Below are 144,179 nucleotides of genomic sequence, written 5' to 3'. Positions count from 1 at the left end.
ATATATATATATATATATATATATATATATATATATATATATATAATGTGTTGTAACTTGTGTATATTTATTATCTCAAGGTTAGATACTTCAAAATACTATGCAATTTTGAATATGAGCTCTCTCATGTTTCAAATGTTTATTATGAATGCATGCATGTGTAGAGGTGTCACTTGTGATATTGTAGTGACATAGTATCGTACAATGTTAAGCGTCATTTGAATTGCACAACTCAAAAATCGATTGACGCCCAACTTTTATAGGCTGAGTGTAATTTGAAGCTCAATAAATGTAGACTAGGAGTCGTATATATTTAACCAAAATCTATGGGAGGGAGTCAACTTTAAGGCCTGCCTGAGGACCACGATACATGCTATGCTCTTTATTTTAACTATATTATCATAAAACAAAAAGTTAGAGCTCGGGTACAACCATTGCCCTAAGGAGTCAGGACCACAATACATGTTATGCTCTTGATTTTAACTGTTGGTACGCCTAGTTCTTGGTAGCCTAGAGCTCTTGAAAGCAAGAGATACTTGGACGATCTCCACATTATGGTGACCAAGCTTAGGGGGGCTCCGCTACCCATTAAGCCATTTAAAAACAATCATCATGCTTGTAAAAGGAATGGGTTTGCTACCCATGAATTTACAGAAGAAAATCATGTTTGGAAGTTAAATGGCAAATGAGGTGTCAACTATTCTTAGCATCAATGGTTTTTCCTAAGGAAAAACATGTTGGCGAAGTGATTAGGCTTAAAATAGTTGACCAATCTAGTTGTTTACTTTGGCATATGCTTCTCTTATATGGAGATAGACCTATCGACGAAACCTAATGAGCTCTAAATCTGGCAGTCTCTAGTTGCATGGCTACGCATGCCCCCCTTTCGGGATTAGGTGATTACAACATAGATGGCTTTTTAAATAAACACATAAAAACCAATGCTTGCAACATATGGACCTTCAGAAAGTTTTATATTGATTGCATTCTCTAGGTTTTGTATGATTTTAAGGCTTTCTTTGATAGAGTGGAAACTATCGCACAACTATGGAATGCATGAAAATAAACAAATGCTGAAACTAGGCATAATGCGACATAACTCCATAATATGGTGGCATACAATACACTCACCTTTCAAGCACTTTCTATAGCTACCAAAAGAGCTTGCTTGTATCTTTAGTAAGGCTTGAGGTGCTCCTTCTTGGTAGAGGACCAATTCACAAGCCTCCATTCGAGAGAGATCAACGTAAATAATCATCGAACAATGTGGCACACTTCTTTATATGTATGTGCGAATTTGTGAGTAGAGCACAACATGTTGGCACACCTTCACCTTGTTACCACTCAGTACATACAAAAGAACATAAGGATGGGTTCATACTAGGCAGCGAAAGAGAAATGCAAAGGGCCGTCAATGCTCTATGGCAAAAATTGATTGGTTGGAGTTGAGGCTCTCTTCCGCCGGGCCCTCCATTTTTTTTCCGACCCCCCCCCCCCCCGAAAACAAGAAGAGTTGATGGCCTTTCTCAACCCCCTTCGCTTTTTCACTCTTCCTCCTCCACAGTGTTCAGACTAGGCAGCGGCAGGCTTGCGAAGGCTTGTTTCTTCCGCCAGTTCAATCTGAACCCAGCCTAAGTCTATGACTCTACATAGAACTTCACGTGGATCTTAAAGGAAAGTAGTTTACATTGAGTTAACAAGGACTTTAATCTATTATGGGACGATGAACATCTTGTTTGAGTGATTGGGCCATTGATCTTACCTGAAGGCTCATGACCAATACCTGAAGAATCCCATCTACAAATTTTGACATTTACGCCTTGATTTTAAATTGAACGTGACAAGATCTACAAAAATTTAATTTAAAAATCTTCAGTTACAATCAATTTTACCTCTGAATTGTAGATTTTCAAAGTTTTTGGAAAACAGTTTGTTTCGAGCACGGGCTCGTCACAATGTTGTTCTTGTACTTGAGCTTGTTGGAAACATCACGTGTGACATAGGCCCAACAAAAAGATTTTATAGAAGAGCTGTCATTGAGGCCCGCCAATAAAAAACATGTGATGTTTGAAAAAAATAAAAACTTTTTGATGGGGCAAAAGCGTTTTTTTTGGCTTTTATTGAAAAAAAAAACATGTGATTTCTCTCTCTCCCCCCTACGACGTGAATACTCTTCTTCTTCTTCCTCTCTCTCTCTCTCTGGGGCCCACCCCGCCTCCATGGGATCATTATAAAGTACACCCTGCATCACTTACTGATGCTCTCCTTCCTCATACCCAGTATCCGATCTTTCCTACGCGATCGCGTCTCCGCAGCAGATATACCCACCTCTCTACCTTCATCGCCGATTCGCCATTCCGAATTTCTGCCTGAGTCGTAAGCGTTGCCATTTCCGTGTTCTTACATTCTTAGAGGCGACACAGGCGATAGCGCGCTTCAACACACACACACACACACACACACACACGTGTGCGCACATTCTCACAGACCAACGGAGACGCACGCTCCAAACACTAAGAGCCAGGAGAGGCTTCCTTCTTTCCACATACCGCCTGAATCGAAGCAGATCGAGCCTTTGTTCTTACGACCTTCAAGTACTCAGAGTCATTCCTGACGCATAGTTTCCTCTCAAGTGAGTCTTTCTTTTCTATTAGACTTTGTGCTTTTGTCTCTGTCCGGTTCATTGTTTCTGCCCACTAAATTGAGACCCTGGTATTGCTTGTTCAGTAAGGAAGCGTTGAATTAGCTTTGGATAGGGAGTAAATGTGCATCCCCCTTCCCACTTTTGAGTTGTCTCCTTGAACAAGAAACCTTGATGTACATTGTTAACGATTTTGCGTAGTTTTTAGTATGTACGAGAGATGTTTATGCAGGGGTTGCGCTTTCTTGTTAAGCTAGAAGCTTTCTTCTCTTTTTCTTTTTCTCATTTTCCCCTGGCTAATTGTGACTCATTGCTTGGTTTTTCAGGTGGTGAAATTAGACGCCAAAAGCTGACACATGGAAAACACAGCTTGCTTAGGCAGTTTACGAACCCATCGTGTGCATTCGACCAACAATACTGCTGTTTATTCCTTGCAAGATCAGAAGGCCAGAAGAATAGGTCTTGGCAGTGCTCCGGGTGGCTGGTCAGTGCATAAAAGACACATTTTTCCCAGTGAGCTTTCTGGTAGGTCGTTAAGGTCTGTGCTTTATCACGTCAATTTGTCTTCCAATTTACAAAGACACAAACTGAAAAGACGCGGTCAAAGAAGATCTGTTAAGGTCAGGTGTGAAGCAGATCAAGGTAGTGGCATATATTCGAATGCTGCCTTTCCTGATACAAGAAGGCATAATGATGTGGAGCAGATCAACCTCACAGTAGTGGGAGAGCCTCTGTCAGATAACTTTTATTTGTCCAGTGTGACGGTGAATCCATTGTGGATATCTGGTGAGCCAGCTACAATAGATTTGTCGTCTAGAACTCTTGAGAGGCCACACTCAGAAAATGGTCGTATTCAAGGAGATGCCATTCTTGAGAAAGCACATAAAGAGTTTAAATCTCCTCAGGAAGACAAGATTGAGGAGGAGGCATGGACATTATTGAGGCAGGCTGTAGTAAACTATTGTGGCGAGCCTGTCGGAACTGTTGCAGCCAATGATCCTGGTGACTCCAGTCCTTTGAACTATGATCAGGTTTTTGTCCGAGATTTTGTCCCATCTGCCCTAGCCTTCCTGCTAAAGGGAGAGTTTGATATTGTCAGGAACTTTCTGCTTCATACACTACAACTACAGGTTTGCACACTTTCTGATCACTTCAATATATAGACTTTGTTGTGGCGAAAGTGCTAGTGTGACCTTTTGGTTTGCTAACTCTTTTGATTTCCTAAGGTGTAGTTCGTGCTCATGACTCTGCTTTTGTTGCAGAGTTGGGAAAAAACTGTGGATTGCTATAGCCCAGGGCGGGGCTTGATGCCAGCAAGCTTCAAAGTAAAAACAGTTTGCATTGAAGGTAGCGACGAAGGTGCCACAGAGGAGGTGCTTGATCCAGATTTTGGTGAGGCTGCCATAGGTCGGGTAGCACCTGTTGATTCAGGTAGTAACAACAAGTTCAATGCGAAAGTTGTAACTTGTGTCAGAAATTGCATGCTCGAAAGGTGTTGCTATATGTTTTGTAACTTAATGTGGGCTGTTCTTGTTGATATTGTCGGCATTATGGTGGAGAGAGATGTTGTGACATCAAGCTCATTACTTGTTTATGGACTGGTTTCAGGGTTATGGTGGATTATTCTTTTGAGAGCTTATTCCAAGCACACAGGCGACTATGCTTTGCAAGAAAGAGTGGATGTTCAAACCGGAATAAAGTTAATACTGAAGCTATGCTTGACAGATGGATTTGACATGTTCCCCACCTTACTGGTCACGGATGGGTCATGCATGATAGATCGCCGCATGGGAATACATGGCCACCCACTTGAAATTCAGGTACTGAAAGAAATGGTTTCACTTAGGCTTCTTAAAAGATATCAAGAGTGCCAGTGATAGAACTAAATGCTTTGCTTGTTCACCCTGCAGTCACTATTCTATTCAGCTCTTCGCTGTGCCAGGGAAATGCTTCTTCCAGACGATGGTCCAACTGATCTTGCGAGGGCAGTGAACAGCAGACTGAGTGCCCTTTCCTACCATGTTCGGGAACATTACTGGGTAGACTTAAGGAAATTAAATGAGATCTACAGGTACAAGACTGAAGAGTACTCTCACGATGCTGTTAACAAGTTCAATATCTACCCAGAGCAGATTCCCCTGTGGTTGATTGATTGGATGCCCAGCCAAGGTGGTTATATGATTGGGAATTTGCAGCCAGCTCATATGGATTTCAGATTCTTCTCTCTTGGCAATCTCTGGGCAATTATAGGTTCTCTGGCTACAGAAGACCAATCAGAGGGTATTTTGAACTTTATTGAGGAGAAGTGGGACGATCTTATTGGTACAATGCCTTTGAAAATCGCTTTTCCAGCTTTGGAATATGATGAGTGGCGCATCATTACTGGAAGTGATCCAAAGAATACGTAAGAGTTTGTCACATGCCTTGCATTTCAGCCCCTTTTTTTCTGGTTTTGTTCCCCTTGACAATCTATGTGTGTTGTGCAGGCCCTGGTCATATCACAACGGTGGATCCTGGCCAACTCTACTGTGGCAGGTGAGTTCTGTTGATGTTGAAATTTTTGTTGTAGATTTCTCATTTGCAAGGGAAGGTCAGCACTTTTTGGGCGGTCTGCTTGAAGTATATTGCATATTGAAAGCCGTTTTCTGGATGTGCATAAGTAGCATTCCTTTCGTGGAGTATTTATTATGCACTGCCCAGTATTAACGTCGTTCTTTATATGCAGTTTACTGTCGCCTGCTTGAAAGTGGGAAGGTCGGATCTGGCCAGAAAGGCTTTGAAAGTAGCAGAAAAACGGCTTTCTAAGGATAAGTGGCCTGAATATTATGATACTCGTTCGGGAAGGTTTATAGGGAAACAGGCAAGGTTATATCAGACCTGGTCAATAGCAGGTTATTTGGTGGCTAAAATGCTACTAGAAAACCCTGATGCTGCGAAAATCTTAACCTTTGGAGAAGATTTGGCATTGCTGGAGGCTATGTCATGTCCACTTGATTCCAACCCACGCAAGAAAAGAAATCGCAAGGTCCAATCATCATGAATGCATCAAGTGATGGTCTTTGATTATTTTGTAAATAGGGTGCAGAGCTCAGCAGCTTCAAGATTATATCGACACAGAACTAACATCTGATCCCTTTGTTTTGTTCGTCTCAATTATTTAGAACCCAAAAAGGTGGTTCATCATTCTTTCGCCAACACAAAATGGTGTGTTGATCACGACCAAGTCCTAGCAGAAGAAGAGTGGGACTTCGTCGTGGGAGGGGGTTTTCCATATTTTTATAGTGAAAAGCTGCCTGTGTTATGAGGGGCTTTTGCATATTTTTCCAGTGAAAAGTTGCCTATGTTGTGAGGGGCTTTTCCATATTTTTCTAGTGAAAAGCTGCCTATGTTGCACATGGGATCCAGTGGAATGTGCTGTAAATCCTTACTCATCTATGACATCTATCATAAGTCACTGTTTTACTTTGATAAGCTCAACAATACGAGCCTTTTGCAAACTGTTATTTGTTTGGGATCAACACAATAAGATGCATATTATGTAGACTTGCAGCACATACTCTTTGTTTTCCCTGAGGCCTTTGGTTGTCTGTAGAGAATGGTGGGCTGAAATGCTGGACAGTGAAATCTCCTGAATAAGAAGTTTACTTTTTGTGAAGAAAATCAATTTGATAAGTCTATTAACTTTCCAAGTCTCTGATGTGGAAAAAGGATGAAAATAATTTCTCGCCAGCATCAGAATGGTGCATCCTTCTTCCCATTTTTGCCAAGAGAGAAATATCCGTGGGCATTTTTAATAGTACCAAAATAGGAAGTTTAAGGTTTTGAACAAAATGCCATGTCTATCTGAAAAGGAATCTCAAAATTCCTTTTGAGGGCTTTTTATGCAATACTCTTGAGTTTTTGAAGATTGGCTTGTTATTATCATTATCATGATACATAATGGAGCCCATAAAAGTGAGAAGTTTATATTCTTGATATATCGAGCATGACAATTTTGAAACACGACTTGATTCATGAGATTTATGTAAAGATTGGATGTGCTAAAAATACGCAAATTCTTGGTGTTAACCTATAGATTCACTTTGGATCATAGTTGTGCACGAAGATTTCACCAATAGCAAGTTATTTGTAGGCAAAAATGCTTGTGGGAAACCTTGATGCTGCAAAGATCTTCATCTTTGGAGAAGATCTTGCATAGGCCGTGTTCTACTCATCAAAGTTTATTTGTTTCTCAATGGCGATGATCGCCCCCTTGCTTTCTTGGATTATCTTTGCAAACTTAATTGTTTTCATGGTGTTCTCGAAGATCTAATAGTTTCTTCCTTCCAAACATGTTTGAAGTAGCAATATCTCAATATTTGTGTTGCAATGAGCAATGCTTGGCTCTTGAACACCTTCCCTCCCAAGAACTGATCATTCTTAAAGAATCATATTTTCCAGTTTTTTTGAATCCATTTCTAAATTTTCCTTGCTAGGCCACAAACCACCTGGCACTCCTTGAGCATGTGAAGGAGGTCTTCATTAGCCAATCTGCATTGTGGGCATCTATCTGGACCATTGCCCCTGGTGAAAACCTTCAACCCCCTGGGTATGGCTCTCTATAAAACCTTCTATATGAAGACCTTCATCCTATGCCTCCATCTTGACTCTAGTTAGTGCTTGCCCCACTAGTTGTTAAGGGGAGAGAACCAATCCTTCGAATACATAAGTGTACAATACACTTCCTTGGTTTGAGGTTTAAGGAAGTGTTCTTAGGCCACTGCCAACTTTTTTACTCGAACTTGGATTCACAGTCCGTTCCAGGGCTCTGCTATCACTAACCTTTCCGTTCCTTTCGGCTTACAAATGTTGTAATCCCAAAGTTGACGTAAACGTTAAAGACCATTGTTACTAATCTTTCTAGCAACCTCCCTCCAAAAAAGGGGTTAGAAGGATGCTTCCAGCCTTGGAGAGCCAAGGGGATCAATGAGTTATGGAATTGTGAAAATACCTAAATAGCTCTTCCCATTCCAAGGACTCTGTAGCCCTCCTGCATTTCCAAGTGAGCTCGCGTGTTGAACCCCCAACCCCCAAGTTTAAGGACGGTCCATGAGGGGCAAGCAGCTCGTCGTGCACTTCAAGCCCTTTCCCCACTGGTCACGTTTCAAGCATAATCTAGAGCTACCCATCATAGTTGTAACCATAATAGCCCAAGCCTAATCCTGTTTTGTGAGTGCAGCCATTAACTTGGTACATTGGGCCTCTGTTTGAATGTTAGGGTTAAGAATCTCGAGAGCGCCTTGCTCTACAGTTCTCGTAATTGTCTCCCATTTAGCCCATTGGCAGGGTGTCGAGTCTTTAGTGTTGTTCTTCCATAGGAATCTCTTCACTGATTTCAAGAACTTTTTCCAGTTGCAATTTGGCAAGCTTAAGCAACAAACCATTGAAGGCGATATAAGGGAGCATAAAGGAAGTGACAACCTAAATTTTGTTCGGAAAGGGGAGGAGCACATACTCCCACTTTCGCATCTTGTTCCTTATCCCCCCACCCTGGCCACCCCCGGCTATTTCCTATTCCCGTCGGGTGAGGGGACCTTCGCCTCACCACTGCTCCCCACCATCACTGCTTCTACCTATGAAGGCTTGTGTGCTTAATCCATGGACTCCGAAGTTGTGGCCGGTGTGACCCGGACTTAATGCTTAGCGCCACTCCACAAAAAAAATTATTTTTTATTTTTTGACCTTTGAAATAAACTGTCAAGTGATTTGTTCTGGACTTCCCTTCTAGTAGCACCTGTCGATGTACCCAGCGCGTGTGCTCACCACTCAAGGCTCACCCACGATCAACACACAGCTCCGCAGACCTTTAAAAGATGAAGCTGACAACCGATGGCAATGAGGGCTACCAATCAAAGCTGTTTGACCGAACGATCGTGATCCTTAATGGGATGGATCACGACCCAAACTCGATACTTATGAAGAACCTGCGCCAGCCTGCAGGTAGAGAAAGAGCGCAGCCTTGCAGGTAGAGAAAGAGCGACGTCGGGCACTTTCCTCAAGCCCCCACTCGCGCTCATCCCTACCCAATGACCAGCGCTTGCGGGCACATCCTCACAGAAGAGACAAAACCGGCTTTAGAAGACTCGTGCAAAACAAGACCATTGGGTTCCCGCTACGGCTTGCATTGGCACATTCAAACAAAAAGTTGAAAATATAATCTTGGGCCTTTGAATGAATGGACAATTCATTAACTAAAGAAATGCTCACATTAACGAAAAGGTGAAAAGACCTTTTAAGTGAATGGAATAACTTACTAAAGAGAGAAACAGCTTTTAAAACCAAAAAGTTGATAAGGAAGTCATAGCAAGGCCTTAGTAAGGGACCCATTTAGAATTCAAACAAAGGCAACAAAAATTTGTACTTTTTTCTCCTAGGCATGTTTTGATATGTCAGTAATGACGAACAAAAGGCAATTCCAATTTCCAACAAGGCTGATTTCTTTTTCAAAACTCACAAGATTATCTTAAATAATACCAAAAAAATTACAATATAAGCCCTGTTCACAATCCGAGCCAGAGCATCCGCATAACCATGATGAGACTTGATACAACAACAAGAGTACAACCAACAAGACCTTCAAGATAGCAACCTAGATCCACAAACATTGCAAGAAAACCACAGAACAATATAACTAACAAAAACCCCTCCAACGGTTGCCACGGACCCACTAGTTCTGCCACCCCCAATGGGAATCCCCCTCAAGCGAGCAGATTACATCAACTAGACAAACAAAATATCGAGAGCAAATCATGCCGAAAGTAGAAAACAGCAATGCCGCAATAGGGGGGAGGCATCAACCTCCATCACCTCGCAAAGGACTGACCGTGCCGAACGCCAACACCAGCCTAGGCTTTTGACGGAGAGCCAAGCATCGACGATGCCCCTTGGTGGACTAGCCTAAGATTTGGAGGAACATTGGGTGAGCTTGTAAAGAAGTACACTAGACCATTGGAGGTGTTGGATTGAAAAGAGTTGACTAGGTATTTTCAAACTTCCATAACTCATTGGTCCCCATGGCTTTGCAAAGCAAGAAGCATCCCTTTGAACCCATTTTGGAGAGAAATTGCCAAAAAGATCAATAACAAAGGGCTCATACAACTGGCCCATTTTTGGGATAAGAACATTAGGAGCTGGAAAGGAACTTACCAACTTCCTATTGGAAAGGAATAGACCAACTGGCTACCTAGTTCCATCTCAGTGGGACCAAAAGAATGCTAGTTATCAGAGCTGTTGAAGGGCTTGACAACTAATGTATGCCTATGTGCGAGTCCAAGTTCGAGTGGAAATCCTAGCGATGATCCAAAAGCAACCACTTCTTGAAATCGCAAAGCAAGGAGGCCTACTACACTATTGATCTTGACTGATTAGTTATTCCCCCTTAACAAACAATAGGGAAAGCAATAGCCGGAGGCAAGATCGGTGGCAGTAGCAAATAACATGTAGAACCCACAATGGACGATGGTGATGAAGACAATTTTGTAGAAGGTATTATGGGGGGCTCTGCCGACAAGACTATAGATTCAAGCCAGAGGTATTGGCTCTAAAAGATACTCGGGATGCAAAACGGCTAGTGAGGACCTCTTGTACTTGTTGAAAGAGTGTTTAGTAATAGGTGCCTTGGCAAGGAAGATCTGCAAATGGGGTTCAAAAGACTTGGAAAGTAGGGTTCTTCAAGAACGAACTGTTCTTAGGAGGGAGGGTGATGAAAAACCAACTTTTGCTTATCTACACACAAATTTTTAGATTTTGTTACTTTAAGCAAACCTGGAAGGCCGGGAACTACCGTGAGTTTGAGAATGCGCTCACAACTGCCAACTTAACTTCGCGGAGATCTTACAAGAAAGCAAGGAAATGATTGCTTCGACTGGTAAAAGGAAGGAATTAGATGAGTGGTATAGAGCCATCAACGCAATACTAACCTAACTAGAATATCCAGATCATAGGTAGCTTATCGAAGTATCATGAGATCCCTCAAGGCTTGACACGAGCTTGAGGTTGCTTTGTACATTTACTTTGAAGAATTCAATACATCCACTCCCTATTGTGAGTTTGGAAAATAAAAAGAAATTATAAGAAACTTTAGAGCGTGGTCCTTGTTCCTAGGCACAAATCACACTTTGAGCATCGCGTCTTCCTAGGGACAATAGGAAAATGAATTATATAGTACTTAAAAGAAGTTTTACTTCTCATTTAGTAAGAAATTTCCTCTTCCAACTCGAAGACCTTATTCCCGTGCATTGGCCTGCATATGAAGGGTGAAGGAAGATGCCCATTGAATCCGATCAACTTTGAATTGATACATAAAGCACCAAATACAATTCACTCCATCACTCTCAAGGGGAATTTATTACCATATCATGGTAATGATGTGTGTGAACATGTGTTGAGCATCGTGACACTTCTTTTACTTATTAACTCGCAGTGTTAGAAAAAAATTGCGGTCCAACCAGCTGAAATTGAAAAATCCCGATTAAATTTTGAGCTTGCCTCGAAAAATTTACACAAGTTCAAGTGTAATTATCGGCAAAAGCTTTAGATTTTTACCTAAAAATCAAGAGAATTTCAAGTTTGCCCTTATTTTCACCGGTTAGGGAAAATGTATTTTTCTAGCCCTGTTATTGAGGCTCTCTTTGTTGTGCATTGTGTATGTTCATTTTTGTTGCGATGTTGTCTTGTACCTCTCTATCCTTCATAAAACTGGCAAGGGCTAGATTAATGAGGGCAGTCTGAAGAAACAAGCAAGGTCTGTACTTTGGATTTTGCAATGTCCACCTCAACCTACAAAACAAAGACAATAAGAGCATAGTAAGTACCTGAGTTACCTGAGCACATGTACCAAACATAAAGTGCAGATATGAAAATTATGGACACTTATTAGATGATACCGCAAGTGTGAGGATGAGATGGCACTTCATGTTACTGGCCAATGGGAAGTGCCTTAATGGGCAGGAGAAACACTTCTGTGACTTCAAATAATGATAAGCAACTGGTTGAAAACTTGAAGTGCAGTGGGCAGCGATAAGGCGATGATGAGCCTCGAGGTAGAAGATTTTAATGCCTCAAGAATACACACTCTAAAGAATTAAAAACTTCTCCTTGAAAGTGATTCCATCATTATCAGCATGTCAAGCATGTCAGTAACATTTCAAGAAATATTAAAGAGCTATCTTGTCTTTTAGGCCACACACACATCCTCCCTTTTAAGGAAGTACTCACACACATACACTTAATCAAGACACTTAAGCAAGGAAATAAGAAAATATTGAAAGCATTATTAATCATGAAACATGAGTCAATCAACATTAAATTGTTTAGTGATTGAGCCAAAATAGGCCTAAAATTAGTGCAATCACAATGGTTATTAAAACGTCTATGCACCCACATGCATTGCAATGTCTAATTAATACTTTCATGCTAAGCAAGGCAGCTCGGAAAAGACAGGAAGAGCAAGCAACAAAGCAAAATAAATTAAAATCAAGCAAAAGCAATGAAGCTAAAATGCTAATGCACACTACCTTTTAGCTCTAATCGCTTGCTGAGGGAAGTGGCCATATAGACGTACCCAAATCAAGCGGGAAGAGATAATTAGCATTGAGCTTAATTATTCTACTCCTAAAAAATTATGAATCAATTTAGTGCTTAAAGAGAGAGCACTAAATCTAGCATAGGGATCTGAATCGATAAAATTAGGCAATTCTAATTGCGCTTAGCTGTGATACCACATGTAAAGCTATGGTGGATAGACTAATGAGACATTCATGATTAGAGAATGAGCTCAATACACAATATGGAATGAAAATAACTTGCTTGCTTGATTAGAATTGGAGAGAGAGATTACAAGCTTTGGGTATTGTCCATACATAGGCTCAATGTGGAGAAGTGAAATCAATGATTGAATGGATATGCACCACAAGTTGAAATGGCAAGGGTAGTGTGACCTACCACAAGTGGCATGTGACCATCATGTAACATGTGTTTTGGGGAATGAGTGGCATGTGTGAGGCTTTATAGGTTCCATAGGAATAATGTGATTATGCACTTAAATGGTGCATACTTGGCTTTTAGGGAGTGTTCTCACTGGGAGTGTAAGCTAAGGTTTACCCCAACAATAAAATAGGATAGGAAGTTTTAAGACCTTGGTGCATTAGTGAGTCCCCTAGGAATTCATAACATCAATGTGCTAAGTGCTCTCTTGGTTGTTTGAGCATGTGCTCTTTTACTAAAGATTTGCTTGTGTAGGGAGTTGTCTTGATTGTTTTGAAACATCTTTCTTACTTCCAACTGGACAAGGGATGTGCAAAAAATTTGTTTGTTGTTACAAGATAATACTCTTACCTCCAAGGAAGCTCTATCTAGAGTTAGGGAATATATTAGGAGTTGCGTAGGTTGTTTTTGACCCAACACTCTTACTTCTAAGTGCATAGAGGATATATTACTTTTGAATACATTAGCTGTGTTTGAGCCAATGTCTCTTACCCCTTAGGGAAGAGAAATTCATTCATGAATTTAAGCCGTTTGGTTGTGTCTGAGATTTGACTCTTAATGTTAATGTAGGATTGTGTCTTTAGGATCTCTTGGTATTTCCAAGAGACATAGATAGTAAATTATCAATTGGTGTTACTTGGATGTTTATGAGCAATCACTCTTTAGTTCCAAGTTCGCTATTAGGAGAAGGGTGAGTTTAGGAAATGAAAAGACCCATGAAGGTGGAAAACTAAAAGACTTTTTGTGTCTATATAAAGAGGTGGTCGACTTCATATTGGTACATTTGTGTTTTTCTTCTCCTCTATTTTTCCTTTAGTGTTTTCTTCTCTTTACTGTGTCCTTGCACTATGTAGGTAGTCAATATTTTTTGCTGAAGCCATTAGGAATACCTTATATTTTGTACCCTAGGATATCAATGTCCATTGGTGAAAGTTGTTTAGACTCTAAACTCTAATATTCTTAAATACATTTACTTGGTTACTTATAGTACTTTTATGGTAACCATACTATTCATAAACATTGTAGGAAGTAGAAGTAAACCATAGGATTGCATGGATACCATATGCAACCCATACACTAAAATTGATCTTGAAAGACGTTGGAAAAATGCAAAATATAAAGCAGGCCTTGATAGATGCCAACCATGTGTGTCTTTGCAATTGTGTCCTTTGTTTTGGATGGTCTCTTGGTCGTTAAAAGCAGCATTGATAGAGATAGTCACCGATCAAGGATGGGAGGATGGCTCTCAAAGTATCCAAGTTATCAAATAAGCCCATTTCCAAACGATGTGTATCTATTGTCCAATCATCTTTCTTTGGTGCAATATAGAGAAGGTTTGCGGTATTAGCAAGAAAATTTATAATTGGCAAAGTGTACTCATTGATGTCAGAATATGCTAAATAAAAAAAGGAATGTATCCAATTTATTGATAGATACAAAACCCAAGTAGTGGGGCTTGTAAAAAGATGGTGGGACCAAATGCTTGAAGACTTCAAAAAGGTATGTGAACAAATGCTCGCAGGTGATGAGGGTCAAGAGTCTTTCCACTAATGTGTTAATTACGCTAATAGAGAAGGTAGCTACAAATTTCCATGGTGCATTAAAGTAATCAAGAAGCACTATGCTATAGTGAATATGGGGCAGATAGAGAGGAACTCCACAATGTGGCAAGAATCTGTTAAATCTTGAGTGTGCCAAAGACTTCATGTATGTCTTTTGTAACATGCATACTCATCGGCTAGAAGCTCATCTTGCCCAAAAAAAAAAAACGTTCTCTATTGTAGCTATGGGGAATAGTGGCCCATACTTTGCCTCGTTTCTTACTATGGTGGTCACGAGCTCAGCTATCTATGCTTCACGCTCAGCTATCCATGTGTATTTCTTTGCAAGCCTCACCATAGAGATGTTGTGCTCTCTCCTTGGTTTGCCAATGTGGCCCCTTGTGTGGACATCTCCACAATCTAGTCGTGCTCCCATAATAAGAGCAAGATAGGCCTCTTTCTCTTTCTTTCTCTTTTTTTTTTTGTGTGTGTGGGGGGGGCGGGGGGGGGGGGGGGGGGGGGGGGGGGGGGGGTCTTGTCTTCATGCAATTTCCCTTTCCTTGACCCTTCCCAATCCAACACCTACATTGTATGGGTGGTCCCCTCCAATTCACACTTTGTCCGAAGATATCCTTTGCAAATGTTCGCTAAATGAAATATAATGTAATCTAGTTGTTGTTTGGCTCGGTGCGCTCTTTTTGGATAAAGCACAACAACAACCTTCCCAATCCCTTGCATTGGAGATCTAAAAGCTTCATTTGGCATTGACATCTTTGCATATCCAAACACCTTGAAGCGAGTAGATGTAATAAACCATGAGGGACAAAGTATTCTGGCCTCCTTTATGGTAGCATGCTCTCCCATGGATCCCTCTCGAGATCCACGTCTTGCCCAAAACAAGGCTACAAGGCCCTACTGTAGGGACTCCTCTTCTAGAATCATTGCAATTCTTTGTAATCAATCTCGGCCTCAACATCCAAAATCATGTTTGCTATAAGACCTAGGGTAACTGAACATGGGATCCTCCTCCCTACCGCCCCTTATATAGGCTAGCTCCTAGCACTTGCCCTAAGCGGATCCCCAGTCCGCACTGGTCCAGCCGGCCCTTGGCCTAGGTCCCTGACCCCCTAGGTTGGGCCTTGCCTCGTAGGACCCTTGTCTTGACATTACTCCCCCCTTAAGGAAGAGTTTTCGTCCTCGAAAACACAAGTAGTAATATCTTTTTAAGAATATTGATGTTCTCTTTATTGACGTCCCATAAGTGAGCCAGTTGTCTGTATGACCGATAATTAATGCAGTGAGGAGGGTCAATGAAACCAAAAGCAATATCTTGATTTTCAACATTGTTGTCCGTTTGCAACCACTTGGGTCTAAATGGTAACTCCATTTATAACTCTCTTGAGTGCTGTAAAGGAGTAACGACAACTAAGAGTCACTTGGGTCTAAATGGTAACTCCATTTATAACTCACTTGAGTACTGTAAAGGAGTAACCACAACTAAGAGTTGTCCAAAAGGCAGAACCAGTTTTCAGATCTTCTGAAGGTACTGGAATAATGCAAGGAAACCTTGGCGTAACTTTCCATGCCGTTGTGAGCCAGATTTCCTACTCGCCTGAGTATCTTGAAAAGTCCGTAGATAGGGAATGTCCTTGTGTTGCATTTCTGAATAGTTTGGAACACAAAGAACTACATGTTCATCCCTAATGAATGTTACTTGCCAACATACTTTGTCAGCACACCTGGTAAGTCCTTGACGTATGAAAGTATTGACACAATCTCCAACCCCACCACAAGAGGTGTTCAAAGTCGAAAATCGTACTTAAGCAAATTCTAGAATAGGGAGAAAATCATCTATTCAGAAATACGTTGTTCACAAGAGGTGTTCAAAGTCGAAAATCGTACTTAAGCAAATTCTAGAATAGGGAGAAAATCATCTATTCAGAAATACGTTGTGCTAACGTATGCTCTTAGCAGATCATTTAGCACAAGATTACTCTTTGTAATCTGCCTGTCCCCTTGGATAACTGACTGGTAAACGGGGAATCTCAGTAGTGTTTAACATTGGTGAGAAATCAACAATGTCCGAAACCACCATAGTGGTTAACTTGAAAAAAATCCACAAACGCCCAAACCGAGCCATGTCCTCTATTGGTGATTAGTAGACCCCAAAAGTAATCTCATAGAGAGTGCACATAGAGTGCAAAATGCTTTGTAAGCAACAACCTGAGGAATATGCATGCCGTTCCAAATCAGCCTTTGCTAAATACTAGGGCCCATAACACCTAGTGCGCATGCATTTAACAAAAACTAACCTGAACCTGTATATCCATAATGATGCTTGCCAATACTTATGGCAAATGTGATGTGCCTAGCATGCAATAAAAGGAATGTAAATAGTTCTGAAAAGAAACTAAATACTTTTAGTTGCAATCTTTTGCAAGCCTTGCTGAAACGTCTGAATCACAATAGAAGGTGAAATATTGATCACTTCTAGATACAGACAATGAAACTTTTTCATTAGCAACTTATAGCCTTGTTGTATGTATAAACAACCATCTGTAATGTTGTTTAGCAGTACTTGTACCTTAACAAGTCATTCTAAGTATCCGACAATTTCTGGCCACGAAATCGCTCCTGATACGTCGTGCTAAAAATGGTCTAGAAAACAGATGTGACCAGCAGCTAGGGACTTTGTCGTGACACATAATTGAAATAATGGCGCCGGTGTTAGTCCAGAGACTCATATTCTCCACATGTGGAATATGTCTCATGTAAGGATGTGTAAAAAAGAACATCCTTCAAGTACAAGATGTACTTGTGTGTGGAGGTAACTCTAAACACTCTGCGACAAGAGTGAGAGGGACCCTCATTCATTGCTCCACACTAGCTAAACCGAACTTCTGGAGTTCCTAGACCATGTTGTATCCCATGTGACAACATGTGCCAAATTGAACCCTACGAGTAGGTTCGTAATAGCATAAGACAGAAAGATAGATTGGACACTTGGCCCAAAATACTTTGTGCCGACATGCCCTTGGCATGGCTCTGTAACATTCAAGCGTACTTAGATGTCTTGAAAAACCAAGCAAAGCATACTAAAAATGGAATAACACCAAATCAATAGATGCGTACCTGGAGATTTGAACGTAATGTACACTTACCTGTATTCAAATGGAGAGGAGGACGTCCCCTACCTGAAACAACAAATAACATTGCACTGGGAACCGTGGGTGTTGTCTTTGCAATCCAAGCCCTTGAATTTAGAATCTACGTAGTCAATCCCCTTGATAAGACTCTTGTAGAAACTGCTCAAGTAGCAGATAACGATAACCAACATAGTTAACCGTGTACAGAATGATGGGAATCAACTTGAAAAGTGTGTTCGTCCACTACCGCATGTGGCAGATTGCGGAATTCTTTCCTTGAAAGTATAATTGGGAGAGATCATCTGTGATCCTCAATGCAGATCAACCTGTGATCCTTAATGCCTATGGGGTGATGTAACAATCACCCGCCGGATCTTACCCCAAAACAGTATATCCATAGACACGTCGTAATGCTATAGATAGAGCAGGAAATCCACACAAGTGAACTATCGAGCTCTTATGGACAGCCATGCTCTCGCAACTGATTGCTGCATCTATACTTTCTTGTAGAGATCAACAGCTGTGAGTATATCTTGAAAACAATCACCCAAAGAATGCCAGTAGTTGGGCCTTGCCCTTGGCTGACAACGGCTCTTAGCCTGTTTGGGTCATAGCTCTTATGAAAAATAGTGTTCAATCGACGAACCGACGAAGACTAATTTGAGTAGCATCTTAGCCACGTGCGATGTGAGTTAGAGCACCTTGGCTTAAGCTGTCTCACAAGCAGAATATGTATCAAAAGCTTATGCTGGGCTGATGAACTTTCCGTAAATTTCAAGTGTGTGTGTGCCCAGAATGCGTGCTCTTAGACATCTTATGCCTGACTGGCAGCTTATCCTATAAGTATGCAATAATCGGCCTGTATAATGCTCTCATCGAGAGAGGGGACAGAAAACACAAGCCACAGCTTGACCCTCTTACCATGTATGGGGTCGTGACTTTAGAAAAATGACTTAAAATGGCACTTTGCCTGTGAAATATGTCGTAGATGTAGGTTCCATTTAGTGGTAGTGTGCGTTGACAACAACCATAAATTTAAACTATCCAGAACTTAGTATGTTTGTGATAGAGTGCATGGTGTGATAGCGGAAGCATAATCTTTGAAGCGGTGGAATTTATGCCACCTAGTTAGCATGCCGTGCATACAGATTGTGAAGCCCTTGGAGAGAGTGATGGCCTCAAACGGGAGAGCCAAAACCATTAGTGCCTTGCACATTTTAAACTGGTAGGGATTTTGTGAGGTGTTATTCCCTATTTTGTGCCACTGCTCGTGATTCCGAGTCATTGGGCATTACCTTGGCACAAGGGAGAAGCCTTGCTTCATGAAAATTTTCAAAGAACTTTGCTTTGTACACAAGAATTAGTTTCCAATGTAAATGTATAAACATGGAAAAAATAAACAATACTGATCATGGTCTAACTTGGTCATCCTGCTGTAACCAGTTGTCTTGAGATGTGGGAGGAAAAAACTCGCTCAAATGTAGATCTTCATCTCCGTTGCGCGAGAGAAAGTTGGCCTGAAATATACTATAGGCATAGGGAGAACTTTCCCAAGGGCGTGTGCTCATAGCATACCCCAAACAAGAAACAACTTAATGTAAGAGTCGTAAATTGAAGCCTTGCTTCCTTCAAAAACAGGTGCAGTAAAAGGCCATGCATGTCTGTTTAAAGATTGCAATTTTGCCATGCGTCATTCCAATCTTTAAACAAATCCACGTTGTGGTACTTATAGTAATTCTCACAGGCCATGCTTGTGAGCCTGAAGTGTATTCATAGGATATGCACGTCTATTGCATATCGTAGCTATCAAACAGATGTTGCATAACCAAAAAAATCAATTGCGTACCTTATTGAGTACACCTGTCGACGAAGCTTACCGCCGGAAGAATCGAATTAGTTGTCAGCAAGAAGGAAATCGAGAAATGATTTGCCAGATACTGATGTTTGGTTCAATAGACATGGCCGACAATGGATTCAACTTCACCTTTTCGAGTTACCTGATGCTTAGAATTGAAAGAATGATCGGCCTTGCCAATCACTGATGCCTTATAAGGCACAGGCCATGCCTGAGGTGGGTGTATTACTAGACAATCGTGCCTCGTTAAAACTTGTGTAGAGGTTAGCTATATCGGAGCCATCACTACAAGAGGTTGTGTGCTCTTGTGACACTGTTAGCGACGGAAATACATTGGGTTTTTATAACCCCCGGCGTCGCTAAAACCGTCGCTACGAGCGTCGCTACGAGAGCGTCGCTATATGCGTCGCTATCCGCGTCGCTATATAGCGACGCATATAGCGACGCCTATAGCGACGCTCTCACAGAAGACTATAGCGACGCTCATAGCGACGCTACAGAGCCATAAATAGCGACGCTTATAGCGACGCCCGAGAGAATATTTTTTTGGTGGCAGGGCATTGAATGCCCTGCCACCCATCAACCATATTGTACTTGATTCACTTTTTAAAAAAAATGCAAAGGTAGATAAGAGACCCAAAATAGTCACCCACAAGACGCATTGTTTGCAAAATTGACAATTGTACACATCATAGGCAAAATGAATTGATTGGCAAATGTAATAATGACAATTGTACAACATCATGGGCATAAAGAATTTATTGGCAAAAGGAACTGCGGTGACAAATGTAATAATATACATGGTTCAAAAAGACGTATAAAATCCGTCTCATGATACATAAGCTATGAGAAACCCTAAACTAATGCTATCTAGCTACGGCTAAACTGACGTCGTCTAGTCAGACGTCTCATCGCGTCCAAGCGGCGTATCTGTCGGATTCTGCAAAAAGAGACAATAAGACAGTTTTCAGTAAATATAAACATATAACGACATTTATAAAACAATACAAAAAATAAAAAAGAGTAAACCCTAATACTAACCATGCCGCCGCGAGAACTGAGAATGTCCATCAGGGCGTTTAAGCCCTTCTTGCCTGCGTACTCGCGCTCGTACGGTGTGGGATCACGTCCTGTCATCGACCACTGTCAAAACATACAAAGATTTCATTATGTTAGAACTAAAAAACTCATAAACCCTAAACTATCGAACATGCATAAAGAGCAATGTGAAAAGACTTACAAAATCGGCCTCAAATGATGCCCATCCACCGCTCCCCAAGTGGTGCGAGCTCCCTGCCTCTACTCGCGCTCTGGCTGCATCCTTTTGTTGCTTCCACTTGTCGGGATTCTCGCGCGCTGCTTTCTTCGCATTCTTCCAATCTTCTTTGGCCAGCCAATCTGGCCTGTTCCACCCATTCTTGATTGCTTTTTGCACTTCGGAACGCTTGTGTTTGCAGTATTCGCGCATTCGAATCTTCATCAGGTCTTCATTGAAGCGCTGATCCCGTGTTGGAACGGGAAACTCATCATGAAGTATGCTGATGACTCTGTTTTTTAAATCACTTGGTACTTCACTCCATTTGTTTAGTATATAGTGTCTAAACAGCTGAGAGCAAAGACCACGCATGCGCGAGATCACCTTCTTGCCGTCATCATCCATGATGATGCCGCCGCTGATGTCGACGGAGTAAGGCAAGCCCTCTGGCCAGTGACGCGTGAACCTGGGTGTCCCGGCAGGGGTCTCTAGCGGCGTGTCGATGGGGGTACGGACGTCAGGTGTCTCCACTGGCGTCTGGGCCCCGAAGCGAGGAGTGTCGAGTGGGGTGGCTCCTGGCGGAGTAGGTAGAGGTGTGTAGCTTCTAGGAACAGTCAGCCGTGCAAAACCTGGCGTAGACGGCGATGCTGTGGCTGGTGTGGGGGCGGGCAAAGAAGGGGAGGGTAAAGAGCCTCGTCGAACACGAGGCGGTGTGGAGGCATCGGTGGCGGAATCCCCACAACAACCGCCACCGCCACCACTAGAGCGCCGGTGTCTAGACGAGTGTGACGCTCGTCTCGTCGACGCCGAAGCTTCGGAGCGCGCCGAATGCTCCGAAAGAGAGGGAGATGCGGATGGTGTAGGAACGCGCGATGATGCGCCAGAGCGATGATGCTCCACGTACCACTGTCTCTGCTGCGGTGACAAAGAAGAAAGAAACTCCTCATCATCCATACCTGCATTAAACACACGAATATTTAAACTTAATATTGAATGAATAGAGTAGACAATGACGCAAAGACCATTAAATACAATGACGTAATGACGCATATAAATACAATGACGCAATGAATCGAGTGATAGAAGAGGCAAGTCGAAAACTCAGAATTTTCAATCAAAAGATGTGAGCGCGAGTCTAAAAGAGCGTTATACACCATGGAAGGTACTTAGAGAGCCAGAGCTTTTACAGCACGGAGCAAAATTGTTCAAATACAATATTTGTGGCTTTAAGAGATCTCTCTCTCATCCTCGCATAACTCAGCATAACTTCCTATATCTATATAGAGCTCTCCGTTTAAACACATATCCTCTGTTTCATTTTGTAGCTCCTCTGCATGCACCCCATATAGAGTAGTAGCATCTTGATGCTCGTCTGGCACCACCGCAGTGGCTTCTGATTGAGCATCTTCTCTAATCTCCTCCATTGATGTCGTTGTGATTGGCACATGGTAGCCTTCATACGTCCTTGCACTACGAGGGGCTACCTCTATGACGTACCACCAGTTTGATGTAGACTTTGTAGGATGAAATACTACCTGCCAGAGCCACATAACTTACATGAGAGCTTTCAAGCACATAACTTGTAAAAGGGGGATGTTAACTATTTATATACTTGCTTGTTCACAATGCTCGGGTAGTACGAAAGTGTCTCTTAGGTCAGTCCATTTCTTAGTAGAATCCACCTCAAGAAAACCAGACTCTCCTCTACGCACAGTAGCGTTGCGACCCTCCATGATTATCTTGAACCATTGCACGTCGAATAAGTCGACAAAAAATCCTCTGTAATCGATCCTCAAAATCTCTTGCAGCGTGCCGAAGTAAGTGAGTTCCGCCACCACAGGATCTGCATCAGAGGAACGTCGTCGACTAAACTGTTCAAATTTTGCCATGATTCCACAATCTTGAGTAAAACGCTTTTTGTCGATTCGTTCCACCCTAAAATGTCGACCTTTACACCATGCTGCTGTGTATGACTTATACTACAACGAACAAAGATTGTGAGTGGCCGTTCAAACGTTTATAAATAAAGTCACTTGCTAGTCCCACTCTTCTTCAGTCACTTCGTCACCGCATTGTTGTACGCTTTTCAATTGGTTGTGCAACCATCTTAAGCTCATGAAGGTTGGTAGGCTCTCCAGAACCGCTGGATAGTGCATCGGTGGTCGTCTTCCCCGTCTCCACTCGATTCGTGCCCTTTGTCGCTCTTGCTTTGCATCCTCATATTGTGAAATCCACTTTTGCATCACTGGATTGTGAAGCATGCAAAATCGGTTGATTTTAGTCTCTAGATCTTCCGTCATCTTCTTCTCAACACCGAGATTGCACATGACAATCCCAGATATGCGCTCATCATCTATGGTTCGCCATAGCGTGTCCCGGGATTTATCAAATCCGTCTAGCCACTCTCCAATGTACACTAGGGACTCTGATACCAACCAACCTTCTGCCATGCTACCCTCCGGACGTGCCTTTTGACGCACATATCCCTTAAGCGTTTTCATGAAACGCTCTAAGAAGAACATCCATCTGGAATGAACTGTGCCAGCTATTTCCACCTCATCAACTATGTGAACAAGAAGATGCACCTGAATGGTTAGCATTGTAGTAGGAAAATGTTTCTCAAACATGCACACAAGCTCCGCAGCATTTAGTTTGGCGAATGGTATGGAGTCTACGTCGATCTCCTTTTGTGAGATCCATTGCACCAGCTTTGCAAGTTTGTAGATTGTGTTACGGATGTCGAGAGACAAACATCCCTCAATGGCAACCGGTAAGATAAACTGTAAAGTATGTGTAGCAATGATATTAAAGTCCACATTTTATGCAATGATATTAAAGTCCACTATGAACGTACCTGACACATTTTATGCCAATCGTGTGACTTCAAACCGGTAAGCTTTCCTTCTTTAGTAAAACACGTTCGGAGCGAGTGCATTACGCCAGTGGGGGTCCGCAAAGATCGAATGGCCTCTTTTACTTTGCGTTCTTGGGCTCCTGTGAAAATCCATGGTGCTTTAGGGAGTTTTATCGATCCATCAACGCTGTTTGCGGCCAATATTGCTCCATACGATCCACATTTCTAAGGTCAACTCTGGCTCCCAAAGTATCTTTCTTGCCGGTCAAATGGTCCCATAGTAGATTACCCACATTCTTGAATATGTGCATTGGATCGAGCAAGTGATTGATCACGAGTCGGGGCCAGTATGGTAACTCGTACCATAGAGATAGTCTCTTCATCCCTGGAGGCAATCCGTCATCGCACATCTCCTTCTGCTCTAACCATGCTTGTGCAGACATCCTTGGTGGCTCTCTTCCCAAAAAGCCGTCGCGTAACACATGATTCTCTGAAAGATACGCTTGATGACCTTCGTAGATTTGCTTCTTCAGTGAGGGTGCCCTACGTGCATTCAGTCTAGGTCCACATGTGACACATGCTCTGTATCCGCTTGTTTGAAGCCCTGCATGTATACACATGATAATAGATCAACTATGGGAAAAAACAAGATTTACAGTGTCTGAGTGAGGAGTGTCAATAGATCACCTGAGCATTCTGTTAGCCTGGGATAGTCATGCATGGTCCACATTAGAATACCTCTGATCAAAGCATTCCGTCGTCCTGTGTGTCGGCTCATATCCACCACCTCTATGCCAATCCACAATTGTTGTAGCTCTTCCAATAGTGGACGAAGATACACATCCATATTCCCCACTTTATATCGCCCTGGCACAATCAAGCTTAGCCATAGGTGCCCCTTCTTCGTAGTCAACCACGGGGGAATGTTGTAGTTGACGATGACAACGGGCCATACACTGTAAGATGTTGATCTTTGACCAAATGGATTTACGCCATCCATAGCCAGGCCTAAGCGCAAATTTCGAGCTTCCCTGGCAAAATCCGACCATGTTCCATCTATATGTTTCCAGGCTGCTCAATCTGCAGGAATTCGTAGCACACCATCCGAAGATTTATTCTCCTCATGCCATGATGCTAGGGCGGCCATGGACTTACATTCGAAGAAATGCTTGATGCGAGGAAGCAAAGGAAAATGTCGCAAAACCTTTTGTGGAATTTTTGTCCCGTGGAGATCTACTCGATATCTTTCGGAATCACATTTCGGACACTTCTCCATGTCTGTGTATTCCCCTCTGAAAAGAATGCAGTCATTAGGACAAGCGTGGATAGAATTGTAATCCATCCCCAAGTTTCGCAAAATCTTTCTTGCTTCATCTCGGGAATCTGGCATCACATTGTCAGCTGGTAGTATGTGCTCTTTCAGCAATCTACACAACATAAAAATATGATACAGTCGTGTAAAAATCTATCAGATCATTATACATTTAGAGTTCTATTAAAGTAAACTAATTGTAATAGATCACCTGAAAAGCGCTGTGATGCTAGTGTCACTCCATCCAAACTTTGCCTGCATGTTGAGAAGAACCAGGAGTGCTTTCAATCTAGACATACGTGCTCCATTATACAATGACGTATCGGCTTCACTTTTCATATCATCATAGATAAGCCTTTCTGAATCCATGATCGTCTCGATCATTTCATCAATCTCGGGCTCAGACATTGCCTCGTTGGGAATGTGCTCTGCATGATCATCCCCCGAGCTGTCAGAGGCTACATCTTGTGGCCTCACATATGCTGCTTGACCAAAGCGCCTGCGAACACGTCTATTGGGTTGCAAGATTGCTGCTTGTTGGCCAGCGTCAGAGTCCGACGAGTTATAATTGGCAACAACTCGATCTATAATAGATGGATCGAACTCGCCAAATTCGCGAACGTGCTGCAAAGAAACACGTCTTGTCCGTCGCACAGCATGCTTGCATTGATTACAAGGACATAAGACCCTCGTTGAGAGATAGGTGTTTCGATTGGACGGTCCCACATCCTCGTCGCTACTCATAATGAGGATAAAAAACTTATAACCTGGACAACAAATTTAATATTCTATTGGCATTCTTCGTCTTATCTCTCTCTCTCTCTCTCTCTCTCTCTCTCTCTCTCTCTCTCTCTCTCTCTCTCTCTCTCTTTATCTCACATTCTCTAGTCATGTCCAATCCCCGCACACCTCGGTCTAGAGGTGCACGGAGATCAGAACCACCGGGTTATAATCTCGTCTTTATTGGTCAATACCTATATTTGTGGGTACAAGAAATCTACACACCCACGTCTACATGATACTGCATGTAGTGGACAAAATCCCTTTGCCTCTTCTCTAGCTGTAGCACTTCACTTCATCTTAACATCTTTTCACAGTAGATCTTTTCACTGTTCGTCTAACTCTAAACCCTAAACCGTAAGTAATTCTTGCGTGGACTCGATCTAACGTAAATAAGCGTAAATCTAAATAAACGTAAATCTAACTAAAAATAAAGCTAAATCTAATTTAACGTAAGTCTAATGACTAGAGGTTGTCTAGATGGTCATTGTGTCGGGGATGTAGTGACTCTTGCCGCCCTGAAGATCCACCTTCTTCCCTATCTTCTGAAGACATTTCACCAGTACTTTTGGATCGACGGAGCCCACCATGAGTGAAGACAGCAATACCCTATATTCCATTGAGGGCTTTCTTCACCCGCTTCATGCAGGCATCGCAGTCTATGGAGACCTAAATCTAATCTAATATAACGTAAATCTAAATCTAGCTTAAATAAACGTAAATCTAGTTAAAAATAAACCTAAATCTAATTTAATGTAAGTCTACATATAACCTAATCTTTAACGTCTTTTAAGATAGTTTCCTACGACGTTATAACTCTCTTCTTCTTGTGTGTGTACGCGTGTGTGGATGTGTGTGCCAATAAAAAGAGATAAACGGTATAACCTTTCTATCACCCATGCCAAGTATGATAGATTGATTATGCCATTTCCCTCTTGAATAATAGGTCTTCAGTTCAACTCCTCGTCGGTTAGATCTTTAGGTCTTTTAATTTTAATTAGTTTCCTACGACGTTAAATTAGTTTCTCTCTCTTTCTCTTTCAATGTGTGTGCGTTTTTTTGGATCGTATGCATGTTTTCTCTCTCTTTTCCTCTCTCAATGTGTGCGTTTTTTGTTTATGCATGTTCTCTCTCTCTTTTCCTCTCTCAATGCGTGCGTTTTTTGTTTATGCATGCTCTCTCTCTCTTTTTCTCTCTCAATGTGTGTGCATTCTTTGTTTATGTATGTGTGTGTGCGTTTTTGTTTTTGTTTGTACTCTCTCTCTCTCTCTCTCTCTCTCTCTCACACACACACACACACACACACACACACACACACAAAACACTGTGTGTGTGTGTGTATGTGTGTGTGTGAGAGAGAAAGAGAGGGAGAGAGAAAGAGGGGAAGGGAACATGAGAATGAGGAGAGGGAAGGAGTATACCTGGCTCTCCTTCCTCTCCTCGTGTGTGTGTGTGTGTGTGTGTGTGTGTGTGTGTGTGGAGAAGAAAAAGAGAGAGAAAGAGAGAGAGTGAGGGAGAGCGTTACCTGCTCTTTGCTTGAGGGCGCCGAAAAACTCAGATCTGAGATCTGAGTTTTTGGGCGCGCTCAGTTATTTTTTTTACCCCAGCTAGCATCGCTCATAGCTCATAGCGACGTCGGGAAATTTTTTTTTGAGCGTCGCTGTGTGAGCGTCGCTAATATGAAGAACCTCTTGTAGTGCATGCTGCTTAGTCCAAATCATAGTAATGACTACCAATATTGGACGTGATATGTTGACCCTGGTCCTACTAGACCCGTAGATAATTTCTTCGGACACCACGGCCGATATCAACATAAGAACATAGTCTTGCAATACAATTAGATACATAAAATAATGAAAATTGCAAGAAGTGGAAATTGCGAACCTGACCATCCATTGGTCTCTATCCGAGGTGAAGCACTTTGTTCACTATCGGTGCCTTATGTGATGTCGGATGGTTTGTTGCATATGTCCGTGTGAAAAACTCGCCTCAACATACCTGATCGTGTTTAGATGATGTACTTCCTGCTGCAGAGGGCCTTGCGCGAGTTGTACCAATAGGTGTGCATGCTTACCTACATACTCTTGCATGGCACAACTATGTCTTATACCTTTTACTTCGTCTATGAATTGTATCATTGGAGTTTTTGGTTGTACTTCTTGCCGTGTACCGCTTTATGGCGCCGTGCAGAGCTTGGACATACTAGAAATTTCTGATCTTGGCCTGTGTACGGCTTGCATGATCCATGCGACCACGACCATTAGCTGCGGACGGGGTGGTTGAGCTTGTGGGAGCGACCCCCAAGGGTGGCCTTACGGCACCTTTTGGGCATCCAATGTGAAAAAAAAATATGAACAACCAAAAAAAATAAAGCACACTAGCGATGGCGGCCGCCTGTAGTAGCCGGTGCACCGAGGAAGGAGGCGACCTAGCCGTCGTTGCAAGCCCAGCCAGGGCGACCTCCTATGTCAAAAAACCGTCTCCACGGCAGCGCGAGCCCAACGAGGCCGCTCTGGCTTGATTCGACATAGGTCGACTGGCGGCCCCAGCTCCGACCAAGGGGTGGTTCTCGCCCTGTTTTTTCTTTTCTTGAGCCCTCCATGAAACTCCCCATAGAAGGGGTGACTCATGCGGCTTCGCCCTCGATTGGCCCCTCCATAATCGTGAAAGAGAGAGAGCGCCCTTGAGAGGCCATGCCTCGGCTGAAGTCGATCGAGAGCGAGAGAGAGAGAGAGAGAGAGAGAGAGAGAGAGAGAGAGAGAGAGAGAGAAACATGCCTCAAGAAGAAAACCATGCCCTGAGAAATCCCTCTTCCCCGCCATGGCTCCACCCTCCTCCATAGCTCCCTCTTCCCCCTGAGCTCTGATACCAATATAAGACCTAGGGTAACTGAACCAGGGATCCTCCTCCCTACTGCCCCTTATATAGGCTAGCTCATAGCACTTGCCCTAAGCGGATCCCCAATCCGCACTGATCCAGCCGGCCCTTGGCCTAGGTCGCTGACCCCCTAGGTTGGGCCTTGCCCCGTAGGACCCTTGTCCTGACATTTGCGGCCATTTTTTTATAAATGAAAAGAGTTTCAAATATCAAGTCTTATTCAATGAATCAAAAACACAAAGAAATAAAAATTGGTAACATTTTATATTTAATCCAAACAGGTTAAACCATTTATTACAAAGATATGTTTATTCAACTAGATAATGGCAGACAAGAATCAAATTGACAATGGGAATTCCCATTGCTGAGCTTGCCTTCAAGACTACACTAGATTCCATCTTGCTGCAACTTTTGGAATCAAGGATCAATTCTCTTACTAAGACTATGTGCAAAAAAAGTAGAAGGAGTAGATTATTGAGGTTCGTTCTTGAAAGCAAAAAGATTGAAACTTGCCAGCTAGTGAATTCTAGTATGTGTAAAGGAAAAAACTATGGGCGAGTATGTGTCCCAAATCTTGCAAGCACGTCACAATAGTCGGAATCTTGCAAGATGCGAAGTTGTTAATCAAAGATGAAAAGGGACGGGTGGCCATCTGGCAGGCGAGAGAGGAAAAGAAGAAGAAGATTTTTAACGTCGCGGGCTGCGCTGTCGCCGCAGACGTGGGGAGAGAGAGACACAGAGAGAGAGAGAGGGAGTCAGGTGTGGTAGCTGGCAGAGGCAGGCAGCTAGGTGTGTTTGCCATGGACGCGGAGCTGGGCACGCGAGGGGGAGCAACGCATGAGTGAGCTGGGCTGGAGAGCACTGCATCCCGCCACACACACACACACACACACACACACAAGCAGCGACGACTCATGCAATGCTTGCAGTCTCTCATACCCAAAACGATTGCTTGTAACGTGTGCAGGGGCTGTCACAGGGCTGCAGTGAGTGCAGAGCCAATACAAACGCTGGCGTTTTGCTCACAGGGTGTCTGACGGCGATGGTAGGCTGGGGACAGTCATGGTAGGCTCGGGTACACAGCGCCGCTGGAGAACGAGGGTAGGGCGTGGGAACCGTTGCAAGCTGGAGTTTTGCTTCTGCCGATAATGCTGGCGCGAAATTAGGGGAGCTAATTAATTAACGGAAAGCGACACAGGCCTAGTATCCATTACTGCTCAAGTAAAGGAAAAAACTATGGGCGATAATGATATGCAAGTAATACTACAGTTAATACTTTAAAAAGTCAACTTAAACTATTGATCACAAACATATCACTTATTCAGCAAAATAATGGCAGAATCAACTTAAACTATCGATGACAATCATATCACTTTACTAAATCAACTTAAACTATTGATCACAAACCTATCACTTATTGAGGAAGATAATGGCATCCACTGCAATCAAAAGACGTAGAAGAGCTTTGTAATAATTAATCATTCCAAAAGGTTACAAAATCGGATTTTTGATGCAATGATCATACAATGACTATCGATCATCATTCGGCCATGGGCCTGCTATGGGAAATAATGGATGGCATAACTATTTTAGGCTGTATGACCACCCTAACAAGAGTGCAAGTCCATCTTTGCAACTTATACCCACATCGTCTAAGCTCAAACTAATGAGACGGTTGCACTTTGACAACTAATGGAGATAATTGGTCCCTTCAGCATTGGGGAAGTACTTTAGCAATTGTGGTATGTGATTCACTAGGGTATATACATCGTGTCATTTTATCTAAACTAGTGGGTTTGTAGATATGCATTCTGATGCAACCCACCAATACATCTTTTACTACTTTGTGCGTGTAGACATCTATAGGTTTGGCAAAGCCAAAAATGTCTTTGTGGTGGGATAGAGGGTTGGTTGTAACCAATTGCAGAAGCCCACGTAGATGCCATACCACCCAAATTGGAACAGGATATTACTACCATGGATGTCATTGTGTGCAATTTTTTCATGCAAAAAATGATGGTGTGCAACAATCCATTGATAATGCTTCAAATGTTGGCCATGGACGGCTAAATAGTTCCATCTACATCTTTCAAGGTCTTGTTGTATTGGAAGTTCTTTCCCTCCTACTACAATGCAATAAAGGAAACTCAATTGTAACCAAGCGAATACAAATGGTACAACAATGACATTGCATGTAATCTTACCCATTATAAGTACCTAAGCCATCCAAGATTGAATGCAAGGGTTTTTAGCCCTATTGTAAGAGGAAGGTAGTAACGAAAGAACCGAACATTTGGGGAAAGATTACATTGAAGGAAAGCCAGTACAAATAGCAACATCAATTCTCTCTTTGTAAGAAGCAAGGCTATGTTGAGGATCGGAATGAAATTTAATAGCTCATATACGTGGGAGCTATGCTAGCCTTAAAATGCATTGCACAAAGTAGGAAATGCCATGGGTGAGTCAAAAATCATACCTAGTTTTCTTCTAGAACAACACCTTAAGTAGGACCAGAAAGTCAAACAGGAGGTGTGCTATCTAGTAAATTACTTTGGGAGCAAGAGATTGTAGTAAAAACCCTAACCTCTTGAACTACCTTTAGGGTTGGATGCACCAAAAGGTGAATCAAGCCTTCCAAATAGTGTCTATGTCCTCTACAAATCCCATATGCGAGTAGGCCATCCAACAAAGGTGCATAAAATATGCATATAGAAATATAAAACTTGAAAATAATCATTTTTAATAGTTTTCAATATGGCTAATCACTTGAGAGTATGGAGAGAGAGAGAGAGAGAGAGAGAGAGAGAGAGAGAGAGAGTGAAATGCCAATCGAAAGCTTATTTGAATGATGTTTTTGTGCGGTTATATATGACCACTTTATCTTCAATAATTGTATCAATTGATAAACATATTGATTGATAGTTGTATTGATCGACAAAAATTCAACTATAGATCGATTAAACTTTATTTAATCCTTTATTCATATATTATAAAAAAATACATGTATATTCTCAAATAAAAGGCTCTTTTTGGCCAAGAAAGCTGTACGAGAGTGGTACAGAAAATGCGCAATTCTTTTTTGCACCTCTCACCATCCCCAATGGTCACCATCACATTAACTTTGGATGAGGAAAATGTTCAAATGAGTATAATAAGGCTTGAAATGACTTGAAAGTGTGTGTGTGTGCATGTGCACGCGCTTGTACGTGCATCTCTCTCTCTCTCTCTCTCTCTCTCTCTCTCTCTCTCTCTCTCTCTCCATTAAAGTGCTTGGAAAAAATTATTTTTTCAGACATACAAAATTCCTTTTCTTGAATTTGCCAAGAGGAAATTTTAGAAAATTAGAATTATCTTTAAGCTTTTACATTATTTTTCTCTATTTTGGGATGGAATTTCTCGTTTTCCCCTTGCTCTGAATCGGCATTTTTGAAATTCAAAACGACACATATTAAGCCGAGACACATTTTTCTTGAACACCAAACCATTAACGTGTCAATTGTGTTCTAATAATCACTCAATTTATTGTCCCCAAAGAGTTGGTCTAGCGGTAAGACTTTGGCCTCTCAACCTACGGGTTGTGGGTTCAAATCCCTTATTGTGTCACACTCTAGAGGGACACCTTGTGCTGATTTGGTGTTTGCGTTGCTAGGGCTCTTGCCCTTGGACACTCAAGTGCATCCTCCTCCTAGGGTGGGTCACCCGATGCGGAGGTTCCTAACTGGTTGCTACAAGTTCTCTCTGTCGTTCCCATCATGTGGTGTATCAATTAGGTGGCCATGGTGATGCCTACACATGACTCTCACCCGATGGTATGCAACCCTTGCCCAACCGAGTAACATGACTTATATTTGGAAGGGATAAGCACCTCTCCCTTGGGCCCTATGGTGTGATGAAAAAAAAAAACTCAATTTATTACAAAAAAAAAGTTGCCTTCTCGAGGCCATCCTCAAGTCTTCACCTTGTTTCATTATTTGACAGAATAAATGCAAGCCACGTTGTCACTATTGAACTTTTATATGAAACAGCCATAGCTATGGAAAATGCAACCCAAGTTGTCACTATTGAACTTTTATATGAAACAGCCATAGCTCTGGAAATTGACTTGGAATTTTTTATCTACATCCAGTGCCAAATTCTTGGTACTTTAAGGTACATATACATTGCTAAAGCTATTATGTGTCCCATCTTTGTCTATCAATCACACCCCCAACATGAGTGATTTTTATGGACTCTATCATCAATAGTAGATAGTTACTATGAACTTATCCTCATCCTCATCAGACCTATTTAAGAATTTTGGGAGACATTCCTGAATTTGGGATAATCTTTGAGATGAGATAAAGTACGTATGCTTGATTGAGCCCCTTTATTTTATGGTTCATTTGGACATAAACATGAAATTTTCTCCCCCAAAAAAGAAGATCCTTAAAGGGGGATGTTCACGAAAAGAACATCATATAGGTTATACTGGGACGTTACAGATCCTCGTGTCGTCACCACCTCCAATAGCATGCAATCTTCGAGCAAAAAATTATCTACCTCTTTGCTCGTCTTCGCATTGACACACGGCATCACCACCGTACACCCCGAAGATTCTCTCTCTCTCTCTCTCCCTCCCCCCCCCCCCCTTCGCCAACATTGGCCTTTTGCTTTACTTTTTTGGAGGGGTATCTAATGAGATACCCTCTAGTTTGACCTGGTTGCAAAATTAGGCCGACATATTGATTGTTTGCATTCCAATTTACATAAACAACCTTTTTTTCATAAAGGGGGGCCTTGCAAGATGATAGCCACTTGAAGAGAACAATCTTTAAAAAACAAAACCTGATATGCATACTATCCAAAACCAAAACCTGATATGTGCAAGCTACATGATAAAAACCCACGTGACTTTAGAAAATGTAAAAAATTCACGAGGCCTTCCGATTAGCAAGTAGAGAAATTACGAACATGGAAGGATGGGACCTCATGTTAGTTTAGAGTTCTTTGCTTCCTATAGTCTTACCTTATCAAATTAAAAAAAATCATAGTTTCTTTTTATTTGAAGAGTGGACACGATAATGTGAGTAGGTGTACCAAAGTGTCTCCTTAAGGTTTTTTGAATGAAAGGAAAAAAAGAAATTTTGTACGTTTGAAAAAAATATTTTTCTAGAAGACGGCTCAAGCGGCAGGGGACATGTGTAATCTCTCTCTCTATGTGTGTGTGTGTGTGTGTGTGTCTGTTGCACACTCTCTCATTGCCCCGAGTGTCCACATACGGAGAGACGCCTCTCTCTCTCTCTCGCTCTCTCTCGCTCTCTCTCTCTCTCTCTAAGCGGTACCTCGCGACCCTATACGGGATGTGTGCAGGGCAACGCTCTCTCTCTCTCTCTCTCTCTCTCTCTCTCTCTCTCTCTCTCTCTCTCTCCAAGGGGGACGTCGGAGCCACTGCTTTTGAGCAAGCCATGAAAACTTGGCGTCAAGAGCAATGGGTAGCAGTTAAAGGTCAATCTTGGGACCTTCATCTTGGGACCTTTGATCAAGGAGTGCATGCGGTTCTGGAGCAAGCAGGACCTACTAGCTGGTTGTCGACAGATGTATGAGGAGTGCATACGGAACTGCAAGCAGCTGATATAAAGCGAGGTGCAGAAGGAACTCTCGAAAACGTAATAAAAAGTTCAGGGTCGTGCAAAGAGCACCATCTACAGGGAAGCTTCGGCCAGGGAAGCAATGCAATGATCTCTCTCTCTCTCTCTCTCTCTCTCTCTCTCTCTCTCTCTCTCTCTCTCTCTATCTATCTATCTATCTATCTTTGAGGCCTCTAGGGACGTTTAAATCTTTGTTTCTCTTCTCTCCTTGTTGTACATCCCCAGGCAGAATATCTCTCTCTCTCTCTCTCTCTCTCTCTCTCTCTCTCTCTCTCTCTCTCTCTCTCTCTCTCTCTCTCTCTGTGTGTGTGTGTGTGTGTGTGTGTGTGTGTGTTGGCGGTGGCATCCATAGCGAGCAAAGCAGCGATGGCAAGCTGGTCGTGTGCAAGCAGTTGTCGTGGGCAAGCGAGGGCGACACGGGCGAGGGGGTGGTCTTGCTTGAGTTTCCCTTTTGGAAAAATTGGGACGGGGAGGGCATCTCATTAGAATCCATCTAATGAGTTTGGACCGAATAGGAAACTATGAGACTATCTATTAGTAGTGGATGTGACTATGCTTTCATTTTTAAGGATGTCTTGCTTTTTTATTGGACCCGAATTTGTGACATGGTGCATTTTATTTGACAAACGGTTTCCCTCTTAATCATTAATCAAATTATTTTTCAGTGAAAACAAGGCAAGCTACTTTTTAGAATCAAACAAAGCATAAGACTGTAAATGACAATGCATAAGATTTTGGCGCCTGTTTGGACACTCTTGAAACTTGGAGGCTGCACAGGGAGGCTAGCATGAAAGTGCAATAAAGCAGCTTCAACTCTGGAATGGGGAGAAAATTTCATATACTTCAGGGATTCCTCTCTCAACTAGTCCCCCTGGCTCTCAAAACTTGGGAAGGGTTCCTTGGATCCCTTATGGAGGGAAGTTGCACGCTTGACAAACAACAAAGGAATTACTAAACTCTCTCATCTTCGGGATGACAAAAGCTTCTGTTGGAAGGATGTGGAGCTCGTGGTGATGCAACATAACTTGGGTATGTACGAAAGGCTCCTGATCACTAGACTCTTGGAAGTACTTGCAGTCTCACCTCCACCTGTTAATGGATCACAAATTGACTAGAGGGCCTGGCATTGGCATAAGGATAGAGTGTTCACACTTCTCAAGACTTAGAAGATCTATAATGTGATGATATACAAAGTGGATTGGTTTGTCCCACTCATCAAAATCTAGAAGAAAAACTGGTATGAAAAGTGTTGGCAAAAGAGTGTTAAGGACATTTGCAAGACTCAACGGCTAGAATACATGAAGACATTCATCTTGAAGGTGCTATGGAGAGCCTTGCCCAATGGTATTAAGGTGTGTACTAGAGGGCTTGGCTCTGACACCTGCTCTGGGTGTAGGTCAGCCTCCCAAGACCCCCTTCACCTGTTCATAATGTGACCTACTTCACGGGGGCTGGACGCTAAGGTATGCAAATTGGTACGGAGAACTTGGAAGACAATTTTCTTTACTGACGACCTGATCTTTTGGGAGGGCGTGGATTCCAAAGCCAGGCCATTTTGGTGTGCACCCAGATTACTAGTTTTTGCTACATGAATCAGGTCTAGAAGTCTAAGAATCTTCAGGTATTTGAGGCCAGGCTGACGATAGCTTGTTTTGATGATATTGTACACATGAGCACTGAGCTAATCCATGGTGTTGGAGCTAGAAGAGGGTCGGCGGATAAGGGTGAAGATTGGACCCATGCATTCAATTGCTTAGAACACTCAAGAGGGTAGGTTGGTAACCTATGGTAGTACATCTTTACTTGTGTACAAGCCTCTTGGAACCCTAGTCCCCCCAAGGCACATGTAATGCTTGTGGGCAATTCTATTATGTTTGAATTGATATAAATTCTATCAACTCACAATTGTGAATATGGCGGAAAAAAAAAAGATTTTCTCAGTCAATGTATTCTTTTTACCAAAACAAATGTGGGCAAAAATCGTGGCATCCATCCTTTCCATCAATTCCATTTTTGTTGCCCTCTCTCTTTCTCGTGCATCCAGTCAAAATTTTCTCTTTTTGAAAATATAGCAAAAGTCTTTTTAGCCAAACCCAAAAAGAGTGAAGCAATGCTAAGGCTTTGTCCTTTGGGCGTGCCAAAAACTTGAGGTTGAACCACAAATGTCATGATCAGTATGAATTTTCTAGAATGTGATGACCATGATTATATCAAGGCTCACATTTGAGTTGCTACACAAATGTAAACCCGTCTATATGCCTTTTGAGGAAAAAATCTAAAAACAACTTGAGTTTCTTGGTTTTCTGTTGGGTTAAGGCCTATGTGCCTTGACCAGTCGCCCAGGTCATGGGCGCCCGTCCACTGTTACCCTATACTTATAGTGAGTATATTGTATAGGGGGAGCTGCCACTTCACAGTCTCCCTACCCACATCGCGTGTGTGTCTCCTTCTCTCTCTCTCACTCTCCGTCTGTGGTGCTCCCCGATCCCCTTCAATTGGTATCAGAGCGACAGGTGTCAGAGTGTAGATGGACGGCTTCGCGATGAACTCGTCGGCTATGACAGAGAGGTCACAGATCTGAGCAAAGAAATAGAGGAGGCTTGTGAGAAACCATACAAAGGCTTGCAGGAGAGCTCTCAAGAGCTTCCTAGTGCTCACAGATCAGTCAACAGTTCCTCTACAGATCAGCCCACTGTGTACAACAATTTCCCTCTTCTCGGCAAGCTTTGCAACGGCTACATCGGCGACAGATTGGAGCTTGGAGCTTCCATAGACATGGAATCATTGTGAGATTGATGCATTCAGCTCACGCATCGAGGTGGGAAGTGAGTTTGATCCTTTCTATGAGCTCAAAGAAGCACAGAAGAAAGTCGTTCAGTTTTTTACAGTTTGACAGCAGTCCACTGTTTTGCTCATAACTTGAGCTACACAACTCCGATTCCAAAACTTTTTGGTTTAAAACGGACCTGGCTTTAAGCTCTACGACTTTGTAGAGGGAATCATTTTCTGATTCGGAGTGCAAGTGGATCTGAAATTACAAATATAGAGACTGTTTTTCATGACAGTTTTTGGCTCTGTTATTTTCTTTGTTGCAGACAGCTTACCTGTACACACTGCAGGTAGCAGGCACATATAAGGTGGATTGGTTTGATTTGCTTGATTGTAAGCATTTGTAGGTGTTACAAGATCGGGTTTGACTCCCAGGTACAGGTTGTCTAGTACTCCCACAGGTGTTGCTAGTTGCAGTTGAGTGGTTCTTCTGCAGTGGTGGCTTGCATACATGGTCTTTCAGAGGGTAATGCTCTATGTATGCTTATGTGGTGAGCAGTAGATCTTGTGAGCAAGTGCAGAGGTTGGTTGTGGATGATATGTATGGTCACCTGTGATACTCTTTGTGAGCATTTGCTGGACACAAGTTTGCAGAGCTTATGCATGTATGTTGAGTGTAGTTTGATGCGCATTGATTGCTCATTGTATTGAGCTTGCAGGACAATGGTTATTTTGTGTTGATAGCCATTGTGCGTCGAAACTTTGGTGAAATTTTCCCAAGAGTTTTATGCGCATAAGTTGATGCGATCCAGGTTGTGATTGCGATTGCACTCAGTGATTACGTGCGGTGTTCTCTGCAGGTGGGAGCTTAGTGCATGTATGCATCGATATCGCACAGTGTGGGCTTGGTGATTAGCTCACAGATGTATGCTCTATGACGGCGTGTGTGCAGGTGATCTTCAGACCAAACAAGTCATAACTTCTTGGACAAGTTTTGGGCTGATTCTTGATGCGCTACAGTTGGTAGTGTGGGGCTGAATTACGGACTGTTTTTGGCCATGCAAGAGGGCTGAGAATTTTGTAATTTTGGACTGAATTTCAGGGCTAATTCGGTGAAGATTATGCACATGGTTATGGTCGTCATGAATGCGTCTTGTAAGTAAGTAGTGCGTTTGATTGCAGTGTGATACTAGAGCAGGCAAGGCTTATATTGACATTGCCGGAGCTCTATTTTGGAGTGTATCTCACAGGTTTTACATTGTGTTTCTAGCCATATTTGTAGACAGTTTCTAGGTGTTGTTGGTGAGGTGGTTTTGCTATCTTGCTTGGTACTTGTGCTCATGGCAGAGACAGGTGATCGATCAGATTGTGACCTCTCACAGATGCGCGTGTTTGATGTGTCAGACTTTGCAGCATGGAGAGATTGTATGCTTGATGCACTGACACAGCGAGGGTTGCATCGACCATTGAGTGGTGATGCAGGTAGACCTTCAAACATGTCTGACAATCAGTGGCAGGAGCTAGAGGAGATGGCACTATCTACGCTCTCTTTTCACCTTGCGAAATCTGTATATGCTCTTTGGCGCAGATTACATGATATGTATGATAGATCTGAGTCATCAAGGACTCGTGTGAGACATGTACATTCGCGAGTACGCCGACAGGTGACATGTTGGTATTGTGGTCATTCTGGACACGTTATACGACGCTGTTTTTGTCGTATGCGACATCGTAGGAGACATGGCAGTCTCAGAGATGTATGTAGTGATGCCATGGACTCAGTTGCTTTGACAGTTGAGGCAGATGTAGTGTCAGAGTATACTAGTGACGGGGATGTCACTTTTACCTCGAGCTATGCATGAGATGCTATACATGTGGATAGTGCACTTCCTTCGCAGTGGTTGCTAGACGTAGATGCTATGTTTCATGTCACGTCGCATCGTGAATGGTTTTGTATCTATTCTAGCAGGATGCTTGGAAGTGTACGTTTGACCAATGGATCCGTGCATGAGATAACAGGTGCAGGAGATGTGAGATTGTTATTACCGAGTGGTGCATCTTACTTGTTACGACATGTGCGCTATGTACCAGATTTGTCAGTGAGTTTGATCTCGATTGGTGAGCTTAGAGATTGTGGATGTCAGATTTCCCTTCGAGAGCCAGATTTTGTGATGCATTTGGGTTCGCTAGTGATTGCGAGAGGTGCCAGGAGTGGTCCAGATTACCCATTGCATGTGGATCACAGGAGAGATGGTGTCGTCTCTGTGATCATGCAGCCAGGTAGACAGTGAGAGAGCAGGCGAGTCTCTTTTGCTTGTGGGTTGTAGGATGCTTTGCATGGAGTGCAGAGTAGTGACCTTGTTGTGTAGGTTGCGTCTATGGATGCACAGGTAGAGCGAGACAGCTCTAGTGAGTCACAACAGGATGAGTCATCAGAAGTGATGACAGAGATGACTCACATGGATGCTAAGATGTCGGCTATTGCGGAGTCATTTCTTGATATGCTTATGCTCGAGCTTGATGCAGATTCAGGACAGATGGATACTCTTGGTACACATGTGATATGCGGTGGGCACGAGGAGTCACTCCACAGCTCAGAGTCAGAGTGCCATGGTCTCTATGATAGGGGACAGGGATTGCCATGAGTTGAGTTCTGAGTTGGAGGTGGCAGAGGTTGCCAAGGTTGCATCAACGTTCGGTGTCCTCATGTACGAGATGCTGATCTCGAGGTCCGACATAGCAGCTGCAGTGGGAGCATTTGCAGCAGGGTTGATTAGTTGTTCGATGATTGATCTCGGCATAGAGCATAGGGGAGGTTTGCAGGTATTGGACCGATACCTGCAGGCGTGCATGAGCTCTTGTAGACTCTTTGCAGATCTTGGAGCCACGTGGCTTCCGCAGCAAGATGTTTGTCTATCAGTAAAGCCGGATGCACTAGCTCATCGAGAGTCAGTGGGCATAGGTTGAGAGAATCTCTCACCTTCTATTAGTTATACACTAGTAGATCTTGCTTAAAGGCACATTGGCCTTTAAGTGGGGGGTTGTTGGGGTTAAGGCCTATGTGCCTTGACCAGTCGCCCAGGTCATGGGCGCCCACCCACTGTTACCCTATACTTATAGTGAGTATATTGTATAGGGGGAGCTGCCACTTCACAGTCTCCCTACCCACATCGCGTGTGTGTCTCCTTCTCTCTGTGGTGCTCCTCTATCCCCTTCATTTTCAGCTGGGGGTTTCACTATTAAGGACCGTCCTATATCATGTGCATTCGCAAGGTACTTAAAAAACCTCTCTATTAAAATGTTTACATGAATAGATTGACCCCTCATTTTTTATACTAATCGTTTTTTTTCAAAGTGGATTAAAAGTCCCACTTGCTAATGTATTTCTATTGAATTGCTTCAAATTTGAAAAATAGAAAATCCCTCCTATTGAACTCATGTGGTAAATTAACATGATGCCCCCCCCCCCCCCCCCACCCCCCCCCCCCCCCCCCCCCCCCCCCCCCCCCCCCAAAAAAAAACCCCACTAGACCCCCCAAGATTTTCAAGCATATCACTATTTGGCTCAAGCTCATCTCACATGGTATCTTAACATGATTGTACAGTTGGTCCCCCCGAGGGTTTTCAAGCACATCACTATTTGGCTCAAGCTTGAGCTAGAGCCATTACCACACCAACAAGATACTAAACCTTGAGACATATCAACAAACAAACAACTAGTAAACCTTTTGCATTCCAAAGTAGTCAAGCTTGAGTTAGAGCTACAATCCACGACATTAGATACAGAGCTTGAGCTTTTTTCATGAAAAAAAAAATGTAGGATATCTTAAAACAAGGCATTTGGAGAAAGACGTTGGCACTGCCTTTCACTTTGATGTGTGTGTGTGTGTGTGTGTCTGTGTGTGTGTGTGTGTGTGTGTGTGTGTGAGAGAGAGAGAGAGAGAGAGAGAGACAGAGAGAGAGAGAGAGAGAGAGACTATAAATTAAAGAGGAAGAAAAATAAAAGGTACCTTTGAAACTTTGAAGGGTACTCTGTTGTACACAGGCTAAAACTCCTTGGGCATACACCCTCCCTTTCTATTGAAAGGGAGTGCCAGCAAAAAGCCAAATGCTTAGCTTAGGCTGGAAGAGAAAAAGTAAACCCAAAAATTAGTAAAAGATATGTCAATTTAAAATTTTAAATAGAAGGCAATGTCAACTTTTAATTTAGGGTAGATGGCACGTCCCTTTTCAATTTCTTGATGGCAAGGTTGACCGTTTCGTCAACTTTGTCGGCCCCACAACCCTACAAATTGGTGCCCTATTTCAAGAAACTTGACAAGCATCATAAGCCTCCAAAGAAGTGCCCTATTTCAAGCAATTTTGTAAGCGCTCCTTTACTGCGTGATCACTTCATGCTTCGCCTAAAATGTACTTTAGACTTTGCCTTCTCCTGATAGATCATCGACATTGGAAAGGAAGCTAAATTTGATGTGCAAGTAGGGCAAAAAAACTTGCAAATGAGCACATCGTGTTCATAGATTATTAAAGACACCACCACGTGAAGGTCGCAAAGGCTACTTTTGAGTTAATGTTGCTGCCATTCATGTTCAGATAGGGCAACAACGAGGCAAGGATAGATGCAAGATGCATACACAACAAAATCAGAACGAGGTGCAAGGCAAGGAAGGGCAATGATGGGAATAGCAAAAGCAAAATGATGTGAAAGGAAGGGCAACAAGCTTGCAAGGGAGGTGCAACTAGCCAAGGGTAAACATGGAGGGTGGATCAGGATGGCGTGTAAGGTAGAGGAGCCAATAGAAGGATGATCGCAAAACTAGGACAAGATTTGATAAATCCATCATATCTTTTTCATTATTTTAATACTTGATGAGGCAAAATTTTGTACACAGAGTTCACATCAGCTCTCTTTTGACATCATTTTGACTCAAAATCATGGAATATCATGGGAGATTGGATTGTGAAGATCTGAATTTCTCTAAATTGGCTCATACAAATTGAGTGTCTCTAACCTGGGTCCTCTACCGTAGGCATTTTGAAAGAGAAAAATGCTCCAACTCACCATTTTTTTTCAACTTTGTAGGCTTTGATTTTGGGGAAAATACCTACAATCTAAGAGCGTTTGTAAAGCCTTAGTGCCAGGTGGTCATGTATGATGTTGATATGGCAACCTATCACCCTAGAAAAATGTGTGATTCATAATGTTATATCATTAGCTGAGATCGAATGTGATACAAGTTGTACTTACTTAAAGAGATTTTGATTATGAGCATGAGCGTGGCTCAGAGTTGAACTAGAGGATTTGCTTCCTTCCATAGGATGATGATAAGCCATACAATTACTGGCTTTATTGTCCAAATGCTAATCTCATTCATGGTGCAACTTTGTCGTAATATCAACAACATGCTCAATAAAAAAATACTTTTTCCACTCAACCTTTTGTGAAAATTGCCACCACTAAAATTATATCCTACATAATTTTTGCCATGTCTGCCACCACTGCCTCTTCCATGACCATAGCTTTGATTTTGTTGAGCATGACTCTCTATCAAATGATAATAAATTGTGTAATGGTTACAATAACTATCTCTCTATAGAGTTTCATGACCATAGTGTCGAGCTTCCCTTGTGCCACTTTGATAGTAATCACTAAATGGTTACAATTAACATCTGTCTATGGAGTTTTATGACCATAGTGTTGAGCTCTCCTTGTGCCACTTTGATGGTAATCACTAAAATGTTGTTTTAGTGAATGAAAATGACCCCTTCTATGATGACTTGGATTTCCTCTAACATATCTACTATTTCCATAACCTTCAAAATATAATTCCTCTTCTCTGGTATTACTTCATGATATAGATGGATTCAGATGTCCTATCTCAACTTGCTTATGTACACAGAAGCTTGCTAACTTGTATGAATTTGCCACATTTCCTCTCAAAGACAGTGACATATACTATGGTCTCAATGTAGTGTGACTAAGACTAAATCACCATTCAAAAAATCAAACTTGACATACATTAGATCCTCAATCTGCTTTACACTAGGTTCATAATCGGGCATTTCTTATCCTTGGACAGTTTTATTTGTTGTTAACCAAGAAAAATTCTAGAATTGTTAAAAAAATATGCAAAATAATAATTGAAGAGTTTTTTGATACCCAAAAAAACGTCTTACAGGCTATAAAAACATATTTTTTTGGCATAGATTCTACCTTCAACCATGGTTTGAATATAATTTTTACTCTAAATTGGTCAAAAGAAAGCGTTCATGTGTCAAATTCTCTCAAAAATTTATATCACCTTAGAAGTCATGCTGTGTACTCCATAGTGCTATATATGTAGGTCTCCTAGTTTTAGACATGTTCTCATGCTTCTCGAGATATGAAATGTGCATATTACCAGTGTGATTTAAGTATTAAAACTTGTCGATGGTCCTTCAATATAAAAAAATTAGCAATTTCGTGGGTTTTGAAACATATTATTCCTATTCTAAATGAACATTAATTTTTTCCCTTGCACTCATACATAAGCACAATGGACTAGGATAATTGCATCATGTGTTCTCAATTAACACTCATAATAGTAACTAACATAGTTTGATGTCATTTATAGATAATGTTTCCATAGAAACGGTCCATCACATTGATTACCGATTGAACCATGGAATTTAGGTGCTCATTAGCATTAAAAATACCATCCAAATGAAAAATCCATGTCTTTTAATGAAGATATACTTCTTAAGTACCTTCAAATGGGGGCGAATCAAGATACTAATGATTAATACAATAATGTTGAAACCATCGCCAAGCATGACAAGGCAAAGCAAATTTGTACACCTACCTCTTGTAATGCAAGAGCTTGAGATGTCAACCCTTTCATCTCCCTTTGGAACAATTGCTGGCATCTTAGAATTGAAATAGAGCACCATTATATCTTGCTCTCAATGTAGACTTGACAACTGAGGAGCTTCAAAAACCGACCAAGAATACTTTATTTATTTTTTTATCAATCTCGTCCCAACGAGTGTTCATCCTGTCTTTTTGCAGAAAATAATCATAGACACGATTTGGGCGTATTTAAACCCGTTCCTCTACCCTAGTTATTGCTGAGAACTCAACTTCTCCTATCTCTAAAAGTCTTGCTGATAATAGAAGGTGGCTTGAAGGTGTCTATTCAAGAATGTAAAAAGTGATTTCAAGTGTTAAGGTACCCTAAGAGAAAGGGTGCAACTATAGCTGACTTTGAGGTGCTTCAGCACAGAAAACATATCAAATTAGCAGACCCATTTTTCTCCTTCCAGCTGAAAACACAGAAACACCCACTTCCTGATGCATACCCAAAAATTTCCATGTACATGCATATAAACATGAGAAGCACCATCAACAAATGTGTCTCCTGCTCAACCATGGTATAAGCACCAACCGGAAAGAAACAAAATGTATCGGCTTCGTTACGTTCTGACTTCATAACTTGCAGCTCGACTTACAGCCCGAAAACCCTTGTATGCATTGTACGCTACATTTTGAACATCTGTTTTGTCAATCCTCAACCCAGACATGGCAACGCCCATGATTTTGAACCCTACCAGCAACGTGGGAAACTCTTGCAGCTGCTCCACACCCTTTTCAAGGTGCAATGTACCAGAAAGGCAGGGTGACTTGTCCTTTGGAATCTTCCCTATTGTCCACGTTAATGTCTGGATAGGAATAAAATATGCAGGTGATGAGCTTAGTCGACAAATGCTAGAAAGCAGATGCAACTACGAAAAATAAGAAGGAAAATTGCCAAAATACCCCCAAAGATTTGTCGAAATTCCCAATATACCCTTGAATAATTTTTGGATGGAGTACCCCAATTTTGCTTAGCCTAGTCTTTTTGACAACACAAAACTATCTTTAAGTGTCTTCAAACAAAACTATTCACAGCTGAGCTCACAAATAATGAACAACTTCATCTTCAGAGCCCACAATACCATCTAAAATCCTAGTTCTATCATCTTCTACTGAGGAAGAACCAATCTTCCCATAAAGAGTTGCACAACAATTTGTCTGGAAACGTTTGCGAGGTAGATGAGGGATATTTTGGGCAGTTACAGCATTTTTGGCCAAATGTGAGGAGTATATTAGGAATTTGAGGGTGTTTTGAGAATTTCCACAGATTTCAGGGGTGGTAATTTAGAAGTTCACCCATGCTCAGCACAAATGTTCAAGTAGCATGAGAGTACCTTTGAGCCAGGAGAATTGGAAACACTTCCATAATTTGGAGTAAGATCCCAAGAAGTAACAGGTGCTGGCAGAGGAAATTCCAGAGTGGTAAAGTCGATCTGTTTACCAGGATCATTGCGCACACCAACTAATATATTCACTCGGCATAAGCCACCACTTGAAGTGAATTGAGGTTTCACATATACTGGAGTATTCTTAAGGTTCTTCACTCTGCATACAAACGCTTTCTTGTTAGGCTTGGCTGATTCTTTTACATCTATACCCTGAAGAAAAGTGACTCGTGAAGGACTCCAACTCCCTGACAATACTTATCCGAGCTACTCAAATGATTAAAACTATGTCATTAATTTTGATCGATTACCTGTATCTCATGAGCTTGAACTCTCCATCGGGTGGAACAAACGTCAAGACTTGGTGGGTCTCCCAAGGTCTGAATTGAACACATGGATGAAACCTCACATCACTCAAAATAGATGCATTGGCAAAGTTCACAGTCAACTCTGGAACTCCAGAGAGTCTAGCAATCACGTGTATTTCACCATATACTTCATACTTCATTAAGAATCCATCCCTTTACATCATGTAAAAGAGTCACATCAGTAATGTTCATATTCAAGATATTGAAATAAATTGAACAAGAAGCTTGCCCACCTGTTAACAATAACATCCATTTCTTCCACCAGATCAAAATAGACCTCATTGTTGGAATACTTCAAGTCAGTACCTCGCCATGGCCAATTCGAGGCGGTTGCAATTGGTAATGTTGTGTTCATGTTCGAGGAACCTCCGGTGACTACACTCAGCATTCTGCTGACAATGTTTGGTGGGGCAATCATGTCCTTGAGAACATTTACTTCAGTCGTAAGAGGATATCCATTATCCATCATCTCGTCAAGAAGCTGCCAAACAATATAAGGGGGAAAATCACTTACATAAGCACATAGGCAAAAATAAGTATGACAATCCACATGCATTGATAGAGGATTGAAGATTTTGGGGCCTTCATACAAGCAAAGCATTTATGCCAACTGTAGCTCAATAAGAATCACGTCCTCCCGTCCCCAAAGAGTTGGTCTAACAGTAAGGCTTTGGCCTCTCAACCTACGGGTTGTGGGTTCAAATCCCCCGTTGGGTCACACTCTAGAGGGACACCTTGTGCTCAAGCCTCACCGGGTGTTCATGTTGCTAGGGCTCTTGCCCTTGGACACTCGAGTGCATCCTCCTCCTGGGGTGGGTCACCTGAGGAGGAGGTTTCTAGCTGGTTGCTACGAGTTCTCTCGTCGTTCCCAACACGTGGTGCATCAATTAGGTGGCCATGGTGATGCCTACCCGTGGCTCTTGCCCGATGGTACGCGGCCCTTGCCCGAGCATGTAACATGGCTAATATTTGGAAGGGATAAGCACCTCCCCCTGTGGGCCCTCTGGTGCGTCGAAAAAAAAAAGAATCACATCCCCCCTGCACCTGCTTTGTGTGCGCGTGTGCATGCACACCCACACACATATCTGCATGTGGGTGTGCGTGTTTTCTTGTGCTGCACAAAACATTTACTGCAAATGTACTTTTGTATACAAAAACTGCTTGCCTGCTCATGAGCACAATATTTACACAGCATGCACACCTCCTTTCAGTAAATAAGCACTCTCACATTGAGTCTGCCCCTTGCATGATAAACGAGCGATACCTAGATAATCCAGAAAATTCCCCTCTAAAGGGAAAGTGCAAGCTATAGACTCATGGTAGTCATCCACGAGACGATTTGACAATCAGCTCGATAATATATATTATTGACAAACAGTAGTACCCACTAGTGTCATCAGAGCACAATCGTGGCTTTACCTCATAAACAATAACAAAGTTGTCTTTAATCAGATCCTCTGTTAAACCTCCAAAATACTCTGAAAGAACATCTGCCACTCTGCAAAGAAACTGGAGTGGTAGCAGCTAACTGTTAAGAAGTCAGCAGGCAGCATACAAGTTAACAAGAGACTCAAATTAATCACAGCAGGAGGTGGTAACTGGTTTAAAATTACCTCAATGCCTAAAAGTGGAGGCATTTCTGTCTTTGAGCAGGCCAAAAAAGTGATTCCCTCCCTCACAATGTGCAGCACATAGTATGTTGGAGAAGCCATTACTGATGGTAACTGCATAAGGTGAAGAAATTTTGTTAATACCTCTCCTAACCATATATATCTATCACCATGAGATGCACCACTCTTTACTCAAATAACATGTGAAAGTTAAGCTTGTAGATGTGCATCTTTTTCTGCACGAGAGAAGAGAGGTTAAGACGTCATGGGAGCAATCTCAAGACACCGCAAAAAATCTATCTGACGAGTCTAGAACTGAAGACCTGCTATTCAAGAGGGAACTGGGATAACCAATCTACCACACTTGGCTGATAGAAAGGCTATTCCAATTTAACACTTTGAAACTAATATACATGGTCTCCTTAAATAGTAGCTGAGAACTTACAAATGAAGAGACATATCCCATCATCAAAAGGTGTGCACTTTATGCAAATAGGCACGCCCTCTGAAAAATGCATGCATCTTATAAGCAGATAGCTACAATCAACCAATGGTAAAAGAAAAACATCCTTTAGGTGAACTTTGAAAGGCTGCAACCCCTTGATTAAAGAGCCATCCTTTTACCGAAGAGCAGTCTAGAAAAAAATTTATATCCGTTGGCTAGTGACTCTTCAGGTATGCAATAAAGAGTCTCCCATCAATAATAAGCAAAGTCCTAATAGCACAGGCATCCTCAGTAGGTGATAGATGTGACAAAGACCTCATATCATGCACACACAATCCCCCTTATTATCTTGGTCACTTCTGCTTAGAGAATCCCTTTGCCCTTACGGAGCAGATAGAGAGAGAAATCCAAGAGATAAAGGAGATACAATACAACAATAACACGCTGAGCACCAACCCACCCTTTCAAGGGTCCCTTGCAATGTCAACAGTGGTACTCGGTTGTCATTTGCATATATAAATCGTACAAAAGATGCTCATGCAAGCCACGTAGACATGCTAACCTACATAAAGAGGAAATTGTTGTCTATAGAGGCTAGGGAATTTTTTGAGCCTGTTTGCAGGACCCACACTTCCAAACAAGTCCATCAGATGTAGATTTTCCATTTTGTAATCCTGTTTGCATAATGATTTTTACGGCCATGATGGGCATTGTTACACATCTATAGGAAATCTCTATATGCTATGTTAATGGCACAAGCCAATAGGAGCTAATGGGCCACAATGCCTCCCAAAACTACTCGAGGTTCTCACAATTCCGCAAGAGACTCATAGATTGGTCCCAAACAATGGCAATCCTTCCGTATATTTTATGGTCTCTAGCAAATTCCCCACACTGCAAAGGCATTAACTTAGCAAAGGGATTAGAGATGTGTCAAAGAGTCATGCAATCCCCTTGAAGAATCGGACATCAGATTCTTGTCTTGGTAGGCAGTGCCCACGTCATTGTACATGACATATGCAAGAGCCCATATAAATAGATAAATACTACCCAAAAAAACAGATTTTTCAGGGCTTGCAGCTGTAAAAATTGTGTGCTACATTAGACAAAGGTGTCGTCGGATAACACCCCCTACACTAGTGATACGTGCTGCCACACAGAAAAGGTATGTCTCTAGACAACACATTTGTTTGAAATAGCCAAGCATTAAAATCAAAAAGGGCTTGCATACCTATACAACTCAAAATAGCCAAAAACAAGGGAAAATTATGGCCAAGGTTAACACATAATTAATAATGGACAGCCACATGGCAGTTACCCAAGAAAAGAAACCAGACTGGGACGCATAGCTGCATCGACCAAGCATGCCATCATGGACACTTCTTTAAATATATAAATGCAAAAGCCAAACAGTTGTATCACTAACGAATGTGCGACATACCTTTAAAATACTCATTTTAGGCTCAGATGTCAGACCTAACTCAAATAGGCAACAAACATGCTCAGTCAAAAATTGCAGATAAATAGTACACATAATCTGCAGTAATCCTCATGGCTCTGCTCAGCTCAAACAAAATTTAACTTTTGCAACCTGAGGATGTCCAGATGAAGGATCAGCTTGTGCCCAGAACCAGCTACAAATTGATCGGTCCACAGGCTGTCCCATCCACTGCTTCTCGAGCATCACTTCCCTACAAGGCATCATGACAAGGTCAAACTTAAGCGACGGAGTATTGGAATTGCATAAAAATGGGGTTGGAGCTGTAAAATCACCAATAAATTTCTTCCTACTTCACAAACAAAATCATAAACTACTCTACTTCACAAACCTGAATCCAAAAAAAAATACTCCATAAACCACAGCAAAGGCAAACTCCAAGTTTTGGCCAAAAAAATCAGAGCCCAATACAAAGTGCACTAGATGTGCCCTACTCCTAAGTATGTACTATGGCCTATGATGAGGGCAATGAACCTTTCTTAAAAATAATGTGGTTATAAAAATCATGACAGTAAAATAGCCAGCCACCAAGCACTAGCATGGCTCCAAATAGGTGATTACAGGAGATGATAAATACTAGAGACGCACTCTTAGCTCCCAAATGGGTAATCAATTCAAGCAAGCTAGAGATCTGCTGTAGGTGAATCCAGGAGATGTAACCCATCGCATCCCAAATGTGACAAGTTTTAGGATTAGGGTGTCTACGTTGAGGTCATAGACGCAACCGATCATTGCATTCGTTGGCCAATCTCTCTCTCTCTCTCTCTCTCTCTCTCTCTCTCTCTCTCTCTCTCTCTCTCTCTCTCTCTCTCTCTCTCTCTCTCTCTCTTCCAGCTCACAGGAGGGGATCTAGCCTAGACGCCATCGGGATGGGAGTCCAATGTCCGGGCAGACGTAGTGTGAACCTGGCCTGTGTGGCCGGCCATTATAATAAAAGGGAGGCCAAGGCCTCATTTGCAGTTATCGACCCCCACTGGCAGAGTGCCAATGGTTAGCCCGTGAGGCTAGGAGTGTGCGAGGTCACCTCAAGGAGGTGAGGCCGGGTGGTATGGGACACTCGGTCTTACAGATGCACGCCTACGTCCTCTGACACTGGATGATGGCTATGGTCGGGTGGTTCATCTGACATGTGTCTGTAGGCGGTCCGTGTAGCCAAGAGATCCACTCCGCGTGTGTTCGTTTCATGGTATCAGAGCCGGCTTGGCTACGGAATGGACTGTGAGCACACCTATAGACTAGTTCTTACCCCTCTCCGTCTACTGCGTGGGGAGGAGTGCAGTAAGAGGGAAGCTTTGTGCTGCATGCTCAAAGAGGGAGCGAGCGCAAAAAGAGTGTTGGCTGCTGGCGTGGAAAAGATCTTGCAACGTTGGCTCCTAACTCGCGCCCCTTTCGTGTGCTGGCCACAGGTAACCACACGCCCAATTAATTTCTTTCGAGATCTCCACGCGGCAACTTCAACCACGAATTCCTTTTCCACGCTGCAAGGTCTACGTTGATTTTTTTAAAGGGTACCCATTATCTTAAAAATGGGCAGGCTCTTTAAATGTGGACATTTTGAGTTTTTTTAAAGTAGGTGTGAAACCTATAGGTCATTAAAAAACACTTACAAAGTGTGACATTTTTGCAGAACTCCACTCTTGAGTCTCCTGCTCCTCTCCTGCCGCTCCTCTCTCTCACCTGCTCGCACTCCCGTGCTCTCGCCATCACCAGCTCGCCCCCAGACGCTCACGTCGACGTGTAGAGCTCCTCAAAATTCAACTTTTTGCGATCGAAAGGTGCAGAAAAGGCCCCAAATTCGCGTTCACGGATTTCGCCATGGATTTCTCGAGCTCGAAAGCGCAGTGTGACGAAGCGCTAGGTAACTTCAAATTCCGTTCACGCATGCTCTATACACATGGATTACGAGTACTTTCCAAGGCTTCGACCAGCGTGTTACCGCTCTGGAAAATGCGAACGTTTAGACGAGCATTCGCTTGGCCTCTCTCAAAGGGGCCGTGCAAGGGCTTAATTCCCGGCTTACCTCTCTGGAAAATATGGCTCAGTTGATGACTGCGCGTATTTCCGAGGGCAAAACCCATCTCCAGCGACTACCGACGCAGGTTGCTGCTTTTGGGCGTTCACAGGGCGGTCCTATTGCCACCATTCCGTACAAAACCACTAATTTCTCATGAGAAGAGAGAGAATGTACGGAATTGGCCGTAAATAATTGGCTGCACCAGTGGACCACGTATTTCAACCTCCATGGCGAGCATGATGAACGGAGGATTCAGACGATTCCTCTTTATTTGTGCAGCAAGGCGCTTACCTGGTGGCGTGATATGACAGAGAAGCCTACGACGTGGGCTGACTTTTGTGTGAAAGTCAAAAAGGATTTCGCCAAAATGGATCCTTTGAAAGCTTATGCCAAACTGCAGAGTCTTTCGATGAAAGCTCTGTCTTTTGATAAGTACACAACGGCTTTCAAAGAAGCGCTCACCTTCTGCAAGGTGGATTCCATGCACGCTGTGCACATGTACTTGCTGGGATTATATGAGAGCTTATCGTTGGGCCTAAATTAAAGGCAAAGCCCCGACTGATGTCGAGGATGCAGTGGCAAAGGCCAGGACGTTTCATTTGATAAATGGAGTGAGTTATGAGAAGAAAAGAACTTCAGACTCTCAATCTGGTGAGGGTGCTTCAAGGAAGCGACCCCAATTCCAGCAAAGGTACAAATCACCGTCGAGACCTTCTAAGGAGAAGAAAACGCTTTAGTTACTGATGCAGTGAAGAAGGGGGCTTGCTTCGGATGTGGCCAGATAGGTCACCAAATCAAGGATTGTTCCAAGAAGAAGACAAAGAAACCACAAGGTCATCTTTCCGTTCAAATTCACGAGATCAAGTAATCTGATGTCATTCAAGTTGAAATCCATCATTTAGCGCACAGTTCATGCACTAACTGTACTTTTAGCACCAAAGTATTTGATATGATAAACAAGACTCATTGTATATAGACTATGTACATCACTCTCTTGTTTTTGTTAAGCAGGACATGCCTCATGTATCTGTTTCGCTTTTCAATCAAATTTCTGTAAATAATGGTTTTGCAATACCAATTGTTACTGCTTTGGAAATGTATAAAGATACAAAGTCTTCAGATGTTGACTTTTATCAATGTGTACCATCTGCTTGGTTTGATTCATTAGTGCTTGGTACTTCTGTCACTGAATTTCGTAAAAATGTTTCATGTTCTTCTGTTGAACTTGGGAATTCCGACGAATCCAACCTTATCAGAGAAATCATGACTAATTTCAAGGATGTCTTTCCTGATGATCTACCTCCTGGCTTGCCGCCTTCAAGAGGAATAGATCATGGCATTGAGTTGGTGGCTGATAATCAACCCTTCTCAAAGCAACCTTATCGATTTAGTAAAATCGAGGAGGATGAGATTCAGCGGCAGTTGAAAGATTATCTCGACAAAGGTTTTGTTTGGCCAAGCAAGTCCCCGTGGGGAGCGCCAATGTAACTTTCTCGAAAGAAAGATAACACTATGCACTTCTGCATGGATAACAAGGGGTTAAATAAGCTCACTGTCGAGAAAACGTATTCGCTCCTGCGTATGGACGATCTGACAGATTGGCTCCATGGAGCGCTGTAGTTTACAAGCGCTATAGTTTACAAAGATAGACTTGCGATCAGGCTATCACCAGATACGGATCAAACTGGAAGATGTTCCCAAAACGGGTTTCCATACACGTTATGGTCACTATGAGTTTTGGTCTTGCCTTTTGGTTTGACTAATGCTCTAGCTACGTTTCAGCAGATGATGAATGATCTGTTGAGATCATTTTTAGGCAACTTTGTTGTTGTATTTCTCGATGACATCTTGATCCACACCCGAAGTAAGTCTGAGCACTAGCGCATATACGCATTGTTCTTGAGATACTAAGAACTGAGAAGCTTTATGCTAAGGCCTCTAACTGTGAATTCTTCAAGAAAGAGCTTCTCTACTTGGGTCACATCATTACTCGCGATGGAATTCGCGTTGACCCTAAAAAGTTGGATAAAGTGTGAAATTGGCCCATTCTGAAGAATGTGCACCAAGTAAAGTCCTTTTTAGGCTTTACAGGATTCTTTCGCAAATTTATCGAGGATTACTCTAAAGTTGCTGCTCCGCTTACGCAACTTCTAAAAGGAGGTGTGAAAGGGCCGAAGATTTCGCGTCCTCACCGTAAAGGTAACCCCCCTGTTGTCTGGAATGAGCGTCTCGACGAGAGCTTTCGGACATTAAAGCACTTGGTGACTACTGCGCCAATAAAAGGAGGGGTGAAAGGGCCGAAGACTTTGCGTCCTCACCGTAAAGGTAACCCCCCTGTTGTCTGGAATGAGCGTCTCGACCAGAGCTTTCGGACATTAAAGCACTTGGTGACTACTGCGCCAATATTTCACATTTTGGATCCTAGCAAACCGTTTGTGGTTGAAACGGATGCTAGTGATTATGCCATTGGTGCGGTGTTGTACCAGGATGGACGTCCTGTTGCGTTTGAAAGTAAGAAACTTTTTGACGTTGAGATGCGTATAAGAAGGAGCTTTACGTTGTAGTTCACGCCTTGAGGAAATGGCGACACTACTTGTATGGCTCTACGTTTGTTGCATGGACAAATCATCACTCCTTGCGCTAAACCACACTTGTAAAGGTTTACAAGGGATGCCAAAAGCAGAGCCCCAAAAGCTTCAAAACCAAAAGCATTCCAAAAATGCAGCAACTTGTTTCCAAAAGCTGCCCAATAATTTGCGTAGATTTTCAGCCTTGCATTGCATAGCCAAAAAGCAGCAAAATTCCGTACGTTGCTGCCACGTCATCAATCCCGCAGAACACGCCCCAAATCCCGAAAATATCCGTATTGTGCTGCAACGTCAGCATTTCAGCGGGGCGGGTGTGTACCGGGCAGCCACGTCACCAGTTTGTGACAGGTGCACGTCTACGTCCTCGGACACTGGCCCCAGCATGGGGGAGCTGCCGGATGGTGGCTATGGTCGGATGGTTCGTATGACGTGTGTCTGTAGGCGTCCATGTAGCCAAGAGATCCACTCCGCGTCTCTCTCTCTCTCTCTCTCTCTCTCTCTCTCTCTCTCTCTCTCTCTCTCTCTCTCTCTCTGCTCGTGCTCCCTCGCATCCCTGCTGCCCCCCTCTCTCTCCCCCTCGCATCTGCTCCCTTGCACGCCTACTGCCCTCCCACCAGCTGTGTCTTTTTGTTCTCTGTTTCAGAAGCCCCTAGGGGTTTAGGGTAAGGCAATAGCCCCCAAGGGGGTTGACGGAGGGGACCCCCCTTTGGTGGGAAGCTCCCTAACACACACACCCCACCCCCCAACCCCCCCCCCCCCCTTTACATACACACCCACACTTGACGAGGAAGCAAAGGAAGTCTTTTGCCGACGTCTTAACACAACCAGATCGCATCCCTCTACCGGTCACAAAACCAACAGCATGAGAATCTTACTTGCTACAAGAAATGAAGAAATTAGAGGCTGACCTCAATCTTGTCAAACACGAGCTGCAAAAGGAGGAGGAACACATAGCAGATGTCAGGTGCAGTGGAAGTGTTTAAGGATTTAGCTCGGATCTAATACTCCGCACAAACACAAGGTTACTTTACTTCAATTGAAAGAAGTGAATTGAACAGAATGAAAGAGAGAGAGAGACGCACAGAGAGAGAGAGAGAGAGAGAGAGAGAGAGAGAGAGAGAGAGAGTCACGTGACACATCCAACCCTATGTGTCCGTGGACAAGCTAAAGCGTGACAAGGGTTCAGTTCAGTCAAGTCAGTCTAGAATAGGAAGTGATCTGGCACTTTTGTGAGTCTATTCGCAGACCGTGCATGACCAGTCACTTAGTGTAGATGCATATCCTTTGGTTGCACACAGCATGATCGTAAGCATTCCCATCAGAATCCATCAGAATCCTTCAAGGGAATTTTCCAGTGCATTTAGCCTATTTTCCCTAATTTTGACATTTTTCACTTATTATTTTTAAGTGACTTTTGTTGGGAAGTAGGTAGGGCAAATTGAGTAAGTTTGTAAATAAGGAAACCTAGACTAGCACTAATTGGCAGAAGAGGCAACAGGAGCACAAGCTCAACAGGCAACTTCTCAGTAGAATCCCAAACCCTAGCGTTTTTGCTCCACAGCAACCACCTAGCGTTTTTGGACCAGATCAGCCAGTGTTTTTGCTTTTGCAGATCCCTGGCGACAAAAGACTCAACAAGAGACCTAGCGTTTTGCAGTTGCAGGCCATCTAGCGACGACAGCAGACCCATTTTCAGACCTAGCGTTTTTTATTTGCAGATCAGCCCCAGCGTTTTGCATATTTACCGCGACGGATCATCAAGAACCATTAGCGTTTTCAGCAGGTATGACCTCAGCATGCAGCGTTTTTCAGCCATGAAGAACCTGCAAGTTCAGCCCCTAAGGAGTAGCAGATTCAGCCCGGAAGGACCATCAGTTTTCAGCCTTTAAGAACATCAGCTTTCAGCCCTAAACCTGCAGATTTTCAGCGTCAAAGACTCACAGAAACAACCCGAGAATCAGCGTTTTTGGACTAGCCGCAGATTTCAGCCCATAGCGTTTTTGGACAGCAGATACAAGATTGCAGATTTCAGCCCTAGTGTCATCCCCGTCATCGTCGTCAACATAGCCTAGACTTGCATCAGTCTCATACATACAGTTTGTACGAGTTTGTGCAATCGTAAGTAGACCACTCTCGCCGACGAGAGTGGGGCCTTTCGAGGAGGGTTTTACAACATCTCTGGTGTCGTATCTCTCTTCTCTCTCTATCTCTCAGTCTCATACACTTGCACGCACAGTGTCCATTCACTTTGTTTGTGATCATGGCATTCTCTCATTAAGAACGGAAGGCTCTCCCTTCCATAAGAAGGAAAAGGAACCTTGAGCACAGTTCGAAGCACTTATCTTGAGCAAAGCGCAAACATTCATTCCGCTGCACCTTACATTGGTATCAGAGCTTTGGTAGCTTTTTGTATCACTCAAGGAAAGAACCACAAGAATTTTTTTTTGCTTGTTGAGGTCGCACGAACCCAAGTTCGCTTGGGCGTGTCCATTCCTAATCGTGTTTTTGAAGAGTGACAGGAATCCCAGGAAAGAAGGGCTTGTCCAGCCTCCCCTTGTGCCTCTTTTCACTCATTGAGAGCGGACTGTGTACTTAGCGGCCGGCCAATCAACGTGAGGTGGGAAAAAGCAACCTTGGTGTGAGCGCAAGGCTGCCAAGGGGTGCGCCCGCGGAAAAGAGCAGAACTCGGGTGAAGAGAAGATCCTTCTCGAACACAAATTGCAAGCGAAAGAAGAACTTGAAGAACCTCAAGAACCCAAGAACTCAAGACCCACAAGAACCCAAATTCCTCGTGAACTTAAGAACCCAAGACCACAAGAACCCAAGACTTCAGTGGATGGTCATCACTCGAAGTGGAATGGATACTTCGCTTGGAAATGATGAGCATGAGAGAGGCGAAGAAGAATTTTCCCCACCAGGAGGTTTTTCCAACCCTCCCGCTTCCCCATCTCCACGAGTTGCACCAGATCCTATGGAGGCTTGGTGCAAGACGATGATGGACATGATGACAACGTGGCACGAAGCAAGAATGGCAGCCATGGAGCGTGAGCGCGAGCAATTACGCTTGGAGGCCAAAGAATTTGATCGCAAGTACGTAGAAAGAAAAAACAGAATTGGATCGCAAGAACGTTGTTCATTCTTCCTCTCTGATTTCTTATGTGCAGGCGAAGATTGAAAGGATTCAGGAGGAGACTCTCTCACGCCTTGCTTCTCCAAAGCATGACACACAGGATTTGCATGATTATGAGAAGCATGATGATTTGGATGATAATAATGAGCATGATGATCAAGATGTGATCTCTCACAAGCATGATGATTTGCATGATGATCAAGATGTGATTTCTCACGAGCATGATGATTTGCATGAAGATGATGTGATTGTTTACAAGGATGATGGGTTAGTTGATACTTTTTCTAGCGAAGCTAATCTCGTTGCAGATTCGATCATTCACTAAGGATCGATTTTGGCTCTCGAATCAAGGTCCAAAGAACCCCCTCAGGAAGAACCGATCTTGGTTCGCGAGCCTAGGTCCAAAGAACCCTTACAGGAAGTACTATGTGTTCGAATGATTAGTCAGCACGCATTGTACGAGTGTTTCATTCATGATCGTTTCCTGTACTTTAGTCAGCGTCTTTATGTGATCCCTTTTCCTAGGCATGACATATTGTACGTTGAGCACATTTCACTCACGGATGAGCACGAAAGTATGCGGATTATTCATGAAAAGTTGAAAAGTATACATTAAAGGAAGTCACATTCCATGTCTCTTCCTTGGCACGACACAGTTGTAGAAAGAGCACATAAAAGTATGGGCATCAAGCATGGGCATTTCCATTGTGATTTGCCACAGTTGATCGATTTAGATCAGAAACACAAGATTCAATCTCATTGTTTGCGTGTGTGTGGTGAACCGTTTGGCACTCCGTCTATTTGTTCATCTGAGGAAGACGAGATTTTTTCCAATCACTTTACATGGAATAGGTATGTTCATGGTTTTGTGTTGGAAGTGGTTTCAGGAATTTTCAGCCATGGAGATTCTTGAAGAAGAAAGAAGCATGACTCTCGACGAAGTTGAAGCATTGAAGGAGCCACAGAAGACTTTGTGTCGCTTTCGGTGCGCCCAAAGAAGCAAGCATTGCAGACCTTTATGAAGTTCAAGTACCGCGCGACCCACACATCAGAGTGGGCCGGCGAAGAGTCCCTTCCAGGATTCCGGATGCCATTGGCAATCTCCCTCGACGCCATACAGTTCAGTACCAGTACCTCACTTTGAAAAGGAGGGGATGTCACGTGACACGTCCAACCCTATGTGTCCGTGGACAAGCTACAGCATGACAAGGGTTCAGTTTAGTCAAGTCAGTCTAGAATAGGAAGTGATCTGGCACTTTTGTGAGTCTGTTCGCAGACCGTGCATGACCAGTCACTTAGTGTAGATGCATATCCTCTGGTTGCACACAGCATGATCATAAGCATTCCCATCAGAATCCATCAAAATCCTTCAGGGAATTTTCCAGTAAATTTAGCCTATTTTCCCTATTTTTGACATTTTCACTTATTATTTTTAAGTGATTTTTGTTGGGAAGTAGGTAGGGCAAATTGAGTAAGTTTGTATATAAACAAACCTAGACTAGCACTAATTGGCAGAAGAGGCAGCAGGAGCACAAGCTCAACAGGCAACTTCTCAGTAGAATCCCAAGCCCTAGTGTTTTTGCTCCATAGCAACCACCTAGCGTTTTTGGACCAGATCAGCTAGCGTTTTTGCTTTTGCAGATCCCTGGAGACAGAAGACTCAACAAGAGACCTAGTGTTTTGCAGTTGCAGGCATCCGACGACAGCAGAGCCATTTTCAGACCTAGCGTTTTTTATTTGCAGATCAGCCCCAGCGTTTTGCAGATTTACCGCGACAGATCATCAAGAACCATTAGCGTTTTCAGCAGGTATGACCTCAGCATGCAGCATTTTTCAGCCATGAAGAACCTGTAAGTTCAGCCCCTAAGGAGTAGCAAATTCAGCCCGGAAGGACCATCAGTGTTAAGCCTTTAAGAACCTCAGTTTTCAGCCCTAAAACTGCAGATTTTCAGCGTCAAAGACCCACAGAAACAGCCCCAGAATCAGCGTTTTTGGACTAGCCGTAGATTTCAGCCCACAGCGTTTTTGGACAACAAATACAAGATTGCAGATTTCAGCCCTAGTGTCGGCCTCGTCATCCCCATCGTCGTCGTCAACATAGCGTACACTTGCATCAGTCTCATGCATACAATTTGTACCAGTTTGTGCAATCATAAGTAGACCACTCTCGCCGACAAGAGTGGGGCCTTCGCAGGAGGGTTTTACGTCTCTGGTGTCGTATCTCTCTTCTCTCTCTATCTCTCAGTCTCATACACTTGCACGCACAGTGTCCATTCACTTTGTTTGTGATCATAGCATTCTCTCATTAAGAACGGAAGGCTCTCCCTTCCATAAGTACGAAAGGAACCTTGAGCACAATTTGGAGCACTCATCTTGAGCAAAGCGCAAACATTCATTCCACTGCACCTTACACACACACACACACACACACACACACACACACACACACACACACACACACAGAGACGGGATGTCAGGTCCCAGCCACCCTCAAGGGCCCCCTTGCTCTGTTGCCAGAGCAAGTGCTTGCTTTATTACTTGCACAATGCTGATACAATGATGCTAAATGCTGAGCTGCTAGTGGGTACTTGATGCTACTAATGTTGAGTATTGTTGAAGTGTTGAAGGGTACTAGGTGCTTGATACTACGGGTACTTGGTACTGGTTGCTGTGGGGTACTTTGGGTAATGAAGATACTTGGGTGCTAAGGACACGGAGGTCCTCATGATCTCTAGAGTCTACACTAAGCTAAGCAGGAGCCAAGCCAAAATGCAAGGGGTGCTAGATGTTGGGGTACTGCGATGACGAGATGACGACGACAATGAGGAGTACTTGTGCTGCGGTGCTAATGGGTACTACTGGAGATGCTTGGTACTACCATGACGATGACGACAACGACGATGACAAGGCTGTGGGATGATTTGCTATCACCAAGGACGGCGATGGCTGAAAAACTGAAAACATTGGTCCTGCTAGCTGATCTGAAAATGTTGCCGATCCGCAAGGGCTATCGTAGGGTGTTTAGGGCTGAAAACGCGGGTGGGAGAGGCTGAGGGAAAACACCAAGGCTGGCTGAAAATGCTGATGGCTGCTGGGTACTGCTGAGAAGAGGGTATTGTCGCGGGTACTGCTTCTTCCTCTGGCCCTTCTGCCTTTTCTAGCCCAAGTGGCTTCATTTATAGGTATTTTAGCCATTTTCCTTGCTTACTTTTAATAAATGCCATGTCAAAGTCACTTATTAATAAATGACTTAAGTGACTGTTCGTATGCCTATATGCTTAAGTGACCTAACTGTGCAAGTAAGGGTATGCAACTATGACCTGCCTGGGCATGCACGTCCTACTAGAGGCTGTTGCCAAATTGGCTTTATCTGACAGAAAAATAATTCTAAATGAATTATTGGATTTATAAGTGAGAGGGTTTTCTCGCTTGGAACACCAAGGAAAAATAATTCTAAATGAATTATTGGAATTTTAAGTGAGAGGGTTTTTCTCACTGGAGACATCCGAGTACAGAATATTCCTAGTGCGTCATTCAGAGTAATGACGGGAGCACTGTGAAAGGGAATATCTGTAAGGCCACCAGGAACGGGTACTTCTGATGCGTCACATCGGATGGGTGACAGGGAGCATCGGGAAGAAGTATCCGACCATCCGGGAACGGACATCTCTAATGCGTCATAGGATGGGTGACATAGAGCATCGTGAAGGAGATTGTACCGTAAGTTCGGTAGGAAAGGACTAGGTGATGGGTATTCCTGATGCGTCACAAGGTGGATGTTGGGTGCATCGGAAAGGGAATATCCATAGTCGTGAGGAAATTCCGAGCTGTGTTAGAATTGTGCACAAGGAAAAAGCAAGCACTTGAATGAAGATGGGTTCATAGAAAACTTTGAGGAAAAACAGATGCTTTCTGAGAAAGCGGGATTGCTTTTCGGGAAAGCAGATGCTTTCCCGCGAGGAAGTCTATGTCGGCATTGCAACTGTGCATGTGATTGCATCCAGGGACGCCTGGGAAGTGCTGTGAAAGCATTGTTTTTAACTTATAAGGTTTTATTGAGTTTTTGGACAGATTCAAACCATTTTTAAAGGTGACTGATCGCCCACTTAATAATTGGGCAGCCATCTGATAAATACGGCAACAGATCAGCCATCGTTTCCTCTCTCTCTTTTTCTGGCAGAGCATCGGAAAAAAAAAACAAAAAAAAAATTGAAAAAAAAAAAAAAAAAACGGCCGCGATCTCTATTTGTGCGCGTGGCTAGGAGCTATAAAAGCATCACATGCCCTTACTCAAAGAGGACCAATCTTTGCAAGGAGGAGATGCTGCTGCAGATTTCAGCCGTAAAGAAGACGTTGCCGGTGATGCCCATGGCTGCCCCAAGTGTACCAAATGTCGCCAAGACCCAGTGCGCGAGTTCCCTCGCGAAGAAGTGCCTACGAAGCGTGTTTCCATCGCGACAAGTTGCTGTTTTTCTCTGTTTTCAGCCCATAAACGTCGTAGATAGGGCTGATTTACGAGAAGGAACCCGAGAACACACCTCTTTTGTGTGTAGGATTGGAAGAGAGGATTTTCTATGGAGAGATCTCTTCCGGGGAATTGCTTTTCGAGAACGGAGTTGCGTTTCGAGCGTCGAGACTTTGAAGGTAACGATTTTCATGTTATGAACTCTGTATTTGTTTGCAGGTGTACTTCCTCTTAGTGAGGGAGTAGGAGGAGAGGAAGGTATGAGCCTCTGCAACAGAAAAGCGCTCTGAGGAACTAGAGCCAGATCAGCCCAAGGGTTTCGTACCCGAGTTTGGGAAGTAGATCCACGGATCGGAGAGAGGTAGTCTCTCAAGTTGTGATCCGGAAGTTGGGATTCCCAAGTAAGGACTTTGTGTCCGGGAAAGCAGAGTTGTTCTGCGGGAAGAGGACTGGAAAGAGAATTGGAAAAGAGTTGCAGGGATGCCATGCCCTGAGTCTGGAAGGTGAGATCCAGAGGCGAGAACCTTGATTCTCGAGGAATTGGAATATGGAACGGAAGTTCCTTGGAATAGGGTTTTGCCTTAGGAATCGGAAGTTGAGGCTTCCGGGAACCATCAAGTCTTATTCTAGAACGACGAACGTGGTAATATGTTCGGTTCAAGTGCTTGTGTCACCAGGAGGTGTATTTTTCCTGTTGCCTTCCGTAAATAAGTATTAGATATATTTATTTTATTTTTACTTGTTTTGTCCCAAAACCCTTAAAAAGGTGCAAGTGGACATTGCATGGCCAGTGTGAAACGACTGCAGCCAAATGGGTTTCTCACATCGGGGATCTAGGTAGGTCAGATAGGGACTGCCCGAGCCAGTTAGCACTGAATTCTGATGCGTATGAAAGCTCGTGTGCGCCAAACTGGAATTTGGGCCACTCGTCAAGTCACTGCAACTTTATAGGTTGAAAGGGGCCAGTAAATTAACCCACATTGTAGATGTTGGTCAAATGGTAGTCTTCAATGATGGTCAGGAGACCGATAGGGACGCCATGGAAGCATCTCCTAAAATTTAGGGAACTGCTATTTTTGACCGGAAAATGTGTTCGCGTCATTAGCTCTAGAATGACAAGGGGAACATTTTATTGCTCTGCTGCCAAGTCAACTGACGCACCAGTTGAGATATTTTTAGCAGGGAAAGCCCAAACTCGGAAACTGGGCGACGTGTCAGCCTGTGAGCGATTCTGCCACTCTGGGAGGCAAAAACGAGTTGCATATCAACAAAGGGGGCGCCATTTTCAGCCTCAGGTGGATTGTAGCAAGTACAGAAGCTATGGAATGCTTACCTTGCCCTCTATGCACCGTATGGTGACGGGAGTGATGCCCTGCACGCTACATACTCGTCTCTTTCTCCCCTACGTACAGTATGTTATGCCCCACTAGTGGGCTTCTCATTTGACCTATGTACAGTTCTGGGGGTTTATGCGCGTTTGCCAAGGCAAGAGCCTTCTGAACAGGAACCGGATTAGCTAATTGCTAATCCCCCACAGGTACGCACAGTTCCATCACGAAAGATTGCGAGTTTGGAGAGTTTTCTCGTGTAAAAACTCGTCCAATTCACAGGGGAACTGTCCCATTGCGTGCAGGAGCCCTTGAGACACGCGTAGGCATGTTCGCTCCGCTAAAAACGATCCAAAACAGGGAATTACAGCCTGCTGTGTTTTTCTGCAAGTTTAGGGTTTTGTACCTAAACTGCAAGGGAACATTGGGGGAGCCTCGTGAGAGCCTTGGGATGCGTGTACAGGCTTTTGGGCTCCCGGCGGTGAAAAACAGAGAATTACAGCCCGCTGAATTTCTGTGACAGCTCACCAGAAAGCTTCCAGATATCGAGGGAATCCGTCCTAGACAGGTGTTTTTGACCTACAGGGGTTTTTGCGCCGTTATGCTATCGAAATCCGGTCGAAAACCTGCGTTTTCAGCCCTCGCCAGGTTTGGACAGCTTTGTGAAAGCTTGTGCTAAGTGGTCGGATCATCTACCTTAATTTGAATAAAGAAATACCGAAAGGGGCGCCAATCTTTGGGCCTACAGGGTGTCGGTCTCGTGTGCGCAATGACATTCTAGTCGCTGGACGCAACTGTGTTCTCTTCCCTTCTCAGTGCTCTGTGTAAAGTTAACAGGTAATTGAAATAGTACGGCCCTCTAGGTTGTACGGGCCGGTTATATGGTTCCATCGACGGGATAGTCACTTTTTCTTCAAAAAGTGCAGCGTGGATTGTTGTGGGTGAAAGCAACACAGAGCTTGTCGATATGGCAGACAAGAGAGACCAAGTACCTGAAGAGGGATCTTCCTCACATGGCCAGGGTGTCGGTCTCGTGTGCGCAGTGACATTCTAGTCGCTGGACGCAACTGTGTTCTCTTCCCTTCTCAGTGCTCTCTGTAAAGTTAACAGGTAATTGAAATAGTACCGCCCTCTAGGTTGTACGGGCCGGTTATATGGTTCCATCGACGGGATAGTCACTTTTTCTTCAAAAAGTGCAGCGTGGATTGTTGTGGGTGAAAGCAACACAGAGCTTGTCGATATGGCAGACAAGAGAGACCAAGTACCTGAAGAGGGATCTTCCTCACATGGCACAGAGAAAATTCATTCAACTCTTCAAGAAGAGGACAGGTTGTTTAGAACTCAACTGCGTTGTTGCATAGACATGTTTCAGCAGTTGGCTAGCAACCCAAGGATGCAGGAATTCTTATAGGCTCCGACACAGGGTTTTCACCCTCCTACACAGGGCATGACTGGGCCGTTGCAAGAAAAGGAGATTTCCAATGCGCAGAGGACTCATGATGCTCGAGGGAAAGCCCATGTGGTTGAGGAACTAGCGGTGTCCAATGATCCAAAGCAACTTGCTTTAGCTGGACAGGTACCGTTTGTGAATGGTCAAGGGAGCAATGAACAGGCTATGCGTCAGACCCTTCCATTACCTAATACTTATCTTGGTGATTTTAGAGGTGGTTCAGTGTTTCAAGCTATGGCTGGACCTTCCACAGGTTATATGCTAGGGAATGTGTTCGGGACAATGCAAACAGGCATGGGTAACCCTATGTATGCGAACATGGATGTCCAACCTGGTTTTCAGGGTGCCTATGGCCAGTTTCGAGTGCCTGGAACACAATTTGGTATGGCTGGTTTTTCGCAGCCATACGTACAAAATGCAGATATGACTCAATGAGTGAAAAGAGACACAAGGGGAGGCTGGACAAGCCCTTCTTTCTTGGGATTCCTGTCACTCTTCAACAAAACACGACAGTTGATGCGAGTGCTGGAATGAACACTCATGGAGCACCACTGCTACAGGCACCTGTTTATGATAATGTGGCTCCTTTGAGTCATCCTAAGCATTACAAGGAAGGTGGGCAGGGAGTGAAGTTTGAAACTTTCAGAGGAACTGAGGACCAATTAAAGGCTTTGACCTTTATACAGCAGTTCAATGCAGCTTATGCTGGAGGCAACTTCACGGAATCTTCAAAGATACGCAAGGCTGCCACTTTCTTGAAGGGGAATGCGCTTCAATGGTGGACTGCATTGCTGAACCAAGGTCAAGCCCCAACAACGTGGGTCCAATTCAAACAACTTTTTGCGCCTGCATGGTTGACAAACACTTTTGAAGTGGATGTAATGACGGAATGGCACGAGTTGAATGCTAAACAGTGTGCGGATCTGGAAGAGTACAATAAACAGTTTTGGGCCGCACTGACCTCTTACAGGTTTGTGCCTTTGTCAGAACAAATTGAGAAGTACGGTTGCGGATTGCCCAAGAAAATCAGGGACTACTGCACAAAGACTACTGTCATGAATATGTTTCAATTGATAGAGAATGCAAGAGTGGCCAACAATCTGTCGAAGGGAGATTCCGATGGATTTAATAGCCACAAGAAAGGGGCCCAGGGCAAACAGTTTTCAGCCAAGGGCAATGTTGCAGCAAAGCCTTCTGAGTCTCCTACAAAGAAGCCCTCCAATCAAGAAGCTGATACGTCCAAGAAGCAGTCTAAATCTTCTTCGGAACGAGGACAAGGACAAAAAAGGCATTTTTCTGGTAAAACTTTTCAAGAAAGGAAAGCTCTTAGGGAGGCCAAGAAATGCTACATTTGTGAACAGGAAGGACACTTTGCAAATGAATGCCCACAGAAGAAGTCACAGGATAAGGATGACAAGTCAGACCATAAAGGGAAGAAGCCAAAGCCGAGTGCAGGACTTGTTCCAGATTTGGTTGGAGATCAGCCAAACACAGATGCCACGGAGCTGTGCAGACCTTGGGGCAAAGTTAGAGACCAGAGAGTGCTGGTTTTCTTTGATCCAGGAGCCCGTGCAAATTTCATATCACCAGAATTGGCATCAAAGTTGGGCATTCGTGCAGAGGAGATGGGTATGACAGGCGAAGCAGGTTTGGCATGCCCAGGACATTCAGAGCCTGTTACTCCCATTCTCGGAAAGCTTCGTTTGCACATTCAGAGCTATGTGGATGCGGAAGAATTTCATATTATGCCACTTGAGGGCTGTGATGTGTTACTGGGTATCCCATGGTGTTACAGGTTGCATGCTATGGTGGATACTTACAACAAAAAGATTACCCTTGTACATAGAGGAAAGACTCATGTCCTTGATGTAAAGCTTAAAGGCGAGTCTGTTCCAGTTGTTTCTGCTTCTGCTATTTCATCTGTAATAAAGAATCATCTTTCTGCGTACTTGATCTTTGCAAAAGAAGTACCTCAAGTTGTATCTAATTTGTCTACCTTAGATAAAGACAAGTCAACTTTTTTGAGTGGTTTCAGTGATTGTTTTTCGGACTCTTTGCCAGGGGAGTTACCTCCTGAGAGACCTGAGGATCATACTATAGATCTTGTGCCAGGTTCTAGTCCACCGAATAAACCACCATACAGGGTTAGTGCAGCCCAGCAGAAAGAGATTATGGGTCCGGTCAACGAGCTTTTAGAGAAGGGGCTGATTCAGCCCAGTTCATCCCCTTTTTTTTCGCCTGTACTCTTAGTGCAGAAGAAGGATGGTTCATGGCGCATGTGCATTGACTATCGCGCCTTGAATAAGAATACTATCAAGAACAGGTTCCCCATACCGAGGATAGATGACATTCTGGATCGGCTTGAGCGAGCGTCATTGTTTACAAGAATAGACCTAAAGAGCGGGTATCATCAGATACGCATTAGACCAGAAGATGTCCATAAGACTGCGTTCAAGACAACATTTGGTCTCTATGAGTTTCTTGTCATGCCATTTGGTCTCACAAATGCTCCTGCCACATTTAGTAGAATGATGGACAGAATTTTTAGACCACATAGAAACTTCGTGGGTACCTTCTTTGATGACATGATTGTCTACTCAAAGTCTGAAGAGGAGCATAGGGATCACTTGACCGCAGTTTTCAATGAGCTACGCAAGAATAGGCTACTCATCAATGCGAAGAAAAGTGAGTTCTTTTTGCAAGAAATTCACTTCCTTGGGCACATTGTTTCAAAGGATGGGGTACGCATGGATCCCGCTAAAGTGGAAGCAATTAGGTCATGGACAGACTTGAAGTCCGTACATGACATTCGAAGCTTTCTAGGCTTATGTTCCTATTACAGGAGGTTCATCCGAAATTTTGCTGAGATTGCTTCTCCACTCCATGCACTGCAAGGAAAAGGAGTTACCTTCAAGTGGACAGCCAAGGAAATTTTAGCGTTCAAACACTTGAAAGAGAAGCTGACTTCAGATCCGGTAATTATTTTGCCAAATCTTTCAAAACCTTTTGTGGTTCAATGTGATGCGTGTGGCCATAGTCTCGGTGCAGTTTTAATGCAGAATGGCCGAGTAGTCACATATGAGAGCAGAATTCTTTTGAAGACTGAAAGGAACTTGCAAGTCTATGAGAAAGAATTGCTGGTAGTAATTCATGCTCTCACTAGTTGGAAACACTATTTGCTAGGGGCTGATTTTGTTGTCCAAACGGATCATCAAACCTTGCGATATTTTCTTACACAGACGAAATTGTCTGAGAAGCACATGCGATGGGCAAACATCTTGTCAATGTTCCATTTTCAGATTGTGCATGTGCAAGGGAAAAAGAACGTGGTGGCCGATGCGTTGTCACGAAAGCCCCAAATTTCAGCAGTGTCAGTTCCGTACCATTGTGAACTAGACGAAATGAAGACACAATATGCTGAAGATTCAGATTTTGCAAGGATCTATGACCAGCTTGTTGATGGGCAACATCATGAGCACTATATGCTTAAGAATGACTTTCTCATGATGCATGGAAAGTTATGCATTACTAAACAATTACGGCCAAAGATTTTGATGGAAAGTCATGCTCCACCTTATGCTGGGCATCGTGGAATTGATGCGACAGTGAAAGCGGTTGAGGCATTCTTCTATTGGCCAGCTTTGCGTTAAGATGACACATTTGTAAGATCATGCTTAGTATGCCAAAAAGTCAAATTTGACAGACAAAAGCAACCGGGATTGTTGCAGCCATTGCCGATCCTTGATAGGCCATGGGAAAGTATAGCAATGGACTTTATCCTTGATCTTCCAAGGACGCAAACAGGAAATGATGGGATTTGGACTATCATTTGTAGGTTCAGTAAGCAGGCCCATTTCATTCCTGTTAGGAAGAAGATAAAGCTAGAACACATGGTCAACATATTCATGAGCAATATCTTTAAATATCATGGGATGCCTCAGTCAATTGTCAATGACAGGGATCCACATATGACGAGTCTTTTCTGGAAGGCATTGTTTGAGAACATGGGCACTACGCTCAAGTTCTCTTCTTCGTTTCATCCACAAACTGATGGACAGTCAGAAGAGGCAAATTCTATTGTCTTGGACCTACTCAAATGTTATGTCTCAGAGCACAAGGCAACTTGGGAACACCATCTCCCATTGGTTGAATATGCTTACAATAACACTGTGCATACATCAACAGGTAAGGCACCATTTGAGATAGTGGAAGGAGGAAAGAAAGTCCCACCCATTTTGCAGACTAAGGACAAGATATTTGAGGCAGACAAGTATGTGCAAGATATGGATGAAACATACAGGAAGATAAAGATTGCTCTTGAGAAGACTCAGGCTAAGCAAAAGAAAGCTGCTGATCGTCACCGTCGTGAACTTGTATTTTCACTTGGTGATTGGGTACTTTTGTGCTTTGAAAAGGCCAGGTTAAGGAAAAGGAAAGGCAAGGAACGCTTGTTTCCTAAGCTCAGTATGCGATATTATGGTCCTTTTCAGATTTCAGAAAAGATCAGCGATGTAGCTTACAGGTTAAAGCTACCAGAAGGCTGGAAAATACATAATGCTTTTCATGTCAGCCTTCTAAGGCCCTTTGTTGGTGATGTGCCAGAGAATGTGCTTGATGAGGAACAACCCGAAGTGGAAGAATTGGATGAAATCCTTGTTCCTGAACAGATATTGGCACATAAAGAAAGAAAGGTTAGAGGAAAAGTTGCAAGACGCTATTTGGTGAAGTTCAAGAACTATCCATCATTAGATGCCAAATGGATGGAAGAGTCTGAATTGCTTGATTCACCTCAGCTATTGCAATTGTATCTTGAAGCCTTTCAAATGGAACCCACAGTGACTTGATGTAGCCTTTTTGGAGCAAGGCAAGAGCATGGTTCATGATGCTCAAGAGAGTAGTTAAGCAATTGTATCTACTCTTTCCATACAGAATTTAGCTAGAGAAGTTTGTGCTGAACAGTACACTAGAAGACTTCTATGCTTGATATATGTGTCGTAGCCAGGTTGGTGGGATTGTTTAATCGTCCAACGCTACATTTCCGGAAGCATGTATATCTTGGATTCCCATCATAGAATATATGTGATATCAGGAGATATCTGCATGTATTATTGGCATGCAAGCGAGGTCGCTTGCAGTATTTCAAGGGTGGGGTGTGTCACCAAGAGGTGTATTTTTCCTGTTGCCTTCCGTAAATAAGTATTAGATATATTTATTTTATTTTTACTTGTTTGTCCCAAAACCCTTGAAAAGGTGCAAGTGGACATTGCATGGCCAGTGTGAAACAGCTGCAGCCAAATGGGTTTCTCACATCGGGGATCTAGGTCGGTCAGACAAGGACTGCCCGGGCCAGTTAGCACTGAATTCTGATGAGTATGAAAGCTCGTGTGCGCCAAACTGGAATTTGGGCCACTCGTCAAGTCACTGCAACTTTATAGGTTGAAAGGGGCCAATAAATTAACCCACATTGTAGATGTTGGTCAAATGGTAGTCTTCAATGATGGTCAAGAGACCGATAGGGACGCCATGGAAGCATCTCCTAAAATTTAGGGAACTGCTATTTTTGACCGGAAAATGAGTTCGCGTCATTAGCTCTAGAATGACAAGGGGAACATTTTATTGCTCTGCTGCCAAGTCAACTGACGCACCAGTTGAGATATTTTTAGCAGGGAAAGCCCAAACTCGGAAATTGGGCGACGTGTCAGCCTGTGAGCGATTCTGCCACTCTGGGAGGCAAAAACGAGCTGCATATCAACAAAGGGGGCGCCATTTTCAGCCTCAGGTGGATTGTAGCAAGTACAGAAGCTATGGAATGCTTACCTTGCCCTCTATGCACCGTATGGTGACGGGAGTGATGCCCTGCACGCTACATACTCGTCTCTTTCTCCCCTACGTACAGTATGTTATGCCCCACTAGTGGGCTTCTCATTTGACCTATGTACAGTTCTGGGGGTTTATGCGCGTTTGCCAAGGCAAGAGCCTTCTGAACAGGAACCGGATTAGCTAATTGCTAATCCCCCACAGGTACGCACAGTTCCATCACGAAAGATTGCGAGTTTGGAGAGTTTTCTCGCGTGAAAACTCGTCCAATTCACAGGGGAACTGTCCCATTGCGTGCGGGAGCCCTTGGGACACGCGTAGGCGTGTTCGCTCCGCTAAAAACGATCCAAAACAGGGAATTACAGCCTGCTGTGTTTTTCTGCAGGTTTAGGGTTTCGTACCTAAACTGCAAGGGAACATCGGGGGAGCCTTGTGAGAGCCTTGTGATGCGTGTACAGGCTTTTGGGCTCCCGGCACTGAAAAACAGAGAATTACAGCCCCCTGAATTTCTGTGACAGCTCACCAGAAAGCTTCCAGATATCGAGGGAATCCGTCCTAGACAGGTGTTTTTGACCTACAGGGGTTTTTGCGCCGTTATGCTGTCGAAATCCAATCGAAAACCTGTGTTTTCAGCCCTCGCCAGGTTTGGACAGGTTTGTGAAAGCTTGTGCTAAGTGGTCATATTATCTACCTTAATTTGAATAAAGAAATACCAAAAGGGGCGCCAATCTTGGGGGCCTACAGGGTGTCGGTCTCGTGTGCGCAGTGACATTCTAGTCGCTGGACGCAACTGTGTTCTCTTCCCTTCTCAGTGCTCTGTGTAAAGTTAACAGGTAATTGAAATAGTACCGCCCTCTACGTTGTACGGGCCGGTTATAGCTTGTATAGACTTCTTCTCAATAATAAAGATACTATTACGCGGGGGACCAGCCCATCTTCTGGTCCGCAGTACTGTGTCGATCTTCTCACTCTCTATCTCTCTCTCTATTTATTTCTCTCTATATCCTCTGGCTTCAGTAATAAGTGATAAATCCTATTTATCGAATGTATTTTATATTGTTATGCGCTCCCGTTTGTGACAGTGGTATCAGAGCATGGTCTCCTCTCTTTCTCTGTAAAGGAGGACGACTCTAGGAAGATACGGGAAGAAGCCATGACAAGACAAGAGAGAAGTAAGCAGGCGGAACCCTAAGTCCTGCAAGGACAAGCTCGCAGAGTTGGAAATTTTTTTCTCTCTGCAAGAAGTCGACACAAGGCTTGGGATTCTCTGAAAAGGCGACAAGAGCATGATGCTCAAGAACCTAGAGAATCCAAGGAGCGGAATGCTCGAGATTCTTCAAAATCCAGAAAATATCCATGAACGTCAATCCAGAACTATAGCCATGAAATCCCGTCATTCCGGGAAGGATATGAAGAAGGTCTCTAGACCTAGGAACACTTCCAGTCAAGTTTGATACTTTTGACAGAAGGGAAGATGCCCCGAAAGCTACCGCTTTGATTCGACAAGTTTGAAGTTGCCTTTGCAAACGGCAATTTCTGAAAAAGCGTCGAAGATGAGGCATGTGATTAAACACCTCAAGGGGATTGCAAGTACTTGGTGGTATACCAAAGCTCTGCAAGGAACTTACAACAAGACTTGGATTCAATTCAAGGCTGAATTTTTCGACAAATTTTTTTCCTCTACACTTTGAGGAAGGCATCCAAGAAGATTGGGATGGGTTTACCCAATAGGAACACTAGTGAGTCAAAGCAAGTAGTGGTTCACTCTTGCCAAGGTAGCTCCACTCTCGATCCTCTCTGAGGAAGGAAAGATGAAGAAATTCAACAAAGGACTTTTGCCCGAATTTTGTAGACGCATCTACAAAATTCTTTGCAACAGATGGTAGAGTCAGCAATAAAAGCTGAAAGTGTACACCTTAGTGTACATAGAATCCAATCCCCGTAGTGGGACGGGAATCATTGAACACAGAAAGTTTGGAGTAAGGGAATTCAATCTAACTCTTGAGTTCTTGAATAGAAGACCCTTGAACTTTAAGTGAGAGGGCAGGTTTTCAATCAAAGTTACATCTTTGAGGAAATCATAAAGTGCATTGTGCTTGTTTGCTCTTTTGCACAAGATATGGTTATGTCTAACCGGGACTACCACTCTCGAGTGTTTATGAGAGCAGGATCAAACTGAAACATTGTTTTCTAAAATGAATTGGTTTGCTTAACTAGCCGGAAGATCAACTATTGATTTGGTATCCGATAATTCCTGAATAGATTACCTGCTACTGCGGGTAGGAAAATTAGAAGGAACCATTCTGAGCTTTCCAGCAAAGAAAAGCTTTCATCAAGCTTGAATACTCTTTAAGCCCACACCCCCTACCCGGTCAGGGAAGACATGGTAGTGCTTTTCGCACAAGTGAATGAACACTCTTTACGAGGGAAGGAACAAGTGACAACTACGGCCCGTGCTCGAGGAATCCAAGGATTGAAATCCTAGATTATTTGATGAGCGGGTTTTGCTCTAAGATTGAGCCAAGAGATCGTCAGGTTGAGAGTCTTCGCTCTAAGGATCTTACGAAGGGAAGGTAATTCCCCAGGTTCATTGAAACTCTAACACAGCGTAAGAATTATGTACACTTTTGAGTACATGGATAACACACGAAGATGCAGAACTATGCCAAGGAACTGGATGAGAGTTTGTTATACTCTTGGGCGCCTTTTTGCGCGCAAGGATATTCCAACACGAGAATCTCTATTTGAGATGTGTTTGGTAGAAGGAATTTGAGTTTCTCTACGGAGAAGAGGTTTTCTGATGGTGATCATTGAGTACGCTATGTGCTTTTACCATTACAGTAGCAACTTCTGGTTGCGGTATATGTTTCTCCATGAGCAGATCAGGTAGCATTTACACGTGAGGAAGTCTATGTCGGCATTGCAACTGTGCATGTGATTGCATCTAGGGACGCCTGGGAAGTGCTGTGAAAGCATTGTTTTTAACTTATAACGTTTTATTGAGTTTTTGGACAGATTCAAACCATTTTTAAAGGTGACTGATCGCCCACTTAATAACTGGGCAGCCATCTGATAAATAAGGCAACAGATCAGCCATCGTTTCCTCCCTCTCTTTTTTTGGCAGAGCATCGAAAAAAAAAACGAAAAAAAAAAATTGGAAAAAAAAAAAAACGGCCGCAATCTCTATTTGTGCGCGTGGCTAGGAGCTATAAAAGCATCACATGCCCTTACTCAAAGAGGAGGACCAATCTTTGCAAGGAGGAGATGCTGCTGCAGATTTCAGCCGTAAAGAAGACGTTGCCGGTGATGCCCATGGCTGCCCCAAGTGTACTAGATGTCGCCAAGACCCAGTGCGCGAGTTCCGCGAAGAAGTGCCTACGAAGCGTGTTTCCATCGCGACAAGTTGCTGTTTTTCTCTGTTTTCAGCCCATAAACGTCGTAGGCGGGGCTGATTTACGAGAAGGAACTGGAGAACACACCTCTTTTGTGTGTAGGATTGGCAGAGAGGATTTTCTATGGAGAGATCTCTTCCGGGGAATTGCTTTTCGAGAACGGAGTTGCGTTTCGAGCGTCGAGACTTTGAAGGTAACGATTTTCATGTTATGAACTCTGAGTATTTGTTTGCAGGTGTACTTCCTCTTAGTGAGGGAGTAGGAGCAGAGGAAGGTATGAGCCTCTGCAAGAGAAAAGCGCTCTGAGGAACTAGAGCCAGATCAGCCCAAGGGTTTCGTACCCGAGTTTGGGAAGTAGCTCCACAGATCGGAGAGAGGTAGTCTCTCAAGTTGTGATCCGGAAGTTGGGATTCCCAAGTAAGGACTTCGTGTCCGGGAAAGCAGAGTTGTTCTGCGGGAAGAGGACTCTGGAAAGAGAATTGGAAAAGAGTTGCAGGAATGCCATGCCCCGAGTCTGGAAGGTGAGATCCAGAGGCGAGAACCTTGATTCTCGAGGAATTGGAATAAGGAACGGAAGCTCCTTGGAATAGGGTTTTGCCCTAGGGATCGGAAGCTGAGGCTTCCGAGAACCATCAAGTCTTATTCTAGAACGAACGTGGTAATACGTTCGGTTCAAGTGCTTGTATAGACTTCTCCTCAGTAATAAAGATACTATCACGGGGGGGGACCAGCCCATCTTCTAGTCCGCAGTACTGTGTCGATCTTCTCACTCTCTATCTCTCTCTCTATTTATTTCTCTCTATATCCTCTGGCTTCAGTAATAAATGATAAATCCTATTTATCCGAATGTATTTTATATTGTTATGCGCTCCCGTTTGTGACAGAGGCTCACATAGTATAACCGGCATGTACAACGTAGAGGGCGGTACTATTTCAATTACCTGTTAACTTTATACAGAGCACTGAGAAGGGAAGAGAACACAGTTGCGTCCAGCGACTAGAATGTCACTGCGCACACGAGACCGACACCTTGTAGGCCCCAAAGACTGGCGCCCCTTTCAGTATTTGTTTATTCAAATTAAGGTAGACGATCCGACCACTTCGCACAAGCTTTCACAAAGCTGTCCAAACCTGGCGAGGGCTGAAAACACAGGTTTTCGACCTGCTTTTGGTAGCATAATAGCGCAAAAACCCCTGTAGGTCAAAAACACCTGTCTAGGACGGATTCCCTTGCTATCTGGAAGCTTTCTGGTGACCTGTCATAGAAATTCAGCGGGCTGTAATTCCCTGCTTTTCACTGCCGGGTGCCCAAAAGCCTGTACACGCATCCCAAGGCTCTCAAGAGGCTCCTCCGGTGTTCCCTTGCAGTTTAGGTGCGAAACCCTAAACCTGCAGAAAAACACAGCAGGCTGTAATTCGCTGTTTCAGATCGTTTTTAGCGGAGCGAACACGCCTAAGCGTGTCCCAAGGGCTCCCGCACGCAATAGGAAAGTTCCCCTGTGAATCGGACGAGTTTTCACGCGAGAAAACTCTCCAAACTCGCAATCTTTCGCAATGGAACTGTGCGTACCTGTGGGGGATTAGCAATTAGCTAATCCGGTTCCTGTTCAGAAGGCTCTTGCCTTGGCAAACGCGCATAAACCCCCAGAACTGTACATGTTTATCTGAGTAGTCCAACTAGTGGGGCATTACCATATGTGCCAAAGGGGAGAGAGAGATGCACGAGAGCAAATCATCGTGCTACATGAGACAGAGGAGAAGGCAAGCTTTCCATTAAAGCTGTAGACCTGCACCCACTACTCACACACACACTGTAGGTCACTTCTGTGTGAAAAATCAACCCCCTCTCTCTCTTGGGCGCCTCCTCCAACTGAGGTGTCCTGCAGACTGACCTCCTCTTGCCAAGTGTCCAGTTTGCCCCTTTGAGTTAATTCTCTAGTTCCCACTCACTTATAAAGTTGTAAGTGACTTTCCGAGTGGCCCAGATTTCGTTTGGCGGGCAAAGGCTTCCATACTCATCAAAATTCAGTGCTAACTGGCCCGACCAGTCCCAGACTGACCAACCCAGACTCCCGTTGTGAGAAACCTATTCGGCCGCAGGCGTTTCACACTGGCCATGCAATGTCCACTTGCACCTTTTCAAGGGTTCCGAGGAAAACAAGTAAAAATAAAATAAATAAAAATATCTAGTACTTATTTACGGAAGGCAATAGGAAAAATACACCTCCTGGAGACACACCCCACCCTTGAAATACTGCAAGCGACCTCGCTTGCATGCCAATAATACATGCAATATCTCCTGATATCACATATATTCTATGATGGGAATCCAAGATATACATGCTTCCGGAAATGTAGCGTTGGACAATTAAACAATCCCACCAACCTAGCTACGACACATATATCAAGCATAGAAGTCTTCTAGTGTACTCTCAAGCACAAACTTCTCTAGCTAAATTCTGTATGGAAAGAGTAGATACAATTACTTAACTACTCTCTTGAGCATCATGAACCATGCTCTTGCCTTGCTCCAGAAAAGGCTACATCCAGTCACTGTGCGTTCCATCTGAAAGGCTTCAAGATACAATTGCAATAGCTGAGGTGAATCAACCAATTCAGACTCTTCCATCCATTTGGCATCCAACGATGGATAGTTCTTGAACTTCACCAAATAGCGTCTTGCAACCTTTCATCTAACCTATCTTTCTTTATGTGCCAATATCTGTTCAAGAACAAGGATTTCATCCAATTCTTCCACTTCGGGGTGTTCCTCATCAAGCATATTCTTTGGCACATCACCAACAAAGGGTCTTAGAAGGCTGACATGAAAAGCATTATGTATTTTCCAGCCTTCTGGTAGCTTTAACCTGTAAGCTACATCGCTGATCTTTTCTGAAATCTGAAAAGGACCATAATATCGCATACTGAGCTTAGGAAACAAGCGTTCCTTGCCTTTCCTTTTCCTTAACCTGGCCTTTTCAAAGCGCAAAAGTACCCAATCACCAAGTGAAAATACAAGTTCACGACGGTGACGATCAGCAGCTTTCTTTTGCTTAGCCTGAGTCTTTTCAAGAGCAATCTTTATCTTCCTGTATGTTTCATCCATATCTTGCACATACTTGTCTGCCTCAAAAATCTTGTCCTTAGTCTGCAAAATGGGCGGGACTTTCTTCCCTCCTTCCACTATCTCAAATGGTGCCTTACCTATTGACGTATGCACAGTGTTATTGTAAGCATATTCAACCAATGGAAGATGGTGTTCCCAAGTTGCCTTGTGCTCTGACTCATAACATTTGAGCAGGTCCAGAACAGTAGAATTTGCCTCTTCTGACTGTCCATCAGTTTGCGAATGAAACGAAGAAGAGAACTTTAGCGTAGTGCCCATGTTCTCAAACAATGCCTTCCAGAAAAGACTCGTCATATGTGGATCCCTGTCACTGACAATTGACTGAGGCATCCCGTGATATGTAAAGATATTGCTCATAAATATCTTGACCATGTGTTCTGGCTTTATCTTCTTCCTCACAAGAATGAAATGGGCCTGCTTACTGAACCTACAAATAATAGTCCAAATCCCATCATTGCCTGTTTGCGTCCTTGGAAGATCAAAGATAAAGTCCATTGCTATGCTTTCCCATGGCCTATCAGGGATCGGCAATGGCTGCAACAATCCCGGTTTCTTTTGCCTGTCAAATTTGACTTTTTGGCAAACTAAGCATGATCTTACAAAGTGTCAACATCTTGACCCAAAGCTGGCCAATAGAAGAATGCCTGAACCCCTTTCACTGTCGCATCAATTCCACGATGCCCAGCATAAGGTGGAGCGTGACTTTCCATCAAAATCTTTGGCCGTAACTGTTTAGTAACGCATAACTTTCCATGCATCATGAGAAAGTCATTCTTAAGCATATAGTGCTCATGATGTTGCCCATCAACAAGCTGGTCATAGATCCTTGCAAAATCTGAATCTTCAGCATATTGTGTCTTCATTTCGTCTAGTTCACAATGGTACGGAACTGACACTGCTGAAATTTGGGGCTTTCGTGACAACGCATCGGCCACCACGTTCTTTTTCCCTTGCACATGCACAATCTGAAAATGGAACATTGACAAGATGTTTGCCCATCGCATGTGCTTCTCAGACAACTTCGTCTGTGTGAGAAATATCGCAAGGTTTGATGATCCGTTTGGATAACAAAATCAGCCCCCAGCAGATAGTGTTTCCAACTAGTGAGAGCATGAATTACTGCCAACAATTCTTTCTCATAGACTTGCAAGTTCCTTTCAGTCTTCAAAAGAATTCTGCTCTCATATGCGACTACTCGGCCATTCTGCGTTAGAACTGCACCAAGACTATGGCCACACGCATCACATTGAACCACAAAAGGTTTTGAAAGATCTGGAAAAATGATTACAGGATCTGAAGTCAGCTTCTCTTTCAAGTGTTTGTACGCTAAAATTTCCTTGGCTGTCCACTTGAAAGTAACTCCTTTTCCTTGTAGTGCATGGAGTGGAGAAGCAATCTCAGCAAATTAACCTCCTGTAGTAGGAACATAAGCCTAGAAAGATTCAAATGTCATGTACGGACTTCAAGTCTGGCCATGACCTAATTGCTTCCACTTTAGCAGGATCCATGCGTACCCCATCCTTTGAAACAATGTGCCCAAGGAAGTGAATCTCTTGCAAAAAAAATTCACTCTTCTTCGCATTAATGAGTAGCTTGTTCGTACGTAACTCGTTGAAAACTTCAGTCAAGTGATCCCTATGCTCCTCTTCAGACTTCGAATAGACAATCATGTCGTCAAAGAAGGTACCCACGAAGTTTCTATGTGGTCTAAAAATTCTGTCCATCATTCTATTAAACGTGGCCGGAGCATTTGTGAGACCAAATGGCATAACAAGAAACTCATAGAGACCAAATGTTGTCCTGAACGCAGTCTTATGGACATCTTCTGGCCCAATGTGTATCTGATGGTACCCACTCTTTAGGTCTATTCTTGTAAACAATGACGCTCCCTCAAGCCGATCGAGAATGTCATCTATTCTTGGTATGGGGAACCTGTTCTTGATAGTATTCTTATTCAACGCGCGATAGTCAATGCACATGCGCCATGAACCATCCTTCTTCTGCACTAAGAGTACAGGCGAACAAAAAGGGGATGAACTGGGCTGAATCAGCCCCTTCTCTAAAAGCTCGTTGCCTTGACTCATAATCTCTTTCTGCTGGGCTGCACTAACCCTGTATGGTGGTCTATTCGGTGGACTAGAACCTGGCACAAGATCTATAGTATGATCCTCAGGTCTCTCAGGAGGTAACTCCCCTGGCAAAGAGTCCGAAAAACAATCACTGAAACCACTCAAAAAAGTTGACCTGTCTTTATCTAGGGTAGACAAATGAAATACAACTTGAGGTACTTCTTTTGCAAAGATCAAGTACGCAGAAAGATGATTCTTTATTACAGATGAAATAGAAGAAGCAGAAACAACTGGAACACTCGCCTTTAAGCTTTACATCAAGGACATGAGTCTTTCCTCTATGTACAAGGGTAATCTTTTTGTTGTAAGTATCCACCATAGCATGCAACCTGTAACACCATGGGATACCCAGTAACACATCACAGCCCTCAAGTGGCATAATATGAAATTCTTCCGCATCCACATAGCTCTGAATGTGCAAACGAAGCTTTCCCAAAATGGGAGTAATAGGCTCTTAATGACCTGGGCATGCCAAACCTGCTTCCCCTATCATACCCATCTCCTCTGCACGAATGCCCAACTTTGATGCCAATTCTGGTGATATGAAATTTGCACGGGCTCCTGGATTAAAGAAAACCAGCACTGTCTAGTCTCTAACTTTGCCCCAAGCTCTACACAGCTCCGTGGCATCTGTGTTTGGCTGGTCTCCAACCAAATCTGGAACAAGTCCTGCACTTGGCTTTGGCTTCTTCCCTTTATGGTCTGACTTGTCATCCTTATCCTGTGACTTCTTCTGTGGGCATTCATTTGAAAATGTCCTTCCTGTTTACAAATGTAGCATTTCTTGGCCTCCCTAAGAGCTTTCCGTTCTTCAAAAGTTTTGCCAGAAAAATGCCTCTTTTGTCCTTGTCCTCGTCCCGAAGAAGACTTAGACTGCTTCTTGGACCTATCACCTTCTTCAGTGGAGGGCTTCTTTGTGGGAGGCTCAGAAGGCTTTGTTGCAACATTGCCCTTGGCTGAAAACTGTTTGCCCTGGGACCCTTTCTTGTGGCTCTTAAATCCATCGGAATCTCCGTTCGACAGATTGCTGGCCACTCTTGCATTCTCTATCAACTAAAACATATTCATGACAGTAGTCTTTGTGCAATAGTCCCTGATTTTCTTGGGCAATCCGCAACAGTACTTCTAAATTTGTTCTGACAATGGCACAAACCTATAAGAGGTGACTGGCAACAGTGCGGCCCAAAACTGTTTATTGTACTCTTCCAGATTCGCACACTGTTTAGCATTCAACTCGTGCCATTCTGTCATCACATCCACTTCAAAAGTGTTTGTCAACCATGCAGGCGCAAAAAGCTGTTTGAATTGGACCCACGTTGTTGGGGCTTGACCCTGGTTCAACAATGCGGTCCACCATTGAAGCGCATTCCCTTTCAAGAAAGTGGTAGCCTTGCGTATCTTTGAAGATTCCGTGAAGTTTCCTCCAGCATAAGCTGCATCGAACTGCTGTATGAAGGTCAAAGCCTTCAATTGGTCCTCAGTTCCTCTGAAAGTTTCAAACTTCACTCCCTGCCCACCTTCCTTGTAATCCTTATGCTGACTCAAAGGAGCCACATTATCATAAACAGGTGCCTGTAACAGTGGTGCTCCATGAGTGTTCATTCCAGCACTCGCATCAACTGTTTTCCCTGTCATATCTGCATTTTGTACGCATGGCTGCGAAAAACCAGCCATACCAAATTGTGTTCCAGGCACTCGAAACTGGCCATAGGCACCCTAAAAACCTGGTTGGACACCCATGTTTGCGTACATAGGGTACCCATGCCTGTTTGCATTGTCCCGAACACATTCCCTGGCATATAACCTGTGGAAGGTCCAGCCATAGCTTGAAACACTGAACCACCTCCAAAATAACCAGGATAAGTATTAGGTAATGGAAGGGTCTGACACATAGCGTGTTCATTACTCCCTTGACCATTCACAAACGGTTCCTGTCCAGCTACAGCAAGTTGCTTTGGATCATTGGACACCGCTAGTTCCTCAACCACATGGGCTTTCCCTCGAGCATCATGAGTCCTCTACACATTGGAAATCTCCTTTTCCTGCAACGGCTTAGTCATGCCCTGTGTAGGAGGATGAAAACCCTATGTCGGAGCCTGTAAGAACTCCTGCATCCTTGGGTTGTTAGCTAACTGTTGAAACATGTCCATGCAGCAGCACAGTTCAGTTCTAAACAACCTGTCCTCTTCTTGAAGAATTGAAAGAACTTTCTCCGTGCCATGTGAGGAAGATCCCTCTTCAAGTACTTGGTCTCTCTTCTCTGCCATAACGACAAGCTCTGTGTTGCTTTCACCCACAACAATCCACGCTGCACTTTTTGAAGAAAAAGTGACTATCCCGTCGATGGAACCATATAACCGGCCTGTACAACGTAGAATGCGGTACTATTTCAATTACCTGTTAACTTTATACAGAGCACTGAGAAGGGAAGAGAACACAGTTGCGTCTAGCGACTAGAATGTCACTGCGCACACGAGACCAACACCCTGTAGGCCCCAAAGACTAGCGCCCCTTTCGGTATTTCTTTATTCAAATTAAGGTAGACGACCCGACCACTTCGCACAAGCTTTCACAAAGCTGTCCAAACTTGGCGAGGGCTGAAAACACAAGTTTTCGACCTGATTTTGGCAACATAACGGGGCAAAAACCCCTGTAGGTCAAAAACACCTGTCTAGGACGAATTCCCTTGCTATCTAGAAGCTTTCTGGTGAGCTGTCTCAGAAATTCAGCGGGCTGTAATTCCCTGTTTTTCACTGCCGGGTGCCCAAAAGCCTGTACACGCATCCCAAGGCTCTCACGAGGCTCCCCCGGTGTTCCCTTGCAGTTTAGGTGCGAAACCCTAAACATACAGAAAAACACAGCAGGCTGTAATTCGCTGTTTCGGATCGTTTTTAGCGGAGCGAACGCCTACGCGTGTCCCAAGGGCTCCCGCACGCAATGGGACAGCTCCCTTGTGAATTGGACGAGTTTTGACGCGAGAAAACTCTCCAAACTCGCAATCTGTCGCGATGGAACTGTGCGTACCTGTGGGGGATTAGCAATTAGCTAATCCGGTTCCTGTTGAGAAGGCTCTTGCCTTGGCAAACGCGCATAAACCCCCAGAACTGTACATGTTCATCTGAGTAGCCCTACTAGTGGGGCATTACCATATGTGCCAAAGGGGAGAGAGGGATGCACGAGAGCAAATCATTGCGCTACATGAGACAGAGGAGAAGGCAAGCTTTCCATTAAAGCTGTAGACCTGCACCCACTACTCACACACACACTGTAGGTCACTTCTGTGTGAAAAATCAGTCCCCCTCTCTCTCTTGGGCGCCTCCTCCAACTGAGGTGTCCTGCAGATTGACCTCCTCTTGCCAAGTGTCTAGTTTTCCCCTTTGAGTTAATTCTCTAGTTCCCACTCACTTATAAAGTTGTAAGTGACTTTCCGAGTGGCCCAGATTTCGTTTGGCGGAAACAGGCTTCCATACTCATCAAAATTCAGTGCTAACTAGCCCGACCAGTCCCAGACTAACCGACCCAGACTCCCGCTGTGAGAAACCTATTCGGCCGCAGCCGTTTCACACTGGCCATGCAATGTCCACTTGCACCTTTTCAAGGGTTCCGGGGAAAACGAGTAAAAATAAAATAAATAAAAATATCTAGTACTTATTTACGGAAGGCAACAGGAAAAATACACCTCCTGGTGACACAAAGTGCCAGGCTAGGTCCTAAGCTAAGATTGACATTAGATTGTAGCAGAAGCTTGTCCATGTAGCACAAGTGAAGTGCACACGTGACAACAGAGCTTCAAACAAAAGTACAAGAGTTAACAACAAAGAAAACAGCAATGGAAGAGCACCCACCAAAGATTGAAGAAGACAAGTCTATTGCTGAGGTAAACCAACAAAGCTTTTCCAAAGTAGTTTTGTTTGTTATTAAAGGAAAGGAGAGAGTACAAAGCATAAAAAGACATATCCGAATTGGAGGTCTTCCCGATGGATGGGACACACAAAGACATGAAGATGAACAAGATGAATTTGAATATACTAAACGATTGTCTCGGGTAGTCCCTTTCATTGAGTTGGTAGAACCAATGCATGCGGAAGTCAAAGGAGAGCAAGCAAAGGTCTTATACTTTGATATGAAAGAAAAGATAGCTGTCATGAATCAGACAAGGTCCTTAAAGGGTACATCAGTTTGGATATTAGACGAGCTAACACCTACCTAACTAAAGAACAGATCAGCAGAATTAGATAAAGTAAGAGAATCAAGAAAGAAGGGAAAGTGGGCAGTCTACACAGGAGGGAAATCCATCATTAGAGACTTTGTCGACAAATCACCTCCAAAACATAACACATGATGAAAGAAACATAATTGTACATCTTTTCTCTTTTTATAGAAAGCATGGGTGATACATGTTTGTAGCAGTAAGCTCATGACCATGGAGCTCTGAGCTACTGAGGTTGTTTCATTCTATTTTCCTTTTTGCTGAGCTGGAAGACAATGTAAAAGGGGTATTTTTAAACTGTTCCATAGGTCAATTTCAGCCTCCACTGAACGTTAATATATCTTTCTTTCTTTCTTTGCGCAGCTAGAGCAAAAACAGTCCCAGACATCTCTGATCCTCATACCCCATGACCCTAGAGAGTGGTCCAAAACCCTCTCTGAACACGCAGTGAAAGCGGCCTCGTATCTCATAGTAAACTGGCCAGTCGCATGTGTACTACAACTCTCTCTCAGTCTCCATGTGACATAGGGGACATGTACTGGCCTCTGCTTGTACTCCGCTATATCTACCAGTCTCGACCCGAAGCTGGGGTGAAGATGTGCGTATCTGGCCAATATCACATCGTATCCCATGATATAAGTGGGTGTCCATGTCTCTGGGCCTCGTCACAAAACCATCCTCAGTAAGCTGGAGAAGATGCTCTGTATAGAAAGCCCTGTGCGTATCTGGCCAATATCACATCGTATCCCATGAGATAAGTGGGTGTCCATGTATCTGGGCCTCGTCACAAAACCATCCTCAGTAAGCTGGAGAAGATGCTCTCTATAGAAAGCCATCTTCTTGCCTAGCTCCTATGCCAGACGTATCCAAGTCCTCCTCGTATCTAGCTGAGTCAGGTCCTTGCGGATGAGCCTTGACAACATTAGCGACTGTAGATCAGCCCATAGCCTTGTCACAGTCACAATCCCATTCAGCATCCCTAGCGTTTTCAGTTTTCAGCCTTTAGTCTCGCAGATCCAAGCATCAGTAGCAGATCCCATCAACATCTCAGCATCTAGGACCATTGTATCAGCATTTGTGTGATCTAAAGCAAATACCTCTCTAGTAATAGAGGAGGGGGCATGTCACGTGCACATCTAACCGTATGTGCATGTGGACAAGCTATCCCAGTTCCAGGGTTCAAGTTAGCCTAGGAAGTGTTTTGGCACCCTCGTGAGCCTATGCGTAGGCCGTGCATGTCGAGGCACTTAGAGTAGTTGCATACCCTCTGATTGCACAACCCAGTAGGGCCCAGCATGAGCATTTTCCACTTCATAAACCCAATTGAGCAGTGCAAACTTGCCTGGCATTTTTATTAATTTATTGTGGAATTTTCCAAGGTCGTAGGGCTGTAGGGGAGCATGCTCGACCCAGCTTGGGATTGCTATACAAGGAGAAGAGGGGGCGCCCATTTCCAGTAGAGAGGCAGCAGAAGAAGTTCTCCAACTTGCAGGCCTCTCCTCAGCATACCAGCAGGCGACCTAGCGTTTCCAGCAAGAAGTTCTCCCAGCATTTTTGGCATCATCCAGATCAGCCAGCGTTTTTCAAATTTTCCTCAACGTTTCCAATTCAGCCTAGCTTTTCCAGTTTCCAACAAGTCAAATCCACACCTCAGGTCAGTGTTTTCTGTTTTCAGCAGTAGCCCTTTGCAGATTAACCATTTAGCCTCGCATATCTCACATCCCGTAGCAGATCCTCTCCGTCTCAATCAGATAAGCTAGCATTTTCAGATTCAGCCAGCAGTTTTCAGTTTTCAGCATCAGCGTTTTCAGCACATAGTCGTCGAGTCGTCGTCGTCGTCGCCGTCCACTACGGCACAATGTCAAGTTTCAGCAGCAAATCAGCATTTTCAGATTTCAGCACATCACCCTAGCGTCTTCAGTTTTCAGCCCGACCTCGTTGACGCCACCATTGTCATCGACATCGTCGGCAAGTCCATTGCATCTAGACCATTGTACCAGATTTGTGCAATCTAAAGAATAGACCTCTCGCCATAGAGAGGGGGGCCCTTGGAGGGGGGTTTGAGAATTATCTTGTGTCATATTCTTCTTCTTCTCTCTCTCTCTCTCTCAACACTTTCATTCACAGTAGCATTCACTTTGTTTGTGGTCATTGCACTTGCACTCTCTCTCTAAGAAAAACGGAAGGCTCTCCCTTCCGTAAGTAAAAGGAACCCTTGAGCAAAGTTCGGAGCACTCATCCTGAGCACTATCAACATTCACTTCCGTTGCACCTTACATTGGTACTAGAGCTCTTTGGCAGTGTTTTGTATCACTCAAGGAAAGAACCACAAAAAAATTTTGCTTGTTGCAGTCGCACATAACCCAAGTCAACTTGGGCGTGTCAATTCCTAATCGTGTTTTTGAAGAGTGGCAGGTAACCCAAGAAAGAAGGGCTTGCCCAGTCTCCAATTCCTCTTTTCACACATTGAGAGCGGACCGTGCACTTAGCGGCCGGCCAATCGACGTAAGGTGGGAAAAAGCAACTTTGGTGGTGAGTGCAAGACCGCAAAGGGGTGCGCCAGCAGGGAAGAGTCAAGCTCGGGTAAGAGAAAAGCCTTCTCAAACACCGATTAGAACCCAAGTCTTCCAAAAACCCAAGTACCCAAGATCTCAGTGTATGGTCCTCACCCATAGCAGAATGGATACTTTGCGTGAAGGTGATGAGAGTGGAGTTGGAGAAGAAGAAGTTTCTACACCAGGAGGATTGTTCCCTGATCCTCCCCCATCCCCATTTACGCCATGGATTGCACCAAATCCTATGGAGGCTTTGGTCAAGTCGATGATGGAGATGATCGGATAGCGGCCGAAGAAAAGCGAGCGGCTATGGAGTAAGAGCGTGAGACACAGAGAGACCAACGCATGCTCAAGGACGTTGACACTTCATCAAGTAGCACAGGTAGAGATGCAGATTCCAACAACCCAACCACTGAGAAGTTGACATTCAGTAAGTATGACGATAAGATGGATGCTAATGTTATTCATTCTTGGTTGCATCAATGTAATGTAAGCTTACTTTGCGACAACTAAGAAAACAGGTAATAGCAAAGTTTTGACAGCAGCCATGTATCTTGGCGGTGATGCTATTAATTGGTATCACGCATGGCAAGAGGCATAGTTGGCCGCGCACCTAGAGGAAGCCGAGGAAGGCGTGCCCCTTTCTTTCAATTGGGCTAACTCTCAAGACAAGCCCAAGGTGCGGTTCATGCCACCTCAATACCTAGCCCAGTTAAAAGAAGATTGGCGTAACCTTAAGCAAAATGGTTGTTCTCCTTAGGCTTTCCTTTGTTGTGCTTCATCTCCTGCGCAAGAGCAATATTTTTCTCACAGTACCTCTCCGAATCCTCAAAATGGTAAGACCGGTAAGAATGGTAAGAATAACAATTCTTCTAACCCAGCTTCCTCTACTCCTTCGGAAAAGAACTCTCAAAATGAATCTAAGGGTAAAGCAAAAACACCTGCTAAACCTACACTAACGCCATATGAAAAAGTTGCACAAGTAATTATAGAAGGATATATCACACCCGAAGAACAAATCATTTATGCGAAGGAAGGTCAATGTTTTCAGTGTCACATTAAGGCCCAAGGGTCATATGAAAAGGCATGTCCTAAGATAGCACCACCTAGAGAACCCATAGCTACCACAAGCACTTTAGTGAACCACAATGATTCGCCACATGTCTCTGACACACACATTGATGAGTCTCTCTTTAAATGTTATGGTCATGTGAAGGGTCAACGTCTTGTCATATTTTGATTCCAGCAGTATGCATGATGTGATTAGTGACTCTCTTGTAGAAAGAGCCCGCTTGGAGGTTAGCCCGACAACTCCTGTCGAGGTGTCTGGCTTCGCTCCCGATATGGACTCTCTCACTACACAAGAGTGCCTTGATGTGTTAGTCACTGTTCAGCAAGCTTCCTTCTGCAGAAGATTTATTGTGTCTGCTCTCTCAGGATGTGATGTGATTTTAGGCATTATATGGTTTCGTGAACATAACCCTCTCATTGATTGGGCAGACAATATGCTCACTCTAAATGCCAAAAGTGACTCCCCCATGATCATTCGTGGTAAGGAGGATTTTCATTCTTTACCTCTCATTTCTCATGTGCAGGCGAAGCTTGAATTACAAAGAGGAGCACAAGCAACATACATTTATGCCTTTCCAGTCACTCACAACCTCAAGGCTCCAGAAAGGTATTCAAGTTTGTTTACCAAGTATGAGCACCTCTTTTTGCACGATGATCTTCCACCCCGTCTCCCTCTCGAGTAGCCGAGGACCATCGCATAGAACTCACAGAGGGGGCATAGCCAGTCAGTAAGGCTCCCTACCATTTGAACAAAACTCAAGAATAGAGTGGCAACTCATGGAGTTGGTAGCCAAAGGATTTATACACCCTAGTGTAAGTCCTTTTGCTGCTCCTATTTTGTTTCTCCGCAAGAAGGATGGTTCGTCTCGTTTGTGTGTTGATTATAGGGCTTTGAACAAGATGACCGTCAAGAACAAGTTTCTGATGCCTCGCATTAAGTATATCCTCGATAGGCTCAATGGGGCAAAGGTTTTCAGCAAAGTCGATCTCAAAAGTGGATACCATTAGGTAAGGGTATTTAAAGCATAGTTACCCGGAACGCGGAACGGGAACGACAACGGGATCCCCGCGGAACGGGGGAACGGCTAGGGGTCCGGAACGGGAACGTTGCGGAACGGGAGGTATAAAAAACACCCAAATAGTGCAATTTTTAGCTCCTTGTGTTTAAATACAGGAGTATTAGAGTGCTTTGACTCTAATACTCACAAAAAACTCGTTTTGAAGACCATTCAACCTTGCTATGACTAGATGAAGAGAGAGAGAGAGAGATTTGAGAGAGTGGGAGGGAGAGGAAGAGAGCTTGAAGGCTTGAAGCCTTGAGCCTTGAGAGGGAGAGATCTTGAGAGTGAGAGGGAGAGAGCTTGAGCCTTGAGGATTAGCTTGTGAAGAGAAAGGGGAAGGGGGGTGCATTTTATGAGTCCTTGAGGCCTTGCACACTTTCAAAAGAAGCCCAAACATTTACTTCAATTTTTTCAATTTTTGCCAAATTTCTTTGTAGCCATTGGCCGTTCCAAGGGCATTCCGGAACGGTCCGGGGGCGTTTCGGAACGTTCCGGAACGGCCGTTCCGGTTTGCATTGGCCACCCGGAATGTCAGACATTCCGGGACGTTCCGGAACGTTTGGGAAGGGAACTGCCCCCCGGAACGCCGGAACGGGAGGTAGGGGGCGTTCCCCGGTAACTACTACAAGACCGCCTTTCGTATAGAGCGAGGGCAATGGGAGTATGTGGTTATGCCTTTTGGATTGACAGGTGCCGTGGGTACATTCAATCGTCTCATGGTAGATCGTTTTGGGGATATGATCGGCGTGTGTGTGTTTATCTTTCTTGATGACATTCTCATATACTCTCCATCATGGGAACAATATGAAAAGGATGTAGAAAAGGTTTTAGCCCGTTTGGATATGTGCTAGCTGTACATTGCAACTAAGAAGTCTGAAATTTTTTTAACTGAAGTTACTAATATTGGTTATATCATTTCAGCAGAAGGTGTCAAGCTTGATCCCACAAAGGTTGAATAGGTTCATAATTGGGATTTGCCCAAAACTGCATATAATGTGCATTCTTTTCTTAGTTTATGTCAAGCATATAGTTCGCACATAGAGAATTTTGCACGCATTGCCGCTGTCACAAGACGGGCACCACGTGCCAATAGAAAAGAACAGACTAAACAAACTTTTAGCACTTTAATAACAAATGAACTCAAAGAGAGAGAGAGAGAGAGAGAGAGAGAGAGACGACAAGCGACAAGAAGTGTCAGAATCCCACCCCAGAGAGTATTGGCCCCAAACCTTGGCACCCCTTTCGGTATTTATTTATATTACTTGAACTCTGTACAACCGGTACTCCAGACTCTGCACCTTCTCCAGGAAGCATGCCAAAGAATGAGCCCTAGCCTCATATTTAAAGGCCCTTGGCCTAAGAAGCAGTTACGCTGAAAAGCCTTCCAAACTCAAAAGTTTTTGCTCCAAAACAATGCCAAAAAGCTGCCAGCGTAATTTACGGAAATCCGTACAGCTGCCACATCAGTAGCCAACGCAAAACGCAGAATTCCATACAGCCTGCCACTTCATCAGTCATCGTAATTTTCGAAAAGCCTGCCACGTCATCAGTTCCAAGGAATTCCTTCAGTGTGTGTGTGCGTCCTGCTTTATTTTAATCCTTTATGTCACTGGGGCCCCATCGGACGGGGTTGTCACGTGACGCATCCAACCCTATGTGTCCGTGGGCAAGCTACAGCACGACAAGGGTTCAGTCAGTCCAGTCAGTCTAGATTTAGAAGTGATCTGACACTTTTGTGAGTCTATTCGTAGACCGTGCATGCCCAGTCACTTAGTGTAGATGCATATCCTCTGGTTGCACACAGCATGATCATAAGCATTCCCATCAGAATCCTTCAGGGGAATTTTCCAGTGCATTTAGCCTGTTTTACCTATTTTTGACATTTTTCACTTATTATTTTAAGTGACTTTTGTTGGAAAGTAGGTAGGGCACATTGAGTAAGTTTGTATATAAGCAAACCTAGACTAGAACTAATTGGCAGAAGAGGCAACAGGAGCCAAGCTCAACAGGCAACTTCTCAATCAAGAACCTTGGTGGTTTCCCCTCCAAGCAAGATCCCATCCCTAGCGTTTTGCATCAGGTGGTCATCGCCCTCATCAGCTTCAGCCTAGTGTTTTCAGCAGGAGGTCATCGCCATCCAGTCCCTGCCCTAGCGTTTTGCATCAGCAACCCATCGGCAATAGCAGATTCTCAGGCCTAGCGTTTTTGCCACAGCAGCGTTTTTGGACAGATTTCAGCCTTGGCGATTTTCAGCAATGAAGACCAGTAGATTCAGCCCTAAAGAACATCAGTTTTCAGCCCTAAGACCTGCAGAATTTCAGCGACAAAGATCAGCAGGATCAGCCCCAAAACCAGCGTCTTTGGATTTGTAGCAGATTTCAGCCCATAGCGTTTTTGGACAGCAGATAAAAGATTGCAGATTTCAGCCCTTCGGTCGGTTTCGCCGTCCCCATCGTCATCACCGACATAGCCTAGACTTGCATAAGTCACATGCATTCAGTTTGTACCAGTTTGTGCAATCATAAGTAGACCACTCTCGCCGACGAGAGTGGGGCCTTCGGAGGAGGGTTTTACAACGTCTCTGGTGTCGTAACCTCTTCTCTCTCTATCCCTCAGTCTCATACACTTGCACGCACAATGTTCATTCACATTGTTTCTGTCCATTGCACTCTCTCATTAAGAACGGAAGGCTCTCCCTTCCGTAAGTAAAAGGAACCTTGATCACAGTTGGGAGTATTCATCTTGAGCAAAGTTCAAACATTCATTCCGCTGCACCTTACAGGGGTCCCTGTCACGAGGACGTGGCAATTGCTAACCTTAGTTGTTGGTTTCTTTCCAATGATTTTTGTTTAATTTTCGAGACCCTCTTTTTGAAGTTGCAAATGGTCGGACATTGTATGGCCAATGTGAACGGTAGTTTCACCCGCAGACGGGAAGTTGGTCGGCACTGGAATTCGTACAGTAAGAGGATGTCTAGGCTCAGAGCAAGATCATACAGGTCCCCCCCGTCGCACTTAGCAAGTTGGTGGATACTAGGAAGTGAACTCAATAAAGGCATAAAGTCAAGGTGGGATCACCAACAGAAAGTATCCGACAGTTGGGCCACATTGCACTTTTGGATGCGGTCCCAATGAGGATAGATGGTCAGAAGACCAGCGGGAGCCCGACGGAAGCATCTCCTAAAAATTAGGGAACTGCTATTTTGGGCCGTGAAATGTGTTCGCGTCATTACCTTCGGTATGACCAAGGGAACATTTTAGTACTCTGCTGCAAAGTCAACTGATGCACCAGTTGAGAGATTTTTAAGCAGGAAACCCAATGCGGGGAAATTGCATACATGAGTGCCAAGTGGCACTTTTTGGTCAATTTACCAAGTTTGGGAGAAGAGAACTCGTAACTGACTTTTGAGAGCAGTTTTGGAGGCTGTTAACGCTGATTTTCAGCCATTTCTCTCCATTTTTGAGCTTCCCATGACTTTGCCTAGGTCCAAGGAGCTCATTTTCAGCATTGGAAGGCATCAGATGCGTGTTTGCAGGGCTGTTTTGCTGCGTTTTCAGCGATACGCAGGTTTTGGCAGCCATGGAAATCTTCTCCTTTTTGCATCTATTTGTTCACAGATGCATTACAGGTCAAGGGCAGCAGAGGGGGCGCTCGATTTATGCTGGGAGGATGCTTCATTGAGAACCTGTCACACGTTAAGAGCTATGGAGTGCTTCCTTTCCCTCTCATGTACAGTGTGGTGCTAGGAGTGATGCCCTGCACACTACACACTACTCTCTCTCTCCCCTACGTGCAGTTATGTGATGCCCCACAAGAGGGCTACTCATTTGACTGATGTACAGTTGTGTGGGTTCATGCTTTTGTGCTGAGGCAAGAGCCTCCTTGAGCAGGAACAGGGGTAGCTAACTGCTGCTCCAAAGCAGGCACTGGTGAGGGTCATAACCTCATCGTATAGGTGCAAAATCAGCGCTGTGTGTGCGCTGTAAATTCACTGTTTTTCAGCCGTACGGACGCCATGATCATTGGGAATCGTGCCCCACTGGCAAAGGACAGTTGGGGGACTGTTTGGGGCTGAAAACAAGGCAAAAACCAGTAAATACAGCGTGCTGAATTTACTGTTTTTGGACAGGAATCAGAGGGTATACGACAGTGCAAGCGAGTTCTTGCAGGGGAATTGGTTTCGCGCAAGTTTTGGGGCTGTTATGCTGCCGAAATTTGGCCAAATCAAATGGTATCTAGGTGGATACACGTGAAGGATTCCCAGGACCTTACCTTGTAGTTTACCCTCCTAAAGAATAAAGAAATACCGAAAGGGGCGCCAATTTTGGGGCCTACAGGTTGTCGGCGTCTGCTCGGAGCATTCTAGCTTCCGAGCCGTGTGTATTCAAGTGTTAACTCCCGTCGCAGGTTCTCTTTGCAAAGTGCTCTGTGTGTGTGTTTAAAGTAAAGAATTTCGGGTGAAAGCCAACGCCTACCGTCCTACGGGCCGGTTTCAGTCCCCATAAGTTGGTAGGACTTCTTCTGCTACTTGTTCTTCTTAGGGTTTAGGCCTCTCAGGCGACATCTGCAAGTTGGCTCCCATCTTCAGGGCTTTGACACGTCAGTAGTTTGTGACATCTCCCCTTCTTGAAAGAGAGTAATCGCCCGCGATTACAACATATCTACAAAACTACTCAAGTAAGCTCAAAAATTTCTGAGGGTCATTCCGAGGGACATTCACTTTGCTCTTTTTGTTAAGGAGTTAGCTTCCTCCTTTCGTCCAGATCGAAACTCTTGATATTCCAGCGTAGTAAAATTAGCCATCACACTTAGACCGTAGTGATCTTCCACGAGTGTCTTGATGCACTAAAATTACATACCCAGACAATCTCATCCAATCAAGAATATTCAGTGGTTTGCACATCACAATGCAATACAAATGATCACATATGCATGTTACAAGACATAGAAACATTAAACCGCAAATGATCACATATGCATGTTACAAAACATAGATACTTTCGCCGTCCCCGTCGTCATTGCCGACATAGTCTAGACTTGCATCAGTCACATGCATTCAGTTTGTACCAGTTTGTGCAATCATAAATAGACCACTCTCGCCGACAAGAGTGGGGCCTTCGGAGGAGGGTATTACGTCTCTGGTGTCGTAATCTCTTCTCTCTCTATCTCTCAGTCTCATACACTTGCATGCACAGTGTTCATTCACTTTGTTTGTGTCCATTTCACTCTCTCATTAAGAACGGAAGGCTCTCCCTTCCATAAGTAAAAGGAACCTTGAGCACAGTTCGGAGCACTCATCTTGACTAAAGTTCAAACATTCATTCCGCTGCACCTTACATTGGTATCAGAGCTTTGACAGTGTTCTGTATCACTCAAGGAAAGAACCACAAGAATCACAAGAATTTTTTTTTTACTTGTTGCGGTCGCACGAACCCAAGTTCGCTTGGGCGTGTCGATTCCTAATCGTGTTTTTGAAGAGTGATAGGAATCCCAAGAAAGAAGGGCTTGTCTAGCCTCCCCTTGTGCCTCTTTTCACTCATTAAGAGCGGACCGTGCACTTAGCGGCCGGCCAATCGACGCGAGGTGGGAAAAAGCAACCTTGGTGTGAGCGCAAGGCCGCCAAGGGTGCGCCCATGGAAAGGAGTAGAACTCGGGTGAAGAGAAGATCCTTCTCAAACACGGTTTGCAAGCAATCAAGAACCCCAAGACCCTCAAGAACCCAAGAACCCAAGACCCTCAAGAGCCCAAGTTCCTCGTGGACTTAAGCACCAAAGATCATAGTGCATGGTCATCACCCAAAGCGGAATGGATACTTCGCATACAGGTGATGAGCATGAGAGAGGCGCCGAAGAATTTTCCCCACCAAGAGATTTTTCCGACCCTCCCCGTTCGCCATCTACGCCACGAGTTGTACCAACTTCCATGGAGGCGATGGTCAAGTTGATGGCCCAACAACAAGAAGCGAATCGCGTGCACAAAGAAAGAAACGAAAGAATTACCATACAACAAGAAGCGAATCGCATTGCCTTGGCACGCGAGCGCGATGAACGAGAAGAAAGAAAAGCACAAAGACAAGAGGAAGCAGAAGCAAGACGAGCAACCTTGGAGGCCGATCGGGAGGCTCAAAGAGACCTCCGCACTCAAGAATTGGTTCGACAAGTACTTGCCTCGAAGTCCGAACCAGCCAAGATCGTGAAAGTTCCTCAAGTGGCGCAAGCCACGAGGCGGATTCCAACAACCCAGTCACAGAGAAGTTGACTTTCAATAAGTATGATGGTAAGATGGATGCTACGGTTATTCATTCTTGGTTGCATCAATTTAATGCTTATTTTACGACAACTAAGAAGACAGGGAATAGCAAGGTTTTGACGGCAGCTATGTACCTTGCCGGTGATGCCATCAATTGGTACCACGTATGGCAAGAGGCACAGTTATCCATGCACCCAGAGGAAGCCGACGAATTCACGTCCCTTACCTTCAATTGGGCTGATTTCCAAGACAAGCTCAAGCGCGGTTTATGCCACCTCAGTACCTCGCACGATTAAAGGACGATTGGCGCGCTCTCAAGAAAAATGGTATGCCGGTATGTCTTTTTCTAATCGTGTTTTGCAGCTAGGTACCCAATTACGCAAGTCGGATGATGAACGCAAAGAGGCATTCCTTTATGGATTGGACGAGTATATCAAGTACGATGTCGAGGTGCTCGATCCAATCGATCTCAACAAGGCGGTAGCGATTGCTCTCGCGCACGAGATGAAGCACAACAAGGGAAAGCCTAAGGAGAAGAAGACTTCCACAAGTACTTCTTCGAACGGTAAGAACGGTAAGAATGGTCAAAACGATAACTCTTCTAACCAATTTTCCAATAGTCTCTCAAAAAAGAATTCTTCCAATGAACCTAAGGGTAAGGTTAACATAATTGTTAAACCTAAGCTTACTCCATATGAAAAGGTAAGGAATTTCAGAAGGATACATCACGTCGGAAGAACAAAGCACTTATTCTAAGGAAGGTCGTTGTTTTCATTGTCACATTAAGGGTCACATAAAAAGAACATGCCCTAAGCTTGAATCGAATGAATCTAAAGAATCCACAGAACCCACTTCCTCTGTCAATGCAATTACTAATAACACGAGTGTGCCCAGTTTCTCTTGACCCTCCCATTGATGATTCTCTCATTAAATGTTATGGTCATATGTCGGGGCAGCGTTTTGTTATATTGTTTGACCCAGGTAGTATGCATGATGTGATCAGTCTCTCTCTTGTTGAGAGAGCCCGCCTAGAGGTTAGTCAGAAATCTCCTCTCGAGGTCTCTGGCTTTGTTCCCGGTATGGACTCTCTCATCACGCAAGAGTGCCTTGGTGTGTTGTTTGCAATTCAACAAGCTACTTTCCGTAGAAGATTTTTTGTCTCTCCTCTCTCAGGATGTAATATGATTTTAGGCATTCGATGGTTTCGTGAGCTTAACCCTCTCATTGATTGGGAGGCTAAAACTTTCACTCTCAATGCCAAAAGTGACTCTCCCATTGTCATTCATGGAGAGGAAGTTGTTCATTCTCCCTCTCTCATTGCTAATGTGCAAGACAAGATTAAACGGATTCAGGAGAAGGAGACTCTCTCAGTCTCTTCTTCTCCAAAGCAAACACATAGGATTTGCATGATAATGAGAATCATGATGATGATTTGATTGACAATGATGAGCATGATGATTTGGATGACAATGACAAGCATGATGATTTGCATGATCAAGATGTGATTTCTCACAAGCATGATGATTTGCATGAAGATGACGTGATTGTTCACAAGGATGATGAGTTAGTTGATGCTTTTTCTAGCGAAGCTAACCTCGTTGCAGATTCGATCAATCACAAAGGATCAATCTTGGCTCTCGAGCCTAGGTCCAAAGAACCCCCTCAGGAAGAAGCGATCTTGGCTCTCGAGCTTAGGTCCAAAGAACCCTTACAAGAAGTATTATGTGTTCACATGATTGATACGCACGCATGGTACAATTGTTTCATTCGTAATCGTTTCCTATATTTTAGTCAGCATCTTTATGTGGTCTCTTTTTCTAGGCATGACATTGTATGTTGAGCACGTTTCACTCATGGATGAGCACGAATGAATGCGGATTTTTCATGAAAAGCTGAAAAGTATGCATTCAAGGAAGTCACGTTCTATGTCTCTTCCTTGGCATGACACATTCGTAGAATGAGCACATGAAAGTATGAGCACCAAGCATGGGCATTTCCGTTGTGAATTGCCATAGTTGATTGCTTTAGATCACAAGAGAAAGATTCAATCTCATTGTTTGCGTATGTGGGGTGAACGGTTTGGCACTCCGTCTCTTTGTTCATCTACATTGCATGCACAATCTATTAGGACGACAAGATTTTTTCCACTCACTTTACATGGAATAGGTATGTTCATGGTTTTGTGTTAAAAATGGTTTCAGGAATTTTCAACCATGGAGATTCTTGAAGAAGAAACAAGCATGACTCTCGACAAAGTTGAAGGATCGAAGGAGCCACAGAAGACTTTGTGTCGCTTTCGGTGCAGCCCAAAGAAGCAAGCGTTGCAGACCATTCTGAAGTTCAAGTACCGCACGACCCACACATCAGAGTGGGCCGGCGAAGAGTCCCTTCCAAGATTCCGGATGTTATTGGCGATCTCCCTCGACGCCATACAATTCGGTACCAGTACCTCACTTTAAAAAGGAGGGGATGTCACGTGACACATCCAACCCTATGTGTCCGTGGACAAGGTACAGCACGACAAGGGTTCAATCAGTCCAGTCAGTCTAGATTTAGAAGTGATCTAGCACTTTTGTGAGTCTATTCATAGACTGTGCATGCCCAGTCACTTAGTGTAGATGTATATCCTCTGGTTGCACACAACATGATCATAAGCATTCCCATCAGAATCCATCAGTATCCTTCAGGGAAATTTTCCAATGCATTTAGCCTATTTTACCTATTTTTGACATTTTTCACTTATTATTTTTAAGTGACTTTTGTTGGAAAGTAGGTAGGGCACATTGAGTAAGTTTGTATATAAGCAAACCTAGACTAGCACTAATTGGCAGAAGAGGCAACAGGAGCCAAGCTCAACATGCAACTCCTCAAGCAAGAACCTTGGTGGTTTCCCCTCCAAGCAAGATCCCATCCCTAGCGTTTTGCATCACGTGATCATCGCCCTCATCAGCTTCAGCCTAGCGTTTTCAGCAAGAGGTCATCGCCATCCAGTCCCTGCCCTAGTTTTGCATCAGCAACCCATCGGCAACAGCAGATTCCCAGGCCTAGCGTTTTTGCCACAGCAGCGTTTTTGCCACAGATTTCAGCCTTGGCGATTTTCAGCACAATGAAGACCAGCAAATTCAGCCCTAAAAGACCTGCAGTTTCAGCCCTAAAGAACATCAGTTTTCAGCCCTAAGACCTGCAGAATTTCAGCGACAAACATCAGCAGAATCAGCCCCAAAACCATCGTTTTTGGATTTGTAGCAGATTTCAGCCCATAGCGTTTTTGGACAGCAGATAAAAGATTGCAGATTTCAGCCCTTAGGTCGGTTTCGCCGTCCCCATCGTCATCACCGACATAGCCTAGACTTGCATAAGTCACATGCATTCAGTTTGTACCAGTTTGTGCAATCATAAGTAGACCACTCTCGCCGACGAGAGTGGGGCCTTCGGAGGAGGGTTTTACAACGTCTCTGGTGTCGTAACCTCTTCTCTCTCTATCCCTCAGTCTCATACACTTGCACGCACAATGTTCATTCACTTTGTTTCTGTCCATTGCACTCTCTCATTAAGAACGGAAGGCTCTCCCTTCCGTAAGTAAAAGGAACCTTGAGCACAGTTGGGAGTATTCATCTTGAGCAAAGTTCAAACATTCATTCCGTTGCACCTTACAGGGGTCCCCATAAGTTGGTAGGACTTCTTCTGCTACTTGTTCTTCTTAGGGTTTAGGCCCCTCAGGCGACATCTGCAAGTTGGCTCCCATCTTCAGGGCTTTGACACGTCAATAGTTTGTGACATCTCCCCTTCTTGAAAGAGAGTAATCGCCCGCGATTACAACATATCTACAAAACTACTCAAGTAAGCTCAAAAATTTCTGAGGGTCATTCCGAGGAACATTCACTTTGCTCTTTTTGTTAAGGAGTTAGCTTCCTCCTTTCGTCCAGATCGAAACTCTTGATATTCCAGCGTAGTAAAATTAGCCATCACACTTAGACCGTAGTGATCTTCCACGCATGTCTTGATGCACTAAAATTACATACCCAGGCAATCTCATCCAATGAGGAATATTCAGTGGTTGGCACATCACAATGCAATACAAATGATCACATATGCATGTTACAAGACATAGAAACATAAAGCCGCCGATGAACACACCCCCGCAAATAACCTAAAAAGGTCCACGCCATGAGATATAGAGGCCTTTTACAACTTTTACAACCAAACGCCCCAAACCGCAACCTACGTCGTTTGGAGATGTTGAGCGTAACCATTACTCAAACTTCTTAATACTCCCCCCCCCCCCCCCCCCCCCCCCCCGTAAATAACCATGCAGGTCCAAGCCACGAGTAACAACACTTTTCAATCATTCAATACTCTCCCCGCAAATAACCACAAGGGTCCAGGCCATGAGTATGAACAAGCATTCTCAAACATCATTTCTCACCCTCCACCCGGGAGTAAAATCACCAATCATTGAAACCAGTATTAAAACCAGAGTCAAACATTTCAAATCGGCACCAAGATAGGTTTAAAACAGGTACCATCCATTTCAAACAAAGTTTCAAACAATACTTTCTCAAACAAAGTTCACAAGTATCTTACGATAGAAGAACTAGAGAGTTTGTCACAAGGCGGGCACCACGTACCAATAGAAAAGAACAAACTGAACAACTTTAAGCACTTCAAATAACAACTGAACTAAGAGAGAGAGAGAGAAAGAGAGAGACAACACGCGACACGGAGTGGCGGAATTCCACCCCAGAGAGTATTGGCCCCAAACCTTAGCGTCCCTTTCGGTATTTCTTTATATTGCATCAACACAGTACAAGCCGGTACTCGAGACTCTGCATCTTCTTCAGGAAGCATGCCAAAGAATGAGCCCTAGCCTCATATTTAAAGGCCCTTGGCCTAAAAAGCAATTACAGTAAAAAGCCTAAGCTTCTGGTTCAAAAGCAATATATATATATATAAAGCCAAAAAGCTGTCAGCGCAATTTACGAAAATCTGTATAGCCTGCCACGTCATCAGCCAGTGCAAAACGCGAAAATCCGTACAACCTGCCACGTCATCATGTCAGCACAATTTTCGGAATCTGTCTGTTGCCCTTAGGGTTAGGGTTAGGGTTAGGGTTTCTACAGTTTTAGGGTTAGGGTTTCCAAAATTAGGGTTAGGGTTTCTAGAAATAGGGTTTGTAGGTTTTAGGGTTAGGGTTTCCAAAATTAGGGTTTAACAGTTAGGGTTTCTGGCAGAAATTAGGATTTAGGCCCCTCGGCCACATCTGTAAGTTGACTCCATTCTTTAGGCCTTGATACGTCAACAGTTTTACATCTCCTCTTCTTGAAAGAGAGTAATCGTCCGCGATTACAGCATATCTGCAAAACAACTCAAGTTAGTTCAAAAATTTCCGAGGGTCATTCCGAGAGACAATCAGTTTGCTCTTTTTATTAAGGAGTTAGCTTCCCCTTTCTGCTCTTTTGATCAAGGAGTTAGCTTCTCCTTTCGGCTGTTTTGATCAAGGAGTTAGCTTCCTCCTTTCGTCCAGATCAAAACTCTTGATATTCCGACGTAGTAAAATTAGCCATCACACCCAGACCGTACTCATCTTCCACGGGTGTCTTGATGCACTAAAATTACATACCCAGGCAATCTCATCCAATTAGGAATATTCAGTGGTTGGCACATCACAATGCAACACAAATGCTCACATATGCATGTTACAAGACATAGAAACATAAAGTTGCCGATGAACACTCCTCCCGCATAACCTAACAAGGTCCGGGCCGGGAGATATTCAACGACTCCCTCATTACTCCTCCCGCATAACCTAAAAAGGTCCGGGCCGGGAGATATAGAGGCCTTTTACAACCAAACGCCCCCCACACCGCAACCAGCGTTGTTTGGAGGTGCTGAGAGTAACCACTACTGAGACCTCTTAATGCTCCTCCCGCATAACCATCCAGGTCCGGGCCTGGAGTCACAACAACAATTATTTTACAAGCATACAACTAAACGCTCCCAAGGCATCGGCCTGCGTCGTTCGGAGGTTTTCAAACATACAGCGAAACGCTCCCCAGGCATCAGCATGCGTCGTTCCAAGGTTCAAACAATACCAAAACAGCATTTCTCACTTCTCCACCCGGGAGTAAAATCACCAATCATTGAAACCAGTATCAAACAAGAGTCAAACAATTCAAATCGGCACCAAAACAGGTTCAAAACAGATACCATCCAGTTTCAAACAATACTTTCTTAAACAAAGTTTAAAAGTATCTAACTATAAAACAACTAGAGAGTTCATTCAGGATTTTGTTCGGACAACCGAACTTTGAGGACGACTGGCTTGCCCTTCTGCATCACGGTGATGGTTCGGTTACGGACTTGGAGAGTCACATCATCCTTGTCATGCCAAGGCATGCCTAATAGAACGCCACAATTGCCCAACTTCATGATGTGGAAATCAGCTTTTCCATGATAATCTTATATAGTCACTGGAAGAGCACCAATGAGCGGTACTACTTTTTGAGTTTGCCCAATGGCTAGCTCAGCTTCAATTTCTCCACCCTCTGCATCATAATCAAAGTGCATCTGCTTTAAGAATTCTGGATGGATGAAGTTCTCTGTAGCTCCGGGGTCAAAGAAAATAAGGGCTTTGAAACCATTGACTTTGCCATATGCTCGACACAATTCATTTGTACTCTCAAGGCGTATGCCATAAATATCAAGAACTAGTCCAATAGCGGGTCTAGCTCTCTTAGCAGGAGGTGGCGTTGGGGTTCTGTCGACCGTTGGTACGGGCGTCGGCTCCTCTGGTCTATCAGTGCGTTTGGGACAATTAGAATGATTATGCCATGTTTGAAAGCATCCAAAGCATCGGCCTTCTTGTAGTAAGGTGTCTCGTTGTTGAGGCGTCAAACGAGGCCTTTGCGGTTGATTTTCACGAGACTCTCGAGAATTTGTTCGTTGTTGCCGAGAATTGCGGTTAGTGGCCGGAGATTCTTTTGTGGTAATCTCTAGCTTTCCCTCCATCAGTTTGTAGCCGACCGCGGCATGGTCCATAAGTTCTTGCATAGTAGAGACTTGCTTGGATAGACAATATTCCTACAATGGTGATGGTAGTCCAATGGTATATCGCTCACATTGGGCCTCCAAGGGAACAGATCTAAAGAAGGACACCGGAAGGTACACGTCGAGAAACCTTTGGTTATATTCGTCCATGGTTTCAGTGGCAAGCATTTTCAAGTTGCCCCATTCAGCCAAAATCCGCACTTCAAACATAGATTTCATGTAACTACATGCAAAAACTGTCTTGAAAGCTTGCCAGGTCCTTGGAGCATGCGGTTGTGTCGCGATTGAACTCCACCATTGCATAGCATTATCTTTAAGAAATCCCATTGCTCAAGAAATCTTGGATTCTTCTGTATAGTTCCCTAAAGCATAGATGTTCTGATGTTGTCGAATTGCAATAGGAACTGCAATGCTTTCTTGCGATCTTTCACCCAAAAAAATTGAAAAATTTGACTATCGTGCCACCATCTTTGAAATCTTTGGGTTGGTTTGGCGCATATCCCGGGTATGGATAATAAGGGTATCCATATGGGCTCCAACCATTGTAGCTTGGTGGCGGTGGTGGTGGAGGTGGGGGCAATGGCTATGGCAAAGGCGGTTGCACTGGATCAGGGTCATATGGCTGCACCATATTCCTGAAGACTCCCTCGATCGGGACAAACGGCTGAGAAGGTTGCCGGTTGGAAGCTCTCGTACTTTCTAGTGCCGGAGGAGGAGATACCACCTGAGGCATCAAAGGGGGTAACATGTAGTTCAAAAATTGTTGAAAACCTTGCAGCATTGGAAGATTCTGTTGAGGATGCCGCGAAAGAATGTCGTGAAGCTCGTTGAGCAGAAACTGCAAATATTCTCTTGAATCCATGAATTCCAAGTATTGGGTTCTTAATTGGCTTATACCCTGTAAGACACTGCGATGAAGACGAGAGCGCGCCCGATGCGTGATGAAGTAAGGGTGGGAGTGGCTAATAGGTCTGGGTTGGAGGGCGAAGATACCTCAAATAAAATAAAATTCCAAAAGCTTTGTCTGCTCTTTCGTAGGACCGATATGTTTTCAGAAAAGCACACGCCTGATGCTCTGATACCACTGTCACAAGGCGGGCACCACATGCCAATAGAAAAGAACAGACTGAACAACTTTAAGCACTTCAAATAACAACTGAACTGAGAGAGAGAGAGAGACAACACGCGACACGGAGTAGCAGAATTCCACCCCAGAGAGTATTGGCCCCAAACCTTGGCGCCCCTTTCGGTATTTCTTTATATTGCATCAACACACTACAAGCCGGTACTCCAGACTCTGCACCTTCTTCATGAAGCATGCGAGAGAATGAGCCCTATCCTCATATTTAAAGGCCCTTGGCTTGAAAAGCAGTTACAGTAAAAAGCCTTTAAAGCTCAAAAGCTTCTGGTTTAAAAGCAAAGCCAAAAAGCTGCCAGCGCAATTTACGAAAATCCGTACAGCCTGCCACGTCATCGGCCAACGCAAAACGCGGAAATCCGTACAGCCTGCCTCGTCATCATGTCAATGCAATTTTCGGAATCTGTTTGTTGTCCTTAGGGTTAGGGTTAGGGTTTTTGCAGTTTTAGGGTTAGGGTTTCTAGAATTAGGGTTTGCAAGTTTTAGGGTTAGGGTTTCCAGAATTAGGGTTTGTAGATTTAAGGGATAGGGTTTCCAGAATTAGGGTTTCAGCAGTTAGGGTTTCTGGCAGAAATTAGGGTTTAGACTCCTCGGCCACATCTGTAAGTTGACTCCATTCTTTAGGCTTTGACACGTCAGCAGTTTGTTACAGAGTTTATTCAGGGTTTTGTTCGGACAACGGAACTTTGAGGACGATTGGCTTGCCCTTTTGCATCACGGTGATGGTTCGGTTACGAACCTGGAGAGTCGCATCATTCTTGTCATGCCAAGGCATGCCTAATAGAACGTCACAATTGCCCAACTTCATGATGTGGAAATCAACTTTTCCACGATAATCTTGAATAGTCACTAGAAGAGCACCAATGAGCGGTACCACTTTCTGAGTTTGCCCCGTGGCTAGCTCAGCTTCAATTTCTCCACCCTCTGCATCATAATCAAAGTGCATCTGCTTTAAGAATCCTGGATGGATGAAGTTCTCTATAGCTCTAGGATCAAAGAAAATAAGGGCTTTGAAACCATTGACTTTGCCATATGCTCGGCACAATTTATTTGTACTTTCAAGGCGTATGCCATAAATGTCAGGTACTAATCCAATAGCCGGTTTACCTCATTTGGCTGGAGATGGTCCTGGGTTTTTGTCGACCGTTGACGCGAGAGTCAGCTCCGCGGGTCGGTTAGTGCGTTGGGGACAACCAAAATACTTATGTCCTGTTTGAAAGCATCCAAAACATCAGCCTTCTTGTAGTAAGGTGTCTCGTTGTTGAGGTGTCAAACAAGGCCTTTGTAGTTGACCTTCATGAGACTCTCGAGAATTTGTTCTTTGTTGGCGAGAGTTGTGGTTAGTGGCCGAAGATTCTTCTGTGGTAAACTCTAGCTTTCCCTTCATCAGTTTGTAGCCGACTGCGGCATGGTCCATAAGTTCTTGCATGGTGGAGACTTGCTTGGATAGACAATATTCCTGCAATGGTGATGGTAGTCCAATGGTGTATCGCTCGCGTTGGGCCTCCAAGGGAACAGATGTAAAGGAGGACACCGAAAGGTACACGTTGAGAAACCTTTGGTTATATTCGTCCATGGTTTTGGAGGCAAGCATTTTCAAGTTGCCCCACTGCCAAAATCCGGACTTCAAACATAGAAGTCATGTAACTACGTGCAAAAACTGTCTTGAAAGCTTTCCAGGTCCTTGGAGCATGTGGTTGTGTCACGATGAACTCCACCATTGCATAGCACTATCTTTAAGAAATCCCACTGCTCGAGAAATTTTGGATTCTTCTGCATAGTTCCCTAAAGCATAGATGTTGTCGAATTGCTGTAGGAACTGCAATGCTTTCTTGCGATCTTTCACCCCGGAAAAAGTGAAAAATTTGACTGTCGTGCCGCCATCTTTGAAATCTTTGGGTTGGTTAGGCGCATATCACGGTATGGATAATAAGGGTATCCATATGGGCTCCAACCATTGTAGCATGGTGGCGGTGGTGGTGGTGGAGATGGGGGCAATGGCGGTGGCAAAGGCGGTTGCACTGGATCAAGGTGAGATGGCTGCACCATGTTCCTGAAAACTCCCCCGATTGGAACAGACGACTGAGAAGGTTAGCAGTTGGAAGCTCTCGTACTTTCTGATGCCGGAGAAGGAGGTACCACCTGGGGCATCAGAGGGGGTAACATGTAATTCAAAAATTGTTGAAAACTTTGCAGCATCGGAAGATTCTGCTGAGGATGCCGCGAAAGAATGTCGTGAAGTTCGTTGAGCAGAAATTGCAAATATTCTGTTGAATCCATGAATTCCAAGTCTTGGGTTCATTATGGCTTATGCCTTGTAAGACAGAGCGATGAAGACGGGAGCAGCCCGATGCGCGATTAAGTAAGGGTGGGAGTGGCTAATAAGTCCGGTGTCGGAGGCCGAAGATACATCAAATAAATTCCAAAAAGTCTCTAGTTTGCTCTGTCTGCTCTTTGTGGGACCAGTACGCTTTTAAAAAAGCACACACCTGATGCTCTGATACCACTGTCACAAGACGGACACCATGTGTCAATAGAAAAGAACAGACTGAACAGACTTTTAGCACTTCAATAACAACTGAATTGAAAGAGAGAGAGAGAGAGAGAGAGAGAGAGAGAGAGAGACGACACGCGACACGGAGTGGCGAAATTCCACGCCAGAGAGTGTTGGCCCCAAACCTCTATGCCCCTTTCGATATTTATTTATATTACTTGAACTCTGTACAAGCCAGTACTCCAGACTCTGCACCTTCTCCAGGAAGCATGCCAAAGAATGAGCCCTAGCCTCATATGTACGTGACACATCCAATCCTATGTGTCCGTGGACAAGCTACAGCATGATCAAGGTTCAGTCAGTCCAATCAGTCTAGATTAGAAGTGATCTGGCACTTTTGTGAGTCTATTCATAGACCGTGCATGCCCAATCACTTGGTATAGATGCATATCCTCTGGTTGCACACAGCATGATGTAACAAACTTGGACACTCCAAGTCAAGAATCAACCGCGACAGCACTAAATAACCACTTCAAAACAATTCACAGATCACAATAGATTTGCATTGGCCCGGCGGAGTTCCGTGCCTAGAGATATTGGCCCCAAAGACTGGCGCCCCTCTCGGTATTTCTTTTTGTATTAATCAATCATCAAAGTACAAGAGAGCGGTTAGGGTTTCACTCTCAGACTCTGCATCCAGATGCTCTGAGAAGTGAGGCCCTCACCACTAATTTAAAGGTTACAAGGGATGCCCAAAAGCAGAGCCCCAAAAGCTTTTAAAAATAAAAAGCATCAATTCTCTCTCTCTTAGAGAGTCTCTTTTTTTTATAAAAAAGCAAGTTCTCTCTCTTTCACATGGCATGGAGAAAAAGCAAGATTCGCGTCGCTCATCATTAAAAAAATAATAATAATAATTTCAGAAATTAGGGTTTCTGGTAGAAATTAGGGTTTGCAAGAATTTTAGGGTTTCTGGTAGAAATTAGGGTTTCTATTGTCCGCCACGTCGTCACTTGTGACATACCCCCTCTTGAAAGCATTGTAATCGATCGCGATTACGCCTGCAAAACCGACAAAAGCCATAAACCGTCTTAGCAGACACTGACTGTTAGTACCTACGTACTAGGAACACACATCTAGCACATGTACAAGATCGACAGTCACATCACACGACATAACAAGACATCACCAGACATCACAGGACATCACATGACATTCAACATTCATTCGGATCTTAGACCATGATTTATCGGCAATTAGTCATTTCGGCTATCAGTTCCTGCACTCAAAAGAAGTCAAGAACAAATCAGTATCATTATCAAGAATTCCATTTCATAAAGTCATCCAGTAGAATACTGTCAGCTCTCAGTATCCCTGAAGCTCAAAGAGACATCAGTGACTTTAGTATCAAAATCAAGGCATCTGTTGACAAAGGAACGGAGTAACTCCCCTCTTGTGCATCCCACTGCACCAGATCTTCGGCCAAGCTGAATTTCTGGGTTCCGTTTGGAGTAGACTATGCTAAACCAAAACATCGAGGTAAAGTTTCACAATCCGAGGAGTATCTGCTAGGTCCTCCTCCTCCATCCACTTCGCATCAAATGCAGGAAAGTTCTTGAACTTAACCAAGAACCGCCTTCGGACTTTACCTTTCTTCGTATAGTTATGTGCCAAAATCTGTTCAGGAACAAGGATCTCCTGCTTTTCTTCCACTTCGGGTTGCTCATCAAGCTCCCCATCATCAGGCACATCACCCTTAACAGGTTTCAAGAGATTCACAAGCAATGCATTGTGAATCCTCCAAGTATCTGGCAGTTTCAATCGCAAGGAGACATCATTTATCTTGTCAGTGATTTGGAAAGGTCCGTAGTATCGCATACTAAGCTTTGGAAAAAGCCTCTCCTTTCCCTTTTTCTTTCATAGGCGTGCCTTCTCAAAACGTAAGAGCACCCAATCATCCTCCTTCAATTTCAAGTCGTGACGATGGCGATCCGCTGCCTTTTTCTGTCGTTCTTGAGACTCCTACAAAGTCTCACGAACCTTGGCAAAAGCCATATCCAAATCTCGCGAATATTAATCCGCTTCCAATATCTAATCTTTCGTGCTCAGGAAGGATGGAACCTTTCCAGCACTTTCAACAATCTCACATGGCGTCTTCCCCGTCGAAGAGTATATCGTGTTATTGTAGGCAAATTCCACCAAAGGTAAGTTCTTTTCCCATCGAGTCTTCTGATCCGAGATACAAGACTTCAATAAATCTAAAATCACTGAATTGGCAATCTCAAATTGTCCGTCAGTCTACAAGTGGAACGGTGACGAGAACTGCAACCGCGTGCCAATGTTCTCCCAAATTGCCTTCCAAAACAAACTCATAAATCTGGGGTCTCTGTTGGAGACAATCGTCTCAGACGTGCCATGTAATCGGAAAATCATCGTGATCATTCTGTGTTTTCGGGAGATCAAAAATGAAATCCATTTCAATACTTTCCCAGGGGCGGGTGGGTATGGGTAAAGGGTGTAACAATCCCTGTGCCTTATGCCTGTCAAACTTGACCTTCTGGCATACTGCGCACAACTCTTCCACGTCCTTTTTGAGTCACAACCCAAAGAAGTATCTCTATACCCCTGTCATGGTGGTAGCAATGCCACGGTGACCCGCAAAAGGTGGACAGTGACATTCAGTCATAACCTTTTCCCTCAACGGCTGTATAACGCACAACACAGTCTTTTTCATCAAGTAGCCTTCCCGAAGGGGGTATCCAGCTACTGTCTCCCCATCCCGTATCCGTGTGAAAATATCTGCAAAATCTGTATCTGTGGCATACTGATCAACCATATCCTCGAAGCTCCTATGATGTATCGCGGAAATAGCCAGAACCAACAGTTTCCGAGACAAAGCATCTGCCATCACATTCATCTATCCCTGCACATGGACAATCTGGAAGTGGAACTGTGACAAGATGTTCGCCCACCGCATCTGCTTTTCTGAAAGCTGATTCTGTGACAAGAAGTAGCGCAAACTCTGATGGTCTATAAAGACAGTAAAATCCGCTCCGAGTAGGTAATGCAGCCACTGAGTAAGAGCATGGATAACTGCCAAAAGCTCTTTCTCATAAATCTGTGCTGTCATTTCCGGCCTAGAGAACAAACGGCTCTCGTAAGCTATGACATGGCCTTCTTGCATCAAGACCGCACCCAGACTACGACCACAAGCATCACAATATACTTCAAATGACTTCTGCAATTCCGGCAAAGTCAAATCTGGTCCTGTAGTCAATTTCTCTTTCAATGTCTGAAAGGCAGTCACCTCTGTGGGTCCCCACGAAAAGGTACTCCTTTCTGTGTCAAGATATGCAAAGGAGAAGCAACCTCTGCAAACTTTCATATGAACCGCCTGTAGTACGAACACAGTCCCAAGAAGCTTCTAACTTCATGGACATTCCTCAAATCGGGCCAATCACGGATAGTCTCTATCTTGGCCAGGTCCATTTGCACTCCTGCTGCTCTGCTGACACGTGTCCCAAAAAGTGTATCTCTGGTAGGAAAATTTCACTTTTCTTTGCATTAATCACTAACGTGTGATCTCGTAATGCCTGAAAGACTTGAAGCAGATGATCTCTGTGTTCTGCCTCATTCTTGGAGAAAACAATGATGTCGTTAAAGAAAGTGCCAACAAATAGCCTGTACTCTCGAAAAATCTTGTCCATCATCCAGTTAAATGTCACAGGAGCATTGGTTAAGCCAAAAGGCAACACCAAAAACTCAAATAACCCAAAAGTCGTCCGAAAAGCTGTCTTGTAGACATCTCCTGGCGCTATCCTGATCTGATGATATCCACTCTTCAAGTCAATCCTGCTAAAGCACCAGGATCCCTGTAACCTGTCAAGTATATCATCGATCCTAGGAATCGGAAATCTGTTCTTGATGGTGATTTTGTTGAGAGCGCTATAATCGATGCACATTCTCCAAGATCCGTCTTTCTTCAAAACCAACAACACTGGAGAGCAATACGGTGAAGTACTAGGCTGGACAAGACCCTTTTCCAAGAGGTCTTTCATTGGGTTCATAATCTTTTCATTCTGTACTCGGCTCACACGGTAAGGTGGCCAATTCGGTGGCATGCTTTCAGGTATCAAATCAATTGATCTTCAGACCCTCTGAAAAGCAATCGACATGAGTGTCGAGAAAAATCTTGGCGTTCTTTTGATCAGGTCAAAACATATTCAACCTTTATCCATCGTTCAGTTCTCTCCCAAAGAATGAGTAAGAAACTGAAGTTCATCAAGTACAATCTCTAAGCCCTTCATTTATCAAAGTCGCTTTCTCGGCCCGGTAGTCAACCATGGCATAGTTCTTGTGGTACCAAGGGATCTGAGTAGAACGTCACTCGCGTGCCCTGAACACCCCTGTCATTGCAAACGAAGTTTGCCAATGCTCGGTGTAATGGCAACTTCCCATCCAGGTGCCAGTCGAACTACCTCCGCCTATGGCGTCAGTCTGTCGAGCGTAATTCCAAATCGAGTCGCCAATTCCAAGTGAAAAGAAGTTGGCCTTGGCTCCTTCAAAAGAGCTTCCTGATCCTTCACTTTGCCCCAAAAGCGGCAAAGTTTGTACTTTCATTCATTAGATTCGGTGCAGGTTCCACGCCATGTAGTACCAATTCTGCTTTTCTATCTGCCTTTTCTGCCACATTCCTCAGCTGCAATCGAACTCTCACGCCTGTCGTTGTCTTTACCATTCTGTTCTTTCTGTGCCTTTTTAGGGCACTTCGCGGAGATATGTCCATGTTCCCCGCATCCAAAGCACTTCCCCTCTCTGATGAAGCGAGCTCTCTCCTCAGGAGTAAGCTTGGGTCGTGCATCCTTTTTCTCTGGGTTGCTCTTTTTCTTTCTACTTTCATTCCCAGAAGTCTGTTCGGCTCGTTGTGTCATGGCCTTATTTGTGGGGTAGGTCAAACTGCCAGAGTGAATGGCAAAGCCCCGCTTCGCATGACTCATCAACTCCTAAATAGAAGCTGACTTCTATTCCAAGCAGTGATCTCGGATCTCTGTAGGTAGACCCAAGGTAAACCGCTCAATCTGTTCTCTAAACGAGATCTTCTTGAATGAAGAGGCGGGTAGAAAAGAGCTCCAGAATCTTTCACAATAAGCACTGATTGTATCTTTCTTGGTCATCCGAAGATGGTTCCAAGCAGCTCGTATATCTCGTTCATATTCTTGCGTCAACCAAGAAGAAATAAAAAGCTTCTTAAATTTCAGCCATTTAACTGGCGTAGTCCTGTTTAAAAGAAGCGTGGACCACCAAGTACGAGCATTCCTCTTAAAGTAAGAGGCAGCTCTCCGATTCTTGGAGTGCTCTGAATATCGTCCTCCCGCGAAAGCGATGTCAAACTACTGTATAAAAGACAGCTTTCGAAGCGTCGGAGTATCCCGAAAAAGTATCAAACTTAAGTGCTTGGCCACCTTCCTTAAACTCTCGGACTTTCTTGCTTTCATCTTCGAGAAAGTCATACTGGTTGGCTTTGTAAAAATTCTTCTTGTTCGCATAAAAGTTTCCGTTGTCAGAGTCTAAACTGTCCGTAGACGAGTCCTCTGTAGAAGTGTCACTTGATGAGCGTGTGGCGGTGTGTGCAAGTGAAAGAGCACGCGAGGAAGTGAAGTGTGTGTGCAGAGAGGGGAGGCGAAGAGCAGCAGGAGAGGAAGCGCTAGCAGAAGAAGAGGGAGAGAGAGAGAGCTCACGTTTTTGGGGAAAACTCAATAAGTGAGTTTTAGGTTTTCCCAATTTTATTATAAGTAACCTTTAAAAAATGTTATTTAGGCCTTTAACCCAACATCACTCACTGGGCGAGACTTAGACTTCCTTGCCTTTTTCTTGCCCTTTCCGAAGCGTTGTTTCTTGCTTCTCTTTTTGCTTTTCCTGTCTTCTTCGCTCGAGTCTGAAGAGCTAGAAGAACTGTCAGAAGAAGAAGAAGAAGAAGAAGAACTGGGTAGGTCTTCAAACTTGACGCGCTTCTTCAATTTCTTTGCCTTGTCAAATGTCGACCGACGACCCAAATATCCCGGGAAGTCAGTGCCTTTCTTCTGCTTTTTGCCGTGCTTTTTGCCTTTCTTTTGCACGTCAAAAAGCTGAGCAATCCATGCATCAACCACGTTCTCCAATTCCTTCTCCGTATATTTCTTGGAGGCAGAAGGTTTCTTAAGAGCGGGTTTCGGGAGTGGTGTTGTGGTTCTTTGCCACTCCATCTGTACCTCTTCCAAAGAGGTCTGGTTCATATATTTTGCCATCTTCGGGTCCTTGGCAAAATTGAGCATAATCTTTGTTGCATCGCCAATCAATTGACGACGCTCCATCTCTCTTTGCTCCACCTAAGTAGGCCGAGGCGGGCCATACTCTGTCTAAATCTTCGTTGTGATCCCAGCCCGCATCTCCAGATGGAGAGGGAGTCGACTAATCATTGCCTGAAGCCATAGGTGAAGCGGAAAAAAAAAATCGAGGATCGGATTTCCCGTAGAAGAGAAATCGGCCGTGCTCTGATACCACTGTAACAGACTTGGACACTCCAAGTCAAGAATCAACCGCGACAGCACCAAATAACCACTTCAAAACAATTCATAGATCACAATAGATTTGCACTGGCCCGACAGAGTTCCGTGCCTAGAGATATTGGCCCCAAAGACTGGCGCCCCTTTCGGTATTTCTTGTTGTATTAATCAATCATCAAAGTACAAGAGAGCAGTTAGGGTTTCACTCTCAGACTCTGCGTCCAGATGCTCTGAGAAGTGAGGCCCTCACCACTAATTTAAAGGTTACAAGGGATGCCCAAAAGCAGAGCCCCAAAAGCTTTTAAAAATAAAAAGCATCAATTCTCTCTCTCTCTTAGAGAGTCTCTTTTTTTTATAAAAAAAGCAAGTTCTCTCTCTTTCTCATGGCATGGAGAAAAAAGCAAGATTCGCGTCGTTCATCATTTGAAAAAAAGAAAAGAAAAAAAAGCCTCTACGATTTCCGGAAATTAGGGTTTCTGGCAGAAATTAGGGTTTCTGCTGTCCGCCACGTCGTCACTTTGTGACACATGATCATAAACATTCCCATCAGAATCAGTTAGGGGAATTTTCCAGTGATTTTAGCCTATTTTTCCCTATTTTTGACATTTTTCACTTATTAATTTAAGTGACTTCCCAACAAAAGTAGGTAGGGCAATTTTGCTAAGTTTGTATATAAGCAAACTAGAGCTAGCACTATTTGGCAGAAGAGGCAGCACGAGCACATGCTCAACAGGCACCTTCTCAGCAGGACCCCAAAGGCTTCTAGCGTTTTTGCTCTACAACAGCTTGGCTAGCGTTTTTGGACAAGACACACCAGATCAGCCAGCGTTTTGCCTTTGCAGATCCCTGGCGACAAGACCACTGCAGATCAGCCTAGCGTTTTTGCATTTGCAGAACCTCGGCGACAGAAACACCTTTTTCAGCCCTAGCGTTTTTGCATCTGCCAGCAACCTCAGCGTTTTGCAGATCTATCGCGACAAAATCAGCCCTAGGATCAGCGTTTTCAGTTTCCAACAGTCAGACATCGCAGATCAAGTCCCAAACCTCGCAGATCTCACCTTTCCGCAGCAGTTCCTCGCCGCACGGTAAGTTTCCGCAAGGTTTACAGTTTCAGCCCGGAAAACGCAGATTTCAGCATCTGCGTTTTCAGCGCGTCGTCGTCGCATCGTCGTCATCGACATAGAGTCAGAATTCAGCAGATAGCACATTTGCAGATTTCAGCCCATAGCGTTTTTGGACAGCAGTAGAAAGATTGCAGATTTCAGCCCTTAGGTCGACTTCGTCATCACTGTCGTCATCGTCGACATAGCCTAGACTTGCATCAGTCTCATGCATACCATTTGTACCAGATTGTGCAATCATAAGTAGACCACTCTCTTCATAGGAGGGTTTTACAACGTCTCTGGTGTCGTATCTCTTCTCTCTCTATCTCTCAGTCTCATTCACTTGCACACACGGTGTCCATTCACTTTGTTTGTGATCATAGCACTTTCCATTAAGAACGGAAGGCTCTCCCTTCCATAAGAACTAAAAGGAACCTTGAGCACAGTTCGGAGCACTCATCTTGAGCAAAGCGCAAACATTCATTCCGCTGCACCTAACATTGGTATCAGAGTTTTGGCAGTGTTCTGTATCACTCAAGGAAAGAACCACGAGAATCACAAGAATTTTTTTTGCTTGTTGCGGTCGCACGAACCCAAGTTCGCTTCGGCGTGTCGATTCCTAATCGTGTTTTTGAAGAGTGACAGGAATCCCAATAAAGAAGGGCTTGTCCAGCCTCCCCTGGTGTCTCTTTTCACTCATTGAGAGCGGACCGTGCACTTAGCGGCCGGCCAATCCACGTGAGGTGGGAAAAAGCAACCTTGGTGTAAGCGCAAGGCCGCCAAGGGGTGCGGCCGCGGAAAAGAGTAGAACTCGGGTGAAGAGAAGATCCTTCTCAAATGCGATTTGCAAGCGAAAGAAAACCTCAAGAACCCAAGACCCCCAAGAACCCAAGTTCCTCGTGAACTTAAGAACCCAAGACCACAAGAACCCACGACTTCAGAATGGTCCTCACTCGAAGCGGAATGGATACTTCGCTTGGAGGTGATGAGCATGAGAGAGGCGAAGAAGAATTTTCCCCCCCAGGAGGTTTTTCTGACCCTTCCCCATCTACGTCAAGGATTGCACTAACTCCTATGGAAGCTTTCGACAAGAGGATGATGGACAGGAAGTTAGAAAGCGAAGAAAGAACCGCAGCCATCGAGCGTAAATACCAAGAAAGAATGGCAGCCATAGCGCGTGAGAGCGAGCGAGCACGCTTGAAAGCCAAAGCAAGAGAAGCAAAATTTGATCGCGAGAACAAAGAAAGAGAAGCAAGATTTGATCGCAAGAACAAAGCAAGAATGCAAGAGTTCTTGCGACTCTTTTCTCAAGTTCAGGCACAGATGCAAGAGAATCAGAAAAAGGAGACTCTCTCAGTCTCTTCTTCTCCAAAGCATGATACACAAAATTTGCATGATTGTGTGAAGCATGATGATGATTTCATTGATAATGATTAGCATGATGATTTGAATGACAATGATAAGCATGATGATTTGGATGCCAATGATTTGCATAATGATTTGGATTACAATGACAAGCATGATGATTTGCATGATCAAGATGTGATTTCTCACAAGCATGATGAGTTGCATGAAGATGGTGTGATTGTTCACAAGGATCATGAGTTAGTTGATGCTTTTTCTAGCGAAGCTAACCTCATTGCACATTCGATCAATCACGAAGAACCGATCTTGGCTCTCGAGTCGAGGTCCAAAGAACCCCTTCAAGAAGAACCGATCTTGGCTCTCGAGCCTAGGTCCAAAGAACCCTCACAGGAAGTATTATGTGTTCGCATGATTAGTCAGCACGCATTGTACGAGTGTTTCATTCGCGATCGTTTCCTGTATTTTCGTCAGCATCTTTATGTGATCCCTTGTCCTAGGCATGACATATTATATGTTGAGCACGTTTCACTCATGAATGAGCACGAATGTATGCGGATTGTTCATGAAAAGCTGAAAAGTATGCATTCAAGGAAGTCACATTCCATGTCTCTTCCTTGGCATGACACCGTACCCGAAAGAGCACATGGACGTATGAGCACCAAGCATGGGCATTTCCGTTGTGAATTGCCACAGTTGATTGCTTTAGATCATAAGAGAAAGATTCGATCTCATTGTTTGCATGTGTTTGATGAACGGATTGTCACTCCGTCTCTATTTTCATCTACATTGCATACACAGTCTTTAGCGAAGACAAGATTTTTTCCACTCACTTTACATGGAATGGGTATGTTCATGGTTTTGTGTTGGAAATGGTTTCAGGAATTTTCAGCCAAGGAGATTCTTGAAGAAGAAAGCAGCATGACTCTAGACAAAGTTGAAGCATCGAAGGAACCTCAGAAGACTTTGTGTCGCTTTCGGCGCGGCCCAAAGAAGAAGGCATTGCAGACCTTTACGAAGTTCAAGTACCGCACGACCCACACATCAGAGTGGGCCGGCGAAGAGTCCCTTCCAAGATTCCGGATGCTATTGGCGATCTCCCTCGACGCCATACAGTTCGGTACCAGTTGCTCACTTTGAAAAGGAGGGGATGTCACGTGACACATCCAACCCTATGTGTCCGTGGACAAGCTACAGCATGATCAGGGTTCGATCACTCCAGTCAGTCTAGATTAGAAGTGATCTAGCACTTTTGTGAGTCTATTCGTAGACCGTGCATGCCCAGTCACTTGGTATAGATGCATATCCTCTAGTTGCACACAACATGATCATAAGCATTCCCATCAAAATCAGTTAGGGGAATTTTCCAGTGATTTTAGCCTATTTTCTCTATTTTTGACATTTTTCACTTATTAATTTAAGTGACTTCCCAACAAAAGTAGGTAGGGCAATTTTGCTAAGTTTGTATATAAGCAAACTAGAGCTAGCACTATTTGGCAGAAGAGGCAGCAGGAGCACATGCTCAACAGGCACCTTCTCAGCAGGACCCCAAAGGCTTCTAGCTTTTTTGCTCTACAGCAACTTGGCTAGCGTTTTTGGACAAGACACAGCAGATCAGCCAGCGTTTTGCCTTTGCAGATCCCTAGTGACAAGACCACTGCAGATCAGCCTAGCGTTTTTGCATTTGCAGAACCTCGGCAACAGAAACACCTTTTTCAGCCCTAGCGTTTTTGCATCTGCCAGCAACCTCAGTGTTTTGCAGATCTATCGCAACAAAATCAGCCCTAGGATCGGCGTTTTCAGTTTCCAGCAGTCAGACATCGCAGATCAAGTCCCGAACCTCGCAGATCTCACCTTTCCGCAGCAGTTCCTCCCCGCACGATCAGTTCCGCAAGGTTTACAGTTTCAGCCCGGAAAACGCAAATTTCAGCATCTGCGGTTTCAGCGCGTCATCGTCGCGTCGTCGTCATCGACATCGTCATCAACATCGACATCGACATAGAGTCAGAATTCAGCAGATAGCACATTTGCAGATTTCAGCCCATAGCTTTTTTGGACAGCAGTAGAAAGATTGCAGATTTCAGCCCTTAGGTCGACTTCGTCATCACCGTCATCATCGTCGACATAGCCTAGACTTGCATCAGTCTCATGCATACCATTTGTACCAAATTGTGCAATCATAAGTAGACCACTCTCACCGACGAGAGTGGGGCCTTCGAAGGAGGGTTTTACAGCGTCTCTGGTGTCGTATCTCTTCTCTCTCTATCTCTCAGTCTCATACACTTGCACGCACGGTGTCTATTCACTTTGTTTGTGATCATAGCACTTTCCATTAAGAACGGAAGGCTCTCCCTTCCATAAGAACTAAAAGGAACCTTGAGCACAGTTCGGAGCACTCATCTTGAGCAAAGCGCAAACATTCATTCCACTGCACCTAACATCATATTTAAAGGCCCTTGGCCTAAAAAGCAATTACAGTGAAAAGCCTTCAAAACTCAAAATCTTCTGGTCCAAAAGCAATGCCAAAAATTTGCCAACATAATTTACGAAAATTCGTACAGCTGCCACGTCAGCAGCCAGTGCAAAATGCGGAATTGCGTACAGCCTGCCACGTCATCAGTTCCATGCAATTCCTTCAGTGTGTGTGTGTGGGTCCTGCTTTATTTTAATCCTTTATGCCACTGGGGCCCCATCGGATGGGGTCCCCATAAGTTGGTAGGAATTCTTCTTCTGTTACTTGTTCTTCTTAGGGTTTAGGCCCCTCGGCCGACATCTGCAAGTTGGCTCCCTTCTTCAGGGCTTTGACACGTCAGCAGTTTGTGACAGCCGCACCCATGACTGATGTTTTGAAAGGGGTGAAAACTCGTCGACAACGGGTTGTTTTGCCTGAGGGAGCCGTTGAGGCTTTTTCGGCTCTCAAGGTTGCGGTGACAGAAGCACCGTGTCTCATCCTTGCCTCTTGGGACAACCCCTTTGGGTATGGATGGATGCGAGCAATGTCGCCATAAGTGTTGTGCTTCAACAGCATGGCCGTCCAGTTGCATTTCTCAGTCAGAAGTTAAATAATGCCGAAAAGAACTATTCAGTTTATGACAAAGAACTTCTTTCTATTATTCACTCTCTCAAGCATTGGAAGCATTTTCTGTATGGTAGAGAGTTCACAATTCGCACAGATCATCAAGCCCTCAGATGGCTCCAGTCTATGCCTAGTGTACATTGGAGTGATCGCCAAGCACGGTGGTCACAGTTTTTTGAGCAATTTGGTGGTTTAATTGAGTATGTGCCTAGTAAAGCTAACCCTGTTGCGGATGCATTAAGTCGCGAAGGACAGATCTTGGCTAGATTTGTCTCTTGAGTCAAGATCCACAGTTTCTATTTAGGGTGTCTCTTTCGATAGCATGAAGAATCAGTATGCAAATTCCGAGTTTGGTAAGCAATGGTGCAGCCTCTTGCTTCCCAAGGGCCCGGCGACTATCTCATTCGTGAAAATTTGTTGTATTTTCATCACCGTCTATGTGTGTTGCCCTCTCTCAGGACAACCATATTGCACCATGCTCATGACTCTCTCTCACGGGTGGGCACAGGGGAATGAACAACACTTTGGAAAAAATAGAAAGATTTTTTATTGGCCTAAAATGTGAAAAGATGTGTTTCGTTATGTCACACAGTGCACCATTTGTCAGAAGGTCAAAGCCCCTCGGGGTGGGCAGCAGGCTCTCTTGATGCCGTTGCCTATTCCCGAAGGACCTTTTCAAGATATCTTTATGGATTTTGTGACTAATCTTCCAACTAGTTTGCATGCAAGGAACACACAATGCTTGAAAATCGTTGATCATTTCAACAAATTTTGCATGTTAATTCCTTGTAAGGCTACAGTCACTATACAAGATGTAGCACGGTTGTTCATTAAGCATTGGTATTCCCTCTGTGGTTTGCCAAAGTCAATAGTTTCAGATAGGGATGTTTTCACGTCAAATTTTTGGCGAGCTCTCTTTGAAAATTTTGGCACAAAGTTAAAATTTTTCATTTGCTTTTTATCCACAGTCAGATGGTCAAACCACTGAAGGATACTCCATGAGTGTAGCAACAGGCTGGGGTGTCACGACCGTCAAGAGATCCCCATGGTAAAGTGCACGAGCAGTGTAGCGAACTACTATACTCCGCCGATACAGGGTGAAGATACTGTGTGAAGGAGTGTGAAAACAACTCCTTGTTGTGAAAGGAGTGCCAATAGACCTGCAAGTGTCCTGCCCAATAGGATTTGTGGTGTCTATAGTCAAACCATCTGGAGAAAATGGGTAAGCCCAGGAACCGTCGTGAGAATGACCGGAAGCCTGTCAATGCATGAACCTGCAACCTAGTGTGGCAAGGTGGCTAATCTTGTAAAACTCCAAGAAGGGCAGATGTAGCAATTTGCGACATAAACGTCCTCTGAAACAAGGAAAGCCAAACTAAGTAGTTTGCCCTATAGAAGCCACCGTAAGCTGCAATAGTCACCGAGAGACCGCATGGACCACCACCGGATGGTGTCCTCTCAGTAGGTAGGGTAATCCAAGATGAGGGGAAAAGCCAGACTCAACGATCTGCGTTGTGAAAGGGCCTCTTAGAGGAGGTGTGGTCAGACCAAGCTGTCTACACCGTGATCATCTTGTATGAAAAAGGGAAGCCGGACTAAGCAATCTGCGCTGAGAAGTACCTCTGAGAAGAGGAAAGGCCAGACCAATCCGTCTGTACCATCTTGCCTGTATCTCCTGCCTCCAATCTTCCGGTGTCAACCCAAACAAAATCTGTGCCAACAACGCACCAAACCGCAACTTGGTGTGGCTCTCAATGTGAATGAGCTAGGAGTGTTATTGCCCAGGTCAAGGGATAAGCCTGTTGTAAAGTTACCGAGGGTGAGTGTAAGCAACTCTGAAGGTAGCAATCCAAATGATCAAGAGTGTAGAAGAGCAACTGCCAACTGCACTACCATCCAAGCCAATCTCTAGGTGACTTCGGATGTAGTCGCGGGATGCCTGATCTCCCACATCTCGTGGGTAAACTCTCCAAGAGAGTCCAAAGCACTGAAGTCCCGCTCCAATCTGTAGATCCAAGCAATGAACCTGTCCAAGAAGAGATCCAAGATCCTCTCCCTAAGTCCATGTAGATACTCCTGTGTAAGCAAGTGATCTGACGTGTCGAGGTCAAGTGGTAAGTGTCTGTCCATCCAAGATGGTGGTGTCTTCTCTGGGAATGTCAGAATCCCATATGCCATGAGCAGGGCCATATCTCATGTGAACTCTTCTAATGAGTGCATAGGTGTGTCCATAGCAAACCACAAGTCACCACCCCCTCTAGAGTCCGCAACCGCCGAATGATGGCTGGAATGAATGGATCTCCCGAGGATTGTACGCCCGTAGATGATCAAGCCGATGTTGAAGATACCGTGTACTACAGCAGTCACTGAGAGACCGCATGGACCACCACCGGATGGTGTCCTGGCAGAAGGTAACTTCATCCTCTGTGAAAAACACAAGCCAAGTGTCTGCTGTCCACCCAAAAACGCAACTGCGAGGTGATGAAAACGCTCCTGTCCAACAATTTCAGCATGCTCGAGCCTCGTATACTCCTGGCAAGGTCCAGAGCGGTACAGAGGGTGTAGGAAGGATGGTGAATCCCTAGCACAACCTCGGGTGTTTATGTCTGTGGAAATGGAGAGGATTTTTCACATCGACGCACCAGATGCGAGGCCATGTGGGAAAGCAAGATCCACTGGGTTGAAAGCTGAGCGCTACCCCTCCATGCTGAAAACGCAGCAGATCGCAAAAAACACAAGTGCTCCCCAAAATCGCAAGAGGCAGCAAAAACGCTGATGGATTGGAGAGGTTTTTCTGGTGACGAAATTGCCCAGAATGTGTAGCACTGGCAGTACAAACAGCAGATCTGATGGTTGCTTGCAAAAACACAGGTGGAAAAGCATTCCTTCGCGATGGAAGCTGTCCAAATGTTGGCGCCACCCCCTCTTGCAGGCAGATTTGCAGAAAAGCTGATGCTTTCCAAAAACACTGGCTGTTGTGATCCCTTCGTAGAACCTGTTTGCTGATGATGATGCGCCCTCAACGGTAGCGACTGATACCATGTGATGCCTGAGCTCTGATACCATGTGAGAGCACGTGTGGGGAAGCGTGTGTGTGTGTGTGTGTGTGTGTGTGTGTGAGAGAGAGAGAGAGAGAGAGAGAGAGAGAGAGAGAGAGAGAGAGAGAGAGGACAAAACGCTAGATGTGAGAGATCAGCCCCCCCTGACTACCTTCAACCACCAACCTGCAATGTACAATGTGTCAGACCATGACTGTGGGTGGCCCCCCGCCCCCATATATAGGTGCCCAAGGGGAGGTAGGGCAATACAACTTACAAGAATATGCCCCCACGACCCAGCATGATATAGAAAATATATGTGGGCGCCCAGACAAAGGTGGGCGGCCGGGGTGCCCGAACAATGCAGAGAAAATGCATAAGCAAAGGGTGGCCAGCCCGGAGGCACACTTGCCGTACATGCATGCCCTAGACCTGTGATTCAGCAGAGTGGTGTACCGTGTAAGTCTAATAGTCAATGGAAAAAAGAGCAAGTTTTTCCTGCCAAAGGTACACTTTTGGGACACATCGTCTCAGCAAAGGGTGTACAACAGGACCCGGCCAAGATAGAAACCATACGGAATTGGCCACATTTTAAGGATGTACACAAAGTTCGAAGCTTTTTGGGTTTATGTTCTTACTACATGCGGTTCATACGAAAGTTTGCGGAGATTGCTTCTCCATTGCATACCTTGACTCAGAAAGGGGTTCCATTTGAGAATGACACCCGATGGGGTCCCAAACCAATCCTCTCATGGGGCCCCCACACTATTGCCGATGTGGTATTTGCTTTTGATTGCGTAAATGGAAGGTACACACATGGAATACCTCAATGCAGACTCTACTAACTCGAATGGGGAATGTCCCTGCAATAACTTTTCAAAATGAAGCACCTTCGGGGCTGATTTGATGCACCTTTGGATCCATCACGATGAGGAGTTGTTGAAGGCCACCAAGGGGTAGATCTGGGGCTGTTTTGCACTCCCAATGCGAGAGGAATAGAGGGCTGAAATCTGGTTGCAAAAACGCAGTAGATTTGGTGCGCAAAGAAGGGCTGAAAACACAAATGATGATGGAGTCGATAATGGACAACAATGGGAGCACTCGATGTGGCGACGGAAAAGCGGAGAAGAGGCTCAATGGGCTGCCGAAGTACCGAGCTGCAGCAAGGAAGTTAGTGTTAGCAATGATTTATCAATAAACTTGTCCAGGCAAAGTTTCCGAGTGAATCAGTCGGATTTTTGCTAGCATTTCCTACTATCTCTTGCAGTGGACTCCCCTCGCCAGCATTTCAAAACGTAGGCGGGAACACACACATTTGAAAAAGACAAGGCTCTCAAGCGTTTCGAAACGCTAGGCAGAATTTGTACCCATCACAATAGGTACTCATTGCAGCCTAGCCAAAGGAGGGCATTTCAGAAGGTACACAGGCAATCACCATTTGACACATCAAAACAAAAGCAACACGCCATGCAGAGGGAGACCCTTTCTTCATAGCTTCTCAGGATGTCGTTGCTCCAATGCTGAAAACGCAGCCATTACGTCTCAGCGATTCAAAAAGCACCCAAACAAGCCGATCCTCTAAGCTTTTGAAAAACGCCACCTCCAAAGCCTTCCTTGTAACCGCCTTGCTCGTTTTCGTGTGCTTATCCTCCCAAGCTCATCAAGCACAAAGCTTTGATACCATGTCAAAGTCGTCGACGTGGAAGCCTGGAGCAATGGGGAGAATACATATGAGAGAGAGAGAGAGAGAGAGAGAGAGAGAGAGAGAGATGTATTGTTGAACCAACCAACTCGGCAATGAATTAGTGATTTACAATGGGGGCTTGGGTGCTCCTTATATACTAGATTTGGGGGCCTTGGGTACCCCCCTCAATAAATTGCCCTACCCAAGACTTTGACAAATAAGTAAAATAAATATCTAAAGCCAAAATAAATAGGGATCACATTGGGCTATTCACTTGAGATGCTATAACTTTCAAAGTTGGTTGGTTCGAGCATCTCTCTCTCTCGTGCATTCTCTCTCCATCTCTACACTTCCACATCGTCATCTTGGACACTTAGCAGTAGGACAACTTGCTGCTACGTTTTTTTTCATGAAAACCTTCTTCTCTTGCCTTTTGCATCTCAAGGGGGACTTGTCAAGATCTGCCTCGAGTTTGTCATTAAAAAATTCCTTGGATCTGCATTTTTCAGCTGAGATCGGTCTTCTCAGATCCCGTCTTCAAGTTGCTAGTTCTAAGACATAGCATAGGAGTTCCTACTCTGGTCCAGTCTTGGAGTTCATGTTGAAGTTTGTTTGGCATATTCGAGAGAGGTCTGACAGGCTGATTTCTACTCATCTGATTGAAACGACATTGGAGTGTCCGTCTAGTGTCTGTTGAAACTGCCAAGTCCTGAAAGGGGATATAATCACTGCAACAACCCTGAACAAAACTCTGAAACAGCAAACTGAACTTGAAATAACACTGTGGACAAGAGACAAAGTGGAGTTGAGACACTCTGGACAAGGAGACTAAGAGGAGGAGTTCCACTATCAGAGATATTGGCCCCTCAACCAGGTGCTCTTGGCATATATTTCTTTATGTTTTCATGAGCTGCCACACTACAACTGTTGAAGTGATCATAATTACAAGATCTAATACAATCTGAGAGTCAATCGCACCTTGGCCTCTCTTTTATACCCCCAAAAGCACTTGAAAATCACTTCTTATTTACGACAATGCTTCAAAAGCACAATAGAAATCATCTTTTTTAACTCATGCCCAAAAGCACTAAAGTCATCTGCTCCGACAATTTCACACCCAAATGCAGTATCCCACTATAAAATCACCCACAACAGCTCTATCCATGTGTTGTGCCACATCATCAACCTGTGCATTCCACGTCAGCAATTCATATTTGAGATTTGCGCCATGTTTCACGGGCAGCTCCGTAGAGATTTGGGCATCAGGATTCGGCTTCCAGCCGACCCTAGTCTGGTCTAGTCGGGTCTGGTCGTGACACATCACCACTTTGTGACATGCCCCCCCAAAAAGGTAAAAGAAGAGTCTTTGCCCTCGATTACACACAAATACGCTCGTCATACCGATGGTAAGCCTATCAGCCTCAAACACAAACTCCAAGATTCAATTGTCTTTAGATGATCAACATCCAAGAAATCAACAGTTCCTTATATTGGAATATCATATTATACAAAACACTGCGTGTATGTGGTCCGAACTTGATAGCCAATCCAGTTGCAAGCCAGTGTCAACAATTACAAACAGCCAGCTGATCAATCGTAACTTGAGACTGAAGGGCCCACTCCCATTAACAAAGAGGTAGGTACAAACTGAGAGGTGAATTCAACAGAGTGCCAGCACTGATCACGCATTTCACCATTTCAATGACAAGATGAATACACATTGTGAGCATAGGAACAACAGAATAATAGGGCAAGCCTGCGATGAACAGATAAGTGCTGATCGTAGCTGCCCACAAGAATAATTAAATACACGGTAAATCCAGCTAATCAAAGTGTAAGAGTGAGCGTACCCAGTGTCGGAGAGAAGAAAGATGCAATTCATGTTTGACGTCCCCTGCAGATCTGCACTTGCAAGCTATATCACGACAACGCAGACACAAATTCTGTAAAGAGAGAGTAGGTGTAGTTTCTATTTGGCCTTAGGTTGTGGTCACGCCGAGGAGTGGCTTCCACCTCTGCATGCCCGCAGTGTGTAAGTAGCCTAAGCCTCTTTTCAAAAACTATGTTCAAAACTAAGTCTTTTAGCATTTTGTGTGTGATCATGCATAAAAGCAAAAGACAAAATGCTTACATCACAATACTGTAAAGGGGGATATATATTCTTCGCGTGACTAGAGCCCATAGGAGCCGTTGATTAAGCTTGTTGCTAGCATTATTTGCAGGTGATTAAGTTTCATTGTCTTGTCCCATTTTTCACAAAGTGTTTAAGAGAGACATTAACTAGGGGCCCGTATACAATCTCTCCTCATCTTATTTCTTCGTAAATGAATGGACTTTATTTATATGTGATAGATGGTGAGTACTACAAAAAGCATAAAGTCATTTCTTGTCCAATTTTATTTTCGATATCAATAGTACCAATTAGTTGGAATATTCATTGATTATCATACACTTGTATATGGTCCACATATGCATGGAAACATGCTCTTGCACACTCATGCAATAAGCAATGTCAATAGAACAAAACGTTATTCAGCCTACAATCTAGAACCCAAAAGGGTCAGAAAAACCTCGGTTTAGTATCAGTGTCCTAAGGCAAGAACTAAGCCCTAGCATACTCCAAGTTTCCACATAATGAGTGAGCCATAAGAATTTTACCAAGACTTTCATTGTACACTATCCATATTTTAATAATTTTTATTTTGATGTATGAATATATGACTTTATATATCACCCAAGCTAAAAACCAAAAAGCACATATGAGGAGAACCAGTGTGTTTAGACATTATGGCAGAGCCCTTTTTAGTTCAAGCAAGATAATCAGTTAAGAAGTAACCTTCTAGTCCAAGGTAATGATCTTGAATCCACCCGTAGCCAAGTCTAACAGATCGGTTGACTTGTCTACATGGATGCATGTGAGAATTCTATTTTGACTTAAATAGGTTTAGCATGCTGCAGTCCCGACTCTCAACACCCCTGATGATTCAACCAGGATGACCTCAACAACCCCAATACTTTTGTATAAAATCATTACAATGATACCTCATTCTTATTATGTTGTATATAAATGAATCAAAGACTATGCTAAGCTAGAGGCATAGGTTTTAAAGAGCAACAAAAGTAAGGACATGTATTGCAATCAAGTGAACTCACCCCAAGTCAACCGGCAAGATAAGTACGTCACTCTTGACATGTCAATGAAGTTGGTGGAAAGCAATAAGCACAAACCATATTCTCTACTTGATGGCTCAACATAGCATCTAATTTTGAAGGTATAGCTTTAACTAAAGAAACGTTTCAAGATTGATTTGAAGTTGGGCATGACAAGAATGGTAGGGACATAAAACAACCAAGACCCCCCCCCCCCCCCCCCCCCCCCCCCCCCTTTTCCTCCCTTTTGCCTGCCCTAGGACATCCTTAAACAAAGCTGGGCAAGCAGAACATCACTATGCAATGCATACATTGATTACATGAGTTGATTTAGCCCCTATATAATTCTTCCTACCTTGTAGTCGTAGTTGTATGTTTGTATGCTTTTGTGGTTTGACATTGCTCATCACGGCAAATATTTAGTCATTGCTGCTACTACTTTTATCCTCAAACAATTGAAAGGGTCGGATCAAATATGAACAGCACACGTCTGGCGTACACTGCAAGAGCGAGTGGAAAAACCGTGCTTTGTTGGCACTACCTGCTTGTAGCTAGTGGTATAGGCGTGGAACCTATGCAACCTTGGTGCACCTTTTCAAGGCCTCTCTCTCTCTCTCTCTCTCTCTCTCTCTCTCTCTCTCTCTCCCTTTTTTTTATTTTCCGATGCCTAGAGCATCAACACATGTATATGATATTGTCTCATAGGTCGGGTTCGGCCTTTCGAAGACGTTAATAAAGCTTTCTTTCTTTCTTTCTTTCTCTCTGCACTAAAGAGGACATTGATGTTACTCTCGGACATCGATGCTCATTTTAGCTTTTATTTTACTTCATTTTATGTTGTACCCAAACATTGTATTAGATCCACCAAGATTGTATCAGTTTGATCTCATAGGTCATTTTGGCCTTTTGAAGACATTTAATACAACATTCCTTTCATTTCATTCTCTCTCTCTCTCTCTCTCTCTCTCTCTCTCTCAATGTGAAGGTAGTGCGCTCGATAGTGACAGCCACTTGTTGGTCATACAGATGCATTGAAAGAGCTTATTCCATTTGCAATACAAGGACTAGACGAGCACTAAAGTACAATGGGAAAATAAGGTGTTTAGTCATCATACAATTTTAAACATTGCACACCTTGCATCATCCCTTACAACACATCCACGTCTCCTAGAGACTAATACTAAGGGCACATGGAAGGGCCAAATTCAAAACGAAAATATTAAAAAACGTATATTGATATGCCAATTATGTCATGTTCCTCATTCTCATGGCTTCCATGCTTTTTGCCTTCCCTTCCACACCCACTGCTGCATAAACATTGGCCATTAGCATGTAAGCTGACCGATCACTTTTATCCAACTTTACTGCCTGCTCAAAAGCCCATTCCCCCATGGTCACATCTGCCTGTTTACGACAAGCATCCAACATCGCATGCCAAATCATAGTATGATCAGAAGATGGCATCTCTTGAATTAGCCTTGCCGCCTTTTCTAGGTGCCCTGAACGCCCAAAAAGGTCAATCATGCAAGTGTAACACTCTAGATTTGGCTTCACACCAAACTTGGTGCTCATATTAAAAAACAACTCTTGCGCATCTTCTAACAGACCATGGTGATTGCACACATTAAGAATACAAGCAAATGTCACTACGTCTGGAAGGATACCCTCATGCTGCATCTGTTCAAGGCAATTTAGTGCTTCCTCAGCTTCACCTTCTTGAGCGTACCCTGCAATCAATACACTCCAAGAGACAACATTTCGAAAAGGGAGCTCTTCAAGCACCCGCCGCGCCTCCGTAACATGACCGCACTTGGCATACATTTCCACGAGCACATTGCCCAATATAAGATTATTCTGCAAAAGCCCCTGCCTAACAATCTCCTCATGAATGTGCTTCCCCCTTCTGACAGCCCTGATTGTGGCACAAGCTCTCAATGCACAAGCATAGGTTATCGCATCTGGAAGGATGCCTTCTTGCTGCATCTGTTCGAGGCAATCCAATGCTTGATCAGCTTCACCTTCTTGCACATATCCTGCAATCAAAGTACTCCAAGTGACAACATTCCGAGACGGGAGTTCCTCAAGAACACGCCGCCCAGTTGAAACATCACCACATTTGGCATACATGTCCACCAGAGTATTACCCAACATAATATGGTTCCACAACAATCCCTGCCTCACAATCTCCTTGTGAATTTGTTTCCCCCTGTCAACAGCCTTCATCACAGCACAAGCTTGCAATGTGCAAGCATAGGTCACTGCATCTGGATGAATGCCCTCACGCCACATCTGTTCAAGGCAATCTAGTGCCTGTTCAGCTTCACCTTGTTGCACACATCCTGCAATCAGTGCACTCCAAGCAACAACATTCTGACAAGGATATTCTTGGAGCACTCGCCTTGCGTCAAAGATGTTACCACACTTGGCATACATGTCCACAAGAGCACCACCCAGCGCAACATTATTCTGCAACAACCCCTGCCTCACAATCTCCTGATGGATTTGAATTCCTCTTAGAGCAGCCTTGATTGAGGCACAAGCTTTCAATACACACATATAGGTCACCACGTCTGGAAAGATACCTTCATGCTGCATCTCTTCAAGGCACTTTAGTGCGTGCTCAGCTTCACCTTCTTGTGTGTATCCAGCAATCAAAGCATTCCAAGAGGTGACATTCCGAGAAGGAAGTTCCAAGAGTACTCGCCGTGCCTCCGAAACATCACCAGACTTGGCATACACGTCCACAAGTGCACAACCCAGCACCGCATTGTTTTGCAATAACCCCTGCCTTGCAATCTCCTCGTGGATTTGCTTTCCCTTGCTAACTTCTTTGATGGTGGCACAAGCTTTCAAAGCACACGTGTGGGTCACTGAATCAGGAAGGATGCCCTCGCGCTGCATCTGCTCAAGGCAAAATAGCGCTTGCTCAGCTTCACCTTCCTGTGTATATCCTGCAATGATAGTGTTCCAAGAGATGACATCCCGAGAAGTGAGTTTTTTGAGCACCTGTTGTGCCTCTGAAAGATTCCCACACTTGCAGTACATGTCCATGAGCACATTACCTAGCACAACATCATTCTGCAACAGGCCCTGCCTCACAATCTCCTCATGAATTTGCTTTCCCATGCCAGAAGCTTTGATTCTGGCGCAAGCTTTCAATGCGCAGGCATAGGTTACCGCATCTGGAAAGATGCCCTCATGCTGCATCAATTCGAGACAATTTAGTGCTTGCTCAGCTTCACCTTCTTGCACATATCCTGCAACCAATGCATTCCAAGAGATAACATTCCGACAAGGAAGTTCTTGGAGCACCCGTCTTGCCTCTGAAACATCACCGCACTTGCAATACATATCCACAAGCGCCCCACCCAGCGCAACATTATTCTGCAACAACCCCTGTCTCACAATCTCATCATGAATTTGTTTTCCCTTGGCAGCGGCTCTAATAATGGCACAAGCTTTCAATGCAGACACATAGGCCACTGCATTTGGAAGAACGCCCTCAAGCTGCATCTTTTCAAGAGAATTTAAAGCATTTTGGGCTTGCCCCTTGCGGACATAGCCTGATATAAGTGTAGTCCATGCAATGGCATCACCGCTCTTATGCTGGTCGAGTACAGCTTTGGCTTTGCCAAGCTCACCGCATTTTGCATACATGGTAACGAGAGCATCTGAGTACCTCTTGAGCAAACCGTGTTGCGCAAGATCATCATGGATGGTGGTGCCTCTGGCCAGATCTTTATTCCGAATACAAGCTATGAGTGAAGCCACAACAGAATCAGCGGAAAGATGATCTTGGCTTCTGAGATCTCCATGACTCCAGCTATCCGTCCACAAAGGCTCCCTACCGAGAGCATAGCTGAAGTCCGGATGTCGGGGGCTTGGGTCTATTGCTATCCCACAACTCGGTAGCTGCTGGACTGTAGCAGCCATTCGGGCCTAGAATCTCTGGTAATTCTTGAAGGGGGAAATTACCAAAATACCCCTGAAGTTTGTGGAAATTCTTTTAAATTTCAAAATTTCCCCAAACCCAAAATTCCCAAACTAAACCACCCCGCCCCCTCCAGGCCTTTCTAAGCTCTAATTAGATCTCCAAAGACTTTTTTGGCCTGCAGACGGCCATAGGGGAAGGTTGAGAAAATGTGCATCTTTTAAGCCGTTGTGCATCCTTTAAGTAGTTGATACAAGGGTTTTTTATGGTGGACAAGTGTCCTCTTTGATTGAAAAGGAAGGTTTTTTAAATATTACATCTTCCTTTTATAATGTAAATGTTCTTTCCATCATTGTAAATTGGTCCTTTCATTGAATTCTCACTTGACTTCCCTTACTTCTTCTTTTTTTCCACACCAGAGGGCACATAATGGGAAGTGCTTATCCCTTCAAAATATTAGCCATGTTACATGGTCGGGCAAGGGCCGCGTACCATCGGGCAAGAGCCACACGTAGGAATCACCATGGCCACTAATTGATGAACCACGTGTTGGGAACGACGGAGAGAACTCGTAGCAGCCAGCTAGGAACCTCCACCTCGGGTGACCCACCCCAGGAGGAGGATGCACTCGAGTGTCCAAGGGCAAGAGCCCTAGCAACGTGAACACCAGGTGAGCACAAGGTGTCCCTCTAGAGTGTGACCCAATGGGGGATTTGAATCCACAACCCATAGGTTGAGAGGTCAAAGCCTTACCTTTAGAACAACCCTTTGGGAACGACTTCCCTTGCGTTTTGTCTTTGTTTGGTTTGTAAATGGGTCCCTTCATTTAAAAATCTAATGACTTTTTTTGTAACTTTTTCATTTAAAACATAAATTTTTTTGTTGTAAATTTTTCTTTCGTTTAAAGTCAATTTACAATTAAAAATTTATAAATTATCCTTAAATGAAATAATTCCTCCACAACTAAGAATGAAAGGATTGTACATTTTTTCACAATAATTATAAATTTTCCTTAAATGAAAGAATTTCTTCACAACTAATTTTTTTTTTCAGCTTTTATTTTAATATGCAAATATCACCTTATTACTTTAGTGTAACATGTATCATTATTAGGAATTAGCTTTAGACATTTCCAATATTAATAAAATAAATTTCAAAGGAGAAACTCATATATACATGTCACATGTAACACTTGATTATGAGAATTTTGTAAGAACAAAAATGTCATTAATTGATGCCATCTTCATGAAATATTATTAATGTTAATTACTTAGGTCCATAATTTCTTTGGAAATTTTTCTATAATGCAATGATCAATGTCAGTTGATCATACTTAGATGTTATTTAAATGTCAATATTAACTCTAAAATCCCAACCTATATTGAAATAATCACATTAGTTTCTTTACATAGTTCACTACAACATTTATCTCAAAAAACAACAAACTACACTTCCAAGTCAGTCAAATTTGGTCAACAAATTATAACTTCTCCATGTTTACCATTGAAACAACCTCACCTATTAGTTACTTTTTGCCATATATCTATTACTCGTTTTATAATATACCCTCTCTAAAACCTTTCAAAATATTTGTTGTGAAAAACTAAATCATAAACACAACTCTAATCTACTTTTGCATTACATTTCCTTAGCAGGCCACCATAATTCTTCACCTTGTTTTTGAGACTCTTCATAGGAAGATATGTACTCCTATTGAAGAAGATGATAGAACTAGGATTTCACATGGTCTTGTGGGCTCTCAAGATAAAATTGTTCATTATTTTTAGACGCAAGTGCCTCTATTTGTTGTAAGCTCAATGGTGAATTGTTTTGTCAAAGACTCTTAAAGATGGAACTCTACTGTAAAAAAGATTAGACTATGCAAAAATTGGGATACTCCATCCAAAAATGGTAGAAGAGTATATTGGAATTTTTTTAGATATGATGGTTATTTTGGGAATTTTCACAAATTTCGAGAGTGTTTGGTAACTTTTCCTTCTTCAAAACACCACTACAAAAATAAAATTGTAACACGTTAAATTTGTATCAAAATTTTAAATTGGATTTTGCCATTTGGCATGCTAAAACATTCCTATAAGCCTACAAATTTTCTTTTTGCCTTGCCATTAGTGTTATCTTAGATTTTTGGTTTGGCCAAAATTATTTTTGACTTGGCTAAAAGATTCTTGAAGCTAAATAATATAATTGGCTCAAATAGGTAGTTGCCACCTAAAGAAATGATGGGATTTTATGGATACTTGTCGATTTGTGTCATAAATTATAGGTTTTCAAGTCAAGATGGAAACTAGAAGGCAAGGAAAGAAGTCAGTATGGTTTTCAACTCCCCCCCCCCCCCCCCTCTCTCTCTCTCTATCGGGGGCAAAGGGGCTAGTCTGAATCGAGCTCGAAGTTTGCCTATATAAAGGGGCATAGGCTAGGTGGAGAGTATGGTTCTAGACCCTTTGGTATCAGAGCTAAGTTTAGCAAAGTAAGGCATGAAGCTATTTTGGGAAAAAGGCGTGCATGATCTCTCTCTCTCTCTCTCTCTCTCTCTCTCTCTCTCTCTCTCTCTCTCTCTCTCTCTCTCTCTAACGAAGTTGCTTTGGTAAGTCCGCTTAGAGAGGAAGGAGGCACCAGATTGACTTGCAAAAAACCACAAGAGGTTGGGCTTGTTGCGTTCACATTGAGGAGAGGAGGGTTACTTTGCAACTCGCTCTCTCGAGCCTGCTATAGTGCACCGTGAGCCAATCTTCCCCTACAATGCTGCTCGACAGTGGTGTCATTGTTTAGAGCTTTTTATTTTCCCACTTGAGTGCCCAAGGCAAGGCCACTCTTTGAAGTTTTCTCAAGGGAGTGTGCCCATGACACCCCCCCCCCCCCTTCACCTCCTCTCTTCTCGCAAGCATGGTGTAGACTCCACACAGTTGAAGGAAGGTGGTGAACGGAGTTCGCAAAGCTTCGATATCAAACCTCTACAAAATTTAGAGAATTGCAATCGTAAGCATTTCTTCAATCTTCTCTATCGGTGAAGCTTTCAACTACGAAAGCGGTATCAACACGGTGTTGCGCTATACAATAAAGGTAATATCTAGCAAAATCTTTTTGCTACATATACATTAACGGTTTATCCGCATCGATTAGACACAATCTCTTTTGACAAGTTATTACGTATCGACGAAGTTAGTGACTGGATGATGATTTACAACGTCCGCAATCGACATCGATAATTGACTATGACTTGAGGGTATCAATTTAGCAAGGCTAATCAATCTCGTTTGCAATTACTCATAGCCGATTATGGTTTGTTTTTTGCAGGCAACTTTTTCTCTTGCTAGCACAACATTGTTAGGAATAAAGGTGTAGCTAAATAGAGATTCGAGTGGTCTATTTAGTGAAGAGAGATAATTTTCACACAAGAGAGATAACACACACACAGAGAGAGAGAGAGAGCACAATGTACGTGGTTCACCCAAGTGTGGGCTACATCCACAAGAAAGTAGCCACTTAATGGCTTTGTAGTTCAATCTTGAAGTAGGTTACAAAGGGATTAGCAACCCTTAATGGAACTCCCGCCTTGCTTCACTCCCCCTTCACTCTCTTACTCCACCTCACATACTTTTCACCATACAACCATTTTGTGTGCTGAAGAGGGATCGTTTTTATAGGCCAAAATGGGCTGCCCTCTCTCATGAGAGACGGCCATGTGTAGCTTTGTGTAGACAAGTTCAAGTAGAACTCTCCCATGTGCCCATATGTGGACGCCCTTGGGTAGACAAGTCCGCCTAGAAATCGGCCACTAGCCACCGACCATTGAATTCAGCCACTGGCTATAGACTTCCGACTACCGGCAAACGGGCCATTGATCATTGTCCACCAGTCAACCGTCCACCAACCGACTGTTTTTCGGTCTCTTTTCGATAGTTGTGCGGCCATAATATTCCGACAAAAAGGAATATCAAAGCGCTCGATCGGGCATGAATTTTTCTCACGCACGATAGCTTCTCCTCATAACGGAGGGCTTAAAATGTGCATTTTTTCAGGATAAAAATTATAAGGGGTGAATCAGGCTCCATAACAATCTCCCAGTTGGAGACTAATCTCTACACTAAACATGTGACTGCTTTCCATCTTGGCTTCTTATCCTTGAAGGCCGATTGAAGATAAACAAAAGCTCAACTTATCCTTGTTAACCACCTTTGTTAACATGTCTGTAGGATTTTTGCTTGTGTGCACCTTTCCAAGCTTTAGTTGTCCCTCTTCCAAAAGAGTATGTATGAAGTGATATCTCATTTCTATATGCTTTATCCTTGGATGAAAAGCTAAATTATTTGCAAGATAAATGGCACTTTGATTGTCACTGTACAAGACACAATTTACTTGCTTATATCCAAGTTCCTCCAAGAATTTGTGAAGCCACAAAATCTCTTTTCTAGACTCTGTAAGAGCTACATATTCAGCTTTCGTAGTAGAAAGTGAGACCAATTTCTGCAACTTGAAGTCCAACTTACTTCTCTACCTCCAATCGTGAAGATGTAGCCAGTAGTTCTCCTTCAAGTGTCTTTGTCACTTGCCATATTTTCATCAGCATACCCTTGCAAGAAAATGTTAGTGCCTCCAAAACACAAAGCATTCATGGTTGTCCTCTTTATAGACCTAAGTATCCATTTCATAGCTTGTAAATGCTTTTTACCTAGATTATCCATGAGCCCACTCACAATCCCACTACATATGCAATATCTAGCCTTGTCCAACCCAAAGCATACATTAGAGAACCTACTCTGCAGCATATGGAACTTTAGACATGTACACTATCTCCTCTTATGTCTTTAAAAACATATCCTTGGTTAGTTTCAAGGTGTATCTGCTTTGTGACACCTAACTCTTTCATTGAAAAAGGTTTAGACAACTCCTCTTTTAAGTCTTTGATATCCTGCATATTAACACTTGCAATTAGCATGTCATCAATATACAACATTAGGTTGATAAATTTACCATCTCCCAATTTCTTTGTGTACACATAGTATCTGAGTTGCATCTTCAAAATCCATGATCCACCATCCATTAGTTGAACTTTAGGTGCCACTGTATTACTGCTTTCTTTAGACCAAACAAAATTTTCTTTAACTTGCATACCATTTTCTCCTTTCCCTTTTCTTCATACCCTTGCCATTGAAGCATGTAAATAATCTCCTCCAAGTCACCATGAGAGAATGTCCCACTTGCTCATGATTTAAGTCATGAGCAACCACGAGGCTTAAGACAAGCCTAATAGAATTCATTTTTACAACATGAGAAAATATTTCATGGAAGTCAATACCTTTCTTATGAGAAAACCCTTTTACCACGAGCCCGGACTTGTACCCCTTCTTCTTCCTTCAGCTTGTATACCCATTTGTTTTGCAGTGCCCATTTACCTTTAGGTAAATCAACCAACTCCCATGCTGGTTGATTTACCTTTAAACCAACTCCCATGTTTGGTTGCAATGCAATGAGTCCATCTTTGCTTGCATACTCTTTGTCCATTCTTGTTTTGATTCGACGTGTTGCATGGCTTCTTTGTATGACTTTTGCTCTCCAAGATCTAAGACCAAGAGATGATTGAAGGAATGAATGAACCTCTCTGGAGGTCTACTTACTCTTTTAGATCTTCAGAGCATATGTTGAGATTCCTCATATGATTGACGTTGTTGCAAGTTGTCACCACTCACACTTCTTGAATCTTAATTGTCCTCAAGGTCCATGTACTCATCACCTGTACTTTTTGTTTGTTTAATCTTTGTACATATTCTGTTTGTTGAAAATAACATCCCTATTTCTAAAGATTTTACCATCTTTGGGATTTTATAGGTGATACCCAAAGTCCACTTCTCCATAACCAATGAAGAAACAGGTCTTGGACTTTGCATCTAGCTTTGACCTTAGACTTCTATATGTGTGAATAAAAGCCTCACATCCAAACACTTTGAGAAATGCATATTTCATCGGTTTTGTCAGGACAATGGCAAGGCTGGACTAGACAAGGGCAAGGTCGGGCTAGGCAGTGTGGAAAGGGAGTCCAACTAGGGCAAAGGGCTAGGAGCCATGCTATATAGTGGGTGGTTGGGAGGTGGACTCTTAGGTTCTAGTTCCCCTTGTCTAACATTGGTATCAAGAGCAAGGTTACTATTTTTTGGGGAGGCACAGCCGTGGTGTTGGAGAGCCACACAATTCTTGCATGCTTTTGCATGTCAGGGTCAAGGAGGCCGTGGAGCTCACCCCCTGTGAGGAGGACGAGGAAGACGATGGCATGGGCAACACCTCTTGCGAGGGGAAGCGGCCGAATTGCGCCCTGCACCAAATTGCACCCTCTCAGCTAAGGAGCAACTCTCAACCCAGGACCGAAGCCCGCTTCGCATTGTAGCGACCACCATCTCTTTCAACAGGCCCTTGCGCGCTACTGCTGCCGGCTATGCCGTTTGTGAAGCTTTGAATTCACACTCAAAACACTTAAGGCCCTTGGCCTTAGGACTTTATTGGTACTAGGGGTGATACACACCCCGCATCAAGCAAGGAGCTCCGACCTCCGGAGTTAGTAAGTATAGATCCGAGGGGATCGAAGGCAGGGCCGGCAAGTACACACACCCACACAATTTTTTTGCGTACTACCTACAGAAAATCAGAGAATTAATAAAGCGTCTCAAGGGGAGTCAGAAGCGACGTTATTTCTCAAATTTGATTACGGTCGAAAGCAATTCTACTCATACTCGATTCGGCTACAATGGGTTAAGGATTTCCCTACACGGTTGTCATTTGGGATCGATTCCGACTTGGACAGTATCGATTTCGCCAGGATTAGCAAGGCTAATTAACCTTTGCACTGCTCATCAATATCATGTATTTTTTCTGACTATTCCTTTCACTGCACTATGTCGCCATGGATTCAGATATCAATATGACTTTTGATTTCGAGAAAAATACGCCTGATCCTGCCCATGATGGCTCGCGGCCGGACGCTCTCATGGAGAGTGCCCACGACGCTACGGCAGGTGACGACACCTATGAATTGCTCGACATTCAAGAATTTCGTGCACTTCAGACACGCATATCAGTCATGGAAGGAAATTTTAAATCTTTAGAAGAAAAACGTCACTAAATTATCCACGTTAGTGATCCAATTAATGCAACAGCAGTCCAAGGGTCCTGCTGACACGCACATGCATGAGCACGTTGCTACACAGGGGCAAGGCCCTTCTAATCCGGAACAAGGTCGGAACAAGGTCCAACTATTGATACTTTGCACACTCTCACTGCAAAAGAGGTGGATGAGTTGTTGAAAAACACCAAACCACCGACTTTTAAGGGAGAAGACCGCGATCGCAATAAGGATGCAATGAATATCTTTCTCAGCAAGTGGGATGGAATTCACGCCTTACGGAGTACTCCGAACGCAGTCAGAGCATTGCAAACGAGCTTAACTTTAGAAGGCAGATCGGAATTGGACGGCTTGGGACACGTGTTCCATGCGCCAATACCCATCATTACTTGAATATATATCTCACTATCGGGGTGTTATCCTCAAGTTGGAAGGCTTAGATAACTTTCAGCAAGTACGGGGATTTATACGTGGTCTGACACCAAAGCTTAAGAAGCACGTCAAGACCCAAGACCCTAAAACACTTGAGGAAGCCATAGTGAAAGCACATATTCACGATGATCCAGATGAAAAGAAAGCACATAATACTCATGTGCCTACTAATACACATAGTAATACACGCACACAGTATGGGCACAATAAAAGGAAATTTATAGTAGCCAATTCAGAAGCATCTAGAAAACCCAAGGGGTCCAAAGGTCCTCTCTCTCTTGAGGACTTTGATAAATCTAAGAAAGAGAAATTATGTTTTCAATGTTTAAGAAGCGGTCATGGCAAAAAGGATTGTCCCAAGGGGAAATCTGCTGCTCATGGCAAGGAGAAAGCAATGCACACGATGCAACTGCTACCTCTTGAGTCTTCCTCACGATTCTCTACAGTGGAAGTAACACACACCGAGGTGGTGCATGAATGCTGTCTCACGGCTTCCATGTGGCAACAGACCTTCGGACCACATGAGTTAGTACGTATGCACGGATCTCTGCAAGGGCACAAGGTGTGCATCTTGGTAGATGACGGTGCTACTCACAATTTTATCAATTATGGATTGGTGAAAAAAATCAAATTGCCTCAAACTCGGAGTACCCACCGCTACAAGGTGGCAATGATGAATGGACATGATACCGAAATTCGGGATACTCAAGTCCGAGCTGTTCCGTTGGAAGTACAAGGTTACTCCACATCCTTGGATTTTCAAGTTATGAACATGGAGAGGGCAGACGTGGTCCTTGGTAGGAAATGGCTGCATAGCATAGGACCATCACTGAAGCGTAGCTATGAGCACAACAGCTTGATGTTCGAATCCCATGGCGCACATGTGTTGTTGTTAGGAGAGAAGGATGTACCTTCTTCACCATTGATATGTATAGCTGAGCTTATGCAGCTCGTTTATGATAATGAAATATATCAACTTTTCTTGTGTTACTCATTGTCTCAATTTCTCTCTAACATTGAATCTGCTGAACATTCCTCAACACCGCATGCTTCTCTCTCATCTCTTCCACCAATGGCTACTTCTAAACAAGCAAATGTTGCTAGTGAGTTACAGAAATTATTAAAGTAATTTCAAGATGTTTTTTCTAATGATTTGCCACCAAGATTACCGCTGACACGATCAGGGCAACATAGCATCGATGTGGTTGCAAACAATAAACCTGTCAGTAAACCTCCCCACCGTATGAGTTACTCTGAAGCTGCTGAGGTGGAACGTCAGCTTGCTGACTACCTTAGCAGAGGGTTTATCCAACCCACTTCTTTACCATGGGCTTCTCCTATCCTATTAGAATAAAAAAGACGGCAGTATGCGCATGTGCGTAGACTACCGTGGCTTAAATGCAGTTACGGTTAAGAACAAGTACCCATTGCCATGAGTGGATGAGGTGCTCGACAAAATCACTCATGCTCGCATTTTTACGAAAATGGACTTGCGGTCAGGTTATCACCAAGTCCGTATTTGACTTGCCGATATACCCAAAACTACATTCCGAACAAGGTTTGGACACTATGAGTTCTTGGTGATGCCCTTTGGGTTAGCTAATGCGCCCGCAACATTCATGACACTTATGGATAGTGTCTTGAACCCGCACTTGGGCAAATTTGTCATCGTTTTCTCCATGACATTCTAGTCTACAGTGCTTCTGAAGAAGAATACTTACAACATCTGAGGCAGGTGTTAAAATTATTATGAACAAATCAATTATATGCCAGGGAATCTAAGTGTGATTTTCTGAAAGAAGAAATTCACTATCTTGGGCATGTTATTTTAGCTAAGGGGCTATATATGGATCAATCCAAAGTGGATACCATCCGGCAGTGGCCTTCTCCTAAAAATATGGAAGAGTTACATATATTTTTTAGGGTTTGCAGGTTTTTAGCGAAGGCTCGTTAAAAACTATGCTAATATTGTTGTTCCCATGACGGATCAACTGAAAGGCAAAGGAAAAGCTTTTCAGTGGAGACCCGCTCAATAGCACAATTTCGATACGCTCAAGGATGCATTAGCTACAGCTCCCATACTAGCTATTGTAGATCCTTTGAAACCATTCGTTTTGGAAACGGATGCCAGCGACCGTGCTATTGGAGCAGTCCTGTTACAAGACGGATGACCAATTGCATTTGAAGCAAGAAGCTTGATGTAGCTCAACAGAACTACTCTGCTTATGAGCGCGAACTCTATCCAATAGTGTCTGCCTTAAAAACATGGCGGCATTATTTGTATGGTGCTCAATTTGAGATTGTGTTTCACCATGAAAGCATTAAATGGTTTACACACCAAACGGATTTGAAGGTTCGGAAAGCCAGATGGGCCGAGATTCTTCAGGAATATGACGCCAAGCTCCGGTATCGTAAAGGACGATACAATGTAGTGGCTGACGCTCTAAGTCGTAAACCGGAGATCAATTCTCTCTTGTTCACGGAACTTCGTAGTGAATTTTTGGATTCTCTCAAAGGCAAATATGAGCATGATGAAGCATATTTCAAAGTGTGGAGCCATGTACAAATGAGGGATCCTTCTCACTCCAATGATGGTAGTGTAACGTTAACCTCCACACCTAGTTCTCCTCTATCGAATGATTAACTACAACGATGGAAGCATTTCACCATCGAAATTGGGTACCTACTCCATAAGGGGAGAGTTTGTGTACCGACGGACACAGACATTCGGTGCCAAATTCTTTATGAATGTCATGATAGTCCACGTGCAGGGCACCCGGGTATTAGAAAGACTTATGCTCTCGTACGACGACAGTTTTACTGGCCAGGTATACATTGCTTTGTTCAAGCTTATGTCTTGTATTGCCAAAAATGTAAAGTCAACAAAGCAGAGCGCCTGAAAGCAGGAGGACTCTTACATCCTTTGGAGATTCCCAATGGAAAATGGGAAAGTATCTCTATGGACTTTATTGTGGGTTTACCAACCATTGTATGAGGTCATGACTCGGTATGGGTGGTCATAGACCGGTTGACTAAGGAAGTCCAACTAGGGCAAAGGGCTAGGAGCCATGCTATATAGTGGGCAAGTTACCTTCGAGGAAGGGGAGGAAGTATTTTTACGTGTGCCAGAACATTCGAAAAGTCTGAAAACTGGGCCAATAGATAAATTATCTCCCCGATATTGTGGGCCTTTCAAAATACTCAAGCGAGTAGGTGATCGTGCCTACAAATTATTGCTACCTACACATTCTCGTATTCATCCGATGTTTCATGTAAGCCATTTACGTAAGCGGTTACATGGGGATGACACTGTCATTGACCAACAAGTTTTGGTTGATTTCGTTGAACCTCCTATCTTACCGCATGAACCTGAACGTATTCTCGACTATCATGAGTTACGTACGCGTCATCATGTACGTTAACAAGCTTTAATCAAGTGGAAAGATCGACCTGAGGAAGGTGCTACTTGGGAAAACATTAGTGTTCTTAAGAATAAGTTCCCCACTTTTGTTTTTGAGGACGAAAACTCTTCTTTAAGGGGGGAGTAATGTCAGGACAACAGCAAGCCCGGACTAGACATGGGCAAGGCTGGGTTAGGCAATGTGGAAAGGGAGTCTAACTAGGGCAAAGGGCTAGGAGCCATGCTATATAGTGGGTGGTTGGGAGGTGGACTCCTAGGTTCTAGTTCCCCTTGTCTAACATTGTACTTGCTGAAAGTTATCGAGGCCTTCCAACTTGAGGATAACATCCCGATAGTGAGATATATATTCAAGTATGGAATATGTGTCCCAAGCCGTCCAATTCCAATCTGCCTCATTTGTAGGCAATTTTTTTTTGCGAAACATAGCTTCAAAAGCTGCCCAACTTTGTGGTATGATATTCTTCTCCTTGAGAGACATCCACCATTTGTAGGCCTTGCCTTCCAGAGTTAAACTTGTTTGCAGTGCTCTGACTGCGTCTGGAGTACACGGTAAGACGTGAATTCCATCCCACTTGCTGAGAAAGATATTCACTGCATCCTTATTGTGGTCTCAGTCTATGACCAAATCAACGGTTAAGACACCAGAACTAGCCAAGTTATTTGTGGACAATCTATACAAGTTGTATGGTTTGCCCAATAACATTGTCAGTGATCATGATCCCAAGTTTAACAATCATTTTTGGAGGGTTGTGTTCAAACGATTGGGTAAACAACTAAACCTCAGTACAACCGATCATCCAGAAATAGATGGTTAGACTGAACGAGTTAGCCAAGTGCTAGAGGATATGCTAAGAGCATACGTTAGCAAAAAACAGTCAGACTGGGAAGAATACTTACCTATCCTCGAGTTTGCCTACAATAGTGCTAAGCATGTCACAACTGGATTTAGTCCTTTCATGCTCATGTATGGGTTTCAACCTAGGTCACCTGTTAGGGTGGGGTTGGCAACCGAAAAGCTCCAACAGGTTAAGGATTTTCTCCAAGATCACATGGATATGCTGAAACTCGCTCGTCAGAATGTCCGAAAAGCGCAGGATCGGTATAAGCAGTACACTGATGAGAAACGTCGGCAAATTACCTTCGAAGAAGGGGAGGAAGTATTTTTATGTGTGCCAGAACATTCAGAAAGTCTGAAAACTGGGCCAACACATAAATTATCTCCCCGATATTGTGGGCCTTTCAAAATACTCAAGCGATTAGGTGATCGTGCCTACAAATTATTGCTACCTACACATTCTCGTATTCATCCGATGTTTCATGTAAGCCGTTTACGTAAGCGGTTACATGGGGACGACAATGTCATTAACCAACAGATTTTGGTTGATTTCATTGAACCTCCTGCATGAACCTGAACGTATTCTCGACTATCATGAGTTACGTACGCGTCATAATGTACGTCAACAAGCCTTAATCAAGTGGAAAGATCGACCTGAGGAAGGCACCACTTGGGAAAACATTAGTGTTCTTAAGAAGAATTTCCCCACTTTTGTTTTCGAGGACGAAAACTCTTCTTTAAGGGGGGAGTAATGTCAGCACAACAACAAGGCCGACTAAACAAGGGCAAGGCCGGGCTAGGCAGTGTGGAAAGGGAATCCAACTAGGGCAAAGGGCTAGGAGCCATGCTATATAGTGGGTGGTTGGGAGGTGGAATCCTAGGTTCTAGTTCCCCTTGTCTAAGAGGTTTACCTGTTCATGCCTCCTCTGAAACTCGTCCATCCACAACCATTGAGGGTGACGAGTTTATCAAGTACACATATGTTTACTGCTTTCGCTCAAAGCTCAAGTAGTAGGCCTGCATGTAGCCGCATGCTTTGTGCTCCCTCCATGATTTTCATGTTCATCCTTTTTGAGACTCCATTTTGTTGAGGTGTCCTTGGGGTTGTCTTATGCCTTCGAATGCCATTGCTAGCACAAAAGCTTTCAAAAGCTTGGCTACAATATTCGTCTCTATTGTCAGATTTGAAGCATTTAAGCTTGGTATCTACTTCATTTTCCACAAAGGCTTTCCACAATATGGAAAACACATCAGATTTATTTATTTTTGCATAAACCCATGTTTTCCTAGTTGCCTCATCTATGAATGTTACATAGTACAACCAACCACCAATGGATGGTGCACTTGTAAGACCTTAAACATCAGAGTGAACTAATTCAAGCTTTTTGGTTTTTCTTTCATTCCTACTTTGAGGAATTTTATCCTCTTTTATTTACCATAAACACAGTCCTCACAGAACTCTAAGTCGACTTCTGTCAAACCTAGTAGAAGCTTCTTTTAATGAAGGATTTGCATTCCTTTGCCACTCATATGCCCAAGATGATAGTGCAACACTACACCATCGACTTTTGTAGATGTTGCACAAATTGAAGATTATGCTTTCACCATACACAAGTAGAGTATACCCACCTTTTCTCCTTTTGCAATCACCAAAGATCCTTTCAAGAACTTCCATCGTTTGTTTTTGAATGCAATGTTGTGGCCTTCATCATTCAATTGACCTATAGAGATCAAGCTTTTGCTAAGAGAGGAAACATGGCTAACATTCCATTCATGTTATTTGCAGTTTTGACAAAAACCATACCTTTGCTGACAATTTCGCAAGCTTTATTATCTCCCAAGTATACATTTCCAAAATTACCTTTTGTGTAATCTTGGAAATGTTGCTTGTGGGGTGTCACATAAAATGAAGCCCTGGAGTCTACTATCCAAGAATTGGACACATTGTTTGGTGGAAGGATTAGAGCATCTTGCTCTACTTTACCTGCCATTTTCTTGAGACTCCAACTCGTTTTTCTTCTTGGTGTTAAAGTTTAGCCATCTCAAGTTAACCGCCCAATGTGATCCCATTACTACTCTGAGATATCCCAATCGGAACCTACGTAAATCGGAGATCTCTGTAGGTCCATTGTACGGCTCTCGTAGCAGCAACAATCCATTGAGATCCAAAATAATTAGTCTTTGCAATCATTGTGTGCATACATATAAATAGTTGGAAACAAAAAGGAGTATATTATTTAAGTACAATGAATATTACCGGAACAACCATATCAACTTGAAACAAGAGTCCATACTGGTCATGTCCAATGCTGACATTCTATTGTTGAGTGTCGATGTTCCCTTTTGTATCGCCAAAGGTGTCCACCTCTTGTGGTTGTGTAGTATAGGACTCTTGTGTTTCCATGGCCGAATATTTAACTTGTTCTGTTGTCTATTCCTGGATTTGATTTGCAACGTTGGCCTCCTCCTCTACATGGCCTATATAATCTGTATCTTCTCTCAGCTCTGAAGAGCTCTTCACAGCAGCAATTACTGGAGCTTGGACTCCCTCATATTGATCATGTGCCTCATCTTGTGCCACAATAATAGGCACTCCCTTATTCTCCTCTACTTGGCCTAGACCCTTTGTTGCATTCCTCGACTCTGAAGAGCATTTTACATCAGAATTTTCAAGAGCTTGGTCTACTTCACATTGATCAACTCCAACTTCCGTTTCAGCCGCTCCAACTGCAAAGCAAACCGGTGTCTGTTCCTCTAATATTGGGTTAGTTTTAGGGATTTGGTTCTTAGTGGTGAAAACCGGCATGACTTTCTCATCACCGATCATTCTTAAAGTTATGATATGCTCATCAACAAAACTGTCTTCTGCATCTAAAACTCTAGGAGTTGAAATAGATAGTAGATGTTGAATAATTGATGCGTGGTACCTTTGTAAATTTTCCAATGTATAATTTGTTGGAATTTGGGTTGCAGAGAAATGCACACAGCTTGGAGAAGATGAAGAAAGCTCAAGGCACACAATAGAGAGTATGTTACTTAGTGTGCAATGGAAAGATAGATAGCCCTAGAGTGATGGGCGTATATACAATGCTCGGGGGGAAAAACCTCCTACAGAGGGAAAAAAGGCCCCGACAGTCCTAGTGTGTTCACACACATCACTACCACATGTATATGGTAACAAATCCCCCTTGGAGTGATGCGGTGAACGAGAGCTGGAACATGAGTAAAGGGAAGTGCCATGCCCTGAGGACATGATTAGTCCACAAAGGGGAGTAAGCCCAAAGATTTGTGGAAAGCTTCAAGCTTCTCATGAGACAATGCCTTTGTGAAAAGATCTGCAAGGTTCTCCTTTGTTGGAACATAAGCCAAGCTGATCTCTCCTACTGAGAGCCTCTCCCTGACATAGTGGTAATGCACCTCAATGTTCTTTATGCGAGCATGAAAAATTGGGTTCCTCGCAACTGCCAGTGCGCTCTGACTGTCAGTGTAGATAGTGTTGGCAGTGTCCTGTCCAACACCCAAATCAGCCATAAGGCGTCTGAGCCATACACACTCAACTGTAGCTGTGAAGACTGCCCTATACTCAGCCTCACAACTCAAAGTGGCCACAATAGGTTGCTTCTTGCTCAACCATGATATACATGAACTGCCAAGCATGAAACAAAAACCACTTGTGGACACTCGCGTGTCAAAACAACCAGCCTAGTATGAGTCCGGAAAAGCATGTAAGTCTGGCGGCAATGATCCCCCCTTGGGATAAAACAAGCCAAGATGTAAAGTGCCACTAAGGTAGTGAAAAATCCTCTTGACAACATGCCAATGCTTAGACCCTGGACTATGCATAAATTTGCTGACCTGTGAGACTGCAAACTAAATATTTGGACTCGTGTTGCATACATAAATGAGGCAGCCAATAGCAGTTTGGCAAAGAGTGACATTAGCAGGATCGCTAGCATCATGTAGACTCAACTTCAAACCTGTTTCCATGGGAGTGGCAATAGGTTTGCAATTCTCAAGTCCAAACTTACATAGCAATGTCTCTATGTAACTTTTTTGACACAAGGAAATACCATTATCACACTACTTAAACTGTATACCCAAGTAATGATGCAACAACCCCAAATCTTTCATCTTGAAAGTAGCATTTAAATCAGCCTTAAATTCAGCAATATGTCTCTCATTTGGTCCAGTGATCAACAAATCATCGACATAAAGAACCACAATGAGAAGTACATTACCCTCACACTTTACATACAATGTGCTTTCTATTGGACTATTACGAAAGCCTCGTTTGACCAAATGAGTGTCAGCTTTCTCATACCAAGCACGAGGA

General features: G+C 43.8%; 3 protein-coding genes and 1 pseudogene across 5 annotated transcripts; 2 read left to right on the top strand and 2 right to left on the bottom strand.

Annotated features, from left to right (window-relative positions):
- The first annotated feature begins 2,249 nt into the window (after positions 1–2,249).
- Positions 2,250–6,182, top strand: A/N-INVA (Plant neutral invertase family protein). Its single transcript, XM_086496282.1, has 7 exons — positions 2,250–2,632; positions 2,968–3,771; positions 3,904–4,072; positions 4,250–4,461; positions 4,552–5,045; positions 5,128–5,176; positions 5,367–6,182. Exons 2-7 carry the CDS (start codon positions 2,998–3,000, stop codon positions 5,679–5,681), a joined length of 2,013 nt encoding a protein of 670 aa, XP_086352408.1. The 5' UTR covers positions 2,250–2,632; positions 2,968–2,997; the 3' UTR covers positions 5,682–6,182.
- A 37,464-nt stretch (positions 6,183–43,646) lies between these two features.
- ZIP4 (Clathrin adaptor complexes medium subunit family protein) lies at positions 43,647–123,001 on the bottom strand. 3 transcript variants are annotated; one of them, XM_086496992.1, is made up of 8 exons: positions 122,796–123,000; positions 48,972–49,071; positions 46,939–47,049; positions 46,745–46,834; positions 45,559–45,806; positions 45,269–45,478; positions 44,907–45,117; positions 43,647–44,378 (listed from the first exon to the last, which is right to left on the bottom strand). In XM_086496992.1, the coding sequence occupies exons 1-8, from the start codon at positions 122,825–122,827 to the stop codon at positions 44,133–44,135; spliced, it is 1,248 nt and encodes a 415-aa protein (XP_086353118.1). In that variant the 5' UTR covers positions 122,828–123,000; the 3' UTR covers positions 43,647–44,132. The 3 variants fall into 3 exon arrangements, with proteins under 3 accessions (XP_086353118.1, XP_086353120.1, XP_086353119.1); XM_086496994.1 differs by lacking the exon at positions 122,796–123,000 and adding an exon at positions 48,822–48,856; XM_086496993.1 differs by lacking the exon at positions 46,745–46,834 and having other exon boundaries at positions 122,796–123,001.
- Positions 52,156–82,660, top strand: LOC147427906 (uncharacterized; annotated as a pseudogene).
- Positions 123,002–125,120: 2,119 nt separating the features above from the next.
- Positions 125,121–128,208, bottom strand: LOC147427904 (pentatricopeptide repeat-containing protein At5g27110-like). The gene has a single exon (XM_086497031.1). It carries the CDS (start codon positions 128,026–128,028, stop codon positions 125,341–125,343), a length of 2,688 nt encoding a protein of 895 aa, XP_086353157.1. The 5' UTR covers positions 128,029–128,208; the 3' UTR covers positions 125,121–125,340.
- Positions 128,209–144,179: the final 15,971 nt, after the last annotated feature.

This window comes from Adiantum capillus-veneris, chromosome 23 (genome assembly GCF_014529385.1).
Source record: "Adiantum capillus-veneris isolate H3 chromosome 23, ASM1452938v2, whole genome shotgun sequence".
In the NCBI taxonomy this organism is placed as follows: Eukaryota; Viridiplantae; Streptophyta; class Polypodiopsida; order Polypodiales; family Pteridaceae; genus Adiantum; species Adiantum capillus-veneris.
Note: the sequence above shows the minus strand (reverse complement) of the source record. Positions and strands in the feature narration are given on the sequence as shown.

Bases quoted from the DNA above. Each gene is read 5' to 3' on its own strand.
- ZIP4 (XM_086496992.1), bottom strand. From the start codon at position 122,827: ATGAATTGCATCTTTCTTCTCTCCGACACTGG. The intron at 46,835-46,938 runs GTAATTTTAAAC...CTACCACTCCAG, and splicing joins CTCCACTTTTAGGCATTGAG to TTTCTTTGCAGAGTGGCAGA. The intron at 44,379-44,906 runs GTACTCTCATGC...ATTCCTATCCAG, and splicing joins CCAATTCTCCTGGCTCAAAG to ACATTAACGTGGACAATAGG.
- A/N-INVA (XM_086496282.1), top strand. From the start codon at position 2,998: ATGGAAAACACAGCTTGCTTAGGCAGTTTACGAACCCATCGTGTGCAT. The intron at 3,772-3,903 runs GTTTGCACACTT...CTTTTGTTGCAG, and splicing joins TTCATACACTACAACTACAG to AGTTGGGAAAAAACTGTGGA. The intron at 4,073-4,249 runs GTAGTAACAACA...GACTGGTTTCAG, and splicing joins GGTAGCACCTGTTGATTCAG to GGTTATGGTGGATTATTCTT.
- LOC147427904 (XM_086497031.1), bottom strand. From the start codon at position 128,028: ATGGCTGCTACAGTCCAGCAGCTACCGAGTTGTGGGATAGCAATAGAC.